The 144,179-nt window shown below is 33.5% G+C and overlaps 5 protein-coding genes and 7 long non-coding RNA genes across 14 annotated transcripts; 7 read left to right on the top strand and 5 right to left on the bottom strand.

Annotated features, from left to right (window-relative positions):
* Positions 1–3,549: 3,549 nt before the first annotated feature.
* Positions 3,550–4,585, bottom strand: LOC105348666 (uncharacterized). Its single transcript, XR_903618.4, has 3 exons — positions 4,463–4,585; positions 3,810–3,944; positions 3,550–3,592 (listed from the first exon to the last, which is right to left on the bottom strand). It is a non-coding gene; the product is annotated as an uncharacterized lncRNA (long non-coding RNA).
* An 8,398-nt stretch (positions 4,586–12,983) lies between these two features.
* Positions 12,984–13,674, top strand: LOC105348667 (uncharacterized). Its single transcript, XR_903619.4, has 3 exons — positions 12,984–13,138; positions 13,334–13,468; positions 13,601–13,674. It is a non-coding gene; the product is annotated as an uncharacterized lncRNA (long non-coding RNA).
* A 10,814-nt stretch (positions 13,675–24,488) lies between these two features.
* On the bottom strand, positions 24,489–25,080 carry LOC105345806 (uncharacterized). The gene is made up of 3 exons (XR_903120.4): positions 24,960–25,080; positions 24,727–24,855; positions 24,489–24,566 (listed from the first exon to the last, which is right to left on the bottom strand). It is a non-coding gene; the product is annotated as an uncharacterized lncRNA (long non-coding RNA).
* Positions 25,081–29,944: 4,864 nt separating this feature from the next.
* On the bottom strand, positions 29,945–33,305 carry LOC136275874 (uncharacterized). Its single transcript, XR_010714373.1, has 3 exons — positions 33,140–33,305; positions 31,334–31,477; positions 29,945–30,612 (listed from the first exon to the last, which is right to left on the bottom strand). It is a non-coding gene; the product is annotated as an uncharacterized lncRNA (long non-coding RNA).
* Positions 33,306–45,178: 11,873 nt separating this feature from the next.
* LOC136275372 (uncharacterized protein DDB_G0280579-like) lies at positions 45,179–46,856 on the top strand. The gene is made up of 2 exons (XM_066084275.1): positions 45,179–45,413; positions 46,453–46,856. The coding sequence occupies exons 1-2, from the start codon at positions 45,179–45,181 to the stop codon at positions 46,854–46,856; spliced, it is 639 nt and encodes a 212-aa protein (XP_065940347.1).
* Positions 46,361–48,245, top strand: LOC117686363 (chromatin assembly factor 1 subunit A-A-like). Its single transcript, XM_034461215.2, has one exon. It carries the CDS (start codon positions 47,073–47,075, stop codon positions 48,243–48,245), a length of 1,173 nt encoding a protein of 390 aa, XP_034317106.2. The 5' UTR covers positions 46,361–47,072.
* Positions 48,246–52,722: 4,477 nt separating this feature from the next.
* On the top strand, positions 52,723–54,154 carry LOC136275490 (uncharacterized). The gene is made up of 3 exons (XR_010714068.1): positions 52,723–53,067; positions 53,567–53,670; positions 53,769–54,154. It is a non-coding gene; the product is annotated as an uncharacterized lncRNA (long non-coding RNA).
* A 9,378-nt stretch (positions 54,155–63,532) lies between these two features.
* LOC105348670 (uncharacterized) lies at positions 63,533–64,114 on the bottom strand. The gene is made up of 3 exons (XR_903623.4): positions 63,982–64,114; positions 63,749–63,877; positions 63,533–63,583 (listed from the first exon to the last, which is right to left on the bottom strand). It is a non-coding gene; the product is annotated as an uncharacterized lncRNA (long non-coding RNA).
* Positions 64,115–81,201: 17,087 nt separating this feature from the next.
* LOC136275286 (uncharacterized) lies at positions 81,202–81,847 on the bottom strand. The gene is made up of 3 exons (XR_010713841.1): positions 81,783–81,847; positions 81,381–81,509; positions 81,202–81,300 (listed from the first exon to the last, which is right to left on the bottom strand). It is a non-coding gene; the product is annotated as an uncharacterized lncRNA (long non-coding RNA).
* An 8,446-nt stretch (positions 81,848–90,293) lies between these two features.
* On the top strand, positions 90,294–108,073 carry LOC105348672 (uncharacterized). Of its 2 annotated transcripts, none has more exons than XM_066085687.1 (11): positions 90,294–90,581; positions 98,491–98,615; positions 98,878–99,083; positions 101,056–101,211; positions 101,299–101,352; positions 101,510–101,648; positions 105,501–105,616; positions 105,782–105,860; positions 107,040–107,353; positions 107,484–107,531; positions 107,925–108,073. In XM_066085687.1, the coding sequence occupies exons 1-10, from the start codon at positions 90,481–90,483 to the stop codon at positions 107,502–107,504; spliced, it is 1,311 nt and encodes a 436-aa protein (XP_065941759.1). In that variant the 5' UTR covers positions 90,294–90,480; the 3' UTR covers positions 107,505–107,531; positions 107,925–108,073. The 2 variants fall into 2 exon arrangements, with proteins under 2 accessions (XP_065941759.1, XP_011456502.3); XM_011458200.4 differs by lacking the exon at positions 90,294–90,581 and adding an exon at positions 96,796–97,068.
* Positions 108,074–111,684: 3,611 nt separating this feature from the next.
* LOC105348673 (protocadherin Fat 4) lies at positions 111,685–129,842 on the top strand. 2 transcript variants are annotated; one of them, XM_020062488.3, is made up of 18 exons: positions 111,685–111,902; positions 112,183–112,260; positions 116,713–116,886; positions 117,203–117,284; positions 117,589–117,755; positions 119,789–119,956; positions 120,832–120,947; positions 121,158–121,335; positions 121,793–121,951; positions 122,298–122,432; positions 122,797–122,919; positions 124,708–124,896; positions 125,067–125,260; positions 125,355–125,712; positions 125,882–126,040; positions 128,832–129,039; positions 129,259–129,317; positions 129,651–129,842. In XM_020062488.3, the coding sequence occupies exons 1-18, from the start codon at positions 111,845–111,847 to the stop codon at positions 129,737–129,739; spliced, it is 2,694 nt and encodes an 897-aa protein (XP_019918047.3). In that variant the 5' UTR covers positions 111,685–111,844; the 3' UTR covers positions 129,740–129,842. The 2 variants fall into 2 exon arrangements, with proteins under 2 accessions (XP_019918047.3, XP_011456504.3); XM_011458202.4 differs by having other exon boundaries at positions 128,832–129,045.
* A 2,414-nt stretch (positions 129,843–132,256) lies between these two features.
* Positions 132,257–142,703, top strand: LOC105348676 (uncharacterized). Its single transcript, XM_011458203.4, has 6 exons — positions 132,257–132,979; positions 136,250–136,356; positions 137,279–137,362; positions 137,825–137,974; positions 142,225–142,314; positions 142,541–142,703. Exons 2-6 carry the CDS (start codon positions 136,262–136,264, stop codon positions 142,653–142,655), a joined length of 534 nt encoding a protein of 177 aa, XP_011456505.1. The 5' UTR covers positions 132,257–132,979; positions 136,250–136,261; the 3' UTR covers positions 142,656–142,703.
* The last annotated feature ends 1,476 nt before the right edge of the window (positions 142,704–144,179 follow it).

Raw genomic sequence — 144,179 nt, 5'->3', positions numbered from 1 at the left:
TTTAATATGTACAGTGTATAAAATAGAAAATCATAACTGCGCCAAGAAGTTTCTGTGTGTGTGTTTTGGGGGGGGGGGGGCACCCCCTCTGCCCCCTTGAAACCTGAGAAGCTACATTATGCGTTTTGAAGGAGAAACCTTTATACCTCTAAGATGGAATAACACATCATCACAAAATGGCTGACCTCTGATTGAACCGACATTTCGTTTTATTAAGGTAGTCCATCCATAAGTATCATATTTCATATCTAGTACATTTCAAGCTTGGTTAACAAAATCTTAGTGTGATTTTAAAGAGTTTACTAAATAATAAAGATTTACATTTGGAATTTAAAATAAGAAATGAATTTTAACTTTATCATACAGTCTCGTGTCAAAAGTATTCGTAAAAACATGGCGTCGCTCAGGTTAAAATTCGGTAACGCGCTTGTTTTAGAGATCGTTTTCAGAAACGAAAGTAGAGTTATCTCTCTTACTCTATATCTAACTTCACTAGGATAGACATTTATCAAGTAATTGGTTGATGACGTATTTTATCGTCTGCATTAGTTACTTTCGGTCTGTAAACAACCGTGGGTAGAAAGGGCAAGGAATTATGTTTTGAAAAGAAACAGGTTATTTTATCACTTAGAAAAGCAAGTTTGACACTACAAGAAATATCGGATATTATCGGAAGGCCGTTATCTACAGTGCACACGTTTTTGAAGCGTCATGGAACAACTACGGTAAATATGTTGAAAACAAACCGAGAAGTGGCCGACCCAAAAAGTGCAGTGCACAGGATGAGCGACAAATTTTTCGGATGGTTAAAATGAATCGCAGGCAAAGTTTAACAGAATTTACGAATGTTAGAAATGAAATTGGTCCTGGAACTGTCCCAGAAAGTACCGTGAAAAGAATTTTAAATCGAGATGGATACAGAAGGAGACTTGTAAAGAAGAAAATACGTGTGTGCGAAGTGAATAAAACAAAGCGTGTGAAATGGTGCAAAGAAGCAAAGAAGAAAACTGTGGATGACTACTGGAAAAAAGCAATTTTTACAGATGAACGTAAAGTTATGATCGATGGCGAACGACATGTAAATATATGGAGAAAAGCCGGTGAGGAATGGGACCCACCTTGTATTGCACCTCCCGCCGGGCGACGTTTGAATTGAATGATCTGGGAATGCATTACTTACAATGGAGTCGGCACACTGTCGTTGCAGCACATATTCCATCAAACGATAACCTGTTACAAGATGACAATGCCCCAGTTCATAGGGCCAGGTCTGTGAAAGAATTTATTGAACAAGAGAATATTCCGACAATGGAATGAACTGCCCAAAGCCCAGATTTGAATATCATTGAAAACTGTTGGCAAAAACTTAAACAGGAACTCTTTTAACGGGTACAGAATTTTAGAACCGCAAATAACCTGGGGACGGCGATACGAGAGGTATGGGAAAATATCCATCCTAACTTCATTCAAGACCTTTACAAGAGCATTCCACGCAGAATCCAAAGAGCAATAAAGGCTAAGGGGTGTTTAACAAAATATTGAGGTAAGATAAAACTTGCGTATATACTTATATATTGGAATGTACATAACTTATTTACATAATTTATATAAATTTTGCATATTTCGGATAATCGGCTTAAAAATTTACAGCGGCAATCTGAAACATACAGGTAGGTTTATTTTATGGTTCAAAAAATTTCAATGAATTTATTTTCACTTTCATATAGTCAAAATTGATATTAGTTTTGTTTAAATTCCTTTTCGTTTCGTTTCGGTTTCGTTTCGTTTGGGTTCGTTTCGATTGGTTTCGTTTTGATTTCGTTTCACACTTTACAGGCGCCCCATTTTTTTTTGGGGGGGGGGGGGGGGGGGGGGAGAGAATACATTTGGTGTTTCAACATCAAGGGTGTCACAAATATTTAGCATATGGATTAACGATATGGCTTTTATGTTCACACCACTTTAGAAATGGTCATTTCAGAATGTAATAAAATGATGTAGTATTCCTTTTGTGGTCTTTGGATTTTATGCATCTAATTCTTATTTTATGTGCATACTCTGTTTGTAAATTATATTTTGACAGTTTATTTGATGTTAGTATTTTCCATGCTTGAAAAAATGCGTAAAATTTGAAAATTTTATCGCGACCGAGTAACACGGCGGGGCAAGATGTAATTCCACAAAGGTGAGACCTCTACAGCGAAATACTTTAAACTGCTAAGAGGTCTGCACCTTATATAGGGGTTGTAGGGATAACGGTGGTGAGAGAGAAATATGGCGGACATTGTCTATTTACGAGCGGTGCTCGGCTTTAACAGGTATAATTGATTGTACTGATTTTTTTAAAATAAAGAAACCAAGAAATCCCACAGTTTAATCACAAACATTTAGCTCATATAAACAGCACAATTCTTTCAAAGCCCTTGTATGTTTTTCTTCATCTGATTACATATGTTTCAAAACTGTGGAGTAGAAATGTATCTGATAGATTGATGGATAAATTACCAAAGATTGTGGATTCTTGAATCTGATCTGGCCAGGGGATGAAATTATGGCTGACAAGGGATTTCTCATTAGAGACCTTCTTTTTAAAAAGAGAGCCAGATAAATAATAACGCCATTTACAAAGCGATGAGCTTTGGGGAAGGGGAAACACCTGTCAGCATCTGACATCCTTAAGACAAGGAATATTGCTCGTTTCCGTATTCCGTTTGTAGAGAGAGCAATTGGAAGACTTAAAACTTTAGGGATGTTATCAAACACAATATCACTAAATGTAAAACCATTAGCGAACCAAATGATTAATGGTTTTCTATAAAATCTGCAATAACCTTTAGTCAAAAAATAAAACGTATATAAAATTTTATATCTTTTTTTAAGGTCTTAACATTTTGATTGTTCTTTGAATTGTAAAAATCGCATAAACCTGCTGATTTATTTAAAATTTAAAAATTTTATTTGAGAAAATACAAGTCATTGTCAAAACAAAGGTGAATTTAAAAGAGTAACCATATTTCTCATAAAAGTACATGTGCGGTAATATGATCCACAAAATATAACTTTCATGAAGCAATTTTTCCCATTATCTAGCCTGCAGTGAAGGAATAATGTATGTTTCAAAAAATTTACCAGCTTTGTTTACAATAGTTTTGTACATTTTTTCTTCAAAATAAATGCGGTCAACAATAAAACCTTTCTTTGTAAAACACAAAAGTCACACCAATTCTTGTGACACTCTCCTAACTGGCCTTGTATTTGATTATACTAAGGAGAATCAATCTTTAACCGAACATTCTCATATTAAGTAAATGATAATGATCATCCGTACGTGCTTCTTTAGGATCTTTGGTTTGAAGTTCAAATGAACATTTTATCTCTTAGAGACCCTTACCACAGCATTTACATTAAACAAGTGGAAAAATATGGTGAGAAACATCTTTTAAAAAATAGTATTTATTTTTAAAGCGTTTTTCAAGGACACCAATGAAAGTTCAGAATGGCAAATAAGAGAAGATTGATTATTTCGAAATCTTTATTTCTGATTGATAAAGATGAAAACCGTTCAGTCCGGGACATTAGTAATATCCGCCATCTACAAAATATAAATTACACGTAATATTTGTGTGCCTGTGTTGTTAAGTATTAATACCTAAAAGAAAAAAGAAATTGTTACTGTACCTAAAGAATATTAATTAACAAGACAGAAATAAGGTTTCATCTTGAATTAAATTGTTGTGTTTGTTATAATTAACTGTTTAAATGGAAGTTTAAGTGGAAGTAGAACGTAATAAAATTAAAAAGAAACATACGGTGGAACTTTTTACAGCAGATACCAAAGTAACCATTGACTGGAATGCATTGTCCAAGACGGCACTTCCACCAGGTTTGGGCACTGCAGGTTCCTACTGGTATTTGTCCATGGGGGCACTGTTGAGTCCCCCAGGCTGTAACAATTGTCGATCATTATTATACATTGTTGACGGCAAATTGTTAGTTTAATCATTTAAAGAGATTTTTCACAATCCATTTTGAAAAAATCATAAAAAAATATACATGTTGATCTTAAACTTGGTTTTCTGTCATTAAGGTGGTATTGGACATCTGTCGATATTATTGTGGATTAAAAAGTATATTATAATTAGAATACTTTCACCGGTTTAGAATTTGTAAATTTTACAATATTTGACGAAGAAATAGCTTTTGAAAATAGCGAGAGAGTTAAAAAAAGGTAAAAACCTCTAGCAGGATTCGAACTAATGACTTACAGATTCATAGTAAACCCTCTAACCCACTGCGCTACGCTGCTAGGTGACATTGAGAAAGAAACTACTTATATAATACTTTACTTTATTGTTTATTTCGAAACAAAACGTCACAACATGGAGGTGTCCCATACCACGTTAAACTCAAAAATGAGTAAATTAACACAAAAGTAAAGAGAGAGAAGGAGAAAGGTACTCACCCTCAGAGGTCAATGCAAGACAGCACACAAGGAGTAGAACGGCTACAGCCTTTGCCACCATGTTTGGTATTAGTCGTTTCGTAGTCAATAAAACGGTAACATCCTTCAGTACACACAGCGTTATTTATACCTAATTTAGACAAGGTCACCCAATCGCATTTGGCCATAAACGTCAACACGAGCATATGCTGTCAAATTTTGATTAAACATAGTTTGAGTAATTATAACCTAATTCTAAGAAATTCAGGAGTGTGGAACGCATTGCTAAGCTTCAACTCGTTTTTTTTTTAGCTTACCCGAGTCAAAGGCTCTAGTGAGCTTTCTGTCGTGAGTCATATATGCAATATTCTGCGAGAAAGGATGGTATTTTTTCATAAATCATCAAAATCCAAGTTATATGCACATCTCTGATATATGTACAATTGATCTGCAAAATATCAACTTTCTAACTTGTTGGAGGGGTTATTCGTGCAATTGGGGTACCCTTTTGGACGTTTTTGGCACTAAACGGATTTTTCTTTAGGAAAACCCGGTTAAAGCGTACACAAAACAAGGAACGACTCAAGTAATCTGTCCCGTCTTAAACTTTTTACAGCAAACAAGACTACAATTTAAAAGTCTTTACTATAAATAGAATTGCAATATTGAAGAAAAATTACACATGAAACTCGATGTCCTACTGTCAAAAGGGGCATGACCATGATTTGTTTAGAAATTTTGATTTTTCGCTTTTAATGTTTACAAAGCTCTATTATGGTATTTGAAACGATCAGACTAAATTTCAACCATGGTTTTCAAGTATTAAGAGATAAACAAAGCTCACGTTCCATTATTGCGTAACAAAGATCTCTTTTATATGTTTGTTTACATATATTGTATATAATGTTAAAATTCATTTAAATAAGATTATCTTAAAGTTCCATATCAACACAGTTTGAATTTTATAATGGGACCAACTTTTATTTTGTTTTCAATTTTGTTTAATTCAGCAACCCTAATACATGTACATGCGTAAATAAAAAGATTTTACAAACATTATCGTTATTTACATAACGATTTTTTCACATTATGCAATAACACAATCAATCATTATGACAGTTTGCCTGACCATTGGAAATATCTCAATATAGCATAGTTAATATTAAAATTAGAAAAGTAAAATCTGAAGGAAATCGTGATTATGTATTTTCAATCACAAACATTAGTACTATAAACGCCTTACTTATCGCATAGTATAATATGCTGGTAAATGCTCTTTGACAGTTAATGAATTAAAAATAGGGCTTATCAAAACTGCTAGTTGCTTCTCTTTCACTAGTACGCAATGTTGAGACCAAAAATTATAAAATGAGAGAATTTATGTTACAAACAAAATATGTGAAAATAACATGGGTCAACATATCTTCATGAAGTCAAAGTTGAATTTCCCTTAACTATTCTGGGGTTGGAAGTTTGATAAAAGAATATAAAGGGCAGCAGGTTTAAAAGTTTCCTTGAAAACTGCAATATAACAATATCTGACATTACTATATGTAAAGGAGTAGATTCTCAAATGGTCTAACCGAACCCCCGAAATAAAGAAATTAGACCCCAAATAGAGGTTTAAAGTTCCATTGAGATGTAGCTTAGATTTGTTATTGTTGAAACCATGACTCCAAAATAAAAATGGAGTCTCTGGAGAGGTTTTTTAAAAAATCAGTAAAGTATTGTATGGGAACACTCTTTTAGGAACTGAAATGCCTCGATGTCTTCTATAATTACGTACAGTCTTAAATTTTCTGATATATTTTTGATTTTTAATTGTTGACCCGACGACTAACATAACAATACTACAGCTCAAAATTAGAGATAGGAATAAGTGGATAAAATTTTGAAATCTTTTAAAACAAGAGATACTCTAATATTATCCAGATATATTTGTATATGAGTTCATAAAGCTGCTTGATTAGATGTATAACCATTACAGTTAAGCGATGTGGCCTATAGGCCACTTGTATGAAAATTTAGGTCGAATTTGTATTAAATTTTTATCGCTCATTAATCATTGTTTGTTTATAAAGTCAGAGAGAGCATTATTCAAAATCATGTAGCTAACGGCTTAATTGACCTTTTTGGTGCAGGTTCATGAACCCTGTCAATTGGGAATTTTTTGTCGAAAAATTTTTCTTTTGGGAAAAATAGTTTAACAAATATGACTCTAGTAAAATATCAAATTTCTATACAGATTTATTGATATCTATTTGGATATTACACATAAAATCATTAAAATAGTGTTTTCATCATAATAAACTACACTTAACAGAACACTTAGATATTTTGACAAATATAAGGATGTTTCACTCAGCATAGTTACTTTATCAGTAACTATCTCTAATAATGCAATACGAAACTTATTTTGAGAATTTTTAATTACATTTTGAGGAAAAAAACCCGTCAACTCTTAATTGAGACTGGATCCTTTTACACAACCCGCATACAGCAGATATTATAGCATGTAGCCATACTAGAAAAATATAAGTTCTAATCTTGTATTTAATGCAATATTAGTAAAAGGGAAACATCTTAATGTATGTTGTCTTTCGTTTTTAATTGTCGTAAATCTTTCTAATAAGCAGAATGAAAATAGCATAACGTGTCTAATTTTTTGCATTTATAAAAAATAATTCAATAAAAAGAGAACAATAAAATTCAAAATAAAACAAATTAATAAACATTTACATAATAATCATCTGAATCTGAACGAAAACAGGTAACACATTAATAGAGGCTCCATTTTAAACAGGAGTTTATGTTACAACAATTAAGATCCTTACAGTAAGCATCTTACTAAGATTTCAAGAGAGGATTTCTCTGTTAAGCGTAATGTCCTTTGCATGATAGGTATAAAAATATGCTATTAACTACACATGAACAATATTACTACAAAACAAACCGTTTGTTTATATTTTAAGGACACGAGGTCAACATTTTGAAGATTTCATTGCTCAGGGTCTACATCGCTCACCTGATGAACAACAGCAAACTGACATGAGTCTGATCTAAACAGCTTTAATAAACCAAAGATGAAAACATTTCTGTACAATGCAGGATTTTCAAAAATAAAATTGACTTTAAAAACATCGAGTACTTGCATGTAATAAAGAGTGACGATTTCGAACGAGATCCTCAATATATTCCTATGTATAAATTGTTGCCCCAACTTACCATCAGGGACAATGATTTGAACAAACTAATACAACACTATCGGAGAATGCTTTCATATAGGTATTTTTACATTCAGTGAATATTTTCCCTTTTGTTTGTTTTTTTTGGAATCTATGATATTCGATTTCCTGTAAAAACACGTCGCCTATTCACGGCGCATGGACATAAATTTAAACGCCATCACGCGTTTTTAATATATTTACTATTGTGAGATTAAAATGAAATATTTAAACTTACATAACAAATCTAGAATAGGTATATCCCTCTAATTATATTTTTTGGAACCGGAAGGACAACAGAGTAGTGCCTTTAAGCAAAATAGTTCCTATACTTTCAGAGTGTATATACATTTATTGGGACAATTTAAATCAGAATGCTCGACACAAGTCCGAGAAGAGGATTTGCAATTTTAAAAGCCAGTGTCAACATTACATTATCATTTGAAAAAAAGAATTGAAATTGTTTGATGTTACCCATATTCAAAACTGTGAAATTCCCTCCTTTAACTTTCAATTTCAGAGTTTTTTCAATACAAACGCATTTTGCCGGAATACGAATCTGACGAATCCACGAAATTTCAACAGGAAATAGACAGTTTAATGAGCTTTCATACAAGAGATCCCCCGTTGATGAACGAAAATTATGGCCGGAGCTATGTCGCCGGTCCTATAAAACATCCCTTTGAATAGTTATTTTTGGATGTCGCCGGTTCTGTAAGACACCAAGAATGTACAGAAAATAATCTTACTACGCTTCAGTTTTTCTGCACAGCCATCATGTGCTTTAATGCGCGGTATTAAATTTGTCTGCACAACCTTGGTGTGTTATAGAACTGACGGCATCCGAAAATAAAACAATACATGCTTAATATGCTGAGTTAAAATCTTGCAGCATAAAAGGTTTAGTACATACTAGACCTTGAACACTGTGCCGGAAAATTATGCCAGTGCCAAGGTGGCGTTTTTGCACCCGTCTAAGCTGCATATATATAGAAACATTCAAATATGCCATATGATAGACCATTGCTTAAAGAGTTAACAACCACGTTTCTATCATTGTATCTCACCTGTCAGGTGAGATATTTACCTTTCAAAAATAAATTCGTATAGGAAAATAATTTTTCCCATAAGAAAAACAATATTCCTATAGGTAATTTGAAATTTCCTATCGGTAACTTCCCATAGGAATTATAATTCCGATAGGATTTGATAACATTCGATAGGAAAACTCTATATCCTATTGGAAAACTACATGTCTGAATCAAATTCCTACAGGAGATACCATTCTCCTATAGGAAATATAAATAATAAATATATAGGACTTTTAAAATATCCTATAGGATTGTCAATATTTTCTGTAGGAGAATCAATTCTCCTATGGGAATTATCATTTTCCTATGGGATATTAATTTTTAAAGGTAAATATCTCACCTGTCAGGTGAAACACACTAAAAACAAATGTGGTTATATACTCTCTAGACAATGGTCTATCATTTGGTATAGATGGATTTTTCCGAAACTGCATCTTAAGCGGGTGCAGAAATGCCACCTTGGCACCGGCATAACTATCCGGCACACTGGAGCGTAAGACTAAACAAAGGATTATGTGGCAATGTTTCTTTTTGATGATATATTTTCTATCTACCTAATGTTGTATTTAAGTTCATAAAGCTGCTTGATTATATTTATGGCCATTGTTGGTCAGGTTACCGATGTAGCCCATAGGCCTCTTGAATGAATATTTAGGTCGGACTTGCATTTGTCGCTCATTAATCATTTTTTATTTTCAAACTTAGAAAGAGCATTAATCACATAACAATTTTGCAGTTTAAATTGCAAAATCGGCATTACATGTAGTGCAATTTAGGTAAAACCAGCAATCTCCATGTCTGTTTTCTTACATTTTTTCATAGTCGTAACCTATCATCTAGGCAGAATGAAATAAGCAGAACGTTTGTATTATTGTGCAAATTTTATTCAGTTTCAATCAAAATAGAACATATGAAAAAAATATATTTCAGTAAAAGTAAAATGAGTTTTTAAGGCAAAAGATCACACCTTGATGAAGGCTGTAAATTATAAAGATTCCATGTAAACATATGCATAAGTGTACTGATTTTAAACGTCGTAAAATTTCATTTTTTGGAATACTAAAATAGTAAAAACGATTTTAATTAGTCATATTGCATTAAAGATAAAATACATAATTATAAGCTTTTAAGCACGTTTGAAGTTAAAAAAAGGAACTAATTCCCTGACATTTACCGGAAGCTGACAAAATGTAGAACTCTTTTGTATAAAAAACAAAACAAACCATTGACAAATAGTTTGACGTCACACCATCTTTCAGCGGTTAACACATACAGTGTACACATTACTATGGATCAAACGATAGTTTATGCCTTACCAGAAGTACTCAACTGGCATTTTAAAAGATATGACAGATGTTAATTTGTTATTGCTGATAAACATTTCTATTTGTTAACTTTGTTGCTTTCAGAAACGGTTTAAAGAAAACAATTCCAAAATGATATAAGCTTACAAAGAACAATTTTAAGAATCGTATTTCAACGCATTTTGTTTCAATATTGAACAAGTGAAAAGCTGTAAATGTGACAGTAAGCCGGGCTTTCTTTCTTTTTTTAACTATCTATAATCCATGCCAATCCTGAATTGATAATCACTACCTACCGAATCCAGTGAAATGGAGTACATGTACCTTATATGTAATATTTTGCCAAAAAATGACTTAGTTCAAAAGCTTGTATTTTTCATAAATTACCAGAAATCAAAATCCTAGCAATATGCACACCTCTGATATATGTACAATTGACCTGCAAAAGAAGAACTTCCTATCTTGAAAACTGTAAGAAGAGTTATCTGTACAATGAGGGTACCCTTTTGGCAGCCGCCTGCCTGCCATTTTCACCATTTCAATAACCGGATTTTTCCGTTGGAAAGCCCGATTAAAAATGACCCCCGAGAAAATGTTCAACCGAAGTCATAATTCTTTGTAATTCTTTGTTTAAACTAAAAAGGTATATTAGGCCTTATCAACATCGGGATGTATTTTAAATTCACTCACAATCAGCTGATTTAACAATAGTGAAATAACGACAGTAGAAGTTTTCTATGAATTTTCATATTTGTTGAAAATTCCCACAACTAGGCTACTGACACTAGCCCTCCGCATTTGGATTTTGACATGTACACATATGTCTACTTTCGTCATTGGTTTGTAATTTTAGCGGAAAGTTAAAGGCAAAAGGACAGTCTCAAATTGATTTTGTTCCATATATGCCAGAGCTTGTCAGTGATTATAGCAAATATCAGGACATTTAGCTAATATTGGTGCTATGTTGTTAAAACAAGTCGAAATAGATGGTGTGTCGTCATAGATTAAAGTTCAATGGCAGCGGAAATTTAAAATAAGCAATCAATATTTCTTGATTTATTCAATATTCGGGCGGTTTTATTGATTAAAATACGATTTACAATCATAGTTGTCAAGTAAAGGACTTTTTATGTATTTTATGTATAGTTTCCCCTCCTGTAATATATACCTCTTTTCTAGCTAGCTACTAATTCCCGAGGTGCAGCCTGAAATCTGGAATGTTTGGCTTGAGGTTGCGGGTAGACTGGGTTCACAGCGATGGTTTGGTGCTGGTTCAAAATCAGATTTTACACAGCTATTCAATATATGTTACAAATCACCCTTTGCGCATTCTCCCCCATCTGTTTTGCGTATGAACGAACAGAACGGTCTGACACCTGTCCACTTATATCCATCATGTGCATTGTTTCGATATCATCCTTTTACTTTCGTTGTTATCCAGAGATACATATTTGACATGTTTAAAATAATTCATTACTGTTCAATATAAGTTTATTAAAATTGAATACCTTAAATTCGTTACTGTTTAATAAAATCTATCATAACAAAAAGACGTCACATTCATCAAAGTTTAATTAAATTCTATTTGTAACAAGCATTATGATTGGCTAAACACACAGAAAACATTTATTCATTTTGTATAACATTGACAACTCCATAGCCGGAACTATCTTTTTGTGTGTGCATGTAAGTATAACATAATTATGCAAATACATCTATACTTAAAAATTAAGAATTTTTACCAATAAACATGATTATGCTTGCACCAGAGTAACTCGCTTATAACTCAACAAACAAGTTGCTGTCCTTTAAAAAAGGACTACAATAGGTGGACCATTTGCATGTGTTTCCAACAAAAACGTGAAAGCCTTAAGATTATCGGAGAATCCACCGACTCTAGCCCTCTGCTTTTCACCACTAATTATAAATTTGTACGTTTTATTACGTATACATGTATGTATAGCCCTGACTTTTTATCTCTGAATTTAAAGGGTTCATACTTCTAAAATAATTATGATCTATCTATGAATTAAGTTTGCATGTATAGTATCAGGCATTCGGTGAATTCTACCATTTGCGCACACATTACGATTCGCACTACTTTGTTAACTATGCAGTGATAGCTTTGTGTAAATTAAAAATTTCGTATTTTGATGCATTTTTCTTGAGATTTAAACTTTTATACAGTGACATAATTATTCAATCATACTTAAATGCTAAAAAAAATTTAATCGGGAAGTACTCTAGCTTCACCTACTATAAAAGTAAAGTTAAGTTACATGTGTATTCGGAAAACAACTAAACATTGCAAATTATGCTATTTGATGCATGTTGTAGTTTCGGCATAACATTAACTTATTTCATAATACTGATAGTTCATATCACATGCCAATCATTTCTTTAAAAGGAGTACTTTGTTTCTGTACTGTTTACCGACAACTTTACAATTACAGCGCCTTTGAACTTATGTGTGCATATGGCACGGAATCCCGATCCCGATTAAGATAAACGTGTGCTAGCCTGGTTCACTGAGCTACCCATTACGCACAGGAACCAGGCTAGCTCATGCGCAGGCTGAATTTTCCCCTTAGCATCCGGTTTAACCTCGCTTATATATTTTCTGCGTCGACCTCAGGGTTCACGCAATGACATTCAAATTATAGTTGCCTATTAAAAATGCCTAACTGAATAATTGTAAACATAAAAATAGAATTTTTTTTTACCAATATCGTGACCATGTCCTTTCAACGACAGACAAAGCTTACTTGAGCCAATGACTCGGGTAAGCTAAAAAAGAAACAATTTTAAACGTAGCAATGCGTTCCACACCTCCACATTTCTTAGAATTGGGTAATGATTATTCCATCTACGTTTAATCAAAATTTGACAGCATTTGCTCTTGTTGACGTTTATGGCCAAATGCGATTGGGTGACCTTGTCTAAATTAGGTATAAATAACGCTGTATGTACTGAAGGATGTTACCGTTTTGTTGACCACGAAACGACTTGTACAAAACATGATGGCAAAGGCTGTAGCCGTTCTCCTCCTTGTGTGCTGTCTTGCATTGACCTCTGAGGGTGAGTACCTTTCTCTTTCATCTTACTAATTTTTCCCTATTCTACGTCAGTTTAATGAAAGAAAAACCAAGTTTTAGATCAACTAGATACTAGTTTTATGTAAAATGGGATTGTAATTATGTTATCCTATTCTTAAATGATTTAATATACAATTTTTGGTCAACACTGTATAATAATGAAAGATAATTGTTACAGCCTGGGGGACTCAACAGTGTCCCTTTGGACAAATACAAGTCGGCACGTGCAGTGCCCATACGTGGTGGAAGTGCTATCTTGGACAATGCATCCCAGTTAATGGCCACTTTGGTATCTGCTGTAAAAAGTTCTCTCGTAAGTTTTTTTTTCATTTTATCATGTTCTACTGACTTCCACTTATGCTTTTAATAACGATAACAACACATTAATTCAAGATAAAACGCAGACACACAAATGGTACATGTTATATTTATATATATGTTGTAGATGGCGGATATTACTAATGTCCAGGGCAGAATGTTTTTCAATTTTATAACAAAGAAATAAAGACTTCTAAATAATATCTTTTATTTTCTTATTTGCAGTTTTGAACTCTCTATGGGTCTTTGAAACATAAATACTACCTACCTACCTAGTCCTTGCTATGCCTGGGGGCACATAGGACATGTACTAGACTCCTCCACTTGTCTCTGTCTTGAGTCACCTTCCCCCACGTAAATTTGTGTTCCTTCATTTCTTTTTCCACGGTCCTTCACCACGTGTTCTTGGGTCGACCGGGTTTCCTTTCCCCTTCTGGTGTCCATCGCAGTGCTATTCTTGTGATGTTGTCGGTAGGTTTTCTTAGCACATGCCCTATCCATTGTTATCTCCGTCTTATTAACAAAGCTTTCATGTTCTCGCTGTTTGCCTTTGCCACATTTGATATTTTATTAGGCCAAAAAATCCTCATTATCTTTCTGAGGCATCCGTTGTGAAAACTGGAGAGCCTATTTATGTCTATTTATTTCTGTCATTCTCCAGCATTAACATAAATGATATATGAAAAAATGACAATAACAAACCGTCAACCATCTCAAAAATCCATAAAACGAAATACAAATTCAAAGCAGAGCAACACGGACCTCCAAATAGATAGAGGTACGATCAGGTGCCTAAGAGGAGTGAGTATCCTCTGCTGACCGGTCACACCCGTCGTGTGCTCTTTGTCGTAACCGGGAAAAAACCCGGAAAAGTCAGTAGACAATTAGGTGCTTAATTATGGTCTAACAATTAGTATGAAAAACGTCAGTCAGCATGCAACCCAGTGGAAGATTGTATTTGCTTACAAGGTCGTTGTATCGACCATAGAACTTACGAAAAGATTACTTCAAACGAGACTGTTGATAGTCCTCTTTTATCAACTTGTTTATCAGTAGATTGCCTCGCCTAAGAAACTGTTTTTACGAAGAGCATGCCCTTGCCTATCGAATAAATTGAGAAACAGAAACACTATATGCAGGTGATGAAGGTATATTGCTACATAAGTAAGGAAAGATGACTATAGAAAAATTGAAGCCATCGCGTAATCATAAGGTTTTGCTGTTAAGTTATCATCAATGTCTAATTCCAGTAAAATATCTAAATATGAAACAGATGACGCAAACTCTGTGGTATCTTTTATTTCAAGTTCACTAGGTCTGCTAACAATTGGTACCAATGTGAATTGTCACTATTTATTATAGAGCTTCATTCAAATAATGCTTTTTGGAAGCTCTGATTGGGAACTCTAATAGTAAATATGATAAGAACAATATAGTGTCAAAGGTCAATTTACAAAGATTCGTCGCTTGAAAACCATAACTAATGGTCTCTGTACCAATTTTACAAAAAGTAAAAATGCGTTTTATACATCATTGTTATTCTTACAATCAGTTCTCACCACAAAACAAAGTTATGGAGACAATAATCAAAGACAAAGGTATAAATCATTTTTATCTGTTCCATCTTCAAAACCATTAAATTGATCAGAACCAAAATATTCTACGTCCTACGTCCATTGACCAATGACACAGCGCCTTGACCACATGTGGCAATGTGTTTTGAACATGGACATGCAGATGGACGGCTACAAGATTGGGTCAGTATAATTAAATTATTTTCATTTTTTTATTGTTTATATTTATTCTTACAACATTATGACAGATGAGTATCAGTGTTAAATAATATTTCATTTCAAATAATGTTCAAAACAGGCATCAACATCTACATGAAGAGAGAACAATAAAGAGGAATTGAGTGGTTTCATGACAGTTCACAGACAAGAGAGGTGTACACAGAAAATCACGAATTGCAGATGATGCACAAACCTTTTTAAGAGAAAATATTAAAATTCGTTCTCAAGGATTCTTTTTACTGTAGAGCATCATCGTCAAAGGAATGACGAAAACAATACAGAAACATTTCGTGCCTACTGTTCGTTAGATAAAAAGGCATATTATAAAATATGGACAGAATGTATTGACGGCAGAGATGCAAATGCAAGTGTCCTCTAAGTTATTAGAGTTATCTTGAAGTACCATCAACTACTCAACTCGATTATTGTTTGGCCTGATTCCTGTGTCCCACATAATCGTAATTTTGTGATATCTCTAGCCTTGAAGATCTTAATGTCCCAAAACCATAGCATAAATAAGATAGTTCAAAATTACTTTACACCTGGACACTCTTCCATCGAGAAAGTTGACATCATTCATATCACTTGGAAAAGGGCCTCCGAATAAAATTTACAGTCCCGTTTCTATGTTACGAGTTTTAAAAAACGTCAGGCCTTAGCACTCAAAGGTTTTACAATTACAAAAATCCTACTTCTGCAATTGTCAGAAAGTGTCGTTAACATTGAAATTAAGTAGCGTGTATACTCAAACGTAAAGCATATCCAGTATGTATCAGGAAATCCTTTTCATGTGCAATTTAAAATGTCTTTTGTAGACAGAGTTTACAGAGGTTTCCATAAAAATCAGAATATGAGAAGCAAAGATTCAGGTCCATATATTTATTTTCCTTTGCCAAACAACATCACAAAGTCTCCTGTTCGTTCCAAAGAAAAGAAAATTATTTCGAATCTTTGCTAAGATACATACCCCTTAAAGACCGTGAATTCTTTGAGGTCTTTTGAAAAGGAAGTAATATTTACTTAATTCAAGCAGCAAAACATTGATTTGTTTAAACGGAGAAAAAAGCTATGAGAAAAGGTTGCATATTTGAATTTCTAGCATTTTGCGGGGCATGATCACGATTTTGGTCGAAATTTTTTTTTTTCGATTTTAATGTCAATTATGCATCAGAAAGGCATTTTTAAAAGGCGATCAAAATTTGAGTGTCATTTGTTGAGTTATAAGCGAGTTACAACTTACAATTCTTTGTTATGTAAACAATCCCTTTGTTTACATTTTGAATGTTGAAGTGAATATTCTAGTTTTAGATCAAACATGAATGTGTTAAACGTTAGGAACTGTTTATTTATGTCTTAAATGAATAAGAAGATAGACAAATCCGCTTTTTTACCGGTATATAGAACCTATGTAAACAAAAACAGGGCACGAGCCTTGTTTACATGGCAAAGAATTGTGAGCACTGTGTCTTGTTTATAACTCAACGACCGTTTCTCAAATTACATTTGATCATTAGAAATGCAATTCTAAAGCATTGTAAATAAAAAAATAAAAAAAATAGAATTTGGCCAAAATCGTGACCATGTCCCTTTAAGAAAAATAGAAAACTAATCAGTCTGCGTTTTTTCTATGTTTGGTGTCTGCAGACGGATTGATTTTATGATGTAAAAAATCCCCACAAAGTGTTGTTCTTCAAATTAGGTCGCTTTTTCATATGTCGGATCGGGATCACATTCTTTATTTAAGATTGCATTTTTTAATCGGGATCGGAAATCAAATATTAATTAAAACAAAATTATAGCGAGCGCAAAGCGAGCTCTACCGACAAGGCGTGTGTGAATAGAAAATTCAGACTAGTTGCACATTCATTCAACGGATTTTTTTACGCGTCAGTAAATCGGACCAGTAATGCCTTGTTTTAATCATCCCAGTAATTCCCTATAAATATGGTTTCCCATTTCACACTCTCACGAGAACAAGATAAAAGACTATGTACATCATGCATTGAAAATAAAATAATTCCATTACATAAGACTAACAGAGTTGTCGTTCCTTCGAGTGACGTCACAATGGATTTCTTGCACATTGATCCCACAGAATTTTTCGGCGTCAGTAAATTTCGACCCACAATGCAATTTATCAATGTCGGACGATCTCACTAGACTTGATTCCTTCTCGCGAGAATCAAAGTAAAACTTTTGAGAAACAGATAAATTCTGTAATTTCAAGAATATCATACTTTTTAAGTAAACAAAACAGTATATTTCACTTAGTTTTTTTTCAGGGTTTTTTCAAAGAGACAGACGACACTTGACCGACGTGAACTTTGACGTCACAATAAGGGGAAATTACTCTAAGTAGTTATTGTAAATCTGCTGAAATATAAATACCAAAATCTTCTCAAAATCTTGCAAAGCCAACGAATGGGGACATTTTTTTTTTTAAATAGGAAACAGTTGTAACTTGCTCTCATTTGGATGAATGCTCACCTTTATTTTATTCACTATATATTTACAGTAATTTCCAGGGACGGTTTTTAAAAGGGGGCGCGGCAGCATCATTCAAAAACTATTTACAAGCAAAATGGAAAAGAAATTCTAAAAATCAGGGAAATTCTAATCCGGGTGAGGAATGGTGAGTGCGTAGAATGCATTTAGCTCTTTAACTGCTCAATGGTATCTTTATTTTCACATTTATTACATCCTCCCGGGGGGGGGGGGGGAGGGGGTCCAAAACCGTTTTTCTTATATGATCAGCAATTTTTTTTTTATACGTAAATCATATTTTTTTTAAACGGGGAGGGGGGGGGGACTCTATGATAAGTCAATTTTTTATATGTAAGTTTAAGAAATATGTCTGCTGCTAGAAAAGAGGAAATTAACTGCAATAAACATTATGTTAAAATCTTTATTATTCAACAACATTGTATCTGAGATAAATTCTATTTAAATAAATAAACAATCTTATAAATTATGAATAATGAAAATTTACTAGAGAAAGTAGGCATTTTTATATTTTATTTTGCATTCAAATTCATTTACGTTACGCTGTTGATACTTTTATTTTTATTGATTTATCATAATTCATTATTTGATCACATGCTGCGCTCGCCCCAACGGTCGCACCGTAAAACATATTAAAGAAAATGATGGTGAGGTCTGAAGTTTTCAAATCATTTATGCAGTTTTCTGGCTATAAATGTTTGACACTGATTAAGGGCAGTAAATAAATGAAAACTTCATAAATTAGTAAAATATGTGCAGTTCGTGTTGAAGTACTAATCTTTTTGCCAGACCAGTGAGAGGGACATGCCTGGGGCTCAGTTTAAGGGCCCACTAAATTTAAAAGCAGATGCATATTCTTCGTGGTTTTTTTTAATATTATTCTGCAAATCCACCCAGGAATTCGGCAGTTTAGGTAGGCTGGTAATTGTCCATAGTGGAATACATCAATTTGACTCATTAAAGAATATATAATGTATTAATCAATGTATTTGATTTAAGAAATGAGAAAGGAATTAAAAAAGCCAAGTGATTTACACAGATTTTTTTGGACAAAATTCAGGAATTGGGGGGGGGGGGGGGGAGGGAGGTAATTGGAAAAGAGATCACCATTGGACAAACAATTACAAATGATGTCTGTGACTGCTTGTTTTATATTTTTTCTCATCTTAAATCATTTCAGGCAAAGTCTATCACTCTTAATTGTCTCTTTGAAGTGGTTTGATCAAGATTAAAAAGGCAGATCAAAGTACAAAAATATTATAAATTTTGTTTTGTTGAACCTATGAAGTTGTGAGTTTCTTTCTAAAGTTTGTAGGTTCATTTTTTTTTTAATTAATCACTATAATTTTCCGTTCACATTATAGGTGTATCTCCAGTGTTTTTTTTATATTTTGATATAATACATAATTATACCAATTTGTGCTATTTCCACATACATAATACCAATTTGTGTTATTTCTAAATACAAGACAACTATCATCCTATATGCAGAAAGGTTATATAATTGTAACAGTGTTCTATCTCTAAATGAACTACGTCAAATTTGATATTTAGGAATCCTAACAACCAACTAAAGTGTCTGTTTTAACAGAAATAACTCGCACAACTATAAATGTTCCAAGGTTTAATTCAATTGGGATATATGCGTTAAAAGATATTACGGAAGCTTATCGGGGCCTACACTTGTTGTATTATAACTTATACATTGTTTTATTCTTTATTGTCTTATCAACATTTAAAGTGTTATGACTTCTTTTTAATAGATATATTTTGTATTGTATTAAAGTATTTCAATTTATTAAAAGCACTTTCTTGTATTTCATTAGTTTTATCGCTGTAAAATTTATCGACTTCAAAAATATGAAATAAAAAATGTTCATTTAAAAACGAGAGATAAAAATTGTGATATATATGCTTAGTAGTTATGTCGATAAAAAAATGTATACATATTCGAACAAAAAAAATTGAAAAGTCTTCTTGTCGGATTAATTTTGCGGGCGCGGGAGATCTAATGAAACGTCAAAACAATTGACATCCAACCAGTGTGTGCAGGTACACGTATGCTGAGTGCTAACAAACTCTCTAAAAGAAAGTACATGTTCCATTTTTTCATTGCCACACCACTCTATTATTCAATCCAATCGAATACGACCGAATTGCAGTTGATTTTTTATATTGACTCGATCTAAAAGTTTTTGAAGGAAGAGTCAGAGACATTTAGATGCACAGAGGCTAGAGGCTCTGTTGTCAGATAATGGAGTTAACTCTTCAACAATATTCGTTCCCGAATATAAAAAAAAATTAAAATTGTTATCTTATGTATATTTCTGTCATTAAAAAACATTCCTTGAATCGGGGCCCCTGTTTAAATTTTGTTAAAAAGTGTATCCAATGTGCATAAAAGGTAATGGGATGATACTAATCGCCATCTTGTATTTATAGGGGTTCCTCGGTTCACGCTATGTTATAAACAAGCTTTCCAACGATTTCTGACAAGGAAAATGACCAAATGACTCATCCCTAAACTCCTGATTTCGGGATTGACGTTATGTTTATAATTATCTCATTGTTGAAATTTCCAGTCGGAGTTCGCTGACAAATTGGCGGCGCCGCGTACATGTAACGTTACATCTGGATAAAGTTAACTGTGAGATGGCACCCAGTAGGAAATTATTGTTTTTCCGTCCAGGATCAACAGCAACACTTATATGAACACTCGATATTTACTATGTTATGTTGCATATCATAGAATCATGAATAAGATTTACGGTGAGTAAAGCAAAGTAATGTAGGACAGCAGACAGCAGTTACTTCTGACTTGTTTTCCTTAAGTATTTGGTAAAATTTAGTCCATGGTTTGAAAAATAAATATAATGTAAAGTCATATGAAAAAATAATAATCCTTTTTATAAATATAAATATATATATATATATATATATATATATATATATATGTGTGTGTGTGTGTGTGTGTGTGTGTGTGTGTGTTATCAGTAATATAGTGTACCAAGTTTAACTAAGCCCCTAATGTGGAACACATTTTTAGGGTAACGACTCGTGGACCTCTAAGGATTATATTGATATTAAAATTTTTAGAATAACTCAATCAGTATTAATGTCATGCTTGTATTTCTAGATATTAAATAGCACTTTAAAACACTTTCATTAATCAGTTTCATCTTAATTAATATACCCATCAGACAGGTGCAATATCTTTATTATTTACATACATATTACGAATTTCAGAGCCATGGATGCAGGTCTACCAGGACCAAGTGGAATAAAAACATTTAAAGTTTGGTGCAAAGATAGAACAGTAAGAAAAGCAGTCACATGCTTTGGATTCAACCAGCTTGTAGAAAAAAGTAAGAAGAGTTAATATCTTTTCACCACCTGTGACACATGTATATGTAAATATTTTTTTTATGCCCCCCCCCCCCCCCCCCCGCTGTCCTACCTCACTCACTCAACAGATGTGTTTCTTATGATAGATTATCATATTATACAATATCATATTGTATCATGATATTATACAATATTCTTTTATATAATATCATAAGATACATTATTGTATTTAATAGTAGTGTATTAATAAAGCCCCTTTCACAATTCGCGGACGAGCACTTTACAACACTTTGCGATCAGAATTTTCGCATACGTTGCACAAGCTCTCAAATTCGTTGCATGCGTTTTTGTGGTTGCATCAAATCTCCTCAAAATGCTGGACATGCACACTATTCAGATGTGACCAAATGGTATCTAAATTTCTGCAATGCATCTCTCGAACATTACTACGAACGTTTTACAATGTTTTGTGTACTTGCAAGAACGATGCACGAATTTTAAAGATCTTAAGATAAATTGCATCTATTTATGCATCTGTTGTGTGACCATGAGACTGTTGGTCAACGTGTCTCATTTAATCTTGCAACGTTTTACAATCATAGCAAGATTAATCGGTATCAGTTTTCATGCTTTGCCACTAGTATATACTGGATACAGGGTTTTTTTCGCCTCGTGACATTTTTGCTTCTACTTACGGTTTAGCTCGTATTGAATTCGCCCCAACAATGTTGTGGTAGAAGAGAGATCATATAAGTCCTGAACTGACAAAAAGAGCGAAATGAGTAAAAATAAAACAGGGGCGAAAAGTTCCCTTACCCAGTCTTCACTGTTTAAGGATATCTGTTTTAGGCCACAATTGACTTGAATTTGGCTTTTCCTTTTGTTATCTTCTTCGGCGGTATCTTCTTTTCAACTATTTCTACTGAAGAGCGTCGGAAACAGGTGGGACATGTATATATACCCCCTCTGACTCGCAATTGACCTTGAATTTGGCTTTTGCTATTGTTGTCTTCTTCTTCGGCGGTAGCTTCTTTTCAACTATTTCTACTGAAGAGCGTTGGAAACGGACGGAACGTGTTTATATACCCCCTATGAGCATTTGTACAATTAAACGCATGATCGGACGAGCGCCGCATGTTCTATTGTATTGGCACACGTTCAATCGTCTGATCATCAAGTCATTCGTGCAATCCTATCGCATAATCTTTCAACACTCGCTTTCATTGTACAACAGTTGTATCAAGTCACAAGATGAATCGCAAGATTTAATGCGTTTACATTGCACAACGGTCGCTCTTAATCGTGTGAGTTTCGTACAAGTAATTTTTTTATATGCGATTGTTTTGGCAACAGTTTACAAACAATTTCTATTTTTTTCGGTCGCACGAATATTTTGTCGCATCTGCACGTGCGCCAATTGCGAACTGGGCTTAAGCATTGCATCATGTAATACCTTGTGCAATTTACATATGAAATGATTATCATACAATTTTGTAGGATATGATATATAATATTGTGTCAAACCTAGTTGCAATAATGTAGCCCTCTCCCGATTTTTCTTTTTGGGAGAGGGCTACATCCATAGGATCTCCGTAATGGTGCAAGTGCTGGAGCGATTCACTCCCGCAATGATTTCGTTTCAAATCTTATATAAATGACAATAACATTTGTATTTCTTACCTGAACTCAAACACTTGTATATGTCACCGAGAGAATGTCTTGATATGAAAGAGAAACAGAGATTTGCTATTCAAATAAATAGGTAATGATTATGAAGGTTTTGTATTATGCCTTGGATTATTAATTGTTAGTTGGGAATCACTATATTGACTGTCTCTTTATAGCTCAAACCTTAAGTTTAAAAACATGATACATATTGTGTAATTAAATTGAAGTAAGTTGCAGAAAATAAAGCTTTGAATGATTATTTTTGGATATCGTCGGTCCTATAACACATGCTAAGCGGTGCAGATATTATAATACCGCGCGGAATTCTTTTCTTTTGCAAGGCTTGTAGTAATTTGTAAGACAACATCTGGGTATCATAAGAAATACTAGTAGATGAGAAAATACTATCTTTAGGAATAATGAACAAGTGAAGTCAATATATACACCATGTTTATAATTCAGTTTGTGACAAAAAAACCATGTGTTTCTGGTTATAACAGCGTTCAGGTTATGCGAAATCCACGATGGAGATCGGGGACTTTCTTTGATCTTTGGTAAAAGTTCACGCACGTATGGAGTTTCACGTGTAGTTTATGATATAACAGCGCCCCTTCGTTTGGGCAGGTCGGGTAGTACTCAGCTCCGGTAATAGTTGGTGATATTGGATGGTTTTTGCGATATACGCAGCGGAGTTTTTGTCTGGAAGGACGGATGTGTTTGTGTCTGCTCGCCAGATTGATAAATGCCTGAGGAATCACCTAGAAAACCGCCCAAAAAGAAGAATACCAGAATCAAATCTAGCCAGCAAGAAGGCAGTATGGCGGCTCCCGGCAATCAACAGACACAAGGTACGATCAACTATACCAGAACACTAGCCCTGTATTCCACCAATTACATATCAACCGTGCTGTTTATAACCATAACGAAAACTGTCCACATGCAACATTTACAATCAAGCATGCACCCGAGTACCACTGAAGTCGCCCCTCAATGGTCACAAGATATATGTACTCGTTTAGAAATAATTTAAAAGATGCTCCAGAAACTACACGCGATAGAGACATCTTGATATTCCATGCAGTCTGAAATAAAGAATCTAAATTTAAGGAGTTTTAGAATTAGTGAAAATATCAAAATCGTTCGAAGAAAACGAGGTCAATGCAACGAAAGTATTGGATGAAATAACTGAACTGAAACATGTGCTTGGAAACACAATGACTGAAAATAACCCCCTAAACGAAAGAATCATAGATCAATGAAATATAACTTGATTTTCTATGGCATTATATATAGATGATAAAATTGGGAGGGCGGAAAACCGTGAAGAAATCATATCTGATGTTTGTAGAAATGTGCTCGATATCCAGGAAATTATTGAAATCGAACGCACTAATAGAATGGGCAGAAAAAATAGTAAAATCAAATAGATCAAATTTTCAAAATAGGGATTATATTTCCGCTTGTCTAAAAGGCACAAGAAGTTGCAATTGACTTCCAAAAAGGTTTAATGGCTTGAGCAAAGTGTTATCACAGGACGTATGAATGAAGTTAACTGCCAAGTGGATCGATATTTTGCATCAACCGATTTTATTGAGAAATACGTATATGTATTGTAGTGTTTTCACTACCTTAAATACATATTGTAATATGCAACTTAATCGTTCAAATGGCAACCAAACAAAACTTGAGATAAACAAATGAAAAGAATTATTGCAAACCAATATTATTTATTTAGTTTCAGTTAGAATATTCTGACTTTTCTTCTTCTTGTTCATTAATACCGTACTGTAAAGGAAAATATATAATGATTATTATTTCTATAAAATTCGAAATCGTTTTGATTATAGAAAATAACTTATCATGAACAGGAAATCTTATCATTAAAATTTTTTTTCTGCTGTACGTAGAAATAGACTACATTGCAAACAGATCGTATATAACTTACTCCTCTTGCAACAGACACCATATTTACTACCGAAATTAGTGAAACAAGACCCGATTCTACAGCCGGTCCAAATATGACAGTAGCCAACTTGGTAGTGACCCTTGGGGCAACGGATTGGATACCATGTGGCTATAATTCATTAACAAACCATAGTAATTACTCAGTAATTTATCAGACACTTATATTAATTTATTTACTATTACATATGAGAACCAAATTATTTTGTTACATACCTTCAGCTGTAAATGCCATGCAAGAGGCAAGAAGGAAAAGTAGGAAAAAAGTTCGGCTCATTTTACTTCAAGTGGCTTCGTTGAAATAAAGACTAGATGATTTGGATTCGATCAAATCGATATTTATACCAATTAATGAATTTCGATCATACATGAATGATGTTTACATATTTATTGATCATAATAGCCTTGACCGTAGACAACCTTTTTCCATGAATGGAATCTAGAATCAACATGGTAGTCCTAATAAATCAACGCATGGAAAGTTTGTAAAACATGCCAGGTTTTAGAATTTGACAATAATTTAGTTTTTTAAACATCTTGTAATTGGCGACTTCCCCTATATCTACATCGAATTGTCCTTTTAGATTACGGTCATGTTTCATTATTTGAAATTCACCTTGAACTTACTCCAAGTCTTCTGAAGTTTCTACGGACTTGTTGTTGATAGGACAACAATTCTGTTTGGTACATTCTCATCACGTGATAATGATTAATTCCTAAGGTTTTAATTTTGTTTTAACTCTAAGCAGCAATTGTCATAAATATACCTTTAAACAGTTTAATTCAAACTAGCTTATTTTAGATCTTATTATTTGAAATATATTGTGTTGTTAAGAATAATGTCTTTGTAATAAAATTGAATAATCCAGAATAATATTATTGTTCGATACATTATGGTAAAACATTTTTACAAGACACGCGAATGTTTGATTCGGACTAATCTGAAAAAGGTAAGTTTAAAACTCTAATTGAAACGTCGGTTAACGAGTGTATTGGTTAATTTAATTGCCTTCAGTATCCTAAATGTTTAGGAAACCAAAGCAGAAAAATATTTTTGCCGCGTTTTATTTGATGTGAGAGAAACAAAGAGAGAGAAACGAGACAAGGAGAAAAAGGATTATTTAAATAGTACGAAAATCACAAGAGAAGACGAAAGGAAGGGATGAATACACGTCTAATGGAAGAAAAAGTGAGAAATGTGATTCGTGAATGAACGCAATTAAAATATCTTTATGAAGTTAAAGAACTAACCCTCAGAGGCCAGTGCGAGGCAACACACAAGGAGGAAAACGGCTACAGCCTTTGCCATGACTGGTACCTAACCTTGACGGAGAGAAAAGGGAGTGCTTTTGCTTGAACTGGAAAGTTTATTTATATTAAATGAAGACTGCAGATGTTAACCTTTTAAAATGCATGTCCTTGGAAATATCATAATTTAAAACGACCATGTTGTCATAATATTGCTTTTTTGTTATATCTAAGTAACCTTTTCATTATTAAATAATATTTCCGAAAATAAAACGATTTCCAAGGTGATACTTAATATATTCCTATCACGTCCACATTTGATTTTTAAATATTATTAAAAATCACCATGAACTAATTGGCGATTGTCATTGATTAAAGCTCAAAGTCATAGACGTATTAGCTGCAGAACTGGAGCTCTCCGGGAAAAAAATATTGACAGACCGGAGAGCTACAGTGCCACCCAAAGTAAAAACTGTATATTTATTGCGCAGAAATAGTTGCGCTCGGTTCTGGGTTTATTTCTCCGATTTCTTACCTCAACTGCACAAAAGCTCGGTCTCAAAAAATTCCTTAGACACATATCAACAATCCATGTCACTTGATTTACCACACAAATGTTTTAGATCGCCCTTATCAGCCTCGGAAAGTCAGAAGTTTGAAAAATTCGCCTTCTGGCGGCCATGTTTACTTGCAATCGAGATCTCGGATTTTGGTCACGTGATTAAGGGAAATAACTGGCAATCGGTTTTTAGAACGCAGTTCGCAATTCAAAATTTAGAATTCATATTTTGGGCCCGAAATTTTCAGGGGCATCTACTAATGGTATTTCACTAACACTGTGAAAATATGGTGATGCAGCTATCTCTAGTTTTTAAGAATCGAGCTTATATGCAATTGAATAGTGAACTGCGTTCTACATAGAACGCAGTTCGCAATTCAAAATTTAGAATTCATATTTGGGGCTCGAAATTTTCAGGGGCATCTACTGGTGGTATACCACTGCCACCATGAAAATTTGGTGAGGTGGTTTTCTCTACTTTTTGAAATTTTGTCCTTTTCGCAATCGGATAGTGAACTGCGTTCTAGAATTCATATTTGGGCTCAAAATTTTCAGGGGCATCTACTAGTGTTATTTCACTACCACTGTGAAAATATGGTGATGCAGTTATCTCTAGTTTTTGAGAATTGGGTTTATATGCTATTGAATAGTGAACTGCGTTCTCGAGCGCAGTTCGCAATTCAAAATTTAAGATTCATATTTTGGGCCCGAAATTTTCAGGGGCTTCTACTATTGGTATTTCACTACCACTGTGAAAATATGGTGATGCGGTTATCTTTAGTTTTTGAGAATCGGGCTTATATGCAATTGAATAGTGAACTGCGTTCTAGAACGCAGTTCCCAATTCAAAATTTTGAATACCTATGGGCCCCGGTAAAAAGTGAAAAAAATAAAGATTCAAATGAAGCATATTTTTCCCCTAACATTATCTATTGATATCTATTCCAGAAGAATAAACAAGTTTTAGCGCTGACTTTATTGTATATAAAAAGCACGAAACTTTTAAACATGGTAGGGGTCAGCATACATTTGTGATTTTGTATAGAAAATCGACGAGGCATTCATTTCAAAGCTTTTGTTTACTGTAAGGCTAACCGAGTACAAACTTGTTGGAAAGACAAAATGCGCATTATACATTAAGAAAACTCCTCTGAAAGTAAGAGATTTGTACTACATTAGGCTGGAACCTAAAAAATGAAAAAAGTATGAAAATTTCAAGGTTTTTCCTATAGCAATCGAAAGCTATTACCTGCGTGACCCATGTTTGAACCCACGCATGGATTAAAATATTTCAAACAATCAGATGGGTTCTATCCAGGTAAACGTTTGTCAAATGTGCTCACTGTAAAACATTGACACGTTTTAAATCACTTTCCATCATCTTTGTATGGTCAGGAATGTTTGTTTGGTCACTATGGTAATATGCAACTTCAAAGCTTTATTCGATTTTTTTTTCAGACGTAACATAATGCATTTGATATAAATGCATCTATACTTTGACAAATTAGAAAGACGAAGCACAAAGCATAGATAAGATACGTAATGACATTATAATTTTATATACAAGTACATAACAAAATTATATAATATAGAAAGAAGAGGGTTCCACAAGCGCATTGTTTGGCCCATACCAAGTGAATGCTGAAGATATAAAATCTTTGGACGGCTCAAATTGGATAACCAATGGTAAATCATACAGTCTATTCCTATTGCTGTATAAATGAATGTATGTTTCTATTGATAAGATATTACAACTTTGATCTAATATAGTACAACTGTGATGCTTTAATAATATTTTCTTGTATTATTGCTATCGAAAGCCATACTATAAAGCTGATTCAAACAGTAAGCTGTTATTTTCCAACAGGTTGTAAGTTCCTATTTGTATATGATACAGTCATATACAAACGACACAGCATTCATGGATTCCTTTTGGGTTCCACATTGTATAAAAAAAGGGGTTATGCAGGTCAGAAAAGTAAACAATTTGGAACACAAACGTGTGTTACTTATCCCTGTACACAAACCTGCACATTGGAGACTAGTGGTATGTTCTGGTATCACAACTGTTTACATAAGCAAATAGTTTAATGGTATTGAAATTACCTCAATTGATTGGGTTCATTTAACTATGTCTTATATTACAGTTTATGTTTATATTTTGACAGATTGTATACATCCAAGAGGGATACTTCGTTGTTGTTGATACACTTAAAGCATTTGAGAAGGAAGTAGCCACAATCGTTAGGTAAGATTATCCCTACTCTATTACATAGAATGAGAAGATACATATAATACATATGTGTGTTGGGATAAAAGGGCAAATCTGTGCCACAAAGAGTTTTGCATACAGACGATGACAACTGTAGTATCAGAAAGCTCAAATACGATTAAATACATGGTATTCACTTTAAAATTGAACAGAACATTACAGTTTGCTTTCTTTTATCATCTTTCATGTTGAAAATTCTTATGTACACTTATTTTTAAATGTTTTTTATCAATTTTCATTAACTTATTTTATACTTCTCAATAATTCATACAGAAATGTTACTCTCATTGCACGTATCAAAATCAACATCAAAATAAATTATAGATATTATTAATTGATTCATGTCCTGTATTTTTTCCAGAAGGAAATGATTCGCCAAGAGATTAAAGGAGAGATTTTCCGCGGAAACATCTGTGTAAAATAAACATGGAGCACTTTTCCTGCTTTTGATTTCTTTGGTTTTTTTCTTCATTAAAAAATACTAATCTTCCATCTCCATATTCTATACATCTTCAAATACCACACTTTCGGGGAAAATGCATTACATTTGCATGGGAGCCCAAACCTACGTTCTAGAACGCAGTTCACTATTCATTTGCGAAAAGGCCAAAATTTCAAAAGGTAGAGAAGAACTGCGTTCTAGATAGAGCGCAGTTCACTTTTCAATTGCATATAAGCCCGATTCTTAAAAACTAGAGATAGCTGCATCACCATATTTTCACAGTGGTAGTGAAATACCACTAGTAGATGCCCCTGAAAATTTCGGGCCCCAAATATGAATTCTAAATTTTGAATTGCGAACTGCGTTATAGAGAACGCAGTTCACTATTTGAATTGCGAACTGCGTTCTAAAAACCGATTGCCGAAATAATTCTAACCGGTATTTTAGGTGTTTACAATAACAACGAGCATGGGTTCTTCGCGATTTCAATCGATATCGTAAAAAATGACACATGACATCGCATTTCACGTGTTGTTATTGTTTTTTCAGACATTCAGCAACAGACTCACTAGAACTTAACGCACACTTTCATTTAATTTTATTATTATCTCGTCTGAAAACATGTACCCTATTCATTAGTTATACAATTTACAGTTTTGAACAAAGACTCGTGACGTAATGCACAATTAAACATCGTCAAACATTAAAGAAATGGATGGTAGCACATGTATAAACAGTGACCTCCCTTTTGAATTTTGGAAAAAGGGGTTTAAAAGAACATTAATCTCAAAATTGGGCATTCCTTTGATAAAAATTACTGACATTTTGGACAAGAAAGTTACAATTCCATGTACATCATCTAAACAATTTCTTTATAACAGTTGTGCATCACTGACTGTGAAAATATACAAGAATGCTAAAAAAATCACAAAATAAATGGAAAACAGCTAAACTACTTGATTACAATACAGAAAAAAAGAGAAAGAGAACTCCAGTCAAGGCTACTCCACAGAAATTAGCCAAGAGAAAATGTTTCAAAACATCTACCCCAAAGTTTAGTGAGACATCAAAACCCTCTTATTTGCAAAAATGTGGATTTAAAGAGAAAGTATATCAGTACTTAATAAATTCCCGATACGATACAGTTTTTAAACTGTTATTAAAACATAGTAAAATGTCTCTGGATGCAATGATTAAAGTCGTTGGGAAGGCAATAAAGAAGGAGGTAAGAAATGCCAAAATTCCATCCTTCCAAAAGCCTGAAAACCTCGACACATTCCACACTTTCAATGCCATGAAAGAGTTGTTGGATGGCTTGCCTTTTCTCACCAATTTCATTCAGGAATCTCTATGCAAAAAAATAAAATAAAATGTAGTTGTGTAAGTTATTGAATTTTCTATCATGTTACTAGTATATCAGTATAGCTTCTGTGCTACTGTGGAATCATTAGAATTCGTGGTGGCTAAATTTTCATGGTATTCGTGGGTAGCCCTTTTCAACATATTTACATCCTCAACGAAAAAAAAAAATAGAAAGAGTATTCTTTATTACTGAAACTGAAAACTGACGCACCCACGAAGTTACATCCCCACAAATGAGCCAAAAACCAACAATCCACAAAAATTGACTTCCACGAATTTAAATGATTCCACAGTATTTAAGAATTGGTTCATTTAAAATATAAAGAATATCTTTTAGAGATATATACAACAATATCCTCACTGGAAAGCCAGCTATTTTAATTAGCTTTCATACTGTAGCTAATTACCATGTTTAGCATTACTCTGTTCTTTTTTTTTTAATTTTCATTGTAATAACTATAAAATTGTGGTGGTCAGATGGGGTCGATTACCAGATGCTATATAGCTCTGGTAGAACACCTAACTGGAGATTCAGCCGATCTGGGTTCGAATCCTATATTATTTACCTCCTTTCCTTTTACAAAATTAACTTGCATTTCAATTGGTTTGATATGACACACCAAATACTGTTTAATTCTAAAGATGAGAGAAGTCATGTTTCATGAACATTTTCTTCATCAATTCAAAATGGATTTTTTATTACGTACCTGTATTAAATCAGGATAATTTATGAATTTTCAGGGATGACCAAGGTAAAGTAGGTCCTTTTGTTCCTGCCCTTGGATTTATCTTGGGAACTATCCTTTACATCCAGAAACCACTACAGCATAATTTCTTGCAGACAATTGCTTCTGTTGAAATGTATAGGTCTGGTTGCAATCAGAAGGTATGTGTAATTTCATATTTATATATACATGTATATATTTTCAAACATGATTACTCAAGACTTATATTCATGTATATGATAAATATTAACCAAAATAATGCTCAAATTCAGATTTTTCGATGGTTTCAAAAGTTGGGCTGGTGCAAAGGAATAAAAGGGACTCGTACTGCAGTGGACCATTAGTTTGCAAAGAATTTGATTTAAGAAATGAAGATAATAATTTTTCTATTGATCGACGTATCAAAGAAAAAATTGACCGGAAAACTTCATCAATGCGCGTAGCGCATTGATGAAAAAGTTTTCCGGTCAATTTTTTCTTTGATACGTCGATCAATAGAAAAATTATTATCTTCATTTCTTATCATTTAATAAAATATTTTCAAATAAAAAAATGTGAAGTGTTATTGATCAAAAATGTAAATAATGTAAATGAAGCGGCGCGTATGAATACAAAACAACAACAGCAACAATATTCAAAATGGATACGCCTTCAGCTGATGCAGAGCTACTGGGCTGAATTTAATGGATTAAACACAAATAGTGAGTTAAAATCTGAACCGGCTGAATTGAAAACGAAAGGAAAATACATGCGATAGCTTGTGATATCATTCACTGTGCAGAAAAACTCGTATTAAAACTAGTTTTCATGTGAGATCGCTGGAATATGCAACTGGACATAACCATCCAAGGAAAAGCGATCGTGGACGAAAATAGCTGATATGTCGACAAAGAATAGTATTTATAAGCGACTTTTGTAAACTTTGTGGTACCTAGATAGCCAGTGATGTACTTAAATGGTATATATCTGCCGCTTGGAATTCACCGAAGGAGTTGATGCATTACTCATAGCCTTTCTTTACGACGCTTATTTTGATGACCGATCATCTACGTGTGTAAATTTAAAAATTATCGTTACCAAATTTGAACAGCAGTGTTACCATGCCTATATGTTCGTTATAATATTGAAATCCTTAAAAGGAACAGCCAGCCTCGCTGTAAATGTTGATTGATCTCAAGCAAACGAAATCGTGAGAAGACGCTTAATTTTCTATTTCGTGAATCAAACAAAGTGTTTTGTGTATTTTTGAAGGTTAAACTTTCAAGTTTTTATATTCACAAGTTTGCATTTTGTTTGAGGACAATAAAACAGACACAACTTTACATTTTGTTGACAGTGTTTATCTTGGAAATTCCCGTTCTATAAATAGTGTTAGATCAGAGCATTTGAGAAAAGTAGATCCGGCTGAAAATTTTATTGATGCAGGTATCAAAGAAATTTTTCAACCAATCAGAAGCGCCGATATCTCATCAAACGAATAATTATTAAATGATACAAAAATCAAGACTTGGAAACATTGTGTAGAGGTGACTTTAATCTTCCATTAATGAAAATGAAATGGAAAGATGAATTTCCCCTAATGAAAAAGAAATGAAAAGATGCATTTCCTCTATACAGAGTGTTATGATCATCACTTCACCTGAAATGTACGGATCATTTCAAAATTCTCTATGAACAATTTTTTTTCATTGCATGAGTTGATTGTTTCATTTACTATGCATACTTTTTTAATTAGCAACTTTATCTCTTTACAGCTAGAACTTGGACACCCTGTGCAAAACCACAGACCTGATATAGACCAACCAATGCCAGAGTCTGACTCAGAGATATCAGATGGTGACCAAATTTCCTCTGATTCTGATAGCCTTGATTCTGAAGTCAATTTCAGCAGTTAGGTGGATGTTGAAGTATTCCCACTCCCCTCAGATGACGAAGATGAGGTCCAACCAGTCCCTTTGGATAATTCCTCCCTAGAAGTAGAGGATAGACAAAATCAAAGTACATATGCCAATACACTATATATATCAAACACATACACGCATGCACGAATGCACGCACACATGCACATAAATATCATTTATGAACCTGTATTAATATGCATATCTTTTCTACTATATAAATACCTTTGATATTTTAGACCCTAGGTATAGCATTTGTTGGGACAATGTCCAAAAGCTAAGCATCAGCCGACATCACCTCCGGCAAGAGAATAAAACGATGCTGTGGGCTTTGTGTTTTGCTGCAAAGAATCGCATCTCTTTTCGCCACTTAGACAGGCTTGATGACAAATGCTTTGTGAGAGAAATCGAAATTCATGTAAGCTTTATTTGTATATTCATCACTTTTATTTATAAATAAATAAACAAACAAGTCTCATTGTGATAAGGTCAGGATCATATTATTTTAATAGTTTTTCCTTTGTGGGAAAAATTTCATATGCTTAATGTATTTATGTTGTCATTATGTACAAGTATGCCAAATTTCAAAAAATTAGGGATAAATACAACTTCATTTCATTTACAGAACTACCTACCATCTACTGGGGATTGGCAGTTATTAAGAAGCAGGATGAAGCATGTTGTAAAGAAAATACTGTGTAAATATGTTCCACAGTTCAGTGACATGGAGGTCAAGTACATAACCCACCAATAGTCAGAGATTTCTGAAAGAAAATCTGAAATAGTAAGCGAAAGCATTCAAACAATTTTGTCAATTTATATATTGCGATGTAATTTATTTGGCATACTCTTTATGCATTATGCACATAATAAAAACAAATAATACATGTATTTTGAATAGGTGAACCTTGGAGTTATTCAACAGAACCCCTCCACTGCCCGTGGAACCCTGGAAATTCTTAAGATACTGCAGCAGTATGTTCCGCTAGGACATGATGGCCATCCTTACCCAATTGTATGCCATGGTGATCAGTTGAGTGTGGAAAGGATGGTGGAAGCCAAACTTTCCATGTGAGGACCCCGGTGACCAGCTCACTGGACTCATCCCTCGTCCCCAGGGTTTCCACAAGAGGTGTATAATACTCCAAGACTCTATGAATTTGCTGTTTGATGGGAGAAGTGTGGGAGACAAAGGGTCACTCTGTCACGTCAAGAACAAGTTTGGGTTTCGCACTGTGAAAAAAAAATATCAGACTGTGTGAATTCAGTTGTAGACTTTTTTGATTTTGTTACAGAGGCAAGTGTGTGTATGATTGTTTGTAGAATTTTGAACATCAATAACATTGATGACATATCAGATGCACTACCTGATGACAACATTGACAGGCTAACCGTTTTCCATGAATTAGTAAAGAGATGGTAAGGTTGGCATGGCCCCAGGTCCACAAAGAGTCCATAGGTCAGGCATCTACTGTAGCAGATGAGACTCGGGCACCAACAGACGACCAAGAAGATGACCATAACTCCTTAAAAGACACTGTCTTCTGCTGGGATGATGGTCATGAATTGGAGGACACACTTCCTTACTATGAATATGAAGATGAGTTTGGTAAGACAAAATAAAGAATCAATTGTTTCAAACTAATTTTGAAAGAAATGAATAATGCATAAGATTTTATGTGCAACTCTGTATTTACTAGTAGATGAACCTGAGGCAGGAGTACAAGAAAGTGGAGATTCAGTCTTCAATTACAGCCGCTGTGTGCTATGGAGAGGACTCCTTCATATGTCCCAAACTGATGCTGAAATAAGAAACAACGGGGACCATATGATTGCAGACTGGAGGCTAGATATGGTCGAATTCTGGAACCAGAATCATTTTAAGTACCTTATATTGGGACATAGGTTATTAGTAGGTACATGTAGTGCACAATGAAAATAGATAATTTTTATTTCCTACACATTTTTCGCTATGCGCAATAAAATTCAGATAAATTATCTAAGTGCTATGAAATAGTTTATCTATCTAATGTTCATTTGTTTGAAAGGTGTGAGTGGATGTTTACCTCCAAGGCTTAGGAACGAACTGATATGGAACGGTACTGCTAATTTGGTGGGCAAGCCAGGACACAATATTGCCCTGGATCTTTTAAATGAATTTCTAAATAATGAATTCAAGTGTAAGTATTTAAATCCAATTAATGTTAATAAAATGACTCTAACCTCCAATGATCTACCAGTAGTATTGAAATACAGCATATTCTGCACTAACAGCAAACCTTAAAAACTGTCATGGGCAGTACATAGATGCTCAAGTGTCCAGGTGCAGCAAGATTGTGGGAAGCATAGGCAAAGCCATCGAGGAAATATTCTACAAAGAGGTTGTCAAGGATTCCATCCCCAGGGCTGCAGCAACAGAAGGCACCTCAAGATCAAAAATAAAGAAATTTATCCATGAATATCAAGGAGAAGATTTATTTATAGACATAAGTGACAGACATCACACTGGTTTTCTTAATTTTGGGCACAAAATAGCAATTAAGAACCCAGAGAAATTGCATGCTAGACTACAGAAGTATGTTAAAAATTTAGAAAATGAAGAATATATTTACCATTGATCATAAGAATATATTTACAATTGATCATGAGATACTTTCGCAATTAAAGTTTTTGATTGTATAAGGCCTATGTTACAATAATGTGAAAGGTTAAGATTTAAGGTCAAGATCTAGTAAATGAAAGGTGCCTACAGGTTTATGAAATTCAAGATATAAATTCCTTTAATGATGCTTCATAACAACATCTTTGTTTCATTGGGTGTACCTGGGCTTAAATTTTTGGTAAACACAATGAAAATTCATGTTTTAAACAACCATTTGCTATAAAATATGAAGTAACAAATCTCAGAGTTTTGTCCATTTTTCACTAATGAAATGTATCTAGATTGCCTACAGTCTCTCCAAAAACAGATTGGACTATTCCTCTTTACAATGACGTCAAAATGAATGTAGGTACCGGGATTACTTTTCCTGTGATTAAATAGCCGAAAAATACGAGAAAAGTTCATCAAATCAATTATGGAGTCATAATGGTTCTAGCACCAAAAAGACACTCTGGAATCATTTACTAGATGTTGACCTTAATAGTGATAAATCTTTAGTGATAAGTCCTATAAATATTACAAATTGAAGAGGAGTCTTAGAAACATTGAATCTTTGTGTCTTAGGGAGTAACCTCCCGTATTTTACAATAGTAATTACCTCCAGAAACTGTAGGTGCTACAACTTTGAATCATTATGCCATGGACAGGTGTTAGAACAGAGATGACACCTTGGACAATCACAGTCTGTACATTTCAAGTGACATTCAGGAACTTGAGGTGATAAGGACGAGTAACCTATAATATGTCTTAAAATAGATTCCCTGAAGCACTTAACCTGGGACTTATCCATCTTTTTGCATAGCTCCTTCATTTCATCAGAGGCTTGCAGCAGTGAACAAGGCGTCACACAATAAAGGGCTTTTGCTTTCCTTCCATCCCGTCCCGCCCTTCCAACCTCCTGCCAATAATCCATAATAGAGCCACAAGCTCCCCAGTAAATAACAACTTCAATGTCTGGAATACTGATCCCCAAGCCAAAGGCTAAAGTACATATGACTAGTCTAATGACACTTTCAGGCTTTGAAAACTCATGAAGTATATAGTCCTGATCCTTGCTTGCCATCCCTGCATGATAGAGAGCAATGTGGCTGTTGTGGAAACCCCTTTGTTCCTCCAAATAGGCAAGCTCCCTCAAGTACCCCAAAATATCCCTGTAAAGGTTTCCTCCACGGCGTAAGCTTCTATAATTCAAATTGAGTGCTTTACTTAGAATCATTATGAACATTCATAAAACAATGTAGTAATTATGAAAAATGTTATCTAAGCCTAATTAATATGATCCCCTCCCTAAAAATAGGAAACTGATTTTTTTATGATCGTTTGTGCAGTGTTATGTTAAACTAGTCAAATAATGAACCATGTATTAAATTATCCACAATAAATTTTGTTTATGTACAGAAATTAATCGCAGTCTTCAATGCCAGTCCAATTCTTCAAAAATCTCTCTGGATCTTTTATATTCAAGATAGATTTCTGGCCTGTCAACAGAACAAAACCTTTCAAATTTGATTAACTCAAACCTGACTATTGCATGCAAAGTAAAATGGAGACAAATTTACTTAAAGAATTAGCTTGAGATTTTCATTTTAACCAAAAAAGGGGACTATAAAACACATTTTAATTACCAGTACCATAACATATAATAACCTATCTGGAGATGCAGTGAATAGTTTTAGGCAAGGAAGATGAATTTTGGCTGTTATATGTTGCAAAACTTGCTGTGTACAAGTTGCTGTTAACAGCAGATATGGCACATCTGGAAAATGGGAGCGCAGCTCACCAAGTCGGACAAATGTTGGTCGAAATGTATCACCCTTTTGATTAATAGTAAAATTATACATTTATTAATTCAAACTCTGAATGGTTATACAAATTAAGTGGATTTTTTTTTTAAAAATTGCCTTACCAATTTCAATGTCAAATTCTTACCAGGATTCTAATATATGTGCTTCATCAATAGCAATTAAGCACACTCTTTCCTTGTAAACTTCAGAGTTCAGAATCATGTCTCCCCATAAGTCGGAGTTGAACAATGTCTCTGGAGACATGTATATTATGGAAAAGTCACCTGCCTTGATCCCTGTATTTATTGAATCGTAGATGTAAATAAAATTTCTTTCATACGTTAATGTCAAGTATGTAGCATAACCTTTGACTTTTTGTCAGTGAAAAAATGCTTCAATGTGTTGTAGTTTATCAGTGGCAACTGTTATTGAATAGTAAATCTGTACATGTAGTAATTGCGTGGACCCTGAGGTCCACGCAGAAAATATATAAGCGAGGTTAAACCGGATGCTATGGGGAATATTCAGGCTGCGCATGAGCTAGCCTGGTTCCTGTGCGTAATGGGTAGCTCAGGGAACCAGGCTAGCACAGGTTTATCTGAATCGGGATCGGGATTCCATGCCATCTGCACATGTAAGTTCAAAGGCGCTGTAATTGTAAAGTTGTTGGTAAACATTACAAGTATTCCTTTTAAAGAAATGATCGGCATGTGATATAAAATGTCAGTATAATGAAATAAGGTAATGTTATGCCGAAACTACAGCAGGCATCAAATAGCATAATTTGCAATGTTTTGTGGATTTCCGAATACACATGTAGCTGAACTTTACTTTTATAGAAGGCGAGGCTAGATCGAGTACTTCCCGATTAAAATCATTTAAGTATTTAAGTATGAATGAATAATTATGTGACTGTATATAATATAATGGTTGTATAAAAGTTTAAATCTAAAGAAAAATGCACCAAAATCACAAAGCTGTCACTGCATAATTAACAAAGTAGTGCGAAGCGTAATGTGTGAGCAAATAGTAGAATTCGCCGAATGCCTGATACTATACATGCAATCCTCATTAATATAGATCATAATATTTATTATTTTAGAAGTATGAACCCTTTTAAAAATTCTGAGATTAAAGGTCAACTACACATATACAGTGTACATAATACAAAAACATATTTAGTGGTTAAAAGCGGGGGGCTATAGTCGGTGGAATCTGTGTTAATTTTAAGGCTTTCACGTTTTCGTTGGAAACACATGCAAATGGTCCACGTATTGCAGTCCTTTTTTAAAGGACAGCAACTTGTTGTTATTCATTTTCTATCTGATCCTGAATTATTTAGCACCGTGAAGATCATTTTATCTCTAATGAATTTACAATCTACATAAACTATCAATAAACAATTTACATGTATATACCTTTTATGACTTCTGTTGACATCTCCTCTCTGCTCTTTATAACTACAGCAGATATGCCATGTCTTGAATTATGCTGACATTGATTAAGCATAAGACTTTTTAACGGTGAAATAACAATACAAATGTGTTTGATGTTGGAATCAAGGTCTAAAATCAAGGGGGCAAGAGAAAACATATACTTTTTCCAAACCCTGTCGGAAAAACACCCACACAGTGTTTTTTCTCGAGTATAGTATTTACCACACAACCTTGTTGGTCTTTTAAGTCAAACTCAAAATTAAAACTTGGTTTGATTTTCTTCTCGAATATTGTCTTTATGGACTCGGCCATTTTTCCCATGTGTGTATATTTAAGCTTGTGAACTACGTCACGTTACTTCGTTACGTGTTCTACAACTTGAATAGGGTACATGTTTTCAGACGAGATAATAATAATAAAATTAAATGAAAGTGTGCGTAAAGTTTTAGTGAGTCTGTTGCTGAATGTCTGTAAAAACAATAACAACACGTGAAATGCGATGTCATTTTTAGACGGGGTCACGTGACCCCGTCTATTGGTTTACTCAACTTTACTGTCAGCCGAATTCTCAAACCGGAAGGCACGCGTAGAACACATGAATTGAGTCTACGCGTAAGAAAATAGTACAGAATGTTTTCATGCATTTCAGTAAATATGTATCATAAAAACACGCATTAAATCTTTTTAAGTCCTCTGTGTATAAACAAAGTTCTATTTAGAAAATTAACAATAATTTTATTGATCAAAATATTCTTGCTCGGGTTCAAATGCGGAATGAGTTACGTAACTGAATGCACAGCGCCGTTGACGATTCAGTTGGTGTCGAGCTCATTAATCAATAGAAGAGGTTGATGGTGGAATCGAAATTACAGTTCCCAAACGCAATGTGCCATTTTTGAAAGATTGTGAATTTTATTTTGACAATCTTTCACCTGAATCTACCAAACTTCGATTCATGCGCAAGCCGAAGTTAAAATCGGGACGGGTTATACACAGATGTTTTACAAATTAAATAGGTGTTTCATTGGCTTCTAGTCTACTTGCGGTATGACTGCTCTTCGTCTCTAAAGGAATTTTGTACAAAGAAAATAAAAACAAGTCTGAATTTGCTTTCTCGTTTGTTGGCTCTTTAGTTGATTACTCTGAATTTAAATTTTAAACAACGCATTGTAAGCATAATCTATATAATAGATTATACATTTTGGAAGACTTATACATCATATAATATATCCAATATTATCGATTGAAGAACCAAGTTAAATGTTAATGTTCATGTTTTCCGGCTTAGTTGGAATCAGGCTTGGGGTGAATTACATTGTAAAATAATGCATTACATTACCATTACTTCATGAATTAGGGCATTAAATTACCATTACTTAATTTTCTTGAAGTAATGCATTACATTACCATTACATGAGTAAAGTAATGCATTACCATTACTTTGTGAAAAGTCAATAAGTTTTAAAAAAGTAATTTAAAAACTAAATAAAGAGTTTTTGTAAATATTTTATAAATAAAAGATGCTTAAAATATTTACAGTATACCCATAACTTAAATTACACAAGGTTCATGTTCACTATCAGACTGTATTTCTTACTCTCGATACCTCGAAGTCGCCGTGTATCTCCAAGCGCTATACCTAATTCACACCTACTGGGTCTTTAATATGGCTCACGGCGTTAGACGCGGGACCGATTCACGTGTTGTTTATTCAGGCGACACTTGTCTTGCAAGGTGATAATTGTTTGATGATTGCCCACGCCGATACCTAATCTATAATCAACACCAATCGTTTTACGATAATTTGGAGACGCAATGAAAATGAGAAATTAATTGAGACGAAACGATAATATTGAGCCATGGTCAAAATTCAGAATTATTAAACTGTAAAAATTATGCTTATGAGCATCATTGTCATTATGATGATTATTGCTGAACAAGTTCTTACACCTGGTGAAGGACCCGTACAGTGGAAACAATGGGTGATACTCAGTTATCACATTTAAGACATGTCGATCGTATCGCAGTACAGAGCAATCTGGTCTAAATAGGATGCATACAAAAAATAATTATTAAGAATTCGAAATTATTTAATAGTTGTTTGTGTTTAGTTAAAAACATCCATTTCTTTATTCTTTCGTGAAAAGAAAACATTGTTTAAGCACGTGCGTAAGGTTAGCACAAAATAAATGTCTTAATCATAAAACGGTAAGACTAAATTTAAAACCCGTCAGTCGACCCGGAAAATTCCGAACTCTCAAAAACTCGAACTCTTGAAACTCGAACTTTTTCCTCAGTCCCATGGACTTCGAGTTATCGAGAGTTACCTGTATATTAAACTCTGGCGTAGGAATATATGAGACTACATAAATATCGATATTGTTCGTATTATATAAAATCTTACTATTTTCAAAGTGTTTATAGATAAGTTTCCTTGAAAAACAATGCTTCAGCATACATTATGTCGAATTTTTCTATTATATTCAAGAACTAAGACTTGTCAGCGATGGTGATTTGTGCTTAGGTCCAAACACTGTTTCACTTTAGGTTTGCCAGAGTGACTGCATAGGAGAGTTGATTAAAATCAACTCCCAATTATCTACTTTGATTTAGTTATTTGATTTTCCCGGTTAGTAGTAATTTTTAAAATTTTTCCTTGGGGTCTTATTAGTCCCCTACCGGTTTTCACCGGAGGGGACTATAGCTTTCCTCTGCGTCCGTCCGTCTGTCCGTCCGTCTGTCTGTCCGTCTTTCTGTCCCACTTCAGTTTTCCACACTTTTTTTTCTTTATGCGTTTGAGGAATAATATGAAATTTGCTGAACTGCTTCAAAATGTCAAACTACAGATCAAGTTTACACTTTTGTAGCGTCTGGTTGACAAATTTTCGAGAAAATTAATTTTTTATATTTCAATTTTTGAATGTGCAGGTTCGTTATCGGGCTAGGTGTGTATCAAATAAACGAGGAAAGTATGTTGTCAGTAATAATATCGTGCATTTCTTGGACCATTCCTTTTATTAGTCCCCTACCGGTTTCACCGGAGGGGACTATAGCTTTCCTCTGCGTCCGTCAGTCCGTCCGTCTGTCTGTCTGTCTGTCCGTCCGTCCGGCTGTCTGTCCCACTTCAGTTTTCCACACTTTTTTTCTTTATGCATTTGATGAATATGAACCTAGCTGAACAGCTTCAAAATGTCAAACTACAGATCAAGTTTACTCTTTTGTAGCATCTGATTGACATATTTTCGAGAAAATTAATTTTTCATATTCCAATTTTTTAATGTTCGGGTTCGTTATCGGGTTCGGTGTGTATTGAATAAACGAGGGTAGTATGTAGTCAGTAATGATATCCACAGGGCGAAAAAACATCTTTAAGCAAGTCCTTAAAGGTGGCTTAAAGGTGACTTAAAGGAGCTTAAAGGCTATACAACCTTTAAGCCGCCTTTAAGTCACCTTTAAGCAAATGTTTATAGGTCCTTAATGTCCAAACTTCTTTAAGCCACCTTTAAGCATCTTTAAGTGGCATTTACGCTCTCTTTACACTGCCTTTACACTGTCTTTAAGTGGCCTGTAAGTCAATATTGATCAAGCTGAACAATAAAAACATATATTAAATGCAAAAGCTCTTTTATAGGGATGGGAGGGGGTCATCCGAGTGATAATATAATTTCCAAGGGAGGGGGGGGGGGTGTGTTCCAGGCGGTTTTAATCGTAGCTCCATTTAACACAGATCGCTATCATCAGCACCGCTCCGATGGACACAGATTGCCGTTATAAAATTCTTTATGATTTTTGCGGGGTTTCAAAATTATTGTAGGGATGAGCGCAGTCTCTGTATCTTAATATCGTCGCGATAGAAGCAAATGGTCGTATGTGGTAGATACTACCCAAAATAGGTTTTTAGCAATATCCCTATTTGATTGGTCATATCTATCACATGTCAAAAGGTCGTAACTGTAGCTGCATTTGTTGATGAGGAATACCAAGTACAATTTTGTCGTATGTGAAAATAGTTTAATATTTGTAATAAGAATAAGGTCGTAACTCCATTTTCTACAGAAGCAAAATGTCATAAGTGGCACATACGACAATTTCAATTACAGAAACTATTTAAGGTATCTGCAGCAGTAGGTCTTATATACCACTTATGACCTTTAAAAACTTTTGAGGGATTTATAAACTATTTCTGAATTATATGTTAGTATATATTTGGTAATATTGTGATGTTCTTATTAAAATCTGTCTGAAATAAGCATCCAATAAACCAGTTATTTACCTACACCATGCTTAATAGTCAGTCCATGTCAGAATCCAGAGATTGACGGATGTGTATGACTGCAGCAACATTGGTAAGCAAAAATTTTCTATTTTATTACATTATATCTTGCACACTTCATAAATATAAAATCACAAATAAAATTAAAATGTATTTGTATAAGAATTTTGACAATTATTAAGTTCTGAACCATAGGGATTTGATTTAAATGTGCCTGTAAACACTATAAAATATAAAAAGGTCGTAAGTGCAATCATAATTACTATAATAGACAATTAACAGAAAAGCTTTTTTAAAAGACTTAATTTAAATGATAATATATTTCCCCTTCATAATTATTGCAATTGTGAAATAATTGCAAATCAAAGCATTTTGAAATCAATGAAACCAAAGCATAATTTTGTTATGATTTTTTTTTTCAGAAGGGTCATATCTACCACATACGACATCATTCAGATGACAGATTGTATCTACTGTCAAAGACTTTCTGTAGTTTTGAGAGAATTGGAGGCTCAGCAGGAGATAGTATTGAGCAATTATACCTTTGCTTGTACAACTCTAAGAGAACAGGTATTTCAACCCTATATATCAACTGAAATAAAGTTGATGTGGGCCAGTCATGTACTGAACGACAAAATGAGACTTGATGCACTCTGTGATAGGATAAAATATTGGAACAAAGCAGTTAAAGAACACGTAGAGTCTGGTCACCTTGCACAAAAGTTTTGAAATGGCAGGTCCTGAAAGAGATTTCGACAGTGATGAGGATCTCATACTATGTCAAGCTTTCCAAGGGGAAAGTGATATTTCAGATAGCGATGATATACCCTTGGCAAAATACAGAAAAATTTTAAATAAACATGTTCAAAAGAAGAAAAAGAAAACCTATACGGGTAATAAAAAATCTTTAGAAATAACAAAAGTGATAACAGAGTCATTGAATAATACAAAAGAAAAGATTGTGGCAAAAGATGATGCACACAAAAGCACACAAAAGTACAAACGTGAGAAAGACAAAGGTCACAAAAGACAATATAGAATCAACAAGCAACACCTCAGAAAATTTATTGTCAACATTATTTAACACAGTATCAACAGATGAAACACAAATCAGCACTGTGTCTTCAAAAGACTCCCAAAACAATATTTTACAAACAAAAGATAAACAAGACAAACGTGTGTCAAAACAATGCACACAAGTTAGTCTTCAGACCAGAAAAGAAAACATAGTGTCGAGAAAAGACAACCAAGATAACACAGAGTCAACAAAGGGTACACAAAACAATATGATATTAGAGATAACTCAAGACAACAAAGTTGTTTTAGAGGGGATACAAGAGAACACAGCTGGTATAGAGGACATACAAGGAAACACGACAATAACAGAGTGTATGCAGGAGAACGCAAACTTAACACAGAGCACACAAGAAACACAGTTGTAACAGATGGTATAAAGGAGAACGCAGTTGAAGCAGAATGCACACAAGGTGATGCAAACGTAACACAGAACACACAAGAAAACACAGTTGTAACATATGTTACAAAAGAGAACGCAGTTGAAGCAGAATGCACACAAGGTGATGCAAACGTAACACAGAACACACAAGAAAGCACAGTTGTAACAGATGTTACAAAAGAGAACGCAGTTGAAGCAGAATGCACACAAGGTGATGCAAACGAAACACAGACCTAACAAGAAAACACAGTTGTAACAGGTGGTACAAGGAAGAACAAATTTGAAACTGAGGGTACGCAAGAAAATGTTGTAGAAAGCATGGATACACAATATAGTGCAGTCGTAATAGGAGGCACACAAAAGAACACAGTTATAACAGAGGACACACGAGAAAATGCAGCCGTAAGAAAGGGCACAAAGGAAAACCCTATTGTAAGTGACTGTATCCAAGAGAACATAACGGGCATACAAAACAAAGAAGTAGCAACAGAGGACTCACAAGAAGAGACAGTTGTGTTAGAGCGTACAGAAGAGAACACAGTTGTAACAGAAGGTGTCAAAAACAATACAATTCCAAACAAAGGCACTAAAAAACAAAGATTGCATACTGTTCACCAAAAAAGCAAGATAGTAGAAGGTGCACATGATAACACAATTTCAATTAAGGAGATACACAATACTAGTGATACTGTTTCCAGAGAAAGCTCACAGGACGATACAATATCCACAGAAAGCCTAAAACTATACTACTATATTAAAATAATAGACTCGAATTTTTCAGCTTTAATACCAAATAATCGGAAGAGTGCTGTCTATTGTTTTTTATATTCTAAACATCATTGGTATTTGAGGATTACCAATATGTTTTTATTTTTTCTCAATCAAGCTTCGCTAATTAATAATCAACGAAAATTTCTCAAAAAATGCCGGAAATCATCTGAATTTTTTGGATTTTACAATTTTGCGCATGCGCATTACATTCACGGTAATTCACGGGAGGCTCTTTATTTTAAGTTTCCACAATATCACATTTGCATGGATAAACTCAGAGACAATAAAACAAATGCCTAAAAATTTTCATTAGAAATTGTTTTCTGTTCATTAAAGAAAATACGGGAGATAACTCTAACACAGTGCATTTACTATAAAAAAAAATCCCGAGAGTTTTGAATGTCAACATGGTGTGTAAAAAACGTTGTTGAAGAAATGTTGAATTCTGCAACTATAAAATAAATTAAACTTTTCGAAGAAAGGTATTTACAGCTTCAAAATGGTTTGTTATGAACAATTTGACTGTTATTTTCAATGCAACTTTATTAACTTTCTTCAAAATCGTTTTGGAGCGATTCTGCAATTTTCTGCTACATTATGGGTATATGGGAGGCAGACATAGATAACATTATTCCAACTCAGCAGAGTGTAGTGAAATAAATAGCATTATTGTAGGCATAGCATATGCTATGTCAACCCGTGCACGCACCGGTCAAAATCTAGTACTTCTTTATCGGCAGAGCAACTAGACCAAATACTAAACGCCCTTGGTGTCATTCCCTGCAATGAAGTTATAGTTGAGCTCACATCTATTAATGCAGGAAACGATGAAATTAATTTGTCAGAATCTGAAAACTCTGTGCCAGTTGATGGTACGCAAGGTGCAGAAAGTCAGAGGACTGGAAGGTACCCAACCAGGGTCACTTTAAAATCTGAAATTCAGCATGATAGTAGTTCTGATCAATTTGATGATTCCTCAGATGAGTATGTACCTCCAAAGAGACACAAGAGAAAAAGATTAACTTATGATTCTTCCTCTGACAGTTCAAGCTCCTCAAGGGAAAGGAAAACTAAATGTAGAAAGAAGAAGAAAAAGAAGAGCGATGCATGTAAAGAGGCAGACGGACAGAAACATGAAGAAAATAACAGCAACAGTCTTAATGAATCTTCAAGTGTTTCTTATCAAGTTAAATCTAGAAGAAAGCAAAGGAATCCGTCTGAATGACAAAGAAACAAAACGAAACTACTTCGAAACAAAGGAAAAAAATACACAAACAAGAAAGGCAAAGTAATTCCTGAAAAAACACCAAAAGAAATAACTTGTAAATGCAAGTACAAATGTTTGAACAAAATTGCAGACAACAAAATATCAGAAATATTTCAAAGTTACTGGAACTTGAGCTATGATCGACAAAGAGATTTTATAAGATGCAATGCAATTATGACTGAAAAGCGTAGAAAGACAAAAAAAACAGAAGAAGAGTCAAGAAGAAAACACACCATTCACTACTATCTGCCTATAGATGAATGTAAGGTAGAGGTGTGCAAAAAGACATTTTTAGGAATATTAGACATTGGAGAAAAAACAGTCACATATACATTAAACAAGAGAAAGAACCCCTTCACTTCCACTGATAATAGGGGGAAACATGTTCCAAAAAATAAAATTTCAGAGAAAGACAAAGATCCTATCAGGGAACACATTCGTTCTTTTCCGAAAACAGAATCACATTACTGTAGAAAATCAACCCAGAGAGAATATTTGGACAGCTCTCTCTCCATTAGGAAAATGTACAATATGTACATAGAAAAATGCAAAGAGGACCACAATGATGCACAAAAGTTCTGGCTTTATGATAAAATTTTTGCCACTGAGTTCAACTTGGGGTTTCATAAACCCAAAAAGGATGTATGTTCATTTTGTGATGCATATGGAAAAATGTCTGAGAAAGAAAAACAGGAAAATAGGAATGAATTTGAAAAGCATCAGCAACGAAAGCAGGAAGCCAAAATGCAAAAGCAGGAAGATAAGCAAAGATCGATGGAAAATGAAATGATCAAAACTATAAACTTTGATTTGCAGAAGGTACTCGTTACCCCCAAGGCTCAAATTAATGAACTGTACTACAGCAGAAAACTTGCAACTTACAACTTTGCTATATTTGATGTTGTATCCAAAGAAACTGTCTGTAATATGTGGTGGGAAACCATAGCAAAGCGGGGAAGTTGTGAAATAGCTTCCTGTCTCCTAGATTACAACAAAAGTGTTGGGTCTATTGATGAACTAGTGTACTATTCAGACAGTTGCACTGGCCAGCAAAGAAATCTGCCATTTAGTGGAATGTGTCTCTACTCTGTGGTTAATTTCCCAATTCAAAAAATAACACACAATTATTTTGAAAGAGGACACTCACAGATGGAAGGAGATTCTGTACATGCCACTATTGAAAGATCAACAAAACATTCAGATATGTTTTCCCCAAGTGATTGGATGGTTGGTGTCCGCAATGCTAAAGTAAACCCACCTAAGTATGTAGTGAAGGAGATTGGAAATAGGGATGTTATGAATTTCAAAGAGCTTACAGATCATTGTATAGGCAACAGGAAGATGTAGATCAATAATGAAATGGAATAATATTCATTCATTCCAGTATCGAAAGGAAGAGCCAAACAAGATATTCTTCAAATATGAAATCAGTCAGCGAGAGTATAATTCCATTGATATTCGAAGTGGACGAAGAGTGGCGAAACTTAAAGACCGGGTTTGACCTAGTTGAATATCCACACGGACGGCAATTAAGCATATAAGGAGGCAGGCCACACCTCCGCACTAATAACACTGCAGAGAGAAGTTATTTATAGAGAGCTGCATACCACAAGCACGTGGTGGCATTTAGACAAGAACACACTGTTATCTTACACACATTTAATATATCATAGGATACGTGCACACAGATTTAATTTCTTTTACGTTTAGAGAAAACATGTTTCATAAAACGATTCCAAATGTTGTTTCTAAATTGAAATTTTTGTTTTGAATAATTCTTTTTTCCAATTTGTCTACGTGGGGATTTTGGATCACGTCTATATGAAAGTGATGTGAATTTTCTCCCCACATTTTCATTCCAGTGGCAAGTTCCAAGAAAAGCCCTAACTTTATATTGTTCACTGCCAAATGCAATTCGTTTATCTTGATAAATATTCAAAGTATTATTGAAACTTTCAACAAAGTAAGTATCCCGTCCGAGCTTGAAATCATCAGGGTATTTGTAAATGATGGAGTTAACAATGACACCTCTCAGTAATTTTTCTGCTACAGGATTTTCGATCACAACACGTGAAGGCTCGTAATTCGGATCAACTCTACATGTAGAGGACGGATCACATCGTTTGTGATTATTCTTGTAGTGCTCCACAATGTTGTCAAGCAGGGCTCTCAGCGTATTTCCATCCCCTTCACAGTGCTTGATAGCCCAATAGAAATGTGTGGCCACAGGTTCTGGTTTATCGTAAAGTTCCTCAGACCAGGTTTTTCCCCTCTTTGTAACGTGGACCGCTGGAAATTTGAGTCAATGCTTTTTTGACACTCTTAATTCCATGCCAAATATCATTTTGGTTGCATACAAAACCGTGTTCACGCTCTTTCACAAATTTATTTATTGCCATATTTCTGTCGTGGGTGTGAACATTTACGGAAACTTGTTTGTTATCAAGATCGTTGTAAATTTTTTCCGTTCCAAGTTTCTCGTGTCTTTGGGTGACAGGGTCCTCCGCTGTAGTGACATGCACACAATTCAAAACCTTGTGGCTTCGGTCCCCTATAGCCACCACACTTGTATCTTTAGCATTTTTCCTCCACCCATGACGTGCATCCGTTATTATGTCTATTCCGTCCAATTCATCATACATCCCAACTTCTTCCAAGAGTGCAGTGCTAATGGATTCGTCGTATTCCTCCTGAACAAACGATTTGTACTTATGGAAGAAGGAATTGCGGTTGGATACAGAGAGTACCCCAAATCCTGCTGCCTTGCAAAACCGAGAGTAATGGGAAGGTAACATCCCACTGCAGACAAATGCATGGTTGATACGTTCATTAATCAGATATTTTCCATTGGGAAGGTATGGTGATGACGCCCACAGATATACGTGTTTTGCCCGATCGGTCCTTGTACATCTAAGCTTCAAGGAAACGACATGTCCCCTTTTGGTCACCTTCTTGACTTCAAGTTTTCTGCAACAGTGTTTCCCATGAATTGCAGCAACCTCCATAAGTCTACTAACAGATGACACTGATGTAAGAAAAAAATCCTGGTTCACCTCACTTTTCTTCACATTGATGTAGGTTCCTGGGGTCTTCGGATATTCCAATTCATTTTCAACGTTTGACTTTCCCCAGGCATTAACTAGTGCATCCATGATGTCAGTATTGTTGACGGGTCTGCCTAGTTGTTTCACTAAAACTTCTCTGACTTTTTGAAGATTTTGCAACAATTCATTTTTTTTCTCCTCGTTAGCTGGTATTTCTAACTTGAATGATGGTGGACGTTTCCGCTTTGTTTCTGCCATGATAAACTCCAGTAAATAATATTGATGTGTGGGATGGTCACTGTAAACTTTTTTTTAGTACTTAGGTATCTTATAATGATTATATCTACTAATGCTGGACTGTAACATTATGATAATGGGGTGTGAAACGTGCCTCTTTGTTTATCATTTTAATTTATTTTTCTAGCTACTTATATTTTTAAATATTTAATTAAGTGCATGTTATAATTATTGATACTTTATTTAACAGATATATATATTATATATATCGCTATCAGTTATTTAAAAAAGTAATGAAATTCTTTTAAAGTACAAAAAAACCCTGTGTACCCTGTCCAGTGTTTGTAATGGAATCGACAATTAGCTCACACTTGCACAGCTTTCTTCACACTGTGGGGAAAACCTCCCGCCAATTGTCAATAAATCAGTCAGTTACAGAGATGAAGATAGCTAGGGGTCCAGCAGGGAACATCTGACTAACACACAAATGTAAATTAACAATAAATGTTCTGGTATGTTAAAAACTAGACATGTAAAATAGCTCTTATAAGCGAATATTTCCTCAATAAATTTAAAAAAATAAGAAATATGATTATGATCAATTATGAAGCATCCCTTAGTACACCCAATTCCAAAACATTTCCCTCCAAAACAAAGCGCGGTTAGGCCATCTCATAACGAAAATGGAGGAAAATGAGGAAACAAGTGTTATATCATTGCGAGTCAATTCTGAGCAAAAAGAAGCTATTATTCAATTTTTTAATTTCAATGACTGGGATTTAAATGAAGTGAATCAAGAAGATGCGGACAGTAACATTGAAGAAACTGAGTTTGAAAGAACATTCCGTATTTCACAGAATGAAAACTGCGAAGAATGTCAGCATTGTTTATGTAGACCATGTATCACAGATGAAAATAGGTGGTTATCAGAGCCAGTTAGGGCAAACGAACGAAATAGGGTCCTGAGAAAAGAAAAATACAAGCTTTTCTGGACAATGCTATTTCACAGGGGAGTGTTTATGGACACAAGATACAAATCTCGGAAAACAGAGTCATTGCAGGCAGATCCCAGACTAAGAGATGTTGTATGCCATCGCAGAGATATTTTGCCACAGTGTGTTTTAAAACTTGTGCGATTCTGGTATCCCAATCCGAAAAATATTCCATACATGGGACATCGCTGGAAGTGAAATCATTAATTGCTGAATTATTAATTTTTATTCGTTACTATTATTTATTTATATATTTACAAAAGAAAAGAATTAGCATACAGAAGTTATGTCATCGTGCTGTGACCGCTATCATGTGTGGACTGGTATCATCTTTGCATGGCCATACCACTCGCTGATTCCGATAAGGCTAATGATAAACACTAAAACGGACTGCTGCTGAGAAGGTTGTTTACGCCGTATGTGTTCTTTATCTTGGAATCTGTTTATAGTATGAAAGAGTTATAGTGAAAATAAATAATTACAGGAATACTGAGCTTTTTATTTTACGGTAAGACTGTCAGCCATTTGCATGCGTCCATGGTGATGTGTATTTCCGGTAAAAATGTAAACACAGAGTGAATGTCTGAGCTGTCAATCAAAACCGGTAGAAGTTTAAATTTCAAGTCGTTTCAGATTTTCAAATTAAAAATACAAATTTATCAGATGGTATTTTAATGTTCTGTGAATTCTTGAACATTTGCTTCAGTTAACTTTAGTTACTGGACAACTTTCAAAAGATGAAAACAAATGAATAATATAAAAAATCAAAAATTATCCCTTCGAAGTGAAAGCTGGCAAGAAAATTGAAATATCCTCCATTTTTCTCATTGGCTGCTATTTATACCCCAGATCCGGTCTTTAAGAACATGAAAAATTATCAGCTGAAACCTCTTTACTCTTCCTCAGTCCCAATCTCAGATGCCAAATTCAAAGACTTAATGGGTTTGTGCAAGAAAAATGTAATTCCCCGTGTTCATCATGATTTCTACTCCCAGCTCCCTCATAAGGGAAGTGTCTGCAATTCGTTGGAGGAACCTGATGAAAATGACGACTCAGATTGACATTTCTTCCATAAAGCTTATGACACCCTTTTGGTTTTTTATTTTTGTTCGTTTTTTATGTTAAGTTTTGCCAAGTAGCATTTCATTATACCGTTTCAATTTAAGTGTACAGGAACCCATTTTTTATGCAAATTGACACACTGTAATGAAAAAAGAATTTTATAACAATTTTGCTTGTTATACAGTGCTTAATTTTCCAGATGTTGATGCTTCAAATCGTAATAAACGGTCTTAACAAAGAATTTAATGATGAACAAATATGCATACTTATAACTGATGTTTACTATATCAGCAAACGTCAGAACTCTGAAATTTTATGAATTTACAATTTCTTTGTCTAAAATTTATGTTTTACCTTCTTTTTATTGCCATTGTTTTTGTGCCGAAATATTAAATTTAATGTTCCTTTCTTTTAAAAGTACGTTCTTGTACCAATAAAAGGGTTGTTTTGGTAAGTAAGGCTGTTTAAAATTAATTCTACTTTAACGTAACCCGCGCGCGTAGGTTTCGGCGAAATCGTCGTTTTGAAAAAACAAACAAATCCGGATTTGAAAAAGTCGTTCCGGTTTGGGTTTTCATTAAGCGACTGAATTCTACATCCTGTATGAGAGAAAAACATGCTCAAAGACAGCATTGAGGTATTCAGTTTTCACAATACGAAGAACATGGGAGTCTACGCCACTAGCAAAGTAAAAAAACCAACAATAATGGATCAGACAAACACATGATCGAAGTTGGCAGTAAAAATCTTATTCGAGATTGTTTAATGTCGGTTGTCAAGTCACAGAGCCTGAACCATGCTGAACCAACTTCCGCCCAAAAAGGCAAAAACGAGGTTTGTTGTATATATTTATTTATAAGTGATCCATCAACAGGTGAAATGACTACCCATCTTATTTAACAAAAACTCAGTACGGTTAAGTTATTTTTGCATTTTTTTAAGAAGGGGAAAGCTTAAGCAATTTCTTACCGCTTTACTGAAAAGATATAAAAAGAGTTTAAAAAATTATACCTTTCTCCATAGATTTCAATATTATCTCCAAGATGTGATAAATTTTTTCCTTTTTAATTTTTGTTCAATTTCAAAGGTGAATGATCCAATAAAATCATACAAAGATTTCAGTGTTCGAACTACCAATATTTGGTTTTAAATATATAATAATTGTGGATGTATATACCTTGAAGTGAGGCAATGCATTAAGTCAGCATTATATACTGATTTAGATAAGAGTTTTGACACGATAATGACTGCAAATCCTTTTCATTTGAAATGTATCTACATTTTTAATAACATGTTCAGGAATAATAATTCATTCTTTCACAATTTATAATAGGAAGAAACTAACAGGAGGCCCAACTAAAGTGGAAGAACGGAGAGAAGTGGAATACACTTGTAGGGTGGCAGTTATTTCAAGAACCCTTTCTTGAGTTCTTAGAAGTAGGTACAGTGAATCTTACAACACAACTCTGATAAGTTAAATTTTAAAATGTGTCATTGTGAAAATGTATGAAATAATATCATTATTTTGATTGTAGATAATCTGTGAATCACATGTGTTGTGCAACATTTTCCCTGAAAAGAAAAAGTTTTCCCTTTGGTTACTATGTTGATGTAAATCCACTGGATGCACCACTTGATGTGCTTGCAAGTCACTCCACTTCTCGTCCAGTATACATGATGTACCCACAGAAAGGATATAAACATAAATTACACAAAAGTATATGCTTTGAAAATGCAAAAATTAACGTGGACTGAATCTTACCATATGTATTATATGACAGTGATGATGTATTGATAACTGAATGGGTGACTTTCAATAAATACACACCTGTTTGAAATTTTTGTTTGTTTATTTTTTTCCTCCCTCCCTCGTAGGTTTTTAATTTTCATGTTACGTTAAACGTAGAATTAATTTTAAACAGCCTAAATCTTAATAGTTATGCTTTGTTTTGTTTTTAAATAGCTATAATATAAAAAAAAAACAGATATCCAAACTTTACCTGTCCTTTGAGTGACATGATCAATCTTATAATGCCAAAAAAATCAATGTCACTTAAAGCATAATCCACTTAAGTTTAATGATATCAAAATGCAAAAAGGTAGTATATGGAAGTTACTGCCTTAATTTACGTAAAAAGTAACACTACACCTAAAATGCAAAAGGTTGTATGTGTAAAAATTGAATAAAAAACAAATATAAACCATGTTTTTATTTTTTTTGTTACGATCTAAATACATTAAGTTATTATGTACAACATTGGAGAGTTTAAAAGAGAAGTTTTAGTCTTTCAAGTAAAGAAACAGTTTTTTGCGTTTTTCTCTGTTATTTGAAATCAATGGACGCCTATACATACGACATTTTGCCTCTATGGCGACGACATGTGCATATAACTAATTAAAGTATGTTTGTTTCCTATTATAAATTAATCGGTGAAAAAAATCTCTCTCTCTCTCTCTCTCTCAGTTCATCCGGTTATTAAACAAAATAAAGATAATGAACCAAAAATGCATGATTTAATTTGATAATCGGTTTAAGGTTTGTATTTTTTTTTTCAATTTTCATTACTAGTATTTCTAACTCTAGATCTGCTAGATACATGTTAAAGACGAAAAGACTCTGAACTGCCTTTGTTATATCGGGCAGGATATTACTGCTTTGTTTGTCTAGACATAGTTTTGTTCGTTTGTGTATATCTAATTAGAGTCTATTGTTTGTCCAACTTAAGAAAACCCCTGGAACTAACGCAGCACAGTTAAGGCTGTCAATAAACTCCGTTCAGACAAAAAGTACGGGAAATGTGCATTATGACATCACAGTATATTACAAACATCGAAAGTACTTATTAATCTATTATAGCATTGAATCATGATTTTTTGAAGTATACACTCTCATAACTGCAGCGGTGTGTGCATACAAATTGAGTAACGCGCGTTAGCTCGTTATGAAAATTTGTATGCACACACCGCTGCAGTTATGAGAGTGTATACTTCAAAAAATCATGATTTAATGCTTATATTTACATTATTTTTAACTTCTTGCCTTGTCTGCAAATGTGATTCATACCTTAAAATTCCTATCTTATCCTAAGGGTAAGTTAATATTGATGGAAGAGCCACAATAACAGCCACAAGCGTGAACTTTGATTTTCGCTTGTGACGTTGCAGTTTACAGCGTTCAACGCTTGTGACGTCATAATAAAACTCGTCAATTTGACCTTTGACTACTTGTTGCATTTAGAGGCATTTAAACATCACGGAATTTAATGGAAAAACACAGTAGAATGTAAATATTTATTAGTAAAATTAACTTATACTAATCTTTTAATTAAAAACAACAAATGCTATTACTTACAATTTTGATATCCGATATATCGTACACACTGAACAATAAGCGAGATGTCGTTCTCGCTGTACTACAAAATATGACGTCATATGCTTCAAAATGACGCATTAAGTTAAATCATTGAAGGCTATCGTGCAGTTTTATAGCGAAGAAAAATAAATGTCATACATTAACGGAAAAGTATAAATGAATATTTTGTTTAAAATTATTATTAGTAGAATGCTACTTATATAGTCTTATTTTCATTTTGTTAAAAGTATGCATCGTATAAAGAAGCAACCTCGGTTTTGTATAAAATATCGTATATCTAAAATCTGAGTACCTAAATAAATCACTTAATTGCAAGGGCATACACTTACCTGATCCCGACACACTATTACATGTGAATTTGAAATATGCTATGTAACTTAAAAACTTCTACGATCCTTGTAAAATCTTACAAATTAATTATTTTTTAATGAAATTAACCCTGTGACCTTCAAAATTATTCAACATATGCATTATAAATTACGGTTTCTACTAACAAATATTCAAATCTTAAAAAGTTCGCACCGTTTTTCAAAATCTACGATATAACATCAAGTTATTTCATAACTCAGTTGTGAATTTTGACATGATTATGCCCTTGCAATATTGAATTTTTTAAATGACCTCAAAACCACAAATACATCTGCTTGTACCATGCGACTGCCATATCACGTGACCACTATGAACATAAAATATTGTACTGTTATATATATATTTTAGAAATATATTGCATTTGAGTGACTGTTATTGATTTTAAAAAGGACATGCCAGTTTAACTAAAGTATACGTGTTTTCATCACAAAAATTTGCCCATATTTTTATTGACCGCCTTAACTGTACTGCGAACACAGAATATACAAGATATACACAACAGTTGTGTCGTGTGCCCAGGTGCATGTTTGTGTATATCTAATTAAAGTCTATTTGTCCAACTTAAGAAAACCCCTGGAACTAACACAGAATATACAAGATATACACAACAGGTGTGTCGTGTGCCCAGGTGCACGTCAGGGTTTCTAAAGGCGTTGAATCTTAGTATGTACGAGTATACGATAAGTCTAGTGAATAAAAGTTAATTTACATTTGTAATTCATTTTCAAAGTATTATTTCCTAGCTCTGGGTTTCAAAAATGTTACGTCTACAAATTAACGATACATGTATGTAAGAGTAAAATCTTGAGGCTATATAATTAATTAATGTACCGGTGATCATAAATAGGGGTTGATAATTTAAATATATGTATAAGGGTAAATATGTCAAATATACCCGGCCTGGCACATCATACAATTGTATGTACAAGTCATTTGCAATTGCCACATGCAGTAAATACGTCACCGGTAATTGGTAATTTTGTTTGTTATAGAATTGATAGTTTAAAAATCATGTACATACAATTACATGTAAATATTTAAACATATTGGAACGGCGCCGCGATCATGAAAACCGGGAAATTGCGGGAAATTGAACAAATACACCAATAGTATCAATGCATTTAATAAAAGAAATGATTTTATTTTCTTTCTTACATTTTTATAGCTATAAATTAGATGAACGTATATCTAATCGGTTTAAATTTATTAACTAAGAAAGCCTACTATACTGAACATAACGGTTTCCATTTAAGGTATAATATATTTTAGTTCACTGAAGACCAAGTTCCGTATTTCATTCTAAATACATGCATGAATGTAATTTATAAATTACATATAATTGATTGTTACAAACTGAATGGTTTGTCAAAATCTTTTCAAGTAAACACATTCAATACAGTGATTCAATATCCACTGATATATAGGATCTGCTCATATGTATGTAAGTTGCCGTGGCGCAGAGGAAGTGTGGTAGACCGATAGAGAACCAGGTGTCGTGTGTAAGCCACCCCAGTGTAAGCCCTGAAACGACACGGACAGGTAACAGAGATGAAGACGGCAATTCTACTGATGGTTTTTGTTGTGGGTGTCTTTGCAACACCCCTGACTCGCCGAGAGTATGAAAAGCTGGACGATTTCGTCAGACAGCTTCTCGAGAGAGACGGCCGGGATAGTCACAGTGGCACCTGTAAGGACTCGGAATTTGAGGTAATGGATATCACCTGTGAGGATTACCTGAAACAACTATTTAGTGACAACCTCCAGGATATGTGTAGCTCAGACTACTACAAAGTGTGGTGATGCTAGTAAACTAAGGGTCCGAGGTTCAATTCTCGCCGTGGCCGTTTTTTTTTTTTTTTTTTTTTTTTTTTTTTTTTTTTTCATTTTTCTTTCTAGAACAAAAACCGTTTTAATACCTTTTCTTTCAAAAAGTTAATACATTTTGTTGGAAATTAAGCACAATATTGAATTAAATTTTTTTTAATGGCTTAAAGGTGGCTTAAAGGTAGCTTAAAGGTGGCTTAAAGAAGTTTGGACATTAAGGACCTATAAGTTGTCCTTAAAGGTGGCTTAAAGATAGTCTTTAAGCTGCCTTTAAGCCATCTTTACGCTTTCTTTAAGCTGCCTTTAAGCAACACATATAGCTTAAAGATCGTCTTTAAGCTACCTTTAAACACCTTTAAGCTATCTTTAAGGAGGACTTAAAGATGGTCATTCATCCTGTGATCGTGCGTAACTTGTACCATTCCTTTTATCATTTCTAACAAACAAATAAATTCTGTAAAATAGTGACAAGCATTGTGTTGTAAATTTAATCGGCAGGGGTTTTTGTATTATTACAATCGGGTTCGTTTTCGGGTTGGGCTATTTAACTGTTTGGTTTGATTCGGGGTACAGAAGACGGTAAGAAATGATATTGTGCATAAAAGTGCATTTTTTTCACAAATTTTTACCAGCGAATACAGAATAGACTTGGCGAAATTACAGGAGATGAAATAAAGAGTATTATTTTACCTATTTTGTATTTAATTTATATATCAACTATATAGTTTTAATTTCCTCTGTTCTTTTATCTCGGATTAAAGCATGACATCTCGTTTACAATAGCTCAGAAATAGTTGTGTGCTTGGAAGCTTTCATAGAATAATACAAACCGGTAGGGGACGTGTATTGCTTATGCAATACTCTTAGAATGCTTGTTGTTTCTAACAAACAAATAAGTTCTGTAAAATAGTGTCAAGTATTGTGTTGTAAATTTAATCGACAGGGTTTTATTTATTAATACAATCGGGTTCGTTATCGGGTTGGTCTGTTGAGACGGTAAGAAATGATAATCTGCATAACGGTGCATTGTTTTCACAAATTTCTACAAACCGGTAGGGGGACGTGTATTGCTTATGCAATACTCTCAGAATGCTTGTTTTACATGATATACCGTTGTGTCGATTTTCTACAATTATGAAGGCCGGGATTGAGTGAAATTTAGACAAAGTATCAGACAATTGCAAGAAAGCCGAATTAACATAGATTGTAACAACTAACAACAGTACTTTGATTTACGATATCGATTGAAATCGCGAATAACACATGCTCGTTGTTATTGTAAACACGTGAAATGCCGGTTAGAGTTATTTCCCTTAATCACGTGACCAAAATCCGAGATCTCGGTTGCAAGTAAACATAGCAGCCAGAAGGCGAATTTTTCAAACTTCTGACTTTCCGATGATAAGGGCGATCTAAAACATTTGTGTGGTATATCAAGTGACATGGATTGTTGATATGGGTCTAAGGAATTTTTTGAGACCGAGCTTTTGTGCAGTTGAGGTAATAAATCGGAGAAATAAACCCAGAACCGAGCGCAACTTTTTCTGCGCAATAAATATACAGTTTTTACTATGGGTGGCACTGTAGCTCTCCGGTCTGCCAATATTTTTTTTCCCGGAGAGCTACAGTTCTGCAGCTAAAGACGTATAATTGCATAATTAATGATAGAATTATGTAATCACGCTGTCTCTTTCCGTAGTAATTTATATCAACAAAACTAATTAATCAAATTTAGACAATTAACCTCTGAATCTACTCTATAGATAATTAAAGTTACCTTTTTGTGATCGGCATCGGCCGATCACTGTTGTGTCCATATGAGGCATCCGGCAAATGCCTCCACGTGCGCACACATACCGCTTGCATAAGTAGTTCTTAAAAAAACTTGAAGTTTGGTTTAGTATTTATATAACATTTTACTCAGTTTTATTTCAATTCATTTACCCTAAGAGATGCAAGCATACATAAAATACAGTTCGACCTGTTAATTCAAGAATGCAAACTTTGTCTCACGCGTAAGTATTTCGATCGAAAGATTCACTCAGTAATGCAGTTGACCTCGATGAACTGACCTCAATCATAAGAAGATGCTCCATGAACTGACCTCGATCTATTGATGTTGCATAATAGTAGCTAGGAAGACGGCTTGATTTATAAACAAGGTTACGTTTTAATGCAACCTCAATAACAAGTTATGATGGCATTTAATGTTTTTCAGTCGCATTAAATTATTTTAATACAACACTTTTTTGGTATACGTGTTAATGCTCTTTGAAGAGCCCTACTCAGTATTTTGAAGAAGAAGAAGAAGAAGAAGACACATTAACATTTAATAATTACGTTCAAAATATAAAACTAGACAAGGCGTTTACGAACGGCTTTCCCCAAATTTATTTCAAAATTAAATTTGTTGACGGTTTATAATGATGAAATTATGGTGTACAGATTCAAAATATTCTATATTTTGTAAAAACACAGTACTTCTTTTAATTATTTTACATCAAACTGATCATGTTGATTGCTTTTAGCTATCAATATATCATTATTGCCGATCATTCCTACTTGTTTCATGTATTTCTTTGACTCGCTATTTATCACCAATATTGAGAATGAAGCTGTAAAAATACTTAATTCCATAACAAAGTCTAGCTTTAGATAACTTTTCTACGATAATAAATGATAAATAAATAAATAATGAATTTTAGTACGAACTAGTTTTTTTTAGCATCACATACATTTATAAAGCATTTTGTATTTTACAGCAACTCAAACATAAAGGGAAAGTTTTCTAGCGACTAAATTTAAGAAAGAAAAACATGGAAAAATATATCAAAATTGAAAATGAGAAGCAAAGCAGATCACTGATGTGGCACTTTATGTGTCTTGATACTAAAACATTGCATATGGAATTTTAAAATGTCCCACATGTACATGCCAAAGATTGTAAAAACCTCGTGCACTCCATGTATGATAATAAGTCAATAATTAGGATCCCGCTCTGCGGGCGCCCTATAGTGATCAGTCTGTACCGAGATCGCTTGTTCGGAGCATAACCTCTCCGGCCCAATCTGGCTCAAACTTCACCCACAGTTGGGTAAAGGGTGTTCAGTGACCTTAAACCATGCTGCTGTGTCTCAGGTTAAGGTCATAGTAGAATTATATATAAAATCCTTGTCCTGTGCATATTTCTCTCAATCTGGCTCATACTTCTATAATTAAAGGGTGTGCAGTGACCTTGAATGAAATTTGCAAGGGTCAAGGTCATACTCAACCACGCAATAATCAATTTTTCAGAGCATGTTTTTCCTTCTCTGCCCTATTAAACTCATACTTTACATAAACAGAGGGTTTGTACCCATATGCCAAATCTTGCTCAGATTATTTAAAAAATGTCTGTACATAATAGGTAATGAGATTAATGCCAGCCGGAAAATTTGTAGGTCAAGGTCGAAGCGAAATTCTCTGAAATTCTGTTAGTCCTATTGTCCATTATTTTAAGCGGGGATGATACCATCTGAATGATGTCTATTTATAGCAATGCCCACTTTGTTGTCGGTTGATGCATTGAAAGTAATACTAAACTTGTATGTACGTCACCGAGAGAATGATATGAAAGAAAAACAGAGATTTGCTGTTCAAATGAATAGGTAAAGTATAATGATTATGAAGGTTATGTGTTATGCCTTGGATTATTAATTGTTAGTTGGGAATCACTATAATGATTGTCTCTTTATAGCTCAAACCTTGAGTTTAAAAACATGATACATATTGTGTAATTAAATTAAAGAAAGTTGCAGAAAATAAAGCTTTGAATGATTATTTTTGGATATTGTCATTCCTATAACACATGCTAAGCGGTGCAGATATTGTCATACCGCGCGGAATTTTTTTCTTTTGCACGGCTTGTAGTACTTTTGTCTGTTGTCGTAAGACAACATTTGGGTATCATAAGAAATAATAGTAGATGAGAAAATACTATCTTTAGAAATAAAGAACAAGTGAAGTTAATATATAAACCATGTTTATAATTCAGTTAATGACAAAAAAACCCATGTGTTTCTGGTTATAACAGCGTTCACGTTATGCGAAATCCACGATGGAGATCGGGGACTTTCTTTGGTCTTTGGTAAAAGTTCACGCACGTATGGAGTTTGACGTGTAGCTTATGATATTACAGCGCCCCCTCGGTGGGGCAGGTCGGGTAGTACTCAGCCCCGGTAATAGATAGTGATATTGGATGGTTTTGCGATATACGCAGCGGAGTTTTTGTCTGAAGGACGCATGTGTTTGTGTCTGCTCGCCAGCTTGATAGATGCCTGAGGAATCACCTAGAAAACCGCCCAAAAAGAAGAAGGTCAGAATCAAATGTAGCCAGCAGGAAGGCAGTATGGCGGCTCCCGGCAATCAACAGACACAAGGTACGATCAACTACCAGAGCACTAGCCCTGCATTCCACCAATCACATATCACACCTGCTGTCTATAACAATAACGAAAACTTTCATCAGATGCAACCAATGCCTTTCCACATGTAACATTTACAATCAAGCATGCACCCGAGTACCACTGAAGTCGTCCCTCACAAGATATGTACTCGTTTAGACATAATTTCAAAGAGGCTCGAGAAACCTGACGCGATAGAGACATCTTAATATTCAATGCAGTCTGAAATAAGGAATCTAAATTTAAGGAGTTTTAGAAGTAGGGAAAACAAGAATTTATATCAAAATCGTCCAAAAAAAACGAGGTCAATGCAACGAAAGTACAGTATTGGATGAAATCACTGAACTGAAACATGTGCTTGGAAACACAATGACCGAAAATAAGCCCCTAAACGAAAGAATCATAGATCAATGAAAGATAACTAGATTTTTTATGGCATTAAAGGTGATAAATTTGGGAGGGCGGAAAACTGTGAAGAAATCGTATCTGATGTTTGTAAAAACAAAAGGGAAAGGGGAAAAGACGGCACTGGTGAAGAATAAGCTGAAAACAGCGTGGTGGTGGACAAAGCGGCCGAAGGAGGAGATAGTGGCGCGAGGATATCTATCTATCTATCTAACTGGTATATGTATTGTATAAAAATTAATACGGATGGGCTGTAAAGCCATAAGTGAATAAAGAATGAATGAAAAACTTTGTTTTATACGGCTGAAGAGCATTTTAATTTGCTACTGTAGACAGAGATGTCTTAGATTGCCGTGACAATCGTACATTCTTCGATCTTTCCGGTAGAGTTAGGGATAGCATCACCGGCAAAGTGAGGGCATTTGTTATAATTATTTTTTGTTTTTTTTTGCAAAAGTGGTTTCGAATTCCCACTAGCCATCAGTTTAAGTATCAGAGGCCAGACAGCCTTGCATGTCTCTTCTAGGGTGTATTTTAGGGTAAATAAATTTTATGTTGAGCTCAATTTTCAGCAAATAATATCAACTAATTCTATATCAAATTTTCAAAATAGGGATTATATTTTCGCTTGTCTAATAGGCACAAGAAGTTGCAATTGACTGCCGAAAAGGTTTAATGGCTTGAGCAAAGTGTTATCACAGGACGTAAGAATGTACGTTAACTGCCAATTGCATCGATTTTATTGAGAAATACGTATATGTATTGTAGTGTTTTCACTACCTTAAATATATATTGAAATATGCAACTTAATCGTTCAAATGGCAACCAAACAAAACTTAAGATAAACAAATAAAAAGAATTATTGCCAACCAATATTATTTATTCACTTTTAGGTAGAATATTCTGACCTTTTTTCTTCTTGTTCATTAATACCATACTGTAAAGAAAAATATATAATGATTATTTTTTCTATAAAATTCAAAATCGTTTTATTCATAGAAAATAACTTACAGAGTGTATCATGAACAGGAAATCTTGTCATTAAAATTAAATTTTAATGCTGTACGTAGACTATATTGCAAACAGATGGTATATAACTTACTCCTCTTGCAACAGACTCCATATTTACTACCGAAATTAGTGAAACAAGACCCGATTCTACAGCCGGTCCAAATATGACAGTAGCCAACTTGGTAGTGACCCTTGGGACAACGGAATGGATACCATGTGGCTATAATTCATTAACAAACCATAGTAATTACTCAGTAATTTATCAGACCCTGATTTTAATTTATTTTCTATTACATCTGAGAACCACATTATTTTGTTACATACCTTCAGCTGTAAATGCCATGCAAGAGGCAAGAAGGAAAAGTAGGAAAAAAATTCGGCTCATTTTAGTTCAAGTGGCTTCGTTGAAATAAAGACTAGATGATTTGGATTCGATCAAATCGATATTTATACCAATTAATGAATTTCGATCATACATGAATGATGTTTACATATTTATTGATCATAATAGCCTTGACCGTAGACAACCTTTTTCCATGAATGGAATCTAGAACCAACATGGTAATCCTAATAAATCAACGCATGGACAGTTTGTAAAACATGCCAGATTTTAGAATTTGACAATAATTTAGTTTTTCAAACATCTTGTAACTGGCGACTTCCCCATTATCTACATCGAATTGTCCTTTAAGATTACGGTCATGGTTTCATTATTTGAAATTCACCTTGAACTTACTCCTTCTGAAGTTTCTACGGACTTTTGTTGTTGATAGGACAATAATTTTGTTTGGTGCATGTTAATTTTGTTTTTACTCTAAGCATCAATTGCAATAAATATATTTTAAAAGAGTTTAATTCAAACTAGCTTATTTTAGATCTTCTTACTTGAAATCCATTGTGTTATTTGGAGTAATGTCTTTGTAATGAAATGGAATTATCCAGAATAATATTATTGTTCGATACATTATGGAAAAACATTTTTACAAGACACACGAATGTTTGATTCGGACTAATCTGGAAAAGGTAAATTTGAAACTCTTATTCAAACGACGGTTAACGAGTTTATTGGTTAATTTAATTGCTTTCAGTATCATCAAAACTGTTTCCTCAATGTTTAAAAAACAAAGCAGAAATCAAAACAATCAGTTGGCATTGGCAATTAACAAAGTTGACAACAATCATAGAAAAAACTAAAAAAAAAAAATATGAAAGATGCCAAAATGAGATCATAACAAAAATGTATGATTAAAATTATTAGACGAAGAATTGAGTTGCTTGCCGATGCTATGTGTGTCATGCTTAATTTAGACCTCCCATGAGGTTTCTACCTTTGTGGTTTCCTGTTTTGTTGTCGTTGTTTCGATGTACATTGTGATTGATGATGTATTTGTGTTGCAAATCAAGCTTGATAAATTGTGTAATTAACGCATGTTTTGTAAAATCGCATGAATTTGGGTTCGCAAAGTTCTCTTTCTAAGTCTAATTGGTTTTGAATTACCAGAAAAAGTTTGTTTTACCGAATGAGAGTGATATTGTTTAACAACTATACGATTCATATCAGTTATATAACTCATCAATTGTTCAGGTGACTAAATTGGTACAAGGTCAAAATTAAATTTAAAAAAGCATGTAAAATATTTCTACGAACATACACAAAAAAAAATAATAAGCCAACAGCAAAAGGACTGCACATAAATTTAATTGATTGGTGTTTAAAACGGAAGTGTTTAATTTAAGATGTTTTTGAAAATTTACAAATTACAAGGGGTTTGCGGTAGAATGAACGTCGCCATTTCGTTCGACTGTAGTTCTCCGGTCACAATGTAAAATAAAAATTTGAAATGTTAAATTATTTTTAAATGTTACCTTATTGACGTAAGCTGAACTTTGATAATTTTTATCAATTATTTAGATCAATGTGCATCTGTAAATGATGATAATTTTGTTAAATATTCCTGAGGTGTCTGCAGATAGTATAATTTTGAAATAACTTATTAAGGTATCCGATCAATATTAGGACCAAATTTTTCCAACCTTGAATATTCATCATGTATTAAATACTTTGATATTTATATAAAGCATTTAAGAGAAGAATAAGATGTACCAAGAGAAATTTCCAAAAATATTATTAACTAAGCAGTGATTAATTAATGAAGAGTGCATTAATGTCTATGGAGACAAGCACATTTTTTAAAATAAATAAGTAGTTACTATGAATATCAAAAAATGCTTTGGTGGAAAGATGTATTTTATCATTAGGAATACAAAAACTAATATTATCTTATACCGTGTATATTTCTTTATAGAATTATTTTTTTTTTAGAATAAAAGCAAAGGGGGGGGGGGGGGCAACTCTTCCGGAAAAGGAAAAGGTCTAAGTATACTGAGTATTAAAGGGGCATGGTCACGATTTTGGTCAAATTTTATTTTTCTGTTTTTATTATTTACAATGCTTCAGAAATGCAATTCTAATGATCAAATTAAATTTGAGAGTCATTCGTAGAGTTATAAGCAAGATACAGGGCTCACAATTCTTTGTCATGTAAACAAGGCTCGTGCCCTGTTTTTGTTTACATAGGTTCAATAAACCAGTAAAAAATCTTTTTCCAGCTTATTTGTCTATCTTTTTATTTATTTTAAGCATAGATAAACAGTTCCTAACGTTTAACAAATTCGTTTTAGGTTTAAAACTGAAATTTTTACTTCAATGTTCAAAATGTAAACAAGCGCTTTGTTTACATAGCGAAGAATTTCAAGTTCAGTCACTCGCTTATAACTCAACAAATGATGCTAAAATTTCGGTTGCCTATTTAAAATCCCTTTCTAAAGCATTGTAAATAGTAAATTCGGATAAATAATTTTTGACCAAAATCGTGACCATGCCCCTTTAAGCCTATGCATATTATCTGTTATGCACCTAGATTCATTGAATCTGAGGCTATTATGGATCGGATACCTTAAAAGATACACATACGCGGAAAGACATTTTTTCCACATCGATTTAAATTAAAAATTAACTAGATGATATAAAACCCATGCAAGTGAGGGAGTAAACACTTTATACATTTATATGATACATTGCTCTCTGTTCGTGGTATTTTTTATGCAACTGCCTGAAAAAAAATACAAATTGTTAAATTTTATTTCAAACCAAGTAGTGGGTTATATAGTTCGTCGTATCTCTCCTCTATGTGTTCTTTAGGTCTAAGCTCACTTTACTTTTATCACTGTGCCTACATCACTTCTTCATACAGACGTAGAGTTACGTTGTTAACATAATCTGTTAATGCGTCACAATTTAGTGTATACGTTTCTCCAATCTGTAGCGGAATTAAAAAAATGTATGTAGTTTAAACACGCTAGTGTATTCATATTAATTTGCATTTTATCTTAATCAAAAGTTTTATATCCACGGTAACTGCCCAATAATTACCTAGCTCTACACTTTTCGCAATGACATTTATTAGTCGAACCGCGTTCCTGGTTACTCCGTTCTGGAAAGTTCTATCCACCAAAACTTAAAATCTTGCATTTATAAAACGAAATTGCTCATTTTATCTATTCAGTTTATTATATCTTAATTTCTATGTATACCCTATATGTCCTAGTATATATTCAATTTTTTTGTAATCATTCCGAATTATTTTATTACAAGCATATAGTTTGTTAACTTCCCACTGACTTGGATCCGCCAAAGAGTATCCACCATCTTACTCTTATTGGAACCCTATTCTGCGGGTCCCATACAGTGATATACCTGTCCGTCCGATATCACTTGACCGGAGCATATCCTGTCTCCCCTTGGCTCATTCTGGCTCAAACTTCACCCACAGAGTGCCTTTGGGTACTGGGTGTGCAGTGACCATAAACCATTTTTCTAGGTCTTAGAGCAAAATTATATATAAAACCTTTATCCGGGGCATACCTTCTCTCCCATTGGTCCAATTGAGCACATACTCCACTCACAGACTGTCTATGATCAACGGCTGTGCAGTGACCTAAGTGAAGTTTGTAGGTCGATATTATAACGGAACGCTCATACTTCACCTAAATAGAAGTCTTGTGTAAAAGATGTGTAGTGACATTGAACACGTTTTAAGGTCATACAATGTATGTGAAGATCTAGCAGAATGACAAAACATTTTTTCGGAGCATATCGTCTCCCCCTTTGCCCCAATCTGGCTCATATTTTACCTTAATTGTGCCTTTAATGGAAGGGTATGCAGCGACCTTGACTTATGATAGTAGGTCAAGTGTGAAGGTTCATATCGAATCACACAAACAATAATTTTCCAAGAGCATATATATACAAATGTACTCTCCACTTAGCCCCATTCTGCTTATACTTTGCTTAAACTGAGCTTTTTGGTTAACGGTGTGCAGTGATTATGAACCAAGTCAATGTGGAGATCATATCGGATCAGTTTAAGACCCTAAATACACTGTTTTACCCTTGTCTGTCTGTCTGTAACACAAATTTTCGTCAAAGATTTTCAGCAACTATTTATCGCAAATTCTTGAAATTTTAACAAACTATTTACTTAGGCATGCCATATCGTGGGACATATTTTTGTACCAATCGGACGTCAACTTCCTGTTAAATGACTTTATTTTTAGGCTAAATTTTCAAAAAAATTTCGTCAAAGATTTCTCAGCAACTTTTCAATGCATATGCTTGAAATTTTAACACACTATTTGTTTAGGCATGCCATATTGTGGGATTTATTTTTGTACCAATCGGACGCCAACTTCCTGTTAGATGTCGACTTTGCTTATTTTGCATATTCACATTAGAAAGGGGGTATCACTAGTGAGCATTAGCTCACACATTTCTTGTTTTCCATTTGTTAAATCTTGCTCAGATTGATTAAAAAATACCTGTAATGAGATTGAATTATGAGTACTTTGCCAGCAAGAAAGTTATCAGTCAAGGACAAAGAAAAATTCTATAAAATTTTGTTCATCACATTGTCCAATATTTAAGCACTTTGAGATGGTCACCATGTTTTGCTATTACGAGCTGGTTCATCGAATTTGACAGTATTAACATTTTATAGCAAGACTGTTGTAATAACAATCATTCACACAAACAAATTCAAAAATCGTACAAACGATTCTTAAAATCGTATAAAGGATTTTCTAAAAGCTACAAACGATTTTCTAAATTGTTTAAAAGATTTAAAAATCATACAAACGATTTTCTAAATCGTACAAACGAATTCATTTATTTTTCTACCAATCTTAAATGGCACTTATACGCCGTCGTAGTACGGTAATAAATCGATCAGTCAGAGTTACATGTAAAGTCTAGGCAAAAATCTGTTTTACAGATCATCGGCGATTTTAAAATGTCTTTTAATTGATTTAATAAGCACTTATTAATAATTAGTTTGTCAACGGACTTTTTATTTCCGTCATTGTAGGAATGGCGTGAAAAACGTCATAAAGTCAACATTAAATCGGAGCAGGACGTACAGCATTTACACAAACAAGAAAAAAAAATAAGCCATCAGCAAAAGGACCGCACATAACAAAATGATTGATTCTTCTTTCAAACTAAATCGGCAAATCTTAATTTTGATTTGAAATATGAAAAAAAAGTTAGAGGCGTCATGATTGATGTCACCATTTAAGTCGACTTTAACTCTTCGATCAGAATATCTAATGTGGAATGTTTCAATTATTACTAATGTTTACGTAAGCTGAACTTTGATGATTTTTATCAATTTTTTAGGTCAATGTGCACTTGTAAATGATTATAATTTCCTTGAAGATTCCATAAGGTACACGTCTCTAAGAAATTGTATTGCAGTTCATAAAAGTGTATTTAAAGATATACATTATGAAGAAAGACCTTTCCAACATCGAATTAAATAACAAGTAATAAAATGAAGTTTCATTTCAAAAGAAATTTTTGATTTGCTTGCACACTCGCTATGTCCATACATGTAGATGGTCAAGACAGACTTTAAATTACCCCCCCCCCCCTCCCAAAAAAAAAATCGACAAATTGTTTGAAATGCTCTGGGAGTAATCAGACGGAAAACTTAAACATCGATTTAATAAGATCAAAACAAAATTTTCATTTCTTTAATATTAGTTAATTTGTATTATAGAATTCAATGATTTATTTTTGACGTCGTCGTGTTAATAACTGCCGTCAGGTGAGCAGAAAAATTGAATAACGCGCGTTTTCATTTAAAGCTAATATTTCCATTCCCTTTACTTAAATATATCGATACAAATTTCAGATCACAGAGGGAGTAAATTAGTAACAGCAAGAACAGCTGTTTTATATATAACCGGTAAAAACTGGTTATCACATAGACTGTTGAGCTGAGATCGATGAGAATGACAATATAATTCATGAAAAATAATAAGAAATTTTGCTTTTATATATATATATATATATATATATATATATATAAAAAATTAACTTTTTGTTGAATAATTATAATAAAACATGGTGTTTTGACATGACCGGTATGAAATATATTTTTTAACGGATAACAAAGAAATCACTGTTTTTGAACCACTTATGTAAATTACATGTAAATTCACACCCAGTGAGTAGTTATTTCATTTAGAGGCATTTAAAGATCACAGAATTTAATGGAAAAACAGCTGATTTACTCATGATAAGGTCTCCAAATGGATCGATAACTGGCTTAAATGATTTTTTATATTTCACAAGAAGACAAAACCTGGCAACTTTCATCACAAAAACAGTCAAGAGTCATTTTTTGACCATCAAATTCAAGATTTCATCAACCTCCTAATTAAAACAACAGTAAAAACATGTGCATACTGCTGCCTTTGTAAACGCCCTAGACCAAAGCTGTTGTGAGTTTTTTTCTTAAGCGAGGCTCAATGAAACGTTCTACTGCCCTATGGTGCTAGATGTTGCCCAAATCACATTCACGAAGGCAGAATAGATGCTTGAAATCTTGATAGTCATACCTATGGGTCTATAGTAATGGATACTAATGGTATCGTGGGCCTTATCACAAAACTAAAAGATATCTTCGCATCTGTTTCAAGTTAAAAGTTAGATTTTAACAATGATGGAGAATCATTTGTGCCGAAACATCTAGGTTTTAACCACATTTCAAGGCAGTCTGTCATTTCTGATCATACATGGCATTTGGCACAGTTTCTGTTTGGTGACCAAGGGGACCCTAGAGCCATTCTTGTCATTGATGGAACGTATATATTTACATACAGAAGATTGACAACTTTCACTTCCAAAGAAGGACTTACAGCATGCACAAAGGTCGTCCTCTTGTGAAGCCTATGTGATAAGCACTACATCAGGGTACTTCCTCTCCATTTTAGGACCATACTCAGCAGACTCCAAGAACAGTGGTGCAGCTATTCTTAACCATGCCATTGCCAAAAGTGTTGACACCATACGGGTCAAGGAAGAAGACGTCATAGTTGAGGGTTTCGGGACTCATTTGAAGTTCTGGAGGACCTAGGAATAAAGGCCCAGATTCTCTTTTCATAAGAAAGGAGATAAGCAGTTATCCACAAAAGATGCAAATTCCTTCCGGCTGGTATCAAAAGTAAGTAATTCTGAAACCAAAATATATACAACAACTATTTCCTATAATTTCAATACACAACAGTTATATCCTATAATTTCAATGGTGGCAAAATATACATGTACGTCCAATTTCTTATTTACTAAAATTCATCAACAAAATCCTATTTCTTTACAAATCTGAATCATTAGGTATGTTATTTTTTCTATCAAGTGTGTTGTTATTACTATCAAAAGAGGATTCGTTTTAATTGTAGGTGAGGTGGGTGATAGAGATAAAGAAAAATGGAAATACTTTAACAACATATTACCAACTAACCAAGTTCCATACATTGGTGACTATGTCCGAATAGATTGTGCTTTGTCAAACAAGTTTTCGCCTACTTTATCAAAATCCTCACCACAAAATATTGCAGCCAAAATGCTTTACCTATCCCATCAGAAAAACAACCTGCAGCAGTATATTCTGGAGAATGTTCTTGACAGAAGTGTCATCTTGAAGCCCATTGATCATACTGATAGTTTGGAAAACTTTCAACTGCTAGATAAAGAAGACCTCTCAAACATCACGTGTGGTAGCTACATGTACCAACTTCGCCTCAGTTCTTGCTACATTCAATAGCATATTGAAGGGGAAGTAGACATATTTGTTCATCGAGAGGACCCTGCCTGAAACAAGTGAAGCTGCAATCTCGACGTGTCTCATCCAGGAAATACTCCCAATGTATCCAGTTCAATGAAACAGATTACTGTGACCTACTGCAAATGCCTTACAGGAGCGCGAGTTGTAGTGGTGTGTTCTTATGTGGCAGCTGTATTGTGTTTCCTTGGTTTTTCTAGGCATGCACCGAGGGAGTGTTCATATGGTGTCAAGAACGGAGGTGACTCACTTCAAGATGCTGCAGTCATTGACGATTTTGACTCTGATGACTGTGTGTGAGGAATAACTGTGTAAAAGTTCCTTCTGAGGGCTCTTTTCTCTATCGATATAAAAGTGTGGTACAAAGTTAATACTAACAAATTGTAAGTGTCAATTACCAACCATTTTGACTTTTCAAGTATAAAATATTATCTTAATTACATGTGCCAACTATAAATTCAGTGAAAAATTATTCTTTAACTTTATAAACTTTTTATGGTAATGAAAATGATTGCCTATTTCACAATTGATTAATGATAGGCCGTTTTCATATTTCATTTCACCAATCATGTATGACGTGTCACAGGTACTCCTTTTTTATTAACCGAAAGAATTCTTGTTTCACATTGAATTATAATATATCAAAAGCATGTCATTTTTTATTTTTAAAAATTAAAACAGTTTGTCTAACTTGCACTTCCATTTTACATGTACGTCAATTTCAGTTGAGAAACAAATTTACCTGTTTTCATTTTGTATGTAGGATTGACTTGAAACATATCAGCAATGTTTCAAAAGATGTCAATAGTTTGATTGGATTGTGGACTGAAGCTCCTGGCTCAGTTATTTTGAATGCTGTAGTACAGAAGTAAACATGCCTGTTAATACAACATGGTTTATGTGTATCTTATAGCTCATTGTTCAACATTAAAGGGGCATGGTCACGATTTTGGTCAAAAATTAATATTTACAATGCTTCAGAAAGGCATTTCTAATAGGCAACCGAAATCTGGGTGTCGTTTGTTGAGATATAAGCGAGTAATTAACAGAGCTATGTAAACAAAGCGTTTGTTTACATTTTGAACGTTGAACTAAAAACTTCAGTTTTAAACATAAAACGAATGTGTTAAACGTTAGAAACTGTCTATCAATGCTTAAAATGGATATAACGATAGAAAAATAAGCTGGAAATTTTTTTTTCCTGGTATATTAAACCCATGTAAACAAAAACAGGGCACGAGCCTAGTTTACAGGACAAAGAATTTTGAGCCATGTATATTGCTTATAACTGTACGAATGAGTCTCAAATTTTATTTGATCATTAGAAAAGCATTTCTAAAGCATTGTAAATAATAAAAACATAAAAATAGAATTTGACCAAAATCGTGACCATGCTCCTTTAAATGAGGTATAACTTGCCTAATAAATCTTGAAAATTGATCAATTGTGTCATGAAACTAATATTGCTAGGGTTTTTTTCTATTGATTGAACAATAATACATTTATCTCGTCTCACTTTCGATTTTGGATGCTTGAGTGATTAAGATGCAGACTTGTGGTTTCCGGAGTACCTAAAAAAACCAACAAAAACTAACAGAGTTGCTGAATAAATATATAGGCTTGTTTACAGGCATATTTTACTATGACTTTTACAAGATTTTTAAATTAACGGTTTGAAGATTGCAAAAAACAGTTCAATGTGGATGTTTTTAAAATGTACCAGATTTAATCAAGTTAGGTAAAAAAAAAGTTAAAGGAGATTTTGCCACAACATTGCCGTATCCACCATCTTTTCTCTCGAAACGATTTTCCCATTAAATTGATTGAAAAAGACCACGGAAGAAAGTGCCCCTCCAAGGGTTGGAATGTTTTCACAATCCCGCCCCATCCCCAAATAATCTTTGAGGATTAGAGATTTTCTCTTTTTCGACCGCTTTTCACTGTTCATGACACAATTTTCAAACTTAAATTTGACCCAAACACTTTTCTTACATGTGACTACACCACTGCATATACATAGTATGTTAGGAAAAGAATTTGGTGTTTAGATATTGATTTTATGTTGTAAAGGTTAATTTCACTTTTTGTTTTAAATTAAAAAGACAAGAAATTGTTCGTTTTTACGACTTACACTAAGCCCACCTGCAAGTCCAAAGATTATGTGTGATTTTAAAAGAAATTGCTGACCTAGCTATGCTCAGTCTTCACACTTTCTTAAAATTCCTATGATCTCGAATCCCAGCTGTGCATTTCAAAATTTTTAAAAATAACTTTCACTGATTTAAATATGTCATTTAAGGATTATGTTTACTCAGGGGCGAAAAAAATCCACTAATAGGGACGAAAAACTACTTATTTTACATTGTAGCCCTATTACTGTGGTGCTGTTTTTACTTGCAAAAAACAAGGCCAATGACCTGCTTATTCATGCTATTGACCTTTGAATGTTCATTGACAAATTTGTCAAAGTTGTCCACCAATTTTAAGGTTTTCTTTATTTTTAAATTATAAGAAATAACAAAATAATTTGTTGGTTGAAAAATGATAAAATACGAATAGCTTTACTAGTTTTCTGTTTCAAAGAATCCTTTTAAGCTCATATTTCAAATTTAGTTAGTCCGAGTTACCTCCATTAATTTTCAATATTCTACCCATTTTCGATCGAGCTTTACCTAAAATTGACTAATAGGAGCTCCAAACCATTTATTGCCAAAAACCATTTACATTAACACTATCTAAGGCCAATGATCACATTTTCGAGACATTCTATCTGGAATTACTCAGAAAGTCTGACTTAGTTTTGCCAACATTGGCTCTAGGTTGTAAGGTTGGCGTTGGCTTAACAACGTTGGGCCATTGAACACTTGACACATCTAACTTGAGTGTCAATGTTAATTGGAAACACAACGTTGGGCTAACATTAGGTCAATGTTGTAAATTTACCATCAATGTTAGTTGGGACATGATATCGGCCCAACATTGATCCAACGTCTGTGAAGTACATTTTTTATTTTTTTTACTATGTTTAGATAAAGAATTATTACTAAAAGCTAAATATACTGTCAATAGTTACATGTACATACTCTTTAGAAAAGGAAACATGTTAAAGTATGCAAGTTTAATTTTTATTCTTTTACAGAAGCTTAAAATTTTGAAAGCCCAAAATTAAAATGAAGATATTCTGCAGATATATTCAGCTGCATAATTGTTCTAAAGTGTAGAATTTAAGTTGCCGATCCTGAGATAAGAGAGAGCACATTCACTGACAAAGCAATTAAGACAGAATTTTCACAGCATGAGACTGGCCAGTTTCCATGGTTATTGTGATATCTGATCTGTTGGGATTGCCAAATCTGCTCCCATTTAGCATTTTGCAGGACAGATCTTAATGTATAGCCACTGTCAAGCGAATAAAACAGAAATGTAAGTATTATTCATCTCAAATAACTGCAGATATTAATTAAGCCAATTTCATTAACGTCTAAATAAAATTTTTTTTTTAAGGGAATGTTCAAGCTGCCTCCTTCCAGTCTGACGAACTTTCCAGTGACTTTGAAATTTGGTGTTCTTGAAAACCGGTGTTTTATTTGTACGACTATGAACAGTTGAAGATATAAATGAAATAAAACATACAGAAGAGAGTGAATTGAATTATTACTTTTGTTTTGTCCAAAAAGTTAGTCAGAAATCAGTCACACAAAACACATGTAGTTTATTAGGGCGGAAAACATACAATGACACATAACAGACAAAACCAACATGATAAGACAAAGACAATTCCGGAATACTACATTCCTCCCCCTTTAAGTTAATTTCATACTGATTTTGACTAGATCATCAACTGTAAATAAAACATATTAAAACTACTTACATATATATCAGTATATGCAATATCTTCAAAATTATAGTTATTATATCGTTAACTTTAACAGTTCAAAAGGTGGGTACACGCAACATAAAGGCACAAATCTGTCCCTTCCATTTCAACAGTTTATTTATGGAGTTACGTAGTCGTCCAGATAGGCTGGTTTTTTAACAGAACGAGATGATCTGCGTGGACTGGTTACGCTTGGAGCGCTGGACGATGTTGAAGTACATGTATTGGATAATGGTAAAGTCGTATCGGACACGGACTCGCAGTCGGATGCTTTGGATGTAGGACTCTCTTCTATGGTTACTGGGGTATGAGTATAGTCGCTTCCATCAGGATTGTCCAGTTCCATAGATGGTTTAAAATGTCGCTGCTTGATATGATCGACATGTCTGCGTGCGATTCCTCCGTCTGGTAGTGCGACTCTGTATGATACTGGTCCTGTCTTTTGTGTTACTTCCCCACATTTCCACTGTCCACTTGGAAAACTTTTCACAATAACGGCATCTCCTTCCATAAAGGTTCGTCCTTTTGCATGTGCATCATGGTAGTGCTTGAATTTCTTCTGTCGATTTTCTACTCGTTCTCGAATTTCAGGTTTGACGAAGTCTAGCTTTGTTCGTAATTTCCTATTCATGAGGAGTTCTGCTGGAGTTACACCAGTCGTAGTATGTGGAGTTGTTCGGTAGTTTAACAAAAACCTTTGCAACTTGGTCATCAATGATCCAGGGCCTTTATCCATCTTCTTCATCCCTTCCTTAAAAATTCGAACAGCCCGCTCAGCCAACCCATTGGATGCGGGGTGGTATGGTGAGGTCTTCACATGTAGAATACCATTCTCCGATGTAAAACAGGAAAATTCATGACTTGTAAAACAGGTCCCATTGTCCGTAACAAGTACACCAGGGATTCCATGTGTTGCAAATGCCTGTCTGAATTTTTCGATGGTCACTTCAGATGTAGAAGTAGATGACTTATAGACCTCAATCCACTTGCTATAAGCGTCAATTAGGATCAAAAACATGGATCCCATAAAAGGTCCTGCATAATCTGCATGTACTCTAGACCAGGGGCGATCTGGCCATTCCCAGGGATGCAAGGGTGCCACTGCCGACATGGCGCTTTGTGCCTGGCAATCTTCACATCCTCGTACTTTGGTCTCAATAGCTTCATCAATTCCTGGCCACCACAAGTAGCTCCTTGCCAGGTTTTTCATCCTGACTATTCCAGGATGTCCTTCATGCAACAAATCCAATAATTTTTCTCTTCCTGGTTCTGGGATCACCACACGACTTCCCCATAGAATACACCCTTCATGAGCACTTAGTTCGTTTCGCCTGCTAAAATAAGGACGAAGTTCCTCATCCTTATTTTTCTCTTTCCATCCATTCTTTATACAAAAGGTTACTTGACGCAGGAGTGGGTCCAACTGTGTCCATTCTTCAATTTCTTCAGCATGTACTGGTGTACTGTTTAAGTGTTCAATGAGTAAAATAGTCTCCCCCGGTACAGGTACATCCACACTCTCCTTGAGTGGAAGACGACTCAAACAATCTGCATTACCATTCTTCTTACCCTCCTTGTACAATATTTCATACTCGTATCCGGCCAGGATCAGAGCCCATCTCTGAATTCGAGCGGCAGCCATGGTTGGAATGGCTCGGTCAGGTTTAAACAGGCCCAATAATGGTTTGTGGTCAGTATAGATAACAAAATGATGACCATACAGGTACTGATGAAGTTTTTTCACTCCGAATATAATTGCAAGTCCCTCCTTTTCCAACTGAGAGTAGTTCTTTTCTGCTGGTGCCAGGGTTCGTGACACATAAGCGATTGGCTTCTCTCCTTCTTCTGTAATGTGTGACAACACAACACCCAACCCAGTTGGCGAGGCATCACAGGACATGACAAGCTTCTTGGCTGAATCAAAATGAACTAGTATAGATGAAGATCTCAAAAGGTTTTTTGACTCCTGCATTGCGTTTGACTGTTTAGGACCCCAAGACCATGCAACATCTTTTCCTAAGAGTTCATGTAATGGTGCTAATACAGTTGACAGATTTGGTAAGTAGCAACCATAGTAGTTAAGCATTCCAAGAAAAGCCTGTAATTCTTTAACGTTATTTGGTTCAGGTAAGTTCTTGATCGCTTGCACCTTGTCTTCAGTTGGTTGTCTTCCATGCTTATTTATGCGATGTCCAAGGTATGTAACTTCATCTGCCAAGAAAACACACTTCTCTCTTTTCAGTCGAACTCCCGCTGCTTCCAACTTCTTTAACACTTCCGCAAGATTTTGTAAATGTTCACCACGGGTTTTTCCAGTCACAAGTATATCATCTAATCGAACAATAACACTGGATATGCCCTGGAGCAGGTTTTCAATAGTTCTCTGAAATATGCCAGGAGCAGATGAGATTCCGAAAGGTAGACGATTATACTGAAAAAGCCCCTTATGTGTGTTGATAGTGGTGTATTTCTTGGATTCCTCATCTAACTCTAACTGCTGATAGGCTTGACTCAGGTCGAGTTTGGAAAAATGTTCGCCATCCCCTAATATTGCAAATAGATCCTCCGTTTTTGGAATAGGATAGTTGTCCAGCTTCGAAACTCTATTCACTGTGACTTTATAATCACCGCAAATACGTACGATCTTGTCGCTCTTTACTATTGGTACGATAGACGTTGCCCACTCTGAAAACTCTACAGGTGTAACAGTTCCTTCACGAACTAATCTGTCCAACTCATGTTCAATTTTCTCTTTCAAGGCAAAAGGTGGTGAACGACTTTTAAAGTATCTCGGTTTTTTCCTGAGAGTCAACATATATTTTTGCTTTCACTCCTTGGACTGTCCCCAATTCTTTCTTGAACACAACTTCATATTTTTTCAGAATCTGTTCCACATCAGACTGTACTTCTGTTTTAATCTGAAATACTTCATCCCAGCACAGTTTAATGACATCAAGCCAATCACGGCCAAGTAAACACGGTGTCTTCCCGTTTACCACTTCTGCTTTCAGATCATACTGTTTATCTTTGTAATTCACAATCAACTGTACTGTTCCTAGGATGGGAATAAGTTCCCCAGTGTAAGTACGCAATTTTGTGCATGAAGGTTCTAAGTTCAACCGAGAGTCAGATTTACATAAAGTCTTGTATACTTCTTCACTAATCACGGTCTTACTTGCTCCCGTATCCAACTCCATAGACTGATCTACTCCATTCAATGCTAAAAACACACGATACGGTGGCTGCTTGCCCGGCTCCATCATATGATACAAGGTATACTCAGTGGGGTCTTCTTCTTCATCAGGTGTATCACATACATTGTGCACATTTTCTCTTCTGAACTGATCCCTTGGTTTGTTACTCCAAAAATTGCCTCTCGAGTTTCCTCTTCCTTTTCCCCGATTAGCGACTTGGTCGGCCTTCTTTTTCCTACACTCTGCGGCAAAGTGTCCAAACAAGTGACAATAATAACACTTTATGCTACTTTTGTCTTTTTGTGGTTTTTCACCATCACTCACTTTGTTTACAGTTTCAGCATGTGGAGTTCCACTCTGTAGATCAAGTACTCCCTTCGCTGCAGTTTCCATTGATATTGCAGTTTCATATGCTTTCGTTAAAGTCAAATCCTTCTCCGCTAGCAGGCGTCTCTGTATCTTATCGTCCATGATCCCGCAAACCAGACGGTCCCTAATCATCACTTCAATAGCCGCACCAAAATTGCAATGTTCCGTTAAATGACGTAATTCGGCCACAAACGAGGCCACAGACTCTCCTGGTCTGCGAAAACGATTATGGAATTTGAATCTTTGGACTATTTCCAAGGGTTTGGGTGCATAATGATCTTGCACTAATTTTACAAGTTCATCAAAAGTTTTCGTACCTGGTTTATTTGGTGCTAATAGGTCACTCATCAGCTTATATATTTTACTGCCGCACACACTGAGCAAAATAGACCGCCTCTTTTTTTTTATCCGCCTCTTCGGTGTCACCGATTCCATTTGCTATGAAATAATGTCCCAGACGCTCACAGTAATGTTCCCATGTCTCTTTGCCCTCCTCGAAAGAATCTATTTTCCCGAAAACTGCTGTCATCTTGACACTTTAATCCTCGTCGCCACTGTTCTGTCCAAAAAGTTAGTCAGAAATCAGTCACACAAAACACATGTAGTTTATTAGGGCGGAAAACATACAATGACACATAACAGACAAAACCAACATGATAAGACAAAGACAATTCCGGAATACTACAACTTTATTCTATTTTTAAAAAGTGTGGATATAGATTTACCCTGTGAATATATGCTAGCTAAATAACGAACGGCCGTTATTTAAGTTTAAGGATTTCTTGATCATGGCTTGTGCACTCTGGATTCAAAATAAATCCATCATTTAGATTGTGATGTATTGTTGCATTTGTATTTTTGCATCTATATTGGAACGACAATGGACCTACAGTCCTAACATTGGGCCAATGTTGGTCATATGTTACCTACCTTGGCCCACTGTTGGGCCAATATCACAAGATGACAAATGTGACATTGTGCCGATGTCGGCCCAAAATGTTGAGCCAATGTTTGGCAGGTAAGCAAAATTACATTGGACCAACATTATTTGCCAACATTGGGCCAATGTAACTGGTTTTGTAGGCCTAACAAAGTCATGCTATCTGGGATAATATTAAGTATTTTAAAGTTTTTTCCCACTGTGTTCCAGCCAGTGATATAAAATAATACACGATATAATACAATTAAAATATGCAGAATAATATGAAAAAACACATAGAAACTTAACTTTTGCAATTACATTGCTACAGAAAGTTTTTAAGAGAAAATAAGAAAAATGAAAAATTAGTTCGCATTTCCTCTGTTTCAATTTTTATCTACATTTATCGTAGCATATCTTCCTCAAATTAACAGAACATGGATATCAATAGTGATTTTTATTTATAAAATTGTTATTTTGTGCTTTTTAACACAACTTTTTATTTATAAAATTGTTATTTTGTGCTTTTAAAACAACTTTTTACTTCAGGTAATGAACATTGTAAAAATTGATTGTAAACCGTAAAATGTTAATCCGCTCGATTTACTTAACTACTAGTATATTTGTAAAGGAAGCTAACTTAAAGGTAATTATATAAAACGTGAAACAGAAGCTCAGGTAATTCATATTCATATCGGATCAAATTCCGAATTTCAAAAATTCATCTTTGCTGATAACATAAATTAATGTAAGAAGGAAAAAAAAGTTAAGATTGGCATTATTGAGTTTATTAGAAGTTACTTATACCTAAAACACTGGACAGTCCTAGCCAATTTACTGCACAAATAATCGAGTCCCTAATTTAAGCAATTTAATTGAGATTAGATACATTGATCGGCTCACGATGATTGCTACACTCAGTATCGTAGGGTCGGATTTACAATTCTAATTTTAATTAGATTGTAGGTACACTGTAGGTATTTAAAAAACCAAAGACATCTGTTAAAAGAGAAAGATTTTCTTTAATATTCAGAATTTAAAGATTTATTGTCTTAAAATCGTTGAAAAGTCTGTCAGTCCTTTACGGTTAATATGGTCCTTCTGTAATAAAAAAAAATGCAGTTGAAAATTAACAATCCATGAACACGTAAAAACAACATGTACATGTATGAAAAGCTTACGTTTCCAGGCACAGCAGTATCCGACGAGGCCTTGACCACCAGGTCTGTAGCAGTAGGACCAGCTGTTACAGTGTCTGTTTGATCGACACGATCCGGTCGGTCTCGCGTTACCTGGGCAGCCCACCCTCCCTACAAACGGAGATCGAATATTTTGGTTTTCATCATTATACCGGTATGTTGAAGACTATGTTGATAAAGTCCAAGTCCAATGTGAGAACAATTGAAATAGGTAGGACTCTTATCAAAGAACGTATAATTATCATTTACATTAAAGTTAATGACAAAGAATAATTTTAATTTCATGCAAAATAGATTTCCGTTGACAACCCGACTTCCGGTTCCTGTCTATTACAGTGAGTACCACTGATATTATTGTTTCATTGTTTACAGCCAGCAGCCTACCTTCCACACAGGATGCCACAAGCAGAGATGCCAGGAGAATAAATGCAAACGCCTTCATGTTGTCTGATGTTACTAGCATTCTATCATCGTTTATATACATGTACATGAGTTCAATGACTTTTGGAAACATTATTTCTTACATTGAAAATAATTGTTCAAAATCGATGAAAACAATTGATCGATACACACATTTATTACGTCATCCTATTTGGAACAAAGTTTTAACAAATGAAATTGGCACAAAACATTGCTGACTGATCTTTATAACCATTGTTTAGCATAAAATAAGAATGTCTTTGCAGATGTCGACATTTCAGTGAGCTGATACTCTTGGTCCGAAGATATATTATACATATCGATATTAAAATAAAATTAAAGATCGATTACAAAAACATTCAAAACATAAAGTAAGTAATTTTTCTTGTGGAAATTACATATACTTATTTTTTCTACACACACCAATCATCGACACTTTATATTAAAGGCAGAAAATAAGTTTAACAATTAATTTTAATCATGAAATAGAACAAAAATGATCTACATTTAATTATAAGAATTTTGAAATTTTCAGTATATTGTCAGTATTTTATAAAACTAACAGCTATTTGAGGAAACTAACAGTTATTTGAGGAAGTTAAAGATCACTTCTTTCGTTAGTGATTCATACATAGCTTAATTTCAGATGAGTACTTATTTAACTTTAATCTGCAAATTCCATCAGTATAAACAAAAAAGTTATTAGGGCCCCGCAAGAATTTGCGGGTGCCCTATAGTAATCACTCTGTCCGTCCGTCCTTCTGTCCGTCCGTCTGTCACTCTTCCGTCCACAAATTTCCTGTTTTTTTCTAATAACTTTTTTTATGGTTGCTCAATTAAGTTCAAATTTGGTATGGTAGTTCAGTAGGCAGAAATACATATTTTGATGCTAAGTTTGGTTCTCTATGTCTTCTGGTTTGGAGCTGGGGTGGTGGGGTAGATTGTTAACTATGCAAAAGAATGAATGGGCAAAGAGAGATAACTGCTTAGAATGAATGAGCAAAGAGAGATAACTGCTGAGAATGTTACCATTGTATACATGGAAGGCTGTGCAATATTTGTCCTTTGGGATTAATTAACCTTCCACAGGAAGAAAATCCTAAGCTTTATCTTTATCTGTCACAATGAGATTAATTACTGCACTGCCTGTGTCTGCAAATGAACTTTGTTTTGAAGTTAAGGTCAATTTTGAATGATGTGTAGTCTTGTGTACATTCTTTGAAATATGGATTTAAAATATAATATTCATATTTTATTTTGGTTAAAATACCGTACACAGTGATTTATAATAATTTTATTGAATTCTAAAATCAAGATACATATTAAGATATCTGTTTTCACTATTTTATTTTTTAATTATTTATTTTATTTTTTTCTGCATTAATGCTGTTAATTTTAACAGGTAATCAGATAATAAACCCATTCTGTCATTTCTGAAAAACCACTAAGCTTAAGAAAAAAACACTTTAATTGTTGGATGAAAATCATATCCAACTACAACTCACGAGATCCTATATATTCCAGTTCTTTACATCTTCTGCAGGGCATTTATTTTTCATCATTGTTAATATAAAGAGGATGGAATTCAAAGTTTTTTTCACTTCTCTATATTAATTGTCATAGCGGGGCCCTTCCTGACTGGTCAGTTTTCTAGTTTTATTGATTTTAAGAAAATATTGATCAAATTAACAGTTTGTGGATGTAAACAAAATAAAATATTAAAGACATTAGAAAAAAAAAAGATAAAAAAAATCATAAAAATATCCGATGCCATTTCAAAGAATAATACATCTCAAAAGCGTAAAAATTAAGAATTTTTTTTTCAAATTACAGTACTGAACCTGCTGCTCATGCTATGCAAAGCGTTGCACATACATGTATTTATTACATATATAATTATTCAAAGTACAATTCCTTCGCTATATATAGTAATTTCATGAATGTACAGTAATATCTATCAATAATGTCCTTTCCGTTTGACTTTAATTCTTTTCTGGAAGTTTATGATTATTTCTGTCCATATGAATGAGGTAACTATTTGATTTCATCTGAGTATTGCTTATTATACACCCGCTCGGAAGGAGAAGGGGTATACTGTTTTACCCTTGTCTGTCTGTCTGTAACAAATATTTCTGTCGCATTTTTCACAGCAACTATTCATTGCAAATGCTTGAAATTTTAACACACTATTTGTTTAGGCATGCCATATCGTATGATATATTTTTGTACCAATCGGACGTCAACTTCCTGTTAAATGACAACTTTGTTTAGTCTTAGCCTAAATTTTCAAACAAATTTTCGTCAAAGATTTCTCAGCAGCAACTTATTGCTTATGCTTGAAATTTAAATGTCGACTTTGCTTATTTTGCATATTCACATCAGAGCGGGGGTATTACTAGTGAGCATTGGCTCACTGATATCTTGAACACCGACCAATTTACGGAGATCTACTGTAGTCTTTAAGCAATTAGATATAATGAATTAGGTCGTGTCAATTTCGCTATTAATTGTGTAATCAAATACATGTGTTGTAAATGTCATTAGGAAATGTGTCTGTTCAATAGCTTGTATATCAAAATTAACCAGGTTTTTGTGCATATATTGTAAAAGGAATTGACGGTGTTTTTCAGTTTGAGAAATGTCTTTCTTTGAAAATAAAAAAAAGATCTTAAAATTATTAAGCGTAAATGCCTCATCAGTGTCATCAATTCATTATAGTGATCAAATTATATTTTGTCAAAAACCACATTGTCAAATGAATTCAAACAATTTTATGCGAGCAAAATACTTTTTCAAACTTGACACTGACAAATTCATATTAAAATGTTTTGATGTAAATCAGTTATAAATGCTGTTATTAATATTTGATATTTTACAGATGATGAAGGAATGTTTTCCACAAATGACTCGTAATGTTACGTAAGAATGTATAAGTATCTGCAGGTCAGTGAATGTTCTCCGGTTCATTGACAACAACAATCTCAATTAACTTCAACAGGAAATAATTCTATAAACAAACACATCAGATGTACCTATAACATTTTATGCATGTCTTTTGAACAATTGCACTCATTGAAAATTTCAATAGTTTTCATACATCTTCATACAGCGTCTCAAGAAGATAAATGTTATCTAAACAAAATGCCCATGGGCCACATCGCTCCCCTGAGCAGCAATAATCATTATGATAATAGACTAAGCTTTATGGAGTCATATTTATAAAAAAAAATCTCATGTTAAATATTAAATCTCTTTTGTAACTGGATGATATACCATGTAATATCACATATTGAGTATTGCAGTTTTAAGAAAATCTTAAACATATAAACCTACATCAAACTTTGAACCCCTCGTGAAGACCACGATTTGTCCAGCGGCCACTGTCTTCACAATCAACAATATGTCAAGGTGCTTGCATATAAGTAATACCATATATCACTACATCTGAGTTATTGAGAATAATTTTAAAATGTTATTTATGTAAAATTGGACCCCCTAATACGGCCAAACCCTAAACCCGGGGATCATGATTTAAGCAAACATGAATATACACTATGCAATATTGTTTTCCATTTATTAAATTAACAGCTTTCCTTGGCAAATAGTATTAAGACTTTAAAAATTGTTTTAAATATTTATACATGTACCTATGTACAGGTAAAATAATTGAATTCTCCTAATGTGGCCCCAGAGGTTTTGATTTGAACAAATTTGAATCTATCCTATCTAAGGAAGCTATGAAGTTATGTTTTGAACAAATTTGAATCTATCCTATCTGAGGAAGCTTCAACACAAGTACCCCTTTTTGGCCAAAAGATTTTTTTTATTTTGTATAAGAATACTTGGAACCATGTCGTTAGAGTCATTGCACTTTACAGATTAGCAAATGTTAATGACTTGACTGTTGTTCTGTAATTCTATCAATGGCAGACCTGCCATTGGTTTTTGATCTTACTGCGTAGGCGGACAGAATGCACCACAACCCATTAATTGGAAAACAATTAACGGCCTTCGGAAACTGCAGTGGCAATAGAACTGAATGTAAATAAGACATTTGAGTTATTGAGAATAATTTTAAAATGTTATTTATGTAAAATTGGACCCCCTAATACGGCCAAACCCTAAACCCGGGGATCATGATTTAAGCAAACATGAATATACACTATGCAATATTGTTTTCCATTTATTAAATTAACAGCTTTCCTTGGCAAATAGTATTAAGACTTTAAAAATTGTTTTAAATATTTATACATGTACCTATGTACAGGTAAAATAATTGAATTCTCCTAATGTGGCCCCAGAGGTTTTGATTTGAACAAATTTGAATCTATCCTATCTAAGGAAGCTATGAAGTTATGTTTTGAACAAATTTGAATCTATCCTATCTGAGGAAGCTATGAAGTTATGTATTGAACAAATTTGAATCTATCCTATCTGAGGAAGCTTCAACACAAGTACCCTTTTTTGGCCAAAAGATTTTTTTTATTTTGTATAAGAATACTTGGAACCATGTCGTTAGAGTCATTGCACTTTACAGATTAGCAAATGTTAATGACTTGACTGTTGTTCTGTAATTCTATCAATGGCAGACCTGCCATTGGTTTTTGATCTTACTGAGTAGGCGGACAGGATGCACCACAACCCATTACTTGGAAAACAATTAACGGCCTTCGGAAACTGCAGTGGCAATAGAACTGAATGTAAATAAGAGTTTTGTTTACTCTTAACATACTTTTTTTGATCCTCATTTACCTTGCTTTTGTTTAAACCCTTGTTATAATGTCCCTAAAGCCTTCTAATTATATTGTGAAATTCATGACCCCTGGTTTTAACAGTCGTGGGAGGTTATTAAAAGTAAATGTATTGTTATTATATCCATGGTTTCCATTTTTTGGTAAAATTCAATACCCATTGGGCAGGGTTCAGGCTTTTTAATTTCGGGAGGGGTGACGAATGTGGCTATAAAGTGAACTTGTACACGTATTTTTTTTAGGGGGGGGGGGGAAAGTTGAGTCACTCTGTTGGGTAACCTATTGATGTTAATCGGTGGTACCTAAGTGACAGTCAAGACATGTGGGTCTATTGTTTCGATATTATTTGGCACTTTCTTTTAAAACGTTCTGTGAAGCTTCAAGCCCTACAGATAAATATATATAAATATTTTTATTTTTATCAACAGATATTTACGCAATCAATTTTTAAATGTGACTTTTATTTACCATCGGGTTAGATTAGTGTTTAAATTAATAATCAAAAGGTGAGAAAAGAGGAGACCGGACTTTTACGTTCAGATCCTGCTGCACCATTCCAACCAAAACTGCAATAAACAAGATTCGATTAAGACTTGAGTTTTCTTTTATCCACCAGATATAAAAGTGTTACTAATTTTAGAAAAACTCTCGTATTTATGAACTATTTAGTGCTACGCGAGTGCGTCTCTTTACCAGTATGAACCCCAAGATGATAAAGGAATTAAATTTTGAGCAACGTGGTTTTCATTATTTTTCATGTTGTCCTATAAAAATGGACATCATAAAACAACACTTCGTTTAAAAATTGTGAGGGGCTTCGATGTCGTTAGGGGACATGTAGTGCTTGCAATACTCTCAGGATGCATTTGACAATAAACATTACGTCGATATTTGTCAAGCCAGGAGAGATAAACCGTGCAAGCATATGTTTATAGGTATCCATTGCATCTTCAATACGTGACCGAAATAACGTAAATCTAACGATTGTAGACCTTTAAAACTTTAAATCTTTTAATTTTAAGAATAAGAACGAAATTAATAGGCTTACGGCCTATCCGATGAACAGTGCAGTGCAGAAAAAATTGGTCAAAAATGAATAAATAAATGGTTTATTCTTCAGTAAAATCTTCCCAATTCTGTAATATACTGTAAAGTCCGTACAATGCAGTTCAGTTAATGTCATTTTACTTGAACCTTGCACAATAGCGTCAAACCACACAAAGACAGCCCTTAGCGACGCACATTTTGTATCTTTAGGAAGTTGTTTACATAAGTATAAAAGTATAACTTAGACATTCATTATTGTAACTAAGTCTAGCATGAGACCAAGGCTTATCCTAGACTAAACATGAACATAATTATATCAACTGGATAGTCGGGACAGACACCCTCATTAAAGAAATTAATAAATGCAAAACAAAAACCAACGCAGCACACATTATTTTTTGCAAATATTCCTGCATCTGAGGGCAAGAAATCATTCGAATTTAATTTTTCAGCTTATTAGGACCATTGCAAGTAATTTTACCATATTTCGAATCAAATTGCTGTATTTTAAAACTTTTTATCATTTGATTTGGGATTTTTGGATGTGGTTAAATTTTAAAAAGCAATATTTCTACATAATCGAAATTCAGTTTTAGTTCATTTATTATAAATGAATCCCTCACCATGGATTCACCTTTCCTCTTTAAAGGATTCATTTCTTTTGAAGGTTTTATCTAACGATTTGAAAAAAATATTAAACAACACATTTTTTATTTCATAAATTAGTTTTAATTATTAAAAACATGTTCTAAATGACATTAATTGACATGATTTATAAAATGATCAATTCATGTTTTTAATGACCACAACTTTTAAACTCTTTAATGTCTAATCTTCTACCAAAGCGTAGCTTTCAGGTTCTAATAAAAACCGTATAAAATACTATCAATGACCGATTATAAATCTCTTTTTATACAACGAAATCATGTTTCAGAAATGACTCTTTAACGTCCATGAAATAAAGTTTGATATTAATAGCATTCCACCTTAAATAGGAGATTTTTTTTTGCTCGCGTGCATTTATTATTACAGCGAAACATTTGGCTTATATATGGTGCAGGTTTATTACGATTTTATGAAAATAAAGCAAATTTGACTACTAGTATAATTTCTACTTGCTGACTGTCAAATTGAATTTCTGTTGCTTTATTTCTTGTCATATAAATGTCATTTGACATCTTTATGGATTTTTATATTTATTCTATCGTCGTATTTAGATAGGTAAAGTGTTCTATAAATAACTTTGATACCTTTTACAACTTGGATGACATTTATATGAAGTACACCTTTGGGACCCAGAATTGGGATGCACACAAAGATTTATATTATGTTCACAGATTCGGTCATTCAGTGGTCATGCGCAGAAACCCTGATTTAACCATTACCTTAGTGATGGTATAAATTTTTCAAAAGGCATAATCTGTGTTATATAGTGGCAGTAAATGTTGCATAAACCTTCCCCTGCCAAGGAATTAAATATCCATAAATCATTTGTGATTTATAACGTCACTTGTTTTATTAAGATTGCAAAGTAAAAAAATATAAGGGAGGCAATGTTTTTTTAATTTCGTTTTACTGTTTAATGAATTTGTAAATTTGCTTTTAATGCTACTAAACGCAAACAAATTCCAAGTTTAAGCAGATCGTTTACTCAAAGTTCTGTATAAATTTCTTCTGAATTATAATCAAATAAAATTACTAACATGAAAATCATCTTATTAATGAACATTAAGCATTTAGATTTAAAGGGCCCGTAAGTTTAAAGATACAGTCGTGTCATAGGTATTGCCTTCTAATATCTTAAAAGGAGCGAAATACACAAATTGCTGCAACGCATGAAGAAATACAATTTCGTTTGTAAATGTTTAACTTACTTTGGTTTGCATTTTTATGTTTACTTACTGGATTATAATTATGATAAGGTAATGTGTCCACGTTATCACATTGTGTCACTGTTAAATAAGTTGACAAGACTTTTAAAAGTGTAGAAGTGTATGATAATATTCACCAACATCAGAAGTGTTGTTGCTGATTGTTTGTACAACGTTACTTGAAAATATACATATCAATACAACGTTAACCGTATAATGGTATGTACACAGTATTTCTTAAAGGATTCTAAAGAAGTCACAGTTTTATTGACTGAAAGAAGGAAAGACAATTAACGATAAAACAGAATTTATCTCATAACAAATATCGACTCATTTATCATGCGCATTTTACTTATATATAAACTTTATATTGTTAGATAACAGTTAAAGCTCACTGTTTTGATTTTAAGGGGAGATAATTCATTTAATCATTGATAATGTATTATCGATTCTAACAAATTAATTATACGTCAACGGCATATATTCTGGCCACAAAGCATTGATTATCAAACTCTTAGTATAGATAGGACATACATATCGGTAATGGAAGAAAGACATTCAAGCAGTTTCAAATATTTGTCAAAATTCTAACAAAATAACGAAACGTGTACGGCATATATTTTGACAACAAAGCAATAATAATAAAACTCTTAAACCCTCAGCTAAGTAGGTGCTCTTTGTGGGTACTGTATCGGTATTCTGCTTAAGGTACTATAGAACGATGCCAGTCTGAAGAGGATCCAAAATTTACAACCAACCCTGATCATTTAACAGAAAACAAATCCACAGTCTTCATTTACACTTCACTTTTGGAACACGGTGGGGATGGCTGCTATGCAAGAACCAGAAAACTTAATGAAGCTGGGATTTAGTGATGATAACTCGCAGTTAATTAACTAAATAACTAAAAAAAACTTTGCATCAAAGTTTTTTCCGGACACTTGTAAGAATTAGATTTGTTTATTTGGCTTTTATCTGTAACTCTAACTGACGATGACTTTTACAAATAACAAACCTGAAAAAGGGAAACCCGAACTTGTTCAGAACGGAAAGATACCTGAGGGGAAAGAGAAACCACCAAAGAAAAGCAAAAGGTAACTCGGACTGCGGAGTTTATACTTCTTGCAGTAACGTTCTGATGTGAAAAATATTTTAACAGTTATATAAATGAATTTAAACATTAAGGTTGATTACAAAACAAAAATCATGCACATGTATAATCAGTACTCTACAGGTAAAACCGTTTTATCGCGGTTTGTCAAGTCATTCTGTCCCCACTTCGTTTTCCAGACTTTTTTTCGTTATGATTTGGCGAATTAATTTCAAACCTTCTGTGTATAGTAGCTTCATAATGATGCCATTCGAATAAACTTCAAACTTAAAAAACTTTTAAAATTAACAAATTGAAATTTAATTGTTAATATTTTTAGGTCAACATAGTCAACACTTGGTCTTCGTCTGTTTTCGTTCGTCAGTCGTTAACAATTTAACTTCTTTTTGAAAACTACATGGCTAATTGTTACCATTTTTGGTTTGAAGCATCTCAAAGATAAGCGAACTTTAAATAAAGAATATTTTTACCTTACCATCCCCAGGGCGTCAAGGGTGCGGCAAAATAAGTGAAAAATTAAAAAAAAAATCAGAATTTTAAAAACTTCTGGTATACATGTGGAAAAAACTAATTGCATGGTTATAATAATGTCTATATTGCTCTCTACCAAAAGTGTAATATTCATGACCCCTGGGTCGGGGTTCAGACCCTAGGTTTGGGCAATATGGCCATATAGAAAAAATGTAATTAAATCTTAGAAAATCCTCTTCTCAACTTCCTTAAACACATAAGATAAAACTAAATGCACGGCCGTGATGTCCGTAAAGCCCTCTACCACAGTTATGAAATTCATGGTCCCTGGGTCAGGGCTTTAGTCCCTTGGGCAAAGCCAATTAGGCCACATTGGGAAAATGTATAACATTGTATTTATTTTCTGTACTTACACAGTCGGGGGAGAGGATTTTTGATCATAGAATACTTTAAAAATATGATAAGAAAGACATAAATTATAAAATTCAAGCGCATTTTGAATCAAATCTTGCAGGCAAATAACGAACGCAACGTCTTTTTGCTTTACGCTGTAAAACATGTAGATTAAAAAAAAACAGTAATAAGAAAAAGCTTAAAATTATCTTTAATTTTGAAAGGCAGTATGTCGTATTATTTCGAGGTCCCATACGTCCTTACTATCGATGTTCAGTCCCATATATACTAGGCTTTACGAAAGTGGCGTAAAGCTCGATACAGGTTGAAAATACGTATTCGCGTCGAAGGCGGTAACTGATGAAGTATAACCTAATGTTCCAAAAATGATATTTTTTGTTTCATCACAAATTAGAGCTTCTATTTTAAAACAAATTATTAGGACGATCCTGTGTCTAAAGCACTACACGAATAGATATGTAAAATATGTCTTATTAATTAGGGTAATGAAATTGTTTAGATATACGTGCATTTTTTTCTCCAATATTCTCAAATGGATTCCAAACTGTGAATAATTAATTGGTTTAGTTTGTCAAGTTGAATGCAGACACCTACGTAATGGTCACACACATGTATAACAAGGTGTACGAGACGCAAACAAGTCTGGAAAAGTTGTTGTTTTTTAAAATTTTAATTACTTTGTCAGCAATGCACAGTTTGTTGTCTAGAAAGACAGTGTACTGGGACTAAGGAGGCTTGGAAGTTAACTAATTACATGCACCTATTATATATACCGTAAATGATTAGAAGAAATAAAGAATAATTCCATTCTACCCAGCTAAGAAATTTGTGTATTTTCTTGGTAGGCCTATATCTTTTCACGGGGCTATTTTTTCTCAGAAATAAGTACACTAGAAATGCACATTATAATACAGCCCTCTTAAAGTTCTTTGGCACGATATTTTTATCAGTATATTCTTTGTAAAATAACTGCCCCCAAAAGTTACAAGCTATCAGCATTATACATCGGGAGAATGATGTTGATTTTTACAAAAATGTAAAATATTTTCGAAGAAAAAAAAAATTGTTTGATTTCTCCAAAAATCCGCATGCGTCATGGTAGTGTAATTTGGCTTTGCCTTTCGTGTACTTGGATTGAATCGATATTAAATTAATTGCATCCTTTCATGTATCGAAACAAATTTTAAAAAGATTTCTTTTGGTAAAAATTGTACATGCACGTTTGCGAATATTGTTTTTTACAAATTTTTTTAGATATCTAATACGTTAATAATGTCGACCCCAATAATATTGTTAAAAGTATACCATCCTCACCATTGGACTGATCTGGGTAAGGGGCGAAATCAACCGTAATCCTTTTAAAAATTCCTCAATATTTTTTTTCTCTAGATAATAATTGTTTTATTAAAACAGTTTGTTCACAAGTTTACTCATAAAAGGATAATTGCTTACAACGTTATCTTAATTTGATTACATGGACATATGGCCTAAATGTGGGAACATTTTTTACCATAATACCGTATATCTTCAGTGGATGCATTGTATACATAAACATAGTTTAAAAGTCGGTGATATTTTCAGTCTCAAAGCCATGTCTTTCATTAGCAAAATTTTTATAAAACTAATCCCTAACAACTATTTCGTTTTCATCTACTATATTCACAGCAATTCCATCAAAAAATTGATTTTAAAAAAAATAGGTGAGCAAGCGTGGTAGCAATTTTTATAAAAGTGGACGCAAAGTAAGGTCCGTGATCAACTGGGTTATTTTGCTGAATTTTTCCGCGTGAGTGTCGTTTCTTTGCCCGGATATTTTTGTATGATAGACTCGAGCTAAAATTGACCAATTAGAAAATATCTTTACTTGTGCTTCGACGTAAAATTTTCCCGATTGAATGTCGTTTGAATCGGGATTTTCCTTTAAAAAAGTATCCTGTTTTTTTAATGAGCTTGCCAGACTTATCCAGGAAGGTGGTATAATTGTAAGGAATGCTAGGTTCCTCCATGTGATATCTTTAATCTTTGCATTTTATGACCTTATTTATTCTTGTACCTGTATATCTAGGTTAGACAATTAACTTAAAGAAACTTCAGAATTTGGGCCATATCTATTATTAAGATAAAACGAAATTGTAATCGTACAGTCTATTTAAAGTAGTTTTCCAAGAATGCCAAACCGTAAAGTCAGGCATGCGTATTCCAGAAATATAGGCTAAAGTAATTGCTTGCGCTCGAGAGCGCTAGCATAAACGGCAATGAATGGAGTTATTAGCTTGTAGAGAAAAGGAGTAGGTTACTGTCCATTAAAACAAAGACTGTGATATGTGTACCATATGCATAATATGAAACCTTTTTTTTAAACCTTAAGATGATCTATTATACCTCCGATTCTACTCTCCTGCTTTTTCATTATGACGTGTGGAGGAGACCTCCAATTGCAAATTATGAACAATAGAAGCAATTCAAAACATGGATATTGCCATATAACATCTATATTTGTACGTTGCATCAGCTATAGCTATGCCCGTTTTACCTCATATTGTAAAGAGTTCATACCTCTAACATGCATGTAATTATAACTTAAATCAATGATAATAAAATGTATAGTTAAAAAGTCAGTGAATGACTATTTTTCTGATTGGCTTCGTTCGTATTAGGCATCCGGCTAGTTCCCTAACCTACACACAACCTTGCACAGAAACCCGGTTAGCGCATGCTTAAGCTGAATCCCAATCGCATCCGGTTTTACCTCGCTTATATATTTTCTGCATGGCCCTAAGGGTCCACTTAATGAATATGCATTTATTATAGAAACTTTATTGTATTTGTTAAATGCATGTACTTATTCATTTGTAAACGGGGGCAGGTGTGATGGGTGTGCTATTTTTTTTCGTAGAGATAAATCAGTTGATAGTGCGTCTATTTCAAAATTACATACGATATAAGGACGCGGATATATACATTTGTATTTATATCAAATGCGATAACTTAAATGTCACCAGTGTTTAACAGTATTTGGTAAATCAGTCAAAAATATTTTTAAAAACCGAAAACTACAACAAACCAATAAGCAAAACATAGATAACCTACAATCTAAAACTGTCGCACCTGCAACAGTGGACAACTTTGTGTTTTCTTTGCTACGTGGAATTCCCCTATGATAATTTTCGAATATGATTTTTTTTATCTCATACCCCACGTTAAATATTGATATTGAAAACACATTGCGTGTGTGTCCTACAAGAATCTCTGTTGCTGTTGTCTGAAATATCATACTTTATTGAGGACTTTTTAAATAATCATACATTGTACATTATGCAAATAACTATTGACTTATAAATATACATCCTATAGTGTTTGTATCATGGCAGGATATTCCGTGGTTTCAATTTTATAATGATTACATGTGCATGTGTAGAATTTGAAGTACGAACACTGAGGATCTGTTTATTTGCATTCTATCAAGGGGCCGGGATCTTGTCGTCTGAAGATGATCCGTGAGAGGTCTTATCTAGCATCTATTTACTCGTTGTCTTCAAAGTGACAAATCATTATATGGCGGACCGAGTGTTTCTATAATTCATCACAATGTCTGCCGACACTGTACGTTAAGTACCTCTGTACTTCCCTTACCTTATGTCCAACTCAAGCTTACATATATGCATACCCATCAAGTCGTATATATTTTATTCATGAAAGGATGAATATCAAACAACCAATCAAAGTTTACAGAGTTATCAAAGTTTTGATTTGGGACATTTTACTACCTTTTCTATGTAATAATTATATTGCTTTATAACTATAATTAGCATCGTCTCTTTACTGTTTTGTGTGTACATGTATGTAAAAGAGTATAACCTATAAAATCAATTTCTTATTATCTACTATTTAAACACAGCGAAATCGTATATTAATATAATTATACATTATTTCAAATGCTACGTTTTTACATGTAAATGCTGATGATTCTTTAGTGATATGATTTTGACAAATACTATTTAATAGAGTAACAAATCAATATTACTACTTGATAAAGCCTATACCAAGTTCAAGTGGACAGTTCGGGATTTAAAATTCAAGTAATTGAGTTCCAAAGTTACACATTGTTAAAAATAAAAATATGTCTTGTCATATTAACTACACTATTAAAATTGGTTTTTCCTAATCCCAGAGAAATTAACAATTTAATTGTGTTTACATTTATTTTGTTTATTTCGACTGCTCACTTGGGTTTTTTTTTTGGGGGGGGGGGGTGAGAATTTTTCGATTATTCATTTAATCGTGCAAGTATTCAGAACTTCGGCAAAATGTTGTCAAAGAAAAGAGCGCGTTTTTTTTTTCAAACACGTTTCTTTTTCTGAGCATTACTCGAAGGTAAACATGCAATTTGACTACACCAGCAATGTGCGCATTAGAGTCGTGTAGCAGTTTGAATCAGTTTGGATGGTTAAGTCATTTGATTATCTAACCTTCTGAATAGTGTATTTATGGTTTTATGACTGTTTGGTTGAATAAAGTATTTGTATTGTACCCGTATAAGCATCTCCTTTACCTTATTTCAAAATATGTTTACAATATATGAAATTATTTTGTCGTTAAATATGTCACAATTTTACATTAACATCCAGCTATATAAATTTTTTCAACCTGGATTTAATTGAACTAATTTATGACACTTTAAGACTTTGTATCAGTTTGTTGTTGTTATAGTAGACAAGACCGAAGAAATATTGTCTTCGAGTGGTGTTAGAAATATAAAGTGTAATATATGACGGTATGTTATCACGAAAAAGACACCGGTCAGCTGCACGGGGATATACACGTGCAAGATGTTTGAAGATAGGTGTAAGAAGTTGGTAATGTTATAAAAATGATAGAGCTAATTTGACTTTTTTTTTAATTGATATGGATATGAAAATGATCATATTAAATTTTAATCTCCGAGGAAAACCTGATTAAAAACAGTGTACTATTGAGCTTAACAAGCAATTTGAAACAATAATTTTACAATTATTATGCAATAACCATTATTTTACAAAATATTTACCAAAATTGATTCGACATTAAATTGTCTCATAAAATATTTTGCTGATATTTGTAATGCACGTTTTTTTTAAAAATGGCATGCTACACACGTTTGTGGTCAGATTTAATGACTTGATTTTCGTGTATTGAAGGTCTGTCTCTATACAGCTAAAATCTTGACCACAATTCTTCGTTTATGGACATTATTAAGATAATCTTCATCCAGCCCCAACAGAGAGCACAAAGATAATACCAGAACTCGTCAGAGTATTTATAGTTAGTCAAGTAACAGTACGATCCAACAGCTATAAATCTAAACGGGTTTGTTCAAATATTAACTGCTATAAGTAATGTGGATTCTTGTAGTCTGCACTGACGTATGTATTCGCAGAAGAAACACATTTATTAAGCAAGGTTTGGGACATGGGGCATGGAGCCTTACAAAATGGCAATGCTTTTGCTCAAAACGGTAGCCTTTCAAATGGCGTCACGATGCGCCGTGATCAAACAAAGGATATAAAACGGAAACTGAAATTCAAGAAGAAAACGAAGTCACAGAGGTAAATAGCTAACCGTCTTAATATGCGTCGATTGTTAGAATAGAGCTAAAGGGTTAGGTTTTACTGCAGATCAATTTTACACTCGTGTGTATTTTACGTAACAATGAATGGGCTTTGGTTTGTTATCTTAAAAGTCATAAATTAAAGCTAAACACAAATCTCTATTTCATGTTTTATGTTATTGAACATCATAGATGAAATTATGTCTTCCGATATGAAATAATAAGTATTACCGGACTACTGTAAGTTAATAATGCCCATCAAAGGGTATTTTCTAGGCATGTTTATACTTTCCAGTCAGGGTAAACTGCATCATTGGGTCATCTTTTAATACATATTTGCAAGTCTAATTCAATCATTCATAATTTTGATCCACAAATATTTTCTTTGTATGATGGTTGTATCAACTTATGTTCATACTCGAATGCGCTTACTGACTGTGGGCCAACTGCAACTAATTGAATTGTTTTCGTTCTCATGATTGGCTCCTTCACACTTTCGCGAAGCAAAACCGCTAGTGACGTCATTCTATTTCATTTTTTTTTGCAGAAAAAAATCTAGTAATGGAGAGTTTCAACATTTAATATGTGTAATATCCCCTCTTCTCCTCCTGCAGAATTAATAAAACAAGAATGAATAAGGCAAATTAATGAAAAAAATATTAAATAAACGTAGTTATATAAACTAAAAAGGGAATGACTAGGCCAAATGTCGATTCCGGTTCCCACATTGCTTCTAATATATCAGTTTAAAACAGTTGCATTAAAACCGACTGAATGCATGTACGTTTCATATAACAGTAAGATATACAGTTTCAATATTACTAAAACAATTTTTCCATAGTACCATAAAACATGCTTATAACGAAGTCTCAGGGACTTACTTCGTTGTAAGCGTAATTCGTTACATCCTTCAAGTATACAACATGTAATAAAATCACGGGGGATAAAAATCCCTTCACTGTAAGTGTCAATTCATTATAAGCGTGTTCACTATAACCGTGTTTTAATTTATTTGAATAAAAGAAAAAATAGATTTCAAACGAGAATTGTGTTTTGCCACTACATTTCTTAAAGGGAGAATCTTTTGATATATTTAGATTACACGAATAAGCGATTCTAGGTTATTTCCTCAAAGAAGTTGACAATGATTTCCGGGGTTTTTTTGCCCTTTAGAATTGGTTAAACATTTTATAAGCTGCCTAAACTGTACTTTAAACTTAAGCTAACCATGCTCTGTTAGACTTGTTCTTCCGATACAAATCAGGACGGAATTAATTTGATACAAATTTATTATTCTTTGCAATAAAATGTAGACTATATGCTTGTTATTGTTTATACCCTTTGAAGACATTTTGCAGAAAGAACCTTAAACCTTCCGAATATCAAAACCCTATACATTCATTGTTATCATTATTTACAGATGTAGGAAGCGCCTTTCGCAACTTCTACACACCCACGTGGTTTTGATCGCCGTTTGCGTCCTCAGTGCTCTTGACGCCGGCTGTGTTCTGGGACAAATCATCTGCGATATACTCATCATGTCAGGTTAGGACAAAGATTGACAATTAGGACAGACGTTGAAATAAAAAAATGTGTAAATTTTGAAGTAACTCGAGACACTTGAGTAGTTAGAACCAAAATGACAGTTACTGCTCTTGTTTTTATTGACGTTATAAGAGAAAAAACGCTAGAAATAAATTAGAGTCTTTTAAGAAAATGACAAAAAATGAAAAAATATGTATCACCAAGGGGGTCAGCATAGACTAAAATAACAATATTATTGTTATTGAATACACACTTTTTTCAGAAAAGCTTCACGACAGCGATACAATGAAGTCCGAGGCCTTGTCAGTGTTAATGAAGGTGTGTCACGGGGCAAACTTCAGTGTACACGGTCACCCACCCTCCCTGGAGGAAGCGATGGCCATCGTCAAGGGTCACTCCTGTTACTCCGCCAACGTCTCTACTGGCCACAGCGCGGAGGGTCATCACCGCCTCATGTATAACTATGCAGTGAGTATCACATGGTATTACATTTTTTCAGTGCCTTTGTCCATTACAACGCTACAAACTGATTTTGCATCGTATATTCCAATACACTTCATCAATTACTTTTTCAATATTTAGCCGGGTATGATCAAATCTATCATAAACTCCCTCGGGCTTTATTACAGTTAATCACATCAAAAAATTACAAAAAAAATAGTTCCTGAGATAAACCATATGAATATAAGTATAAGCTTGTTTTCGTGCACGAAAGTGCGACAAATGTCAATTAGAATTGAATAATACATATAGATGAACAAGACATACTATTACATTTGTAGGTCATAATGTGTACTAGACTTGATGCCGTAAGAAACTCACGTGATAGAAAGGCTGGTTTCATAACTGTTGACCACATCGGTTAATATTTATCATATAGAGTGTTTTATACGCATCGTTTATAAAACATTGTGTTTGTCCAATTTCTTTTAAGTATATATTTTTATACCCCCGCTCCGAAGGAGAGGGGGTATACTGTTTTACCCTTGTGTGTCTGTCTGTCCGTCCGTCTGTCCGTCTGTCTGTCTGTCTGTCCATCCGTAACAAAAATTTCTGTCGCATTTATCTGAGCAACTATTTATCGCAGATGCTTGAAATTTTTACATAGTGTTTGTTAAGGCATGCCATATCGTGGGATATATTTTTGTATCAATCAGACGTCAACTTCCTGTTAAATGTCGACTTTGCTTATTTTTTTACCAAAATTTTCAAACAAATTTTCGTCAAAGATTTCTCTGCAACTATTTATCGCAGATGCATGAAATTTTTACACAATATTTGTATAGGCATGCCATATCGTGGGATATATTTTTGTACCAATCGGATGTCAACTTCCTGTTAAATGACGACTTTGTTTATTTTTAGCCAAAATTTTCAAACAAAATTCCGTCAAAGATTTCTCAGCAACTGTTTATCGCAGATGCTTGAAATTTTTACACAGTGTTTGTTAAGACATGCCATATCGTGGGATATATTTTTGTATCAATCAGATGTCAACTTCTTGTTAAATGAGTACTTTGTTTATTTTAGCCAAAATTTTCAAACAAATTTTCCTCAAAGATTTATCGCAGATGCTTGAAATTTTAACACACTATTTGTTTAGGCATGCCATATTATGGGATATATTTTTGTATCAATCAGATGCCAGCTTTCTGTTAAATGTCGACTTTGCTTATTTTGCATATTCACATCAGAGCGGGGGTATCACTAGTGAGCATTGGCTCACAGATATCTTGTTTGTATTTGTTTGTCCTCAAAAATGATCTTTTACAAACGTTAGGAGTTAAGAAGCTAACATTTCTTGTTCTTTGCTTTCTTTTAAGCTTACATGTACCTTTAAGTTAGCAGAAAGCTAAAATGAAGCTGAAAGCTTCTGGTCACAATATATCAACTCGTCTATTTTTCTGCATCCTTGTAACATTTTTGTTTTCTCAACAAAAAAACCACCAGACCAATTTCAACTAAACTTAGCGTCGTCCTTTGCTACATATTTTATTAAAGACAATAATATTAGGGGAAATATCAACATGAGCATAAGGAGATAGTTATGAAAATGATCCAAAAAGCAAATACACACAAATGCCGGAAAGGAATTGGGGTAACCGTATAAATCTTAAATTGTTCAATATAGTGAGCCAAGGATTCGGCCCGAGGAGAGGTGTGAAGTTCACAATAGATATATATTTTATTTGACCATAAATTATTTGAATTTCAGTATTTGCCAAGAAATCTGCGCTCAATGTGTTCCCCATTAGAAATACTATACTGCAGAAGGTTGCAATATATTTTAAACGCAAAAACATTTTTTTAAGCTCAATATGCAACCATATCTCTTTAAGAGTTGTTATTTATTAGTTCCCTTAGCTCAACATCGTAAAAAGTGGCTGCATAGAAAAGAAAAAAATATCTGTATTTCGATTGAATTTTCTTTACTTTGTAGACTTCTAACCGCGAAAGCGTGATACACCACAGATCTAAGCGAGCTTCCGGTTCCGGTTCCAGCGATCACAGTCACGCTGAGCATACTCTTGTGGAGCATCTTACCCATGCCTTCCATCTGGGCAGTCTTGTTATTTTATCACTTCTTGTTTTTGAGGTTCGTCATTTTGCATAAAAACAATATACTCTTTAATCCCCCAATACTTAGAAAACCAAATTGCTACTTTATGCAAATTACTTTCAGACTTTCCTAAAAATATTCGCAATGGGAAGCCATTTTCTCAATCACAGACTTGAGGTAAGATTTTACGCCTTTACTGTGGTATTTTATGCTTCCTTACCACACAATTCGTAATAATATTCCTTCGCGTTTTTCAATAATTTTTATGCTTAAAAGATTGTCAGATTTTTCTGATAAAACGTCGATATCATCGATTCGTCCCCTCGTTTTTAAGGTATTTGATGCATTTGTGGTCACTGTGTCCTGGATTCTCGATCTGTCGTTCTACGAAGGAATTTGGGCACAACCCGGGTCGGAGGCGGCCACCATTCTGATCATTATTTTACCCTGGAGGGTTATAAGGATAGTGAACAGTACGTAAGATGCTGTTGCTAGAACAACTACAATGTAGTGTACATACATGTAATGGAACACATCCTTTAGATGCATATATATATATATATGACTAATCAAGAGTAAATGGAAATGATACTTTTATTAATAATTTTAACTCGTCATTAAGTCTATTAAACGTGCTTAGGAAAAGTAATTTGTTAAAAAAAATTATCATTTTAACATGAAAAAATTGTTTTTAACCGGGTTTTCCAACGGAAAAATCCGGTTATTGAAATGGTGAAAATGGCGGGCGGGCGGGCGGCTGCCAAAAGGGTACCTTCATTGTACGGATAACTCCTCCTACAGTTTTCAAGATAGGAAGTTGTTCTTTTGCAGATCAATTGTACATATATCAGAGGTGTGCATATTGCTAGGATTTTGATTTCCGATAATTTATGAAAAAAATACCAGCTTTTGAACTTAGTCATTTTTTGGCAAAATATTGCATATAGGGTACCCTCATTGTACGGATAACTCTGGTCCTCCTACAGTTTTCAAGATAGGAAGTTGTTCTTTTGCAGATCAATTGTACATATATCAGAGGTGTGCATATTGCTAGGATTTTGATTTACAATAATTGAAAAAAAAATAATACTAGCTTTTGAACTTAGTCATTTTTTGGCAAAATATTGCATATAGGGTACCCTCGTTGTACGGATAACTCCTCCTACAGTTTTCAAGATAGGAAGTTGTACTTTTGCAGATCAATTGTTCATATATTAGAGGTGTGCATATTGCTAGGATTTTGATTTCTGATAGTTTATGAAAAAAATACCAGCTTTTGAACTTAGTCATTTTTTGGCAAAATATTGCAGATAGGGTACCCTCATTGTATGGATAACTCCTCCTACAGTTTTCAAGATAGGAAGTTGTTCTTTTGCAGATCAATTGTACATATATCAGAGGTGTGCATATTGCTAGGATTTTGATTTCTGATAATTTATGAAAAAAATACCAGCTTTTGAACTTAGTCATTTTTTGGCAAAATATTGCATATAGGGTACACCATTTCACTGGATACGGGTTGTCAAGGATTATGGATACAGGTCACATAAAAGAAAACCCGGTTTGCTGTCACATTGACAGCTTTTCACTTGTCTTGGATTTGGAAGTGCAAATTTGATGAAACTATGAAATGAATTTCACGCAAAAAACTTAAAATTTCTGCAAACATTATTATTATAGTTTCAATAAAATATTATATCAAACTAGAGCAAAGCTCGTTGCAAAGCAACGAGTGGGTCTTCCGTTAATGTCGGAAGTAAAGCAGGATGGTCCTGTAAGAAGCAGAGCTCTCAAACCAATATCAATAGTAACGAAAATAAAAAGATGAAAAAATCGAATTATTCTTGGTACGACTTAACAAAATCCGAATGATTTTAAGAACGACTTAACAAAAACATTCCTGATTTCAAGAACGACTTAACCAAAAAAATCCGAATGTGTTCAAGTACGACTTAACAATTATTTTTGGTACGAGTTAATTTTACTTTGAACATTCATCTATTTTTTAAACCAAGGAAGCGGAATCAAAATTTCCGGAAAAATCAATTTTTAAACCCCGATATCTCTGTAATGCATCGTCCGATTTTAAAACGGCTTTCAGTGTTAGATTCAGCTTAATAAGCTCTACAAAACACATTCGTTTTTGATTTGATCAGAAAATTCATTTTTTCGAAAAATTTGTTTCACTTCCGGTTTCGACCGGAAGTGACAAAATAATTTTTTCTGTACATTTGCCATAAGTCAATCCGCAGATTTACAATCACAGAAAATTTCAAGTCTTTATAAACAACCGTTTACGAGAAAAATGCTGGACAAAATCACTTTTTGAAAATTTTTAAAATGATGTAACTAGAAACCGGAAGTGACTTAATGACTTAAAGTTTGAAGGCTTCAAGGGACAAGAAATTAAAATAATCCCTGAAAATTTCTTGCAAATTGGTTGAATAGTTTTTGAGATATAAAGCAAAAAAGAAGTCAGAAGGAAAAACAAGAAGAACTAGAGCAAAGCTCGTTGCAAAGCAACGAGTGGGTCTTCCGTAAATGTCGGAAGTAAAGCTGGAAGTTCCTGTAAGAAGCAGAGCTCTTAAACCAATAACCAGGGAAAGTAAAATAAAAAGATGAAAAAAGTCGAATTATTCCTGGTACGACTTAATAAAATACGAATGATTTTAAGTACGACTTAACAAAAACCTTTCCGATTTCAAGAACGACTGAACAAAAAAAATCCGAATGTGTTCAAGTACGACTTAGCAATTATTTTTGGTACGAGTTAATTTTACTTTGAACATTACGCTATTTTTTAAACCAAGGACGCGGAATCAAAATTTCCGGAAAAATCAACTTTTAAACCCCGATAACTCTGTAATGCATCATCTGATTTTCAAACGGATTTCAGATTCGTGTTCCGCATAACCAACTCTACAAACTGCATAAGCATTTGAAATTAAAACGAAAAATTCGAAAAATCGAAAATTTTAAAACACTTCCGGTTTGGACCGGAAGTGACGGAAACTAAATTCGAGCCTTATGTCCAAATAAAAAAGATCAATGCTTCAACACAGAAAATTCCAAGTGTCTAACTTGAAGCATTTTTGAAAAACGCCCTGGACAAAATCACTTTTTTAAAATTTAAAAATTGACGTAACGTAAAAACGGAAGTGACGTTGTAGTTAAAAATGTAACATCTTTGAGGCACAATAATGCTACATAATCCCTAAAAGTTTCATGTAAATCTGTTGAAAACTTTTTGAGATATTAAGCTTTGAAAAAGTCAGAAAAATAAAGAAAAAGAAAAATAATAATAATAACTAGAGCAAAGCTCGTTGCAAAGCAACGAGTGGGTCTTCCGTTAATGTCAGAAGTAAAGCTGGAAGTTCCTGTTAGAAGCAGAGCTCTTAAACCAATAACAAGAGTAACTAAAAAAAAAAAAAAAAAATCGAATATTCCTGGTACGACTTAACAAAATACGAATGATTTTGAGTACGACTTAACAAAATCCTTTCCGATTTTAAGAACGACTTAATAAAAAAAATCCGAATGTGTTCAAGTACGACTTAGCAATTATTTTTGGTACGAGTTAATTTGACTTTAAATATTACGCTATTTTTTAAACCAAGGACGCGGAATCAAAATTTCCGGAAAAATCAATTTTTAAACCCCGATATCTCTGTTATGCATTGTCCGATTTAAAAACGGCTTTTAGCGTTAGATTCAGCTTAATAAGCTCTACAAAAGACATATTCGATTTTGATTAAATCAGAAAACTCATTTTTTCGAAAAATTTGTTTCACTTCCGGTTTCGACCAGAAGTGACAGATTTTCATTTCGAGCCTTATTACAGAGGTAAATCGACCAAATCATAACCATTGAAAATTTCAAGCCTCTATCTTAAAGCGTTTTTGAGAAACGCCGCGGACAAAATGACTTTTTGAAAATTTTAAAAATGACGTTACGTAAAAACGGAAGTGACGTTGTCAAGAAAACTTTAACATCTTTGAGGGATAATAATTTCACATTATCTCTGAAAATTTCATCAAAATCGGTTGGAAACTTTTTGAGTTATAAAGCCGAGAAGGAGTCAGAAAAAAAAAGAAAAAGTATAATAATAATAAAAAGAAACCGAAGAATAACAAGAGGGTCTTCCGTTGAAAACGGAAGACCCTAAAAAGAAACAATAGAATAACAAGAGGGTCTTCCGTTGGAAACGGAAGACCCTAATAATAATAATAGAAAAAAACAATAGAATAACAAGAGGGTCTTCCGTTGAAAACGGAAGACCCTAATGAGCATACATGTTATTTCATTATTAAATTATTTTATTATAGGTTTTGTTTTGGTGATAAAAGAGAAAGATTTAGTGATACTTAAAGTTATCAAGCAACAGTACAGACGTATGGTGAAGCGGGAAAAAGAACTAAACAACAAGCTAGAACAATATAGAGTAAGTAATAATTCAAGATTTTCATATTTGTGTAATAGCATTAATTGTATTCTAAAGTGTTGAATCGATGTATGAAATGAAAACATTCCAAGATTCATACATGTATTGTACCAGCGGATCAAATCGCTACTGTAGTGCTTTTTATTTTTTATTTTTTCTACACAGATTGAGCTTCGACAGCTTCAGGGTCTCTGTCGCAAATACAGAGCCCCGGAACCGGAAATCACAGCGTGTGCACCGATGGGTAAGCTGAGTGTATTGTACTTTCAACCTAGTTATACAGGACGTACATTTTCTTACATAAACAATTTTTATAGCGACACATATATATATGTATTAGGAGTTTGATTAACCGACAAAAGTTTGTTAATTTAAAAGGCAGTACGAAGTGTTCTATCAATTGAAATATTTCTTTGATTGTTGCTGTACCCTGCTTTTAAAATTAAAGGTAAACTGTTGTTAAATTAAATTTTTGAACAAATATTTGTTCTTTGACAATTTGTTTGTAGCTGTCTTCCTGTAACTTAAATGCACTCAAACTTACCTCACAATTTGTTTTTCTTAACCAATACACACTGAGAAATTATGAGAGAACAATTAAAAGCATCAAAAGGGTTTTATTTACATGACTGTGTACTACTTGTTTATACTTAATATATGCAATGCAGTATGATTTTTTACCGATCAGCTGAGCAATGAAATGTACCAAAAGTATGTGCGAGGCTAGGATTTATTATGTGGAATTCATGAAATATCTGTAAGTCTTAGAGTAACAAGTGCCCCCTACCCCAAAAATAAGGTACATGTATCAAATGTGTTTATCAATTTAAAAAAGCGTGAAGATGTGTGTATTGTTTAAAACCAGCAAATACTTTTTTTTTTTAAAATGGAGTACAATAATATTTTGCCCCTGTAAATTTATTTATGTAATATTGCGACAGGTTATTACATGTAACATTTAATTTGATTTGTATGCAAAACATACTCAAACGACGAGACACATGAACATACATAACAGAAGAGGTGAATAAATACATATATGTCTTACATGTATCAATTTGTGTAGGCAAAATATGCTACATTGTATATAATGGCTTTCTTTTCATTTTCTTGACATTAAGTTGACGATTTTTAAAAGCCGTTTGATTTCTGATCACATATTTATGTTAATATAAAATTGATGCAGAGTTTAACAAATAAACTCGATCTTATATCAAAGTGATTAGTGCTATTCATAAGGAAGTACGATACATATCTAATTATCTTTATCTAACAAAATTCAAAATCTAACGATTGTAGAAATTTCATAATCATGGCCGGCAGTTCTCATCATTACTTCAAACAATTACTAAGGCATTACATAGCATACACTCATCACTTCAAACAAATGCTTAGGGATTACATGCCATACACCCTTTTTCAGGAAAGCGACGTCGCAGTAGCGTCATGTCTGGAATGTCTAGCTTTGCCTCCATCGCCATGATAGGAGCGGTAGGAAGTCAGCCCGACCTAGGTCGACAGTCCTCATCAGACGAGGACGACGACGATATCCCGACCCCCACGGCCTCGCAGATCAAAGAGGCCAATCAAATGTTACGGTCCGTGTCCTCGGACAGTAGTTTCCTGGATGGCGGAATGTCCGATACCGTCACGTTTTCACTATCCCCTGATCCTACAAGTCCTAACGGCCAATCAAATCCTGTGTTTACGTATGACTTTGAAGCGCCGACTTTAAAAGTACGTAAAATGAATTAGCAATGCTTAAAATGATTACTAGTATCATAATAGTGGCTATTTTTCCCGACCAAATATTTGTATAGTATCATGATTTATTAGAATGTCAAATTGAATATGTTATTACTTGTAGAATGATTCAACAAAACTGTGAGATCTCCCATGATCAAAGTAACGACAGGTAGGTGTTATGTAGAGCATTTAAGATATATTTTTCCATGCTCCCAAAAATAATTAACGTTTATGTACAAATTTGTACAAATATTTTTCAAGTTTTAAATTATACATGTAAACATTTAAACAAATATATTAAAGAGTCTTTGAAGTGTTTAGAATTACTCTGTCTATTGCTTTAAATCACAGCTTAAGAGCAATACTAGTAAATAGATGTACATGTTATGCATCCTGTTTTTACAAAACAAAAAATTCTTTGTTACGAGCTAAGCGCCAATGTTGCCTGTATCTTTTTTTTCTTTAAAAGTCGATCAAATTCGATACTAAGGCTACACTTGTTAGGTTCCCTCAATATATATATATATATAAGTACTGAAATATAAACTATTTGTATTTTCAGATGATGGGCGGTGTCCACGCTTCTACTGTTTCTGTGATAATTTTTATGATAAATGTTATCTGTTGTATATCCGCTGTTGGAGATGACTAAATAAAACAGTATATTTGTGACATACATGTACACAATAAAAAGAACAAACAATGTTAAAAAAATTCACCTGAATATCCGTCTCTTAAGATACTGTTACTCTATTGAAATCCAAGATGTTTGATTAAAGATAGTGTTTTGTATGAGGCATTCTGCTGTGAAAAGTTAACATTTGAGTGTCTACATCTGGAGACCTGGCCTGTTTTACATGTTATTTTTAAGGGGAACTGGATTTAAAAAAAATCAGTATATTAACAACTATTAACAACTGGGATATGTTCGTATAGTGTGAACCATCTTCCCTATGTAAATTTATAGATTGCGACAATGTTATCCCCCCCCCCCCCCCCGACGTTTTGAGCAGATGTAAAAAATTTTATGGTAAAAAAACAATGCAACATTAAAACAAAGTTAAAGGTCTTGTCCATCCTACCACCCTTCTCCCACTTTTAGAAAACTCTTAATCGATGCTACGTGTCTGGAAGTATAGTCTTTATTTTCCACCGCCTCGTATAATTTGAGATAACGTAATCTAATATATATCGTTGGAGAATTCTAAAAAAAGGCAGTGACATTTATTCCCAAATCAGCGTCCTAAAACTAACTGCGAACTTTTACAAAGCATGTCTTTCTGCTGATGTACTTACGACGTCAGGCTGCATGAGTCATGATGACCATGAAGGTAGCGATCTTTGCAGAATAGTCATTTCTCGCGCTTGCGGGTAATTTCTTTTTTCTGCAACCTCGCTACAATCATGAAGCACCAAAGAAAGCAGCCTATTGTTTAAACAGTGCTTATTTGGGCATTATATATATATTGATTGTACTCAAAAACTGCCAGACGAAAGGAGAACAGAGCGATAACAGAATATGGAAATAATTTCAGCGAAAGAACACAGGGGCTTGGTTGTCAGAGAGTTGAATCCATTATTATTTGTTGCCGAAGACAAAACTGATTTGAATTAGTAATTTGCGTATTGTAATAAAAACATTCACCGAAAATTTCTGTTTCAATCTTGTTGAAAAAGTGTATTCAATGTACATTAAAAATCAAAGTACTGAAGTACTGACGGGAGTTGATTTTTTTGATTTCGTTCAGCCAGATGCTCGGTTGTCTCCATTAATCTCCAACAAACAAGAGAATGTGTACACCAGGTCACGTGATAGCTTGATGACGCGACCTCTAAATATAGAATTACTCTCTGCTTGTCGGAGATAAACGGAGACAGCCGATGGTTGAACGAGACTTTATTGAACTCTGGCGTATGAATACATACGACTGCAAAAAAATATCTAAATTGTTTGCACTATTTAACAAATAAATTTCTTAAAAACCAATGCTTCAAGATACATTTCATCGAATTTATCGATTATTTTCAAGAACTAAATCTTGTCAGCGGTGATGATTTGTGCTAAGGTCTAAACACTGTTTCACTTTCGGTTTGCCAGAGTAACTGCATAGAAAGGTTGATTAAAATCAACTCCCAAAAATTAGTGACGACACTCGATCTTTCGTGATTTTAATGAAACGAGGTTTCGAAATATTCAACATAATAATCATAATAGTCCAAAGATATACCGCTTATCGAATTCAATTTCACGAATGCAATTGATATTTGATACCAATGCAAACGTCGTCAGGAATCCACAGGCTTGCTGACAAACTGAAGAACTTTCTCAATCTACTTTTCTTCTCTAGTCTGAAAATTCTGCATTATATTGCATTATATTAATTCTTCTCGTATATGTATATTTAACCATGCCAACTAAGCCAGATGAATTTAAATAGTTAAGCGGAAATTACAAATTTATAGAGTTTAGGTAGGGACTATAGTTTGTTGCGGGAGATTTTCAAGAAAAAAATAAACATTTTTCAATAGTTTTAGATTACTAGTTCTGTAAATTTAGCTTGGTAAATTTTCAATGCAGAGCAATAGTTTGTGTATTGGGATTTCGAAAAAAACATATTTGTACAGTTTATTGATATTTCTATTGACATATATTGGCATGTTTATATTTCATAAAATAAAAAAAAGTAAACTCCAAATATTGCCTTAAATTAGCTTACTTCATGCCATATCTTAAAGTTTACATAATTGACCCACACTTTTTGTTATTTTTTTAATTATTAAGAATTGTTTGCCATGTATGTTATAATTTGAGTAAAAGTTTTCGAATATTAAACCTTTTTCAAAAATACTCACTGCATGTTTAATCCTAAAAGCGTGGTTTTTTAGTGCAAAAAGATCAAATTATTAATTAGGTGATGAAATTTTGACCTTTTTTGGCAATAATTTTTATTCTATTTAATTTAAATAGAATGAATTTATATTTGATGCCATGGTTCATTCCGACAGAAAATAATGGAAGGGGAAAATCTATTTACTGTTTCTCAGTCATTCACCACGTAATCTTTTTACTTATTTCCATATATAAAAGCAATAGTTTCAGAATTTATTCACAATCGTTATTTTTTTTAAAAACAATTTAAGGCCACTTGAACTTGGAATTATGTATATTTTAACTTTTACAGTGCGATTCTATTCAAATTTTAAGGCTCACAGTAATATAGTTTAGCAACTTTAATTAAAATGACAATTCTTAGGTACTTTTAAATTGATGGTTCAAAAACACTTAAATCTGGTATATTTGTAATTCATCATATATTGAATCTGCAAAGAAATAGTTACCATGCGAGGTAAAAAAATAAAAAAAACCTACGTATATGACTATCTATGTACAGTTTTCATTGAATTCTGCTATTCCAACTAAAACAACTCTCTAAATTTTAAAATATATTCTCATTTCGTTAAATTGTGTTGAAAATTTATGTTAAATTAAGAAACATCAGGACAACCATAAATTGCTTTTGACTAGTATTAAAGCCAATAACGGTTAATCATTTCGGAATGCTCCTTCTAACATCTTACGACAATCGAAAGACAGATATTTTGGTTTTACTAAAACATACTAAACACATATTAACACATAGTAAATGAGCGATTGACACTAATGACATCCCACACAGCTGCCAATTTTCAAATATTTTAACTGTGATGGTAACAGTTGTGACGAATTGGTACCGTGTATCAAAAAAAAAATCCCAACTGGTATTAATAACTTGATAAAATCCTTTATAATTGTTAAATTTGATATGTGTATGCTTTATTTAGGAAATAAGTAATAATTCTTTGATGATTTCAAATTGACTTATATTCATATAATAGTCAGCAACTGTACAATTCAATTTTCGACATTGATACGCTGTTGCCATTTCTTTTAATTACAGTATGTAAACCTAAAAGCGGCCCAAACTACAAGTACGTCATTTCCATCATTGATGTAATTTATCGGATATACGTTGCAAATTTGATTCTTAGTGTTATGACAGACATAGACACTGGAAAAATGAAAATATATCCGTTTTGAAGTAAAATTTAGAATGACGTTAATGATGTACTTTTCTAGAATGGGTCATTTAAAAAGTGCAAGTGTTCTGAGTTTACCCTTTTGAACAAGTTTTATTAAAGAAAATTACGAAGAATAGCAATTGTCAAAATAAGCAAACAACCAAACAGAGAGGTTTAAATGTATTGAATCTATAAAAATAACTTTCTGACTGTTACTAGTTTCATTTATTTAATGTGAAAAATTTATTTGTCACAACCTAATACTATCTGATTTCCCTTGGATTTGTATAGACGTCTACACGCGGACACTTTTCTGTTATCGCTACGCTTGCTTTCAATTAATGCAAAATAGTTTTTCTCTTGTAATATATATATAATTTATTTGTTGATATTGTTGTTGTTGAAACCAACACGACTTTTGACATGCACTGCACTTTGATTGTATGCACATTTCTTTCGTTCTGCGTGTCGTTTTCAAATGGTGAGTATTAAGTTTTTTTATTTTTGTTAAACTAGTTTTGATTAGCTATTAAAAATCTTAATTTGCAGTTATTTCATGAATACAAATAATTTTAAAGCAGATGTTCGGTTTATCGTTTGATAGAAGCGCTGACGTTAGTAATATTTTATTATATCTTAATTTTGAAAGCTATCTAGTCTAGCCCCCCCCCCTCCCCCCGAACCCCCCCCCCCCCCCCAACATACTCACACCCCTGAGAAACACCCTGAAGATTTGAGCGATTCATGAACTATGTTTATAGGGGCAGCGTGTAAAGATGGCGATCACAAAGGCGAGAACGACCCAAAGAGTAAGGATAACGACGTTGATACTGCTACAGGTAAGATGCCTTTGTTTTCCCACTTACTATTTATTGTGCTTGTTATTGAAAAAAAAATATTCACCCCTGACCTTCCGTAAAACAATGAGTTAAAGAGAAATTAAAGAGCCATATTTGAAGTATAACACTCTCTTACTGCGTACTTTGAAAAAGAAAAAGCTTTTTGAATTTTTTTAAATATTTTTTGGGACTAAGTCAACCTACATGTACATTGACAACAAAAAATTCTTCTGTTTTTTTCTTTTTAAACGGTATCATATTATTTTTTTAATGAATTTCAAGTCAACCTAAAAGAAGTGCACTAAAATATCAAAAAGGTATGAAGGTTAATCGTGTTAAAAAATTCTGACCTGTAAACTTGTAAATCTGAATAATTATGGAATCGTGATGGTTTCTGAGCCTGACACGAGTATGAATGCATGTAAGTCTGTTCGTGTAGTATATAAAACGCGGACATAAAACACTCTTAGGTTGGCTCTGTAGAACTTCAAATGAATGCAATTCCTTTTCCAGATGCACGTTTGCAACTTTCAAATGCTGTTTGACAATCGGCATCAGATATCTAAGATCTGAAACAATTACATATCACGACTCTGTTTAAATGTATACACGCATTTCTATTATCTTGGAGTACATGTAACAAATCGTTTTTTAATATATAGCACGGCTGAATAAAGAAAATATCACCAAAAGCATCCTTATCGCTACCACAATGTTAGGACAACTAGAGCCCCCATCCCCTGAAAAAGAAAAAAAAATCACGGCGTCGGCCGGCAAATTAATTAAATAATCTAAGTTATCAATAAGACAAACTAACTACCTGAAAACAATAGCTTTAAGATTTAAATTTAGATGAGACATGAGTAACGGTACCCCCCTCCCCCCTTAAATAAAAAAAAATTAATTTCGAAGATAAGGTTAACTAATACGACGACTTTTAGATTATATTTTTCTTAAAAAATATACAGCGCAATTTTGCCTACATCTGATATAAATTGTTGAATGTCTCAAGTGCTTTTTGTTTACAATTTTTCTCAGATAGGCAAAGACGCGCTCATAGTTTATTTCACTTATAAATATCACAAAACAGGTTAAAATGACAAAAGCATGCAAATCATAGAACATTTGTCATTAAAAATAGAAGTACTTAATGATATATTGAAAACTTCAATAACAAATGAGAGAGAGATACAGTAACTATGTTGATGAAAATAAGACTAAAGAATTTAAATATTTCTTTCATTTAATTTTCATGTAATGTTGGGGAAAATGACCCTTAATCTATGTTGTTCTCACACTACCAAAAAGCTTGTTTGGTATTATTTACGGAGAGACAACTGTACTCTATACAGCTAGATATTTTTGGGCATGTAACGATTATTAGACTAATCCATTGAAATGAAATACCCGTTTATGACATTACCTTACAACAGAATTTGATATAAGAATCCGCGGTTTTTTGTGGATTGTTGGAGCTTTTCTATCCTTTTTAAGAAACAATTGCGAATGCTTACTACCTGAACATTTCATACCTCGGGATAAAATATGAAATATGAATGCCAAAGCTATATTGGCTATTCGGAGTTTTGATTTCAGGTCAGAAAAGTTTATGGATTAGTCGGTTTAATCTTTTTTAAAATAATATACACTGTACATGTAATATTATGATCCAATTCGGAAAATACAAAATAAAATTTGATTTTTTCAAGATAAATGCCAGCTACTCCAAACAAGTAGTCCAAGTACAAAATTTGTTAAAACACGTTAGTAAAGACAGTGGTGTTTGTTGACAGTGATACAGTCCACTGTATTTACTTAGTTGACCATTTAAAACTGGATAATAGCGGTCTTTATCCTGATTGGCATTGCTTTCAACGGATGACAGGTTCTTTTTTGGTCAGCAGTGGATCTTGTGTGAATGATTAAACAGATTTTATTTAGAGAGAGAATGTTAAATAAAAAGATTAAAAGTAAATTTAAGCAACTATTGTCATAAACGTACGTGTGCAAATCAAATATACAAAATTGGAGTATTTGACCAAAAGGTTCGAAAAAATTTTATAAGCAGAGGAAACAAATTGACGCAAGCATTTAAATTATACAAATTAAAGTGTTTGACAAAGAAACACTACAAGTGTATTCCTTGTAAATACACACTGACCTGCTTCAAATGAACTGAAGTGAGATGAAATTAAGATTTTTACCAGAAGAAGTATAAAAATGCTTTAAAGTGCACATAACATTATAAAGGGTTTGGGGGGAAAAACCTCGTAAATATCATGATACAGGAATAACAAAAATGTAATGTAAGACACGCATTTCCTATTTACCTTCTTAAGTCGAAATAAATATGATTTCAGAAACAAAACAATAAAAAGAAGAATGTTTACAGAAAATTCTAATAAATCAAAACAACAAAAATCGTCAGTCATAATTTGTTTAGGGTGATTACGATTATTAACGTAAAAACATTGAACTCGATACGAAACAATGTAATATCCTTAAGCTTTTAAATGTTTTGAATTCAAATATTTGTTTTCGAAATGATGTCTAAAAGTGCATATGAAACACCTTTAACAACTCTCTCTCTCTCTCTCTCTCTCTCTCTCTCTCTCTCTCTCTCTCTCTCTCTCTCTCGTTGTCGGTAATGAGGGAAGTGAAAAGTAGTTAGAGGATTGATGTGGCCGTGTCAAAGGAACAACAACAAAATAATGAATCAATCAAACAAACAGATTTAAATCCACCCGAGAACGATAAGCGAAAAAATGTTGACTCTCCAAGAAAGTGACGCAGTGTTCAATTGAATATTTTATTCAGTACAACTTTATTATGGTCATATAGTTTAAACAAGGTTATAGTGTGCCGGTTGTACAATGTAGATAGCTTTACATTCAGAACTGGAATAAGCGTTAATTATCAGCCTCTGTCGTTAGTAAGAGGAATATAAATTGTCCTATGTATAAGATTCTGTTTGTTTTTCACCAAACAGTAATACATTATGTACATTAAAATTAATCAACCACGTAGTTTTCTTTGATTTGTCTCCTTAGATGATCAGTCGTAAGTTGTATCAAAGGAATCTTTAATACATGACCCACCCTCTCAGATGTGGTTACATACACCACAGACAAAACTCGATGACAGTAGCAATAGTTAATAATAAAAAAAAAGATGGGGGAGGGGGTGCTATAGTATTATATACAGAACCTTTCTACATGTATATATATAATAATAATACACACTGTATTAGATATCAAGTTATAAGCAAGATACAGAGTTCATAATTCTTTGTTTTGTAAACAAAGCTCGAATATTTTCATTTTTTGGAGTTGATTTTTAATCAACTCTCCTATGCAGTTACTCTGGCAAACCGAAACTGAAACAGTGTTTGGACCTAATCACAAATCATCACCGCTGACAAGACCTAGTTCTTGAAAATAATCGATAAATTCGACGTAATGTATGCTGAAGCATTTTTGTTAATGAAACTTATTTAGGAATACCTTAAAAATAGTCAGATTTTAAATAGTACGAACATTTTAGATATTATTTGCAGTCGTATGTATTCCTACGCCGGAGTTCAATATAAAGTCCGTTCAACCATCGGCTGTCTCCGTAAATCCCTGACAAGCAGAGAGTCAGTCTATATTTAGAGGTCGCGTCATCAAGCTATAACGCGACCTGCTGTTGGCAGAGAGTACCTCTTGCTTGTCGGAGATTAACGAAAACAGCTGAGCATCTGGTTGAACAAGACTAGAGTTCATTATTGCATAGATCTATACAATTTTTGAAATATTTCGATTACTGATACATAGTTTGATGGAATCAATTCTATTTTTAAATATAACACCACATGTTTCATAAAGGTTTTTTTCGGAATTCTTGTCGGACAAGTCCGAGAATTCATACTATAAAAGTGTGCGTAATTCAAATACAGATTATAAACTACTTGCCAGGCAAAATAAAATATCGTTGATTTTAAAATAAATAATAATTGATAAAATAAACTCCCGTTAGTACTTCAGTACTTTGATTTACATATGTGTTGTATTGGTGTAAGTTTCAATCAAATGCATCTTTCTCTTGTTTAAAATAGTATTTATGAAGAAACTGAATAAGTTTAAATTGTTTTTACAAGTCATTTTGTCTAAGAAATGGTAATTCTCTACATTACATTCTTTGTAAACAACCATAAGACTCGAGCTTTGTTTACATAACAACGAATTTTTACAGTGTACCTCTGTATCCCGCTTGTAACTTGACTTTAACAATCAATATGTTGGTCAATCATTTAAAATGCACTAGTAAACCATTTTATACATAAAAAATAAAATAAAATTTTTGATCTCAAATCGTGTCCAAGTCCCTTTAACTAAGAATTCAGCTGAACACGATTAAAATTTAAAAGTATAGTTCGATCAAAATTCATTTTGATTTTAACTTTCATTCCAGGACTGAGCGTACTTTTGGACCGGAATGACGGTAAAACTGTATTTGACTGCTGTGGGTTTATAAAGCAGTGGGAGTTCTACGCCAAAAAGAACACCGGCACGGTACACTTCCAGGTGTGGCGTCCTGCTGGAACATCCTACAGCCTGGTGGGGGAGAATCTGTACACCGTCACAAGTAAGGACAGAGCTGATTAAGAGAGTCGGGTGGTCCTGGTCATTTCTAGACTATATATATATATATATTATATATAATACCTTTTTAAGAAGGAGAGCTTTCAATTGTATAAAAATATAGAAAGTTATTCAAATTTTTAAGGTTAAAAATATATATCATGGAAATTTTCTTTCTTAAATATTAGTTTGTAGCTTAACTAATCATAGTAAAATCTTACGGTGTATTTGATTAGTTAATTGCTGACCGCCCGGTATCCTTTTGGTTATTTACACGAATGGTTCGCATATTGTAGTAAACGTAAACATAATTCTTGCAGGTGGAAATGAAGATAAGGAAATAAAGTATTCTTTGTTGACGGCTAATAGAATAGGTATCCAAACTGGAGACGTAATAGGGATGTAAGTATACCGTTTGATTTTGCCCAACTTTGTGCAACATTTACCTGTAGCATGTACGAATGTTGTACGAATGTTTTTATTCATCCTACCCACCTTCTCTATTCTTTGACTTAACTAAGATGCATTGATGCATATGTTGTACCAAATACCCCGGCAACGTTGAATTCCCTTCTTTAAAAAAATATATTAATGACATGTATATTCACTAAAACCTTCCTTTTCCTTATCACAACCAATTGCAGAATTTAGTTTTTGCTTTGTTTAACTTTGACATTTTATGTATATAAGCTACCAATATCTGCAGATACCAGCCTGGTTCTGTCATAGTGTCTCATAAGCAGGAGGGCAACTCGAACCAATATCGCACCACAACCTCGGTGGGCTCCCTGTCAGTGGGATCCACGTTTGATTGGAGTGCAGTGACCCAGTCAAACGACAGAAAGTACGCAATACGTGCGGATGTCACTAATGGTAAGATATTAGAGCCTAATTGTTTTGTAAGCCTGATTGCGAAACCCACGTACATTTTTATAAGGTTACGAAAGAAGCAAAATACATTTTTTATGAATAAATTTGTCCCACATATAATGTATTTGATGCCATGTAGCATGTTTACTGATCCCTTCCATTTAAGTAAATATGGTAGATGAAATAGAAAGTAAATTTTATACTGTCAAATCAATCATTGCCGCAGAACTGATGACATCCTTCCTGAATTGATTGGATGAAATTTTGATTTTTTAAAAATTTTAAACTCTGATTTTTCCCCATGGATATTAATTAATCCCAATTGTAATGCTATATACTTGCTTCGTTACTGACCTACAGTACAAATGATATCGTGGAATTTCCGGCTCCATTGCCCTTGTCGGTATCTTAACCATGTAAATGTATATTGATGAACATTTACGGATAGTATAAGTCTTTTGCTTGTCATTTCATGGAAATTTGATTTAAAAAGATACATGTAGAATTTAAATGATAACGAAAGCTGTGATTAATTTTAAATGCATCCTATAAATAGAGTCGTTTGAACAAAAGCCTTGACTTTCGATGTGATGTTAAAATCTATTTTGCATATAGTTAGCTTATCAAAACTCAAAACAAGTTGTGAAATATTGACCCCCTTATGAGGATTAAGCTTTTTTTTCTTTGAATACCAACATTAAATCTTGATTGAAGTTGTTGATGCCTTATTTTCCATGCCTTACCAAGAAATATTCGTTTTGTATTACGCATAATGCAATTTTTTCTCGAACTTGTTTCCTTATGACAATTTAAAACATATAAGAATAATTATGTTAACGTTATATTTATATGTAATAATGTGATAAGTATACACGTACAGAAACAATGTTCTTTTCTCCCGCTATTCCAATTTTATTACCACTCATTTTTTTCTAAACTGTACACTCCCATACATGTTTGGTTCTATAAGGTATTCGACAAATTATTTATAGAACTTCAAAAAAAACACACTTCTTATTATTCAAATTTATTTTCTTTGGGGTTGCATCTAGATAGGTTATTTTATTTATTTTCAATAGTACAATAGCTAAATGAACGAATCCTTATTCTAAAATTTATTTTATTTATTTTTGAATTTAATTTAAATAATATCTTTATCATCATTACGCTGTCGATCTTACATGTATTATGTTTTAATATTTTCAAAGAAAATGAACCAGTTCATCGACTGTAATAATTAATTGAGAGAAATATAAAAATGAGGCCAGTCTTTGTCCTAGTTAAACATATTTGAAAAACAAGTTATGATCTAAACTAAAACATACTGATAGACAATCCACTCCTTTCAGACAAAGCTGACAATTTGAAAATAAGTTGTTGAAACAAAATGAACCATTGCTTTATCACCAGGGTGATGCTTTGCCAACTACTGCAAGCCAGAACTATTTTTACACAACCCCTCGGGATATCGCATCAACGCTACAACGCTTTTTACCTGTCCATTTTTTTTTTACCAAAATTGTGTTTTAATTAATATTATCAATAAAAACAAACTTGAATACGTAGAATGATACAGGCACGTAGCATCGTTTTTGAAAGGGGGGGGGGGGGGCAGACTCATCCAAAAAATCTTGACAAGCCAAAAAAAAGGGGGGATTTTGAATTTTCAAAATCCTAATCCATTGGGGGGGGGGGGGGGGTAGTATATCTAAAACTTCAATTTCACTCCAAATTTTCCTTATTTTCATACCAATTTTTTACATACTCCAAAAAAAGTGGGGGAGGGGGGCGAACTCCATGATATTTCAATTTTTTATATGTAAATTTTAAAAAGTTGGTTGCTGCGAGAATAAATGGGGTGAAACTTAACAATATAAATTTTTTCTATACATATGATAAATACATGTAAGACTTACGAGAAGAAATAAAATAAAGAATAAAAGTTATCTACGTTTTTTTTATGGCATTATTAAATGGTTTCATTATAAATAGTTTTCTTTTATGTTATATTGAAGTATAATGGTTTTTATTAATAGGCAACAACCCTTCGATCACAAACCTGGCGGCGACGGTAACCGGCACGGACGCCACGCCGATCGGCACGCTGCTGTTCACGCTGACAGTGGCGGACGCCGACACCAGCGACACTCTCACCACTACCATGACCACAACCACCTCTCTATTTAATTTTGATTCCACTTCCTGTGAGTACTTCTTTAAAGATACACTGAAGGGATGGTCAAGCATGAAGGATTAACAAAACAAAAACTGAAGAAAATAAACATTTATACCTACCTTATAGACTTAATTAGTTGAAAGAGATTTCCTTATTTGCAATCTTTAGCCTCCAAACTCCGATATCCTTTTTTTAATTTTTGGAGTTCAAACTCCCTTGAGTGGTGCTTTGTAATCCTTCCCTTGACGCAAGAAGTATCGAGTGCCAAATAAACTGTTCAAATATATTTGTTCCAAAAGGTTTAAATTTCAAAGAACTAAACTGTGACATCAGTGATCTAAAAGCTTTCTGAAAGGTCTGGAAATATGAGAGAGTGTGGGATCTACAGAGTGTATTGCAATTGCGGTAGCTTTGTTTCAGTTATCTTAAATTAGCTATGGTAGATTTTTCATTTTTTGTTAATTTTTTAATAATAATGTCGCAGTTGCAAAATCATGTATGTTTGTTGCCTGTAACTTTTTAGGACCACTCTCACCCATCTACACACAGTGTACATGTATGCTCACAAGTTTGAATATTAAGTACACTTTATATATACACAGTATACAGATATACTTTTATCCCATATGAAATGTGAAGATTTTGAAACATTCTACAGGATTTCCTAGGTGTCCAGTAGTAAAAACATTCTCCTAAAGAATTATAATTGCCCTAATTACTATTCACAAGAGTGGAGTATTACATAAAATTTTATTTACTTTTAAGGCAATCTGTTTGATACGGCGTATGATAGTGTTTGGGAAACTACATGCAAACTATATGACATTTTGGCACTGGCTTATTTATTCTGTATAGTGTTGATATTAAAATCAACTGAAGAAGTTATAAAGAACTTTTTTTCAGTGCAAGTAACAAGTGCTCAGCAGCTTCCTTCAGGAACGACAACTCTTAACTTCCAAGTGACCGACGCCTGTGGGAGTACGGGTACAGGGACATTAACCATCGTCGTCACCAATGTGGTAAGTAATGGAGAGACTACTAACTCCATCTTGTTCAAAGAACGTGTCTATTAATGACGTCGAATAATTTTTATTTTTAGTGCAGTTTTAGTCATTGTGACGTAATATAGAAAATTCAATGCTCATTAAAAAACATTCCAAAACCTATTAGGCCTATATGCTCTGCACCTGGCGAATTCTCCTTTTTAAGCTAAATTTTCTATCGAACAGCCCCCCGTGATACATAATCTGCCGTACAATACTGACGTTACTGAAGACCAGACGGCGGAGTTGCAGTTATATGTAATAAATGCCACGGATACGTCAGAGTACGACACAGTCACGTGCAGTATTCAGTCTGTCAGCCCAACCACGTCCATATTTTTTACAAAGATTGCTAGTGGTTCATGTAAGTAAGAGAAGAAAAAGCTGAAGTACTGGAGTGGTGTTTTACTGTTTATTAAACTACTCTTTTAAAAAAAAAAGTCCTTTTTTATCGGCACTTTTGCTCTTCTGTACATCAAGGTATTATAGGGTAATAATCGACAGAGATATCATATAATCAAATACAGGTATTTTATTTTATTTTCTTAGTTTTAAGGTTATACAGATCAGTCGTTTCACAACCATGACGGCATGTTTTATGTAAACATAACTCCGAATTAAATCGTGTTATGCCTTGTTATAAGTACGGAGAAAATACTTGAACTTGCACACTGCACGCAGAGGTTGACTATAAGATATACGTAGATAGCAGAGTTTAAGCCGAATTTAGTTATTTATGCTATTCAATGTTATTAAATCAGAACAATTATGATATATATTAGTAGGTTTCAATTTACACGTTATCGTCTGATTTTTTGTAGTGTATGGTATCTACATTCAAGCATACCCCTCGCTGTCCTACGACAGCGTTAATGCGTACACTTTAACAGTGGCCTGTACAGATTCCAAAGACACGGTGACTGGATTATTCCATGTTTACATCACTAGGAATAATGCCCCTGTGTTCACCAACTTACAAGGTAATTTACCACCATACAACGGCTCCAATGTGACCTACATGTATCTAACCACCACGTTAGTAGGTAGGTCACGATATTGTCCCATCAGTACCATTTTGGGCATTTTGTTTGAGATTGTCAAAACATTAATGTTCATACAAAACATTAAAAACAACATTGTGTGTATCCTTGTAGTCATAATTTGTCAGCAATGTTAAGTTTGATCTTAAATGAATAATTCTTTGTAGAGTGTACTTTTGCATATGTTCTTTAGATAATTGTTTATCGTTCTTCGAAGGTGTAAAAGCAATTAATAAACATATGAATACTTACACCAATATACTTACACCATTTTTCCTGTCTGCAGCGTCGGTGAATGTAACCTCCAAAACCCCGACAAGCACCAGCATTTACACTGTGACGTCATCTGATGCAGAAGGAGATCAACTTTATTATAATATGACATGTTCTTCAACACCATGTCCATTTGCAATATATCACTGTACGTAGTTTCATTTTGTCATTCAAACGCACAATCACGAGATCTCATTCTGTTTTTTTTTGTTCACACCAAGACACAAAAGTTAAGGGCAAAATAAAGGACAAAATATTAAATTAATAATAAGATGTAGTCTTTGACAAAGTAAAATACTTATAAAATTTGTTTTTGACTGTCTACGGAAATTTGTCGTCTTGTTAAAAGCCTAAAGAAGGTTCTTCCAGCAAATCATGTGGTAACCACTATCCTTATTAAGGTTAAACTGTGTTTCTAATGCGCAAACATCTCGACCAACCGCTAACCTCTTGACCAACTCGCCAGGTAAAGTAAAAAAACAATTTTTACTGATGAGATTGATCTTTTACAGCGGGCGAGGTGAGATCTACCGACAGCCTAGAGAGTTACACAGTGGCAGGGTATGACCTCTTCATTTATGTCTATGATGGTACAACTTTAGTTGGCCCGAAGACACTAACAGTAATTGTAACTGGTACGTTTATGACAGATTTCATGGATTAATCTCAACATAGCTTGGATTAATGTGTTACATTTAGGTAGAGCATAGACGATGAAAATCATACGACATATAAAGACTTATTTTATGAGAAACCATTTTTTCACACCTAGTAAGCATTCAACAGTACAAAGAATGTTTCCAAAATCATATGAAAAAGCCTACTTGAAATCAAAAGCGCTACACGCAAATCCATCACAAATGGTATCGCTGCCATAATATGAAAGAAATAATCTAACAACAGAATTTTAATGTATACATGTACATGTATAATGAGTCCACAAATGTAGACACTATTTAAGTCAAGAATGGGAACGAAGGTGATATTCCCCACACAATGTTATGACAAACCAAAGTTAGAAAAACAATTTAACCTATACTCTAAGTAAAAAAGGAAATGACCTAATATGTATAGGTGATTGACATATTGAACTGATAAATATCCGGCGATTAACTGCAGCGCTTATTTTATTTTTATAACAATCACGATTAACAATCCCAGTTTGTGGCATTTTACTAGTACACTCACGCAGGTATTTTTTAAAACGTTGGTACGAAGTGGACATTCAAATCTGACCCTCATCATATTCTGAAATGAAAAAAAGCGTTTGCATTTCAAGATTGAATAGTCTTTTTCAAATATCGCGTAATAATGTTTACTCGCCGTAATCCAGGGAAAATAAACTTTGAAAACAGTTAAACTAATTAAATTTAATAAAAATACCTATTGTTTGCCTATCGCATTTAGTCTTTGCAAAACTTTTTATTATATATTTTATTATGCTTTTATATCATGATTACACGAGAATCATGTCATATACTGCAAATCTTTAAAATCGAAACGAAAATAACGCAAACAAAACACAAAACCCTGATATAAGAGAGCCGTGAAAAGAGGGGATAGAAGGTCATATTTTAGTTAAAGGGGTATGGTCACAATATTTGGTAAAATTTCATTTTTCTATTTTTAGTGTTTATAATGCATTAGAAATGTATTTCTAATGATCAACCAAAATTTGATGGTCAGTCGTAGAGTTATAAGCAAGATACAGAGCTCACAATTTTTTGCCATGAAACAAGGTTTTTGTCCTGTTTTTGTTTACATGTACATTGGTTCAATATACAGGTAAAAGTTCTTTTTTTTAAGCTGTTTTCTTTCTTTCCCAATTCGTTTTAAGCATAAATAAATAATTATAGTATCTTGCGTTTATTTCATTCATTTTAGATCTAAAACTGGAATTTTTTACTTTTCTACAATTTAAAACGTAAACAAAGCTTTGTGAACACGAAAAAGAATTGTAAGCTCTGTATCTCGTTTATAACTCTACAACTGACACTCAATTTTTGGTTGACCATTACGAAAGCCATTACGAAAGCCTTTCTGAAACATTGAAAACAGAAAAATAATTTTTGACCAAATCGTGACCATGCCCCTTTGAAGCGACAGAGCTAAATTTTCAGAATTGGAAAAACCTTAACTTTAGTTAATGTTGATGTAAGGTGAATGAAAGTATCGTATCTAAAGCATCATATCCTCTTTAAATTATAAATCAGCGTAATTTATATAAAATGAGATTCAAACTAGTTTTAAAAGATGAGTTTACTTCGGATTTGTAGGTGGTTGTTTTACTATAATTACATTTATAAGATTTTACGAAAATGTCTCTTATTTATTATGATTTTAACCTACCAAACCAGTCTACAAAAAAGTCTTAAAATCATTTAATGAAAAATGACCCATTAAAACGTTTCTGTTTATCACAGATATCAACTCAGCGCCCATACTGACCAACCTTCCATTGTCATCCCCTGTCTCGGTCTCCGAAAATTCAGCCCTGGGGGTGTCGGTGTTTCAGGTGTCCTACAGTGACATTGACACGTCAGATACGCATGTCATCCTCGCCACGTTCTCTCCATCTTCCGGCGGAAGTATTTTCACAGTGGATTCAACAAGTACGAAATCTAAAGTCAAAACAGTTGGAAATGCATTTTTGCACATAAAAAATTAAACTATTATTTAAAAAAATAAATCAAACAAATATGGAAGATAAAAATATTTTTCTGTTTTTTCTTACTTTACACTTGTAATTTTCTAAGAGTTAGGGTGTTGCGTTTCTGTTTAGACGGTTTAATAACAACGTCTTCAACAACAAATATAAATTACGAGAGTTTGGCAACATCAACGGTAGTGGTAAACGTTCATGTTTCTGATGGCACAGCTTCTGCCACATCATCACTAACAATATCTATAATGGACGTCAACGAAGCTCCAGTGTTCGGGAAAACAATCTACCAAATCACAGGGACAGAAGGAAATGTAAGGAAATACATTGCTTTGTAAAAGTTATTCCAAATAATGCTGATTTCAATTATATATTTGCATTAAATGTGACATTAATATTATTCACTAGGCTGGAACTGCAGTAGGTACACCTGGTTTTGACGTCACTGATCCAGATAATGGGGCAACTCAAAAATACAGCATAGACTGTCCAGAGTTCAACATGGATCAAACTACAGCTGCAGTCACACTGGCAGCAAATTACGACCTTGATGTCTCCGGAACTTCCTCACAAGTCACGTGTAATGTCAGTGTCTCGGACGGAGAACTGACTGCAACTTCCGCTCTGCAAGTGACTATCAATGATGTGAACGACAACACGCCGTCTTTCGGCCAACCCTCTTATACGTTCTATGCAAAACCAAACGAAGCGGTGGGGTCAGTGATAGGATCGATCGTCGCTACGGACGCCGATGTCGGGGCTTTTGGTAAAGGGTCCAATTTGCTATGAATATTTTTGTAGTGTACAGAGTAAAAAAATATTTAAAAAATCTCATAACAGTAATTATTGAGAAAACAGTTTGCCAGCATCTTAAATTATTTTTTTTCAAATGGAAATAAAACCAAGAACGATAGTAATGGAATTTTTACATTTAGGAACTATTTCATATACCCTGGATCAAGTCAGCCTGGGGAATGAATATTTTGGAGTTCAGTCCAATGGTGATTTCTATTTAAAGACCGGATTAACAACGTTTTCCAGTGGACAAACACTTAGTCTTACAGCTACAGTTACCGACTCAGGGGGGCTAACCGGTACGTGTTAGTGCATTTTGTTAATTTGCATTCGTCCCGGTTCATCAATGACGAAACCTGTGAAAAAATGTTTTAGAATTTTGTAGTATAAGTAGTGGATATTCAAGAGATACATGTATCATCATGGCTTATTTATAACAATTTACATGATATTAAATTTGATACATTTTGAAATCATGCTTATATTTATAATATCCAAAAGTATTATCCAGTATTGTTTACATTTAAAGAGTTAATTTTCTACTTGTTTGGATGTTAAATCCAGCCCTTGTGTAAACACTGTATTGTTTTTATTTAAATATACATTGGAAATCTTTCTCCAATGTTTCAACAAAAAATTAACTTAGGTGTCGCTTCTTGATTAAGAAAAAGGCCAGAAACAGCCATATTTGTATGTGAGCAGGATGAAATCGTTACTTTAACTTTTGAGGACATCCCGTGAGGTCCCGCAGAATTTATGCTCTCAATATTATATCTAATAGCTATGATTGATTGTTACATGTCCCCTAATTGTCGCACTGGTGAAAAAACCTTGAAGTTATGGAAATGCAACTTTTGCAGTTGCAGACATGTTATTCACAATGTCATTATTAAATTCGTAGTTTCTAATTTGATAAAAATGTCCAGCCCAGGTACATGTAGCTCGTTGCTCTCTTCATGAAGTCCGTTGTCGTCCCTTAAAAATTGCTTAGTGGGCCAGACATGCCCTTTTGTTGGTTGATAGAAGCAATACTGTAGTTGTTAATCGAGGCAAGATTGCTGCTGTACTAGAGTTGGCGGAATCCCTGCATGTACAAAAGTTGTAATGACGGTCTTTCTTACGCTATGGTTTACCTTTCGACCTTGTATTTCAGCTTCATCACACATCCACTTTATGATGTTTTCTATTATGTTTTATCCATGGGCTGTGTCACAGACGATGAATACCCAATCGGTTCTGATCTGGAACGCATTCCAAAATACAATATGTTATTTAAGTAAACAGTGTTACTCAAAGCCTCGGGTTTGCTATAAAAACATATAAACATATGTATTATATCTTTTTGGAAGGAAATTTCCTATTCTAAAATTAGAAATGACGGAAACTACCTTACGTCTACCTGGAAAATTACTGGAATAAAGAATGTCAGATCGATTTTTTGTTGGATTAAGGGATCCGCTCTTCTCTCCTCATTGTATTTGCCCTGTTGTCTCAACAATTTTTTTTAGGAAAGCAGAATATTTGGTGAATAATTGAACTTTCTATTTTCAATTATGTTGATACTAGTAGAACCTTTCTCGTCCAAAAACAACCCGAATGATGCTGCATTGAATTGACTTAAAAGTTTCTAGTTTTTATTGGTCCCTATTTTGTTTGCTTACTGTCATAAAAAACAAATCTTAATGGGTATTTAACTCTGCCGATGGGTTATAGAAAATGTCGGAAGTTTCATTTTCACTTTACAACTAGCTAACTATCCTGTTTACTTGTACGTATGTTGTTGTTTTTCTTGCAAGATTCTGCATATATTTAATTCATAACGAAGTCTGTTGAATTTACTCAGTTAAATCGTCCAACTCTCGGATACTCCTAAGCAAGGATTCTAAAGTTATCTCTTACATTTTTATCTCTCTTGCTGATCGGTTTTCCATTGCATTTGTATACAAAATAAAGTCATCTGCTTTCAAGTGGAAAAATCAGGAATTTTAAATGAAAAAATTTAAAGGATTCCCGGGAAGGTGTAATAAAGGGTGCTGATACAGGGGATATGGTAAATCATATGTGCTTGTGTTCATATCATGGGTGCAAAGATCTCCTTTATAGAAAATAAGAAGAGCTCTCCGCTTAAAGGCATAGGAAAACACTCAAATCTCAAATTAAAAACTGAAATTAATATAATTTTCCTTTACATAATGATAGTTTATTACTTAAGAAATCTAATCTAAGCTAGATCTAATGGTTGATTTCTTAACCATCCAGCCTTTTTAAGGGAAACGTGTGGCCATTTTGTACATTTTAGAATCAAAACGTAAATATTTTTGAACTGGCTTGTTTCTGCACAAAACTAACTAAAACGTTGTCAAAAGAATATGAGGTTCAACAAGTATGTATAGAAAAAAAAGAGAGATTGGGCTATTAAACCAGTTTCTTCATTTTTGGAGATGATTGATGCAAGAGGTAGGTGTAATATATAAAATTCCATGACTTGACTTTGATGTCAATGAATATTTTCAACTCCCGCAACATTGTGTACTGTTTTAATGAACGCCAGATCCCTGACAGATGAGAGATTTGTGATTAAGTTCCGTGGGTATTAATTCTTGTATAGCATTCCGTTATCATAACTTCAAATGTCATCATTTGATTTTATCTGATAAACAAAGTGATTGCATTTAATAATTGATAAATATTATATCATGAAATGCCCAAAAGTAGTTAGTATTCATTGTGATGAATTGATTTTCTTTACGTTTTCGATATCAAAAACAAATTACATTCATTTGTATCTTAATTTGGTATACAAAAAAAAATCGATACTTATTACTCATGTTAATTATGAAAGATTTACAACTTGTAGAGCCTTAAAGCCCAGATCACCAAAGCTGATAAACCTTAAACCAGTCTTTGACTGATTAAATGGACATTTGTCGTCAGGTCATTGGAAAGACGAATCAAAATTGCACCTTTCACAGAATGATTAAAAAAATACATGCAATACCGTTCTATGCAAGTATATCTTCTGTATGTAAACAACCACAGCGCAATATACGTACACAATGCAGATGCTAGATATGCCGCTGTATTTTGCAGACACCGCCGCAGTAACCATAGTGATTCCTGAGTCAACCACCGCAGCTCCCACCACCACCACGGACAGACACGTGACCTTCTTGGAAGATCCTAAAAATATTGCTTGGCTGTCGGCTGCTGTTGTCATATTGTGTGGCATAGTCTGCTTGATGGTGTACCAGTCTTTTCGGTTTGGAGACTATTCAAGGCTTGCTAGATGGTGTCAAAAGTCAAGGTTAGATATGATGTACAGAAAAAAAATCTAGAAGTATCAGATTACATGAAAATTAAATTTATTAAAAAACTAAAACAATACATGCTGTAATATTTTTATGCTTTGGTTTTATGAAATAAAGCATCAATTTGAAAGCGATCGGAAACAGAGTGACGCTCAACTTACGAGATCCTCTTCTTAAGTATTAGTTAATTAAAAAAACTGTTTTAACAGGTCCAAAAAGTTGCAAAAACCTAGAAACCATTACAGACGAACCTACTACCAATCCCCGAGTAAGAAAAATTTGATAAAATTTTGATCAATACCTTGTTCATTAGTGTTGAGTTCTTTCACTAAGAATTGGTTGTTCTTGATAAATTACATGAAACCGATATCACATGCATAAAAATTGATTTGGATTAGACTAGATCCTTAGAAAAAATCTAAACACATGTAATTAGTATATTGAAATACGCTGATTTTAGTCCTTAAAAGATAATTGATTTTTTTTTTATAAATACTCTTCATATATTTATCATGTATTCTACACTAAAACGCCTTGTGACTCAGTAAAGAATGGAGAAATTTAATAAATCCTGTATAATATAGAATTGCATCTATTGCAGGGGTCCGTGATATTCCGGAACTCGAATATCCTTCTCCTGCCCTGGAGAGCGACTGGAGACCGTGGCGAGTTGGAACCCATGAGTTGTAAACGTTGAAGAGCAAGAACAGAGTGGTATTGAATATTGTAACACAATAAATAATAAAACTCCTTCTGGGCAAATTTCGAAGCAGGAAACTACCTGACTGTATTATTTTTTAAGGTCAAATATCTGTTTCCATTTTGAAGGAAAGAAAAACCGAGCAAGCGCACATAACCAAAGCTTCCTGTAAATTGATAATGCTAAGCATAATGAATGTCAAGGTAGCCATTAAATTCAAAAATAATTAGACAAATTTCAGTGCATAGCTCTTAAAAAACACTAGATCAAAACCTCTTGGAGATATGCAGATTACTCTCTCTCTCTCTTTAACAACAAAACAATTGTAAATTCAAAAGGGCAGAAATTCCAAGAAAAATAATTAAATCGTTACATCCTGGATATATATGCGCATATACACATTTTGTCTTACATACCCACAAAGTTTCCCGAAGTTCCTTCCATCGGTTTAAGGGAGTTCCACTTACAAACTGTGCATTATTTAAGGAATGAATTCAATATTTATTTGCTTTATAAATGGGTCGGATATAAAATGGTTTGGGGCAGTTTACGCTTTATAAACCGCGAAGCGGTTCATTAAAAAGCGTAGACTGTTTCAAACCATTTTATATCGTATAAAACTAATAAATATTGAATTCATTGCTTATAATTTAATTTTTTTACTCTTCATTGAAGATAAAAACGGTCATTTGACCTTAAAAATGACGTAAAATTTTACAAAATTCAAACGTAACGTCAGGCATATTGATACGTTTTTGACGTTAGTCTTACTATGACGTAGGCAACATTCTTTATACGATATAAAATAATTCTTTGGCCAATCAGAAAAAGCGTTACAACCAGAATTAAATTATAGGGCCAACCATTCATTGGACTTTCATGATCTTCAAAAGTGTAAATGAAAATCCTCAATTATCACTAAAATGACATCATGTAATAGATTTGAATATTAGTATTCCTACTGGTATATGTACATTTTTGTAAACATCTTAGCAAATGATTGATTCTCGGTTTTTGGTAAGGAAGTTACAAATTAACGACAGCAATTTGTCACTGCCTCCACCAGTCGTTTGCTTCAGATGAAAGGACAAATGAGGTAGCAGCGAGAAAACAGGGGTCAATACTCAATCTATTTGGAAAATATTTTGATTAATACCCATTTCCCACTGATGCAGAATCTATAAACCTTGTAAAAAATAAATAAAAGAAAAGAAATGTATAAAATAAAATTGTTGAACTTATAACATGGATGATAGAAATCAGATAAGTGTTTCTTAATTAATTTTTACAAGAAAAACTGTATGCTTCTTTATCAAACATAACGTAATCTGCCAATAGACCTGTAAACTTACTTTACGAATATTTATTATGTGCTTTTACTAAATAATATAATGAAGAAAAAATGGCGCTTTTTTCTATCGTTAATCAGAAAGACCGCGAAAAAGATGTATTTTCATGTAAAATTCAATCAAAAGTGCATGTAGCTAAATGTAAGACTAAATATTAATCATTATACAACTGAATCATGAAAAACAATCCAAATAAAGGTGTTAAATAGGAATAATAAGTTGTGTTTATAATGACCATCAGTACGTAAAAAGTAAAATATATTATGACTAGTGGTGTTGAAGTTAGTATGATTATACAATGTAAATTTAGTCTTTTCTTGACTTTGTCAAGAACAAATGTGTTCTTCCTAATAATTACTCGATTTTTTGGATGGGAATTAGTGTTATTATTTAACGAATAAGGAATCATTCTTTGAGTATTATGATGTGACAATTTTGGTCGTGGCATGATCAAATCCAGTAGAGCCCAAAGGGCTTTATGATAGAATGTGAAAACAATTAGTACCATTAATTATATAAATTCTTCGTGCAATTAATTACTGATATCGCGAGATGCGCAATACCTCTTTGTAAAGTCAATAATTCCCTACTCTCAAATGCATATTGAATCTTGTTCATCTAACATGTATGTTAAGAACAAATATACTTTTGATACATGTATATATTTTTAATTAAAATATAGAAAAAACAAACTAAACAACAGTTACTGTATGCAAATATTTATAAATATATTTAAATTGTTAATTAAAAATAAAATCATCAAGAATTATGCCCTCTTTCATTACAATTCATTAAATGCTGTTTTAATATGGTATAAGCAGTAAAACAACCCAGGGTAAAGAGAAAGAACATTCATTCAGAATAACCATGATGTACATATAAGAGAAAAGCAACTTTGGAGGATATGATCGTGTACAGACGTGCAAAACATCTTGTATACGTCGCTCGATTACGAGAGCTATAATTTACTGATCATCTAACTTTATCAACTGCGTTAATACATCAAAACAAATTTGACAGAAATGCGAAAAGTCCCAAGTTGAACCAAGACAATTGGCAATGTTGCATATCTGTTTTCTATAAAAAGTGTTTACTGTGAGTGATTTGTCTATAATCAATGTTTTCATCATTGTAAATGCGTCGCTGTCTTACCATACCATACATATGGCTATTTCACACTCATGTACTCATTCTTGTTTCATTTGACAAATATTTCAAAACATAATAACCTGAGTTTTGGAAAAAGCTTGTTTTCCTTTTTTTCAAACGAACCAGTCGACATCAGGTAGAGAAAAAATGACTTGTGATTCTATTTGACACTGTTATCAGTCGACAGCATTCCGAGCGAGAATTGGTGAAAGCGATTGAGTTGTTTCTAGGTTGATTTGAAGAGCTTCTGTTGACAAAACATCCTACCTTCTGCATACGGTGTGGTCACAAAATTGGAGAGCCGTCTTTGTACTTCAAGAGTATTACCCTACATCTCCATGGCGTAAACGAATGGATACCACTCGAATCTTTTGACTATTGAAAGGTTCATTGGGGCCTTCTTCAACAAAACTCCGACTTATGACGTCACATTCTGGCCTGTATCGATGAATATAAAAAAAACGGCACGGGGATAATTAGTCAAGACTTTAGTGTCAACTAGGTGACCAATAAAAACCAGCAAGTTGGGGTTGTAATCCTGACGAGGAGTGCCAGAGCACATAACAGTTCCTACTGTTTGACGTGTAGTAATCCCAGCATAATTTTGTTAGTCTCATTTATTATTTTCAGTCTAAAAAGGTGTGACTTTACCTTTACAAATTATATAAAAGTCGGACCTGTGAACACGGAAGTCCAACTGGAAACTTTGAGGGAATTGAGCAATTGTATTAGGTGAGTACTTCACTAAACATATCGATAATAATGAATGATATTAAGATACTATCAAACTGACGGAATATCTTACTTTGATGTAGTTTTGTATGTTAGATGTACTATTCACACAAATGTATAGCGGTGCCGTTAAATATCGTTTTACCATTGATATGAACATATTGTATGCAGAAGCGGCAGTTTATACGTATTAAATAAAATGTGAAAAAAATTACAAAAGATCAGTAATTCTTCCTTCATAATCATTGTCAGGAAAAACTGATTTTTTGACGTTTTAGTTTCTGTCAGCCAGGAACATTAATTATTAGATGTTATAATCTTGAAAATCCAATTAGAAGTTTCGCGCATTTACTCAAAACTACGATTCAAAAGTGTCAAAAGCAGTTAAAATTAGGCATTAAATGCTCATTTTAAAACAAAAAATGTTTGCATTCTCTAATTTAACGAGTTTTGCCTCGGGATGCGGCTTCGTAATCACCATTTTATAATTAAGCTTAAACTGGAGAAAATGCGGCCGTTTTGTGTGGTGCATGGTTTCCTTCATTCATATGAATACGTTCCGAGAAAAAAATTCAAATTATCGTAATAAACTATAACTTATAAACTCACATAGGCCACTAAGTCTTGTATGAAGTATTATCAATGCTTTACGTATTATGTGTTAAGACAATAATGTACACTTTAACTTAGTACAATGACAAATTGTACTGGTTTTCAAAAAAAAAAAAATACGACTGATAAGTTCCACTAACTATACAGTGAAAAAATGATATACATGTATAATGTGTGTATTTCAGAATATCAATTTCATGTATTCATATTAACTCCAAAGTAGGTTTCATAAATTTTGTTCGCAAGTTTCTTGACTAAAATTGGTTTTCTGAAACAAAAACTTAACATTAATCCTTGAATCAAAATTATAGCGTGTTTCAAAGTGATCACCTGATAAAACAAACCGAAACAATAAATGCATTGATTTTCAAATCTTAAATATTTTTAAAATGCGTTCTTACTTTTCCAATCTTAATTCACTGAACGTTTAAATTTCATCAATTCAAACTGTTATATTGTTAAATGTAACAGTCAAATTGTTTTTTTAAAAATGTTTTGAATGTTTTGAAAACATATACACATATGTTTATACCCTGAGATAAAAATCAGAACATCGATTTATTTCCAAATCTTCTGAAATCAGCTTCGTAATGATTGACTCAATGTAAATATTTATTCTACCAAACAGAAATCTTTAAAAAGAAAACTTAATTATCACCGAGAATAAACAATCAAAAATACACAGGTTCTTCAAAATCGAAGAACGGATTAAAACATTGTCTTAGAACTATAGTAATGGATTGCTTCTGAACCGTTTGCTAGTTGCTACTTCAGGCGGTCGCAAGTTGAAAGGATCAAAAAGTCTCATTTTTGTAGAAACAGTGCATGGATATTCTGTTGTAAACATGTCAAAAAATGACGGTCGCCATGGGGCCATGCGATAAGATTCATCTGGTATATGGATGTCTACAAGTGCAGGCACACTCATCTTTATTATATATTGACAAATAATAAAGAATAAAATACACCCCCATGACAGACCATATGTCGAGAGAACACGGTTCATGACCAGTAATCACAAGTCTGCAAATATAATTAGAGGCAGATCACAAACATTGGCACATGTTCTTTAAAACTGATACAGCGCTATACCTCTCTCGACCTGGGTGCAAAGAATCTGAAGCTACGAATACCCTTGTAATGTGAACAATAATCCTAGATTTAAGAGATTAATTGGACGTGTGCCAATTTCATTTATGGCTTAATAACTTTTCTACAGTAAATTAATCTATATGCAATCATTTCTCGAGGGAAAAGTCGTCTTTTCTCCAGATAGACGTGTATTTACCATGTAGAATGTTTATTACGCGGTTTAAGAGAAAAGCTAATAGTACAGAACATTAATTAGATTTATTGCCTTTTTGGGACAAATTTTTACTTCGGTGAGTATGTCAACCAGGAAAGAAGAAAGGTTTCCTTGAGATTTTATTTGGATGGTTCTCCCACAGCAACCTTCCTCTGTCGAATGGATTTCCCAGATAAAATACTCGAAGCTGCGATTATTTCAAGTGTTCCGAAATCTCGCCAGCTGATCCCGATTAGAACATACAAATTACATCTTAAAACTTCTTAAAACGAAAACGACTATCGCTCAATTTGCGACTGTTTTAATAATTAAAGAAGCTAAGTGAGAAAACATCTTGATAAAATCAAATCTTCTCAAAGATGTTTTCCCGAAATTGTTGGTTAATGAATGGAATTGTCAAGGAAATAGGACGACCGCCTTTTATGTCGCTCGCACAGTATCTAGGACCAGATGTCTTGTAAATAATTTGCGGATGTAATGAGGGCAGCCATTCTCCAAATACCCGTCTCTAGTACATGTAGATTTTAAATGAATCTTAATTCGATTAAGTAAAGGGCTTTGTCAGTAAAGACTATCCTTCATTAAAAAGGTTGTACAGTAGACATGCATAAACATAAAGCGCCGAAAGAAGAACGAAAAAACTCCATGCTGTTCATTATAGCCAATGTAGACGCAAGATTTGGATAGTCACTAAGTAGCCAACTGAAAATTTGCATTGGAAAGAGGTAGTCTTAATTGATAAATATCTTTTATCGAATCAGGCACGTCACAAAGGTAGGTGAATGATGACATCTGTTAAGAGAAAAAACGGGAAGAGAAAAAAGAATAATTGATTGGCAGGACATTAGTATGTATCAATCACGGGTATGGTGAACAAATATTTCTTTATAAAGATAAACGACAGAGTCGAATCATGTAGTAATGTATTCCTCGCTACAGCGGGATGCATGACATTGGGATCTATTTACTCAAACCAATGCGCGGAAAAAGACCAATTTATTCAGAAAGTCATGATGAGCTAAATGTCAAAACGGCGTGTATATTAATCAGTATGAACGGATGCACAATGCAAACGAAGATTCGTAAATAAAGGAAATTAATGTTATAGACTAATTTGCCTGATATTGTGTTCATTTCGTTTGTCTGACATTTACGAGTATAAGAGAGAGAGAGAGAGAGAGAGAGAGAGAGAGAGAGAGAGAGAGAGAGAGAGAGTGAGTGAGTTGTACAACGCTCAACAGTGGAACTAAACTTTGAAATAATCAACTTGAATGTTGCTTATGTTTCGTAAATTCCCATAAATGAAAATAGGTTGAGATAATGATCAATTAATGTTTGGTATTACTTTTCAGGATTTGAAAAATATGGAAGGATTAAAGACATCCATTTGCTCATTGCTTTTTTTCATCGTCGCTACAACTTCCCTCGAGATTAAATCACAACATATTCGGGAAAAACAGTACGTAAATATCCAAACTGCACTGGAAAATAGCTCTTCATTTGTTCAAAAGGTTATCCATCGAATCTGATCTTCGTTTTACAAAATCAATTGCGACAAAAATTATACAATATGTAAATGCTTATTATGAATATGCTATCAACCGTTTTAATTCAATGCAGCCAAAGAACTGAAATTGTCTTATAATTATGGATTGGTTTTGTATTAATTTTGCTCGTCGAGAACCATCCTTGAAACTGAAAAAAGATTTACGGCTTAGAGCAAGTTCTTTTGTAAAATGTTAAAACGTTGATGATATAAATGTATACTCCATCATATCCGAGTTGAGATCATTGTCAGTATCATGCTTTAAGATCTAAAGTTTAAATTTTACTTTAAATTACAATTTGAAAAGCTTCAGCCCATTTAACTTCTATAAAATCTCCTCATGATAATTTAGATTTTTCAAGATGTTTATAATTAAAAATCATGAATTTGAATGACATGAAGAATTTGCAAAACGCAAGGTTGATTCAGGCAAAAGTGCAAATTAGACTAATATGTAGTTATTTATCTTTAATGCAGACGATGAATATTTCACCCGAAACTGTTCTAAATAAGCCTACTAATTTTTGTAGAAAAATATACAACGCGAACATTTACATGGTACATGCACGGCAATTGTTACATTTAGAATATATACATTGTAATTATATTATATGGTACATGTACATGTATGTTAAATTCATTTTAAAGTGTCATTTTAAAAAGTCTAAATGTCAGAACAACAATATTATACTTACCTACTATATTCTTATTTCATGATATTTAACAGCTTTAAGGTTTGTTCTAAGACTGCTGCTTAATTTTTTGTTCAAGATCAGATAATGTTACATTCATGAAGTCTTATCTCCCGATCCGTTTGGCTTTTGTATATTTTCAGTTTGGTTGATCAATTAGACAAAGTACGGGAGCAGTTAAAAGACTTATCTCATTCCGTTGACACACTACGAACTTTCACACAAAGGTAAATACCGAGATCAGCATCAGCTAAAGTAGGTTCAAGGGTATATATATTGTAATGCAAAAGTTTTGTGTGCATTTCCATTGTTTCAGATATAGTTGCAAGTCGCAGAGAATATAAAACCCTAGATTTGAGAGAGAGAGAGAGAGAGAGAGAGAGAGAGAGAGAGAGAGAGAGAGAGAGAGAGAGAGAGAGATGTTTTCCTAGGATCTAGGATAGTTTGCCACAGGCAATTCTCTGAAATTGTAACATATTAGGACTCAAACAAACCCAAAAATTCATTCATATCTGTCAAACTCTACGGCAAACAATGGTTGACACGTAAAAAAAATCGCACAATTCTCTAATTGTAATCAAATCATCTTCTAACGAATTATCATTGCAAAAGAGACACGTTCTAAACAATTATTCATGAGTTTATTGTGGACAGCTGCAGCATCATTTAATGTTATTTGTTTTCTCCAGGGAAGCCTGCGCTCTCAGTCTTAATGTAGATATTTGCACAGAGAAATACATTGAGGAAACGGCAGACCATCAAAGCAAATTACAGAACCTAATAGAAGGGAACCCAGGAAAGAGGCGACCGAAGAGAGCGGCTGATATGTCCCTAGATTTGTAAGGATTTTTAATTCATAAATTGTCTTGTGTATGTGTCAAAATTAGTAAACAATACAACAAGAAGAAATATGCCCATTACAAGTACCTTTTTATTTGTACTGAAATAATCTAGGTTTTATCTATATAGCAAAAATATGTATTTTTTCATACAACTGAAGCTTTTATGATATTTAAAAAGGCTTTGTTCTTTCATAAGGAGTAATCTAAAAGGTAACTGTTACACAAGTAATCAACAGACTGTCAGGTAATACATAGACCGTTGCCAGGTCACATTGTCGCAAAAGAATATAAAAAACTAAAAAATATAAGGTTCTTGAAAATTAGTTTTCTGAACCCTTCATGTCCATAGTCTGTTTTGACATTTTATAGGCCTACTAAAAACAATTTATAAATGAAAATATTAACTAAAACAGACACAGTTAATTTGAAGGAGTATATAAAGGACTTCTTAGCTTGTTAAACTACAGCTGTACATGTATTAATGGAGGAGATGTTAATTTTTACGTAGATGTGCACAGACGGATACTTTATGAACATAAATGATCTGTTAATGTGGTAACAAGATTGTCTGAGAATTTTTTTTCTTAACTTTAATTATTTCATAACACCAGGGATTTTATTAGTTTTCAAAATATGAACTTTTTTTATTTCAATACTTATATTAAAGACTAGACTTCGACCCGTGCGTGCACGGGTTGGCATTGCATTTGATATCGCACATTTACGAAATAGGTACATAGACACTGTATTGTTGACATTTACATAACCAAGCTTTAAGCCTACAATAATGCTATTAATTTTACTATACTCTGCTTAGTTTGACTAATCTAACTGTGTCTCGGGACAGGCCTTCACCACAGATAAAATGCCTCCCATATACCCGTAATGTAGCAAAGAATTGCAAAAATCGCCCCGAAACGATTTTGGAGAAAATTAATGAAGCTGCATTGAAAATAACAGTCAAATTATTCATAACAAACGCTTTTGAGGCTGTAAATACCTTTCATCTAAAAATTTAACTACTATTAATGAAAAATTCAACACTTTTTCAATTTTTTTTTCAAACAGTTTTTTACTCGATTCAAGTTTACACACCATGTTGACATTCGAAACTCTCGGGACTTTTCGTATTAAATGCACTGAGAGTTATCTCACTTTTTTTTTTTGGATGAACAGAATCTTTAGCAATTTTCAATGAAAAAATACACGTATTTGTATTATTGTTTCTGACTTTATCAATGCAAATGCATCCCGTGATTTAGCGTGAATGTAAGGCGCATTCGCAAGATTGTAAAATCCAAAAAATCCAGATGATTTCCGGAATTTTTCAAAAGAATTTTCGTTGAGTATTAATTAGCGAAGCTTGATTTAGAAAAAATAAAAACAAATTGGTAATCTTCAAGTACCATTGATGTTTAAAATATATATAACAAAAGACAGTACTCTTCCGATTTTTCGGTATTAATGACCAAAAATTCGAGTCTATTATTTTAATATAGTAGTATAGATTCCAGACTTTGGTGTGTTTTCAGTGCATGGTGTTAATATGTTTTATTTTTTGATTTAAATCTATGAATCAACCCACCCCACCCCACCCTCAATAAAATTTAACTTTTCTTTACATATAAATTATATTTGTATAAGTAAACATCAAGCGGTAACTAAAGTGTTTCATTTTGGCGAGGCAGCGTAGGATTAATTTTATACGAAATTGTTTTCATCAGTTTGCAAACAAATATCAGAATTAATTGTTTCAAGATCAACTGATGATTTAAAAGATAAAAGTTTGTTTGAACATTTGCCTTCTCTATTTTGAATGAACCAAAAATTAAATCAATATATGTTCTTTTCCGAAATATTTTTATTTAAAAAAAAAAATTAATTTCCAAAAAGAGATAGGATTGTATTATTACAATGTGGGGCATATGTCCACAGACCAAAATACATTCCCAAAAAAGTTGTTTAAAAATTAATAATTTGATTACAAATTTTATTTTGATATAAATTGATTAGGATTTGATTATACTTTCAAGTAAAAATCTTGATCAGAAATTCCGAAATATTTAAATGTAAAATGTAGGCGGGACACGGGCGTTAGCTTTCGCAGTTCTTTACCTATTTGGGCACGGATTGCATTACTTTATTTACTATGCAGTGACAGCTTTATACAAATCGTTATTTTAATGTAAATTACTGAAAACAACAGTATTCTAATGTGTTTGTCTCGATAGGAAAACATCTACACACTTACATGATGATAAAAATCACGTTGTTCTTTACATGTGTAAGAATATTAACCGGAAGCTTAGTACAGTTCGCCTACTAAGATTAAACTTTATTCATGTCTTGCTACTTCGGAAATCAACAGAACGGTGGGATAAACCCTTTTTATCATGATGTTTATTGCATTTACCATAATGCCTACACATTTCATTTAGAGAGCTGCCCAATCATGATATATTTCGTGCCGATCATTCCTTTAGATGAAACACTTGTTTTTAAACTTAAGTCTCTTTCCAGTGTATGACTTTAAGGTCTGATAGCTTTATATGTATCATTACCTAATCATCATTTTTTTATTTATTAAAAAATGAATTATTAGAAAAAACATTCCCATTTTAACCTCTTCTTTAAGAGGACACTGGCATTAAAAGTCTCTTGACCTTGGTAAAACACAGTTCCGAATGGCGATGTAAAAAAGCAATACACTGACCACAGATATGATTTATACAAAGGGTGAATCTTTAAAAAGAGCTTGAAAATAACGTGATTATTCATTTACCCGTATACTCATTTGAGAAATAAACAACAAGTTAAAAAGTTCACATGGATATGAACTTGGTTGGTCACGTGATCAAATCCTGTAAAGCCCAGAGGGCTTATTATAATTTTTGATTACATACCAACCAAGTTCATTTCCCGCTGAAATTTTTGACATTGCTGATATCTACTTATATTTACGTTAACTTTGAAAAAGGCACCCTGTTCAGAACTATTAAAATAACCATGCTTTTAATGTTCATGTTCATGAAAACGATAATCGCTTGCGGTAACAATAATGACGTCATTAAGAATTCACACTTTTTAACGTTTTCGTTATTCTATAGGCCCATATAAGGAAGCGTATTTGCAAATATAAATATTAAAATATATACGCTTTGATTCATACGTGTTAATTAATTGTTGACTAACAACAGTTATGTTACGAAAATTATCATTCTTTCAGTTTTATATTAAGTGAAATTTAAAGATCTTAGGAAAGATCTTAGGTAATGCAAGTAGTGTCCTTGTTAAATTAAACTAAAATTTAACTGCATCTTTGAAAATTATTATAAAAAAATCCAGTGTCATAATGAAGAATTGAAAAGTAGTTGTATAGCAGAAAATTATTAAATCGGTCTCGCCTTTAAATTTTTAGGAGGGGTGTTGCTGTGGTATCTTTCGTTTCGTTTTCGCAGTTTATTTTAATTAGATTTGCCCATAACATGAATGTTTACATCCACGAAACAGAAGACAACTGTTTTAAATGTTAAAAAAAAAAAGTTTTTGGCTTGAAAATGTGATTACTCAACAAACCAAATTCCAGTGATAAAAATCTAAATTCATAACGACGGAATGTGATTTTAATCATGATTATTTACGTCCATTAAAGCCCTCTCTAAATGATTTCCAAAACCAATTTGAAATCTATCATTTTTGTTTATTATAATTCATATACATTGTTTGTTTTGAAAATTTATTCTACTTTATGGTATCAACTTTTATATCAGGCTCATTTCTTCTTTTAACATATCGGCTTTCACCATGCAGTCATTCATGCTCTCAACCAAACGTTACATGTAGAAGGAAGTTTAAGGCTCACAAAAAGAACCGAGTCCCCGTCATTGCATGTCTGTTGCTGACACTCAGGCGATTATTTTTGCTGTGTTATTCTAGATCTGTTTCTCTTCATGACAAGTGTTTACAAAATGTAGATCTGTTGATCAAAACAACCCTCCTTCTATTTGGTTTCCCCCTGTGACTGGTTCTTGTCTCATAAACATTATCGTTTTAACTTTTAAAATCCTTTAAAATAAATCAACTAGATTTCGAACAAATTGTATTGAATTCTTAAACATAAAACTCATCACATCCTTGTTCCCGCCAGTTTACACATAGAACTCTAATAGTGTAATTTTGAGATCTAATGAACTCAAAATTAATTTTCTTACTAATTTTTACCCCAATTACTTTGTGCTTTTTGGTAGATTTGTTGAAGATTTGCTGAGAAAGAATGCTGCTTTGCAGTCAATACAACAGATATTAAATAACATGTCCAAGACAGTTCACCAAGAAAAGTAAGTCAGGGTGCATTAAGTAAAAAATGTCAATGCACCTAGATACATGTATATTTAAAATGTACTATATAACTCAACTAATTAATATTAAAAGATTGTTCAAATTAAATTTACACATTTTGTAGTCCATATCAACACGAATGATATACACGTAGTTTTTTTTATTACTGCAGCTGTTATTGAAAAATGTACTTTGATAGTCGTCCTTTTGCTTTTTTTATTTAAGGAAGAGAAGTTGCACACTGAATCTGGCTTATCATTGCCAAACCTCCGAGTATGCGGGCCTGACAGATCTTTACAACTACCTTAACAGCAATGCCAGTCCCGGCAAGAGGAGATGATCATTGGAGAGAATACCCAAATAAACTTTACGCATATTCTATGTCTCATGCCGAGTTTTAATTATTTATTCCATTCATTCGCCAACGTTTTAGAGACACAGGTATCACATACATGTATATAAGGTTTAAATGTATGGTAAATTTTGGACATACATCTATAAGCAAACATTTTCAATTGTTCACATACTACCAGTTGTTCTAATAAAGAGAGGCAAATGTAAACTTTGAATTTCTTTCCTTTGTCATTCGTCTATTAGATAATATATATATTTTTTGATAAAGAACAATTTAGGCTCTGTCATGTCAATACATGTATACAGATATTCATTGAATTAATATTTTCTCTCTTGACTCTACACTAACTTAAGTTTTTTTGAAGCCATATTTAGTACGGGATATGCACTGTCCAGCGACAGAGGTTCACGATAGACCTATTATTATCAAAATACAGATTTGATAGAACCATTTATATTCATAAATGTAAATTCAAAGGGACCTAGACATGATTTTTGATCAATTTTTATTTTCGATTTTTTTATGTATAAATAATTCACATGCTCATGTTGAATGGATGACCAAAATGTGAATGTTCGTAGTCAGGTTATAAGAGAGATACAGAGGTAAAAACTCGTTGTAATATAAACAAAGCTCGAGTCTTATATTTGTTTACAAATAATGACAAGTGTGGAATTACCATTTCTATGACAAAATGACTCATGGCAAACAAGGTTAACTGATTCAATGTGTTCATAATTGATATTATCAACAAAAGAAAGCAACCTTTGATTGAGAGACGTATACCAATAAAACAAATATGTAACCAATAGCAAGACTTGAGGTTTGTTTACATAACAAAGAATTTCAAACTCTATATCTTGCTAATATCTCAATATTTGACTTTCAAATTTTGACATAGCATTAAAATATACCCATATTAACCATTCTAAACATTAAAATTGGAAAACCAAAATTGAAAATTTTGAGCTCAAATCGAGTCCCACTAAGACTTCAAAGATGTCCATCGGGGATATTTTTTCTTGTTCATCTCGCGGCCACATATGTTCAGTTACCTTTCTGGAACAAAAAAAAATGATTAATTCTTTATTCCCTATTATTTGCGGGTAGTATCGAATAAAGTTGATGGCATGTAACTTGAAAATCGTATTTCATTTATTTGAAAAAATGCACGTGGAGTAAAAAGGGGTATAGTCACGATTTTGATCAAAATTTTATTTTTCTAATCCGCAATATATGTGTCTATCGTTGATTTATCAGCAAGTTGAATACAGAGCTCACAACTAAACAAGGCCGTGTTTTGTTTACATTGGTTCAATATATCAGTAAACAAATCCAGCTGATTTGTCAATTGACAAATTCGTTTTGAGCATAAATAAGAATTTCGTTGCTTTTGTTACATTAATTTTGCTTGAAATTTACTTCATTCAAAAACATGGCACGAGCCTTGTTTGCATAACGAAGAATTGTGAGCTCAGTATCTCGCTTAAATATCTCGACGACTGACAC

The sequence above is a fragment of the Magallana gigas genome, chromosome 5 (genome assembly GCF_963853765.1).
Source record: "Magallana gigas chromosome 5, xbMagGiga1.1, whole genome shotgun sequence".
In the NCBI taxonomy this organism is placed as follows: Eukaryota; Metazoa; Mollusca; class Bivalvia; order Ostreida; family Ostreidae; genus Magallana; species Magallana gigas.
This window is presented reverse-complemented; position numbering and strand designations above follow the sequence as displayed.

Bases quoted from the DNA above. Each gene is read 5' to 3' on its own strand.
- LOC105348672 (XM_011458200.4), top strand. From the start codon at position 96,932: ATGGGGCATGGAGCCTTACAAAATGGCAATGCTTTTGCTCAAAACGGT. The intron at 99,084-101,055 runs GTGAGTATCACA...TTTACTTTGTAG, and splicing joins GCCTCATGTATAACTATGCA to ACTTCTAACCGCGAAAGCGT. The intron at 105,861-107,039 runs GTAAGCTGAGTG...ACCCTTTTTCAG, and splicing joins CACAGCGTGTGCACCGATGG to GAAAGCGACGTCGCAGTAGC.
- LOC136275372 (XM_066084275.1), top strand. From the start codon at position 45,179: ATGGATACACAATATAGTGCAGTCGTAATAGGAGGCACACAAAAGAAC. The intron at 45,414-46,452 runs GTGTCAAAAACA...CTATTAATGCAG, and splicing joins GAACACAGTTGTAACAGAAG to GAAACGATGAAATTAATTTG.
- LOC105348673 (XM_011458202.4), top strand. From the start codon at position 111,845: ATGCACTGCACTTTGATTGTATGCACATTTCTTTCGTTCTGCGTGTCG. The intron at 112,261-116,712 runs GTAAGATGCCTT...CTTTCATTCCAG, and splicing joins CGACGTTGATACTGCTACAG to GACTGAGCGTACTTTTGGAC. The intron at 124,897-125,066 runs GTACGAAATCTA...GTTTCTGTTTAG, and splicing joins TTTCACAGTGGATTCAACAA to ACGGTTTAATAACAACGTCT.
- LOC105348676 (XM_011458203.4), top strand. From the start codon at position 136,262: ATGGAAGGATTAAAGACATCCATTTGCTCATTGCTTTTTTTCATCGTC. The intron at 136,357-137,278 runs GTACGTAAATAT...GTATATTTTCAG, and splicing joins CAACATATTCGGGAAAAACA to TTTGGTTGATCAATTAGACA. The intron at 142,315-142,540 runs GTAAGTCAGGGT...TTTTTATTTAAG, and splicing joins AAGACAGTTCACCAAGAAAA to GAAGAGAAGTTGCACACTGA.
- LOC117686363 (XM_034461215.2), top strand. From the start codon at position 47,073: ATGACTGAAAAGCGTAGAAAGACAAAAAAAACAGAAGAAGAGTCAAGA.